General features: G+C 45.1%; 1 long non-coding RNA gene across 1 annotated transcript; it reads right to left on the minus strand.

Annotated features, from left to right (window-relative positions):
- Nucleotides 1–24,422: 24,422 nt before the first annotated feature.
- On the minus strand, nucleotides 24,423–111,816 carry LOC141161918 (uncharacterized). The gene is made up of 3 exons (XR_012250706.1): nucleotides 110,755–111,816; nucleotides 24,822–24,890; nucleotides 24,423–24,639 (listed from the first exon to the last, which is right to left on the minus strand). It is a non-coding gene; the product is annotated as an uncharacterized lncRNA (long non-coding RNA).
- Between the last annotated feature and the right edge of the window lie 32,363 nt (nucleotides 111,817–144,179).

Below are 144,179 nucleotides of genomic sequence, written 5' to 3' on the forward strand. Positions count from 1 at the left end.
GCATCTGAATTGTTTTGTTTAAAATTCATTGTGGTAATGTCTAGAACCAAAATTAGAAAAATGTTGTCTCTGTCCAAATATATACAGTGCTGGCCAAAAGTATTGGCACCCCTGCAATTCTGTCAGATAATACTCAGTTTCTTCCTGAAAATGATTGCAATCACAAATTCTTTGGTATTATTCTCTTCATTTAATTTGTCTTCAATGAAAAAACACAAAAAGAATTGTCCTAAAGCCAAATTGGAAATAATTCCACACCAAACCTAAAAAAGGGGGTGGACAAAAGTATTGGCACCCTTTGAAAAATCATGTGATGCTTCTCTAATTTGTGTAATTAACAGCACCTGTAACTTACCTGTGGCACCTAACAGGTGTTGGCAATAACTAAATCACACTTGCAGCCAGTTAATATGGATTAAAGTTGACTCAACCTCTGTCCTGTGTCCTTGTGTGTACCACATTGAGCATGGAGAAAAGAAAGAAGACCAAAGAACTGTCTGAGGACTTGAGAAATCAAATTGTGAGGAAGCATGAGCAATCTCAAGGCTACAAGTCCATCTCCAAAGACCTGAATGTTCCTGTGTCTTCCGTGCGCAGTGTCATCAAGAAGTGTAAAGCCCATGGCACTGTGGCTAACCTCCCTAGATGTGGACGGAAAAGAAAAATTGACAAGAGATTTCAACGCAAGATTGTGCGGATGGTGGATAAAGAACCTCGACTAACATCCAAACAAGTTCAAGCTGCCCTGCAGTCCGAGGGTACAACAGTGTCAACCCGTACTATCCGTCGACGTCTGAATGAAAAGGGACTGTATGGTAGGATACCCAGGAAGACCCCACTTCTTACCCCGAGACATAAAAAAGCCAGTCTGGAGTTTGCCAAAACTTACCTGAGAAAGCCTAAAAAATTTTTTGGAAGAATGTTCTCTGGTCAGATGAGACAAAAGTAGAGCTTTTTGGGAAAAAGCATCAACATAGAGTGTACGGGAAAAAAAAAAGAGGCATTCAAAGAAAAGAACACGGTCCCTACAGTCAAACATGGCGGAGGTTCCCTGATGTTTTGGGGTTGCTTTGCTGCCTCTGGCACTGGACTGCTTGACTGTGTGCATGGCATTATGAAGTCTGAAGACTACCGACAAATTTTGCAGCATAATGTAGGGCCCAGTGTGAGAAAGCTGGGTCTCCCTCAGAGGTCATGGGTCTTCCAGCAGGACAATGACCCAAAACACACTTCCAAAAGCACTATAAAATGGTTTGAGAGAAAGCACTGGAGACTTCTAAGGTGGCCAGCAATGAGTCCAGACCTAAATCCCATAGAACACCTGTGGAGAGATCTCAAAATGGCAGTTTGGAGAAGGCACCCTTCAAATATCAGGGACCTGGAGCAGTTTGCCAAAGAAGAATGGTCTACAATTCCAGCAGAGCATTGTAAGAAACTCATTGATGGTTACCGGAAGCGGTTGTTCGCAGTTATTTTGGCTAAAGGTTGTGCAACCAAGTATTAGGCTGAGGGTGCCAATACTTTTGTCCGGCCCTTTTTTGGAGTTTTGTGTGAAATGATCAATGATTTGATTTTTGCTTCATTCTCTTTTGTGTTTTTTCCTTGCAAGCAAATTAAATGAAGATAGTAATACCAAAGAATTTGTGATTGCAATCATTTTCAGGAAGAAACTGAGTATTATCTGACAGAATTGCAGGGGTGCCAATACTTTTGGCCAGCACTGTATGGACCTAACTGTATGTCCCTTGTCAAGGGAAGAAGACACCAAAGCTGAGATTTGTTTATGCAGAGGAGGAGAAGCTTCCTCTGATCAAAGCACTGATCCCATACCAGCTGTAGCCAGTGGTCAGCAATGAATAATGGGGTTTGCATTGATCCGATATTTAGGAGAGATATATTTTCATCATCATAATAAAAGGAAGAACATAACGCATTCACTCACATCACTGTAAGGCCCTTAGGATGGATGATGCTATCCATGTCATGTTTCATCCCTAAAGACAAACAAAATTGCGATAAGAAACATGACGACAATATCTACCACCTGGGACCTTCATGGGCAAAGATATTCCAAAAGTTAGGGATCTCATAAAATTCTAACAGACCCAGCATACCCCACAACCAGCCCCCATATGAGCTCACAAAGTGAGGTATGTGAGCATAACCTTGATCTAATTAAAAGCAGAATTTGGGTGTCTGTCTTGTTCATGCTGGAAGACATAGTTCGCTGTGAGAGTGTTACATTTCCCCTATTGGAGCGCTTTCCTCCATAATGATAACAGCCATTTCTCTAACATTAGGTTTAGTACTTCTCTTTCGTTATTCCATTTCATTGTATGTAATTGTATATACCGTATTGTTTTGTTCCCATTTTGTGTCATCTTGTATATTTTTTAAAAACACTGCCTACCTTTCTGAATTAAATATATAATATTTAATAGCTCTGTTCCTTTTGCTCAATAAAACTATAAACTGCACCCCTGAAGCCATACACTACCTGTAACGGGTGTCCAATCGACCTGTATAAATGATTAGTGATGGCAGCTAGTACTTTCTTTTGTTATTGTGGAGTTGGCAGTGACTGTATCGGGGTATATATATATATATATATATATATATATATATATATATATGTATATGACGCGCCCCCTGGGACATATTCCTTTTTGAGGGGAATACCCGGCACCGGATCAGATGGGGGGTTGTAGTCTCCGAGCGGCTGCGACCCGGCCCGTGCCCAGGGCGTCAAACTCAGAGTTATGTGGCAGTCCTACAGATGTTATTAAGAGTTCTTTTGTGTCGACTACGCCACCCGTTGTGATGCGGTCACTGTGGCCGCCGCTGCAGCAGGGTCCGCTGAGGCTGATGGTGGGTGCGCAGCTTGGTGGGATAACCCCCAACGGGAGGGGTATAGCCTCAGGGGGGACAGGTGCAGAGGATGGGGGTTGTGGTGGTGCAGTGCAGACGGCAGTGAAGACAGAGTCGGGTTGTGCAGTTAAGGGTATTTACTTACTGCAGATGTTGTACTGGTCACTCCAGCTTCGAGTGACCACCCGAGCCGTGCTGCGTCCACCAGGTCCTGGATCCAGCCAACCCCCAAACAAGTCCGGAGCGTGGCCCTGAGCTCTCCTTCTGTCCCGTTCTCTGGCCGTCCCCACCAGTGATCCACCTAGGTCCAGCTCCCTCGGGCCTTCTGTTGGGACACCCTTGGCCTTGGGTTCCCTGACCCTTCATGTGGTGTGCCTTCGGGGTGGATGTGGTGGGTGACCGTGGCAAACGCTGCCCACGGTCTCCGGTCTCTGGCTGGGGAATGTTTTTACCCCCACCAGCTTGGGTTCCGGTACCCTGATGCCGACTCTTCACCCGGGGATTTAAGTTGGGATCTTGGAGTCCTTTTCTGCTGTTTCCCTCTCTGGGTCTCTCTCTTCTCCTCTCTCACTCTGGGTCTTTCTTCTCCTCTGCTCCTGACTTTCTCTCTGCATCTGACCCTGTTCTTAGTTGGTGCCCACCTTATATACACCCTCTATGTGTGAGCTCAGGTGACCAGCACCCAATGAGCTCCTAACTTTACCCAGGCTGCTCCCCCTATCTGCCCCTACACTACTTGGGATGTACCACCCCCCTCCCACTCCAGCCAGGAACAGACTCGGTCGTACCTGCACATTTCTAAGTGGGAGTACCGTCGGTCTGCTCCTCGGAAATGGGATGTGTGTAGTGCATGCAGCCTACCGAGCTCAGTTCCACACTCCATCCTTACCCGGGAGTGGAATATCACACCTCTGGGTTGAGGTGCAATACCCCTGTAGCAGCCGAATCCTCAGGGTGCTACATTCCCCCCTGGTAAATCACAGCACGCCCTCGGGCTGTAAGACAAAACACCAAAACATACACAATTTTTCATAAACATATAAAACATATAAAAACGTTATATATATATAAAACTTTTCATATAACATTCTCGTCGTCTCTTGTTTCTGGTTCCTCCTCCGGACACTGTGCAACGTGTGTCCGGGAAAAGTGCGACAGTCTCTTAGAAAAACTGGTTTTCTATAAAACCGGTAGGGGGCGCTTTAGGACGCGCAACTATATACAAGGTTAGTGGCCGCTCTCAGTCCTCGGCCAGGTAAAGGGAAGGGAATGGCTGCTCACAGTCCTCAGCCTGTGGGATTAAGGGTACACGGGTAAACAGTCCACTCATGCTGGTCCCAACGGGGACTATATATATGTAGCAACAGTTTCTTTGGTACCCGGTCGGGTAACTATTTACATCTACTGCTCTGCCGCACTCAACGGCGTCTTCCTCCTGCTCTTTCTTTGGGGATCTCAGCTTCAGACCCGTCCGGGTCCTCTTGCTCCTCTTCCTCGCACCGCAACTCCTCCTCCGTCAGGCGATGCACATGGAGGGCGTAAGGTCCTTTGGCACACTTGTGCCGGGTAAAGGTGACCTCGTCTCCGATGTAGAGGTCACGACCTCTGTGACCCTCCGGCAGATGGGACTCCACATCTCTGCGCGTGACAAAGACGTCGCCGGGGGTGTTGTTGTCTCTGATGAAGCCCCACCCATGCTGCAGGTTAAACTTTATTACAGTCCCGGTGGTACGGGGACTGTGCGCTGCACGGGGGTCCCTCCTGGTTCGGCTCTTCTGCTCGGCGCTCCGTACTTGGGCCTGTTGCTCCCGGACCCGCCTCTCTCTCCGCTCCCTCGCAAACTCTTCGAGCTGCTGTCGGCAACACTCAGCACGTTCCGCTGCAGCTGCCCTGGTTTCCTGAGTGAACCCCATTAGGTCTTCTCCGGTGGGGTCCCACTCAAATTGGGCTTCTTCCAGAGGAGGCGAGACCCGTGCCACGGGCTTCGGAGCCGGAATCAGGGGTGCACACATGGGCCCTAGTCTCTGCTGCCGTTCCAGCTCATGGAATTCTTCGGGCCAGATGAAGGGCCGCCCGTCCGGCCATGTGAGCTGGCTGAACAAGTCCCCCCCCAGGTGTGGCACCCTTGGTTTTACGGGCGCGGGCGCGGTGGTGGTGGCGCCCGGATTGCCCAGGCCTTGCGGCCAGGCCTGGGGCACCTGGAAGGTGAAGGGCACCGTTAATACGGCGGCACCCTGGGCTACCTGGCCTTGCGACCAGGCCGGAGGCTCCGCGGAGGTAGGGGGCGCTGTTGGTGATGCGGCGCCCGGGGGTACTAGGCCTTGCGACCAGGCTGGTGGTATTTCCTGCTTTGTCACGCTCCGGGTCGAGGCGCGTGACGTCACAGGGGTCGCTGCGGCGGCTTCCGGTCGGGGCCTAGTCCATAGCGGTGACATGGCGGCTACGGGCACAGCAGGGGGACTTTCGGGCTCTGCGACGGGGAGCTGGGGCAGGTGGGCGGTTTCCCGGCTTGGGGTATAGGCGTCCCCTTTACCTGCCTCCTTGCGTCCGGCTCCCTTCTCGGCGCCGTCTCCGGCCTTTGGTCCTCCCGCGCCATCCTCAGAGGCGGTCTGTTTCCTCTTCCAGGGTAGCGTGCTCCGTTGACTGGTCTCAGCTTGCTGGGCCATCTCCCGGCTCCATTCCGCCAATATCTCGCGCTGTACCCGGGCCATCCTCCGTGCGAGGCCCTCCAGCGCAGTCTGTGCACACTCCCGGTCTCGGGGGAGCTGTGCGAGGACCTCCACTAGGCCTAGTGGGGTCGTGGTGTCTAGCAGGCTCCTGACCAACGGGTCGGTGCTGCTCTGCTCTTCTTCCAGCAGGCTCCTGGCCAGCGGGCCGGTGCTGCTCCGCTCTCCTTCCTCGGTCTCTAGCAGACTCCTGGCCAGCGGGCCGGTGCTGTTCTGCTTTCTCTCCATCTCCGGGTAAGCTCCTCCGCTACTCCTCTCCAGGCTTCTTGCCTCCGGGTGCGCTCGCTCCAGACTGCTCCAGGCGGCACCCATCTTCGTTCTTTTCTTTCGTCTCCTCCCACTTCGAGGGCGGTCCCGGGGCAACTCGGTGACTGTCAGCTCCAGGGGTAGTTCTTTCACGCTGACAGACACCTCCAGCATCACAGTCTCTGTTGGTGGGGGCGGTTTCCACTTTTGGCGCCATTTTCTGTCCCGGCCCACGATGGGAGGCGGCCTCTTGCCCTCCTTTGGCACGCCCATAATGGCGTCCGCTGCTCTTCCAAGGCGGGAAATCTTCGGATTTGGCGGGAAGCGTCGCCCAGTGGCGGGAAACTCTGCAGATGGCGGGAACAAGCTGGAAATGGCGGACAATCGGCGGGAAACGACCTGTGATGGGGTCCGATGGCGTGGACCCTCCGGAACCGGCGGGAGACTTCTTTCTGAGGTAAACTTGCACTTTTCTTCAGGCACGCAGTACCCGGGTGTTGCGGGCACGTAATCCTGCCGACTACGCCAAAGTTGACGCGCCCCCTGGGACATATTCCTTTTTGAGGGGAATACCCGGCACCGGATCAGATGGGGGGTTGTAGTCTCCGAGCGGCTGCGACCCGGCCCGTGCCCAGGGCGTCAAACTCAGAGTTATGTGGCAGTCCTACAGATGTTATTAAGAGTTCTTTTGTGTCGACTACGCCACCCGTTGTGATGCGGTCACTGTGGCCGCCGCTGCAGCAGGGTCCGCTGAGGCTGATGGTGGGTGCGCAGCTTGGTGGGATAACCCCCAACGGGAGGGGTATAGCCTCAGGGGGGACAGGTGCAGAGGATGGGGGTTGTGGTGGTGCAGTGCAGACGGCAGTGAAGACAGAGTCGGGTTGTGCAGTTAAGGGTATTTACTTACTGCAGATGTTGTACTGGTCACTCCAGCTTCGAGTGACCACCCGAGCCGTGCTGCGTCCACCAGGTCCTGGATCCAGCCAACCCCCAAACAAGTCCGGAGCGTGGCCCTGAGCTCTCCTTCTGTCCCGTTCTCTGGCCGTCCCCACCAGTGATCCACCTAGGTCCAGCTCCCTCGGGCCTTCTGTTGGGACACCCTTGGCCTTGGGTTCCCTGACCCTTCATGTGGTGTGCCTTCGGGGTGGATGTGGTGGGTGACCGTGGCAAACGCTGCCCACGGTCTCCGGTCTCTGGCTGGGGAATGTTTTTACCCCCACCAGCTTGGGTTCCGGTACCCTGATGCCGACTCTTCACCCGGGGATTTAAGTTGGGATCTTGGAGTCCTTTTCTGCTGTTTCCCTCTCTGGGTCTCTCTCTTCTCCTCTCTCACTCTGGGTCTTTCTTCTCCTCTGCTCCTGACTTTCTCTCTGCATCTGACCCTGTTCTTAGTTGGTGCCCACCTTATATACACCCTCTATGTGTGAGCTCAGGTGACCAGCACCCAATGAGCTCCTAACTTTACCCAGGCTGCTCCCCCTATCTGCCCCTACACTACTTGGGATGTACCACCCCCCTCCCACTCCAGCCAGGAACAGACTCGGTCATACCTGCACATTTCTAAGTGGGAGTACCGTCGGTCTGCTCCTCGGAAATGGGATGTGTGTAGTGCATGCAGCCTACCGAGCTCAGTTCCACACTCCATCCTTACCCGGGAGTGGAATATCACACCTCTGGGTTGAGGTGCAATACCCCTGTAGCAGCCGAATCCTCAGGGTGCTACATATATATCCTGCAGCTTTCATCATGCAGCTACATCAATCCTTGGCATAGAATCCCGGTATCGGCCTCCTGATGAACTTAATGATTGGGGAAACGCGTCGAGGCAAACTCTTAATGAGAGATAAGTTCATCAACTGACTGTTTTTGCATTGATATTTATATCTAAAAATATTTATATGCTAGGAATATCTATGTATTAGAATAGGCAGTCACCTTTGTCTTTTGTTTAGTTTACCCTCCAGGGCACAGCAGGGACAATAAGGGACAGCAGCCGGTGAGTGGGGGCGCCAAATACGCTAATAGGGTGCCAACCTCCGCGTTAGGCAGGATCATATTAGAGCTGTATTAGGGCAATGCAATTTAAGTCCACACTTTATAGCAGTAATCCTCCTTAGGGAGATGTGCCATTGACGATTATTGATATCCAAACTACTGTCTTCTATTAATATACACGGGCATTGGTGTGTTATAAGATAAATAAATAAAAGTATTGTTTTAGAGGGTATATACAGTGGGTACTGAAAGAATTCAGACCCCTTTAAATTTTTCACTCTTTGTTTCATTGCAGCCATTTGGTAAATTCTAAAAAGTTAATTTTTTTTCTCATTAAAGTCCACTCTGCACCCCATCTTGACTGAAAAATCCCCAGAAATGTAGAAATTTTTGCAAATTTAGTAAAAAGAAAAACTGAAATATCACATGGTCACAAGTATTCAAACCTTTGCTCAGACACTCATATTTAAGTCACATGCTGTCCATTTCCTTGTGATCCTCCTTGAGATGGTTCTACTCCTTCATTGGAGTCCAGCTGTGTTTAATTAAACTGATAGGACTTGATTTGGAAAGGCGCACACCTGTCTATATAAGACCTCACAGCTCACAGTGCATGTCAGACCAAATGAGAATGATATAAGACCTCACAGCTCACAGCGCATGTCAGACCAAATGAGAATGATATAAGACCTCACAGCTCACAGCGCATGTCAGACCAAATGAGAATGATATAAGACCTCACAGCTCACAGCGCATGTCAGACCAAATGAGAATCATGAGTTCAAAGGAACTGCCCAAGGAGCTCAGAGACAGAATTGTAGAAAGGCACATATCTGGCCAAGGTTACAAAAGAATTTCTGCATTACTCAAGGTTCCTAAGAGCACAGTGGCCTCCATAATCCTTAAATGGATGAAGTTTGGGACCACCAGAAATCTTTCTAGACCTGTCCTTCCAGCCAAACTGAGAAATTGTGAGAGAAGAGCCTTGGTGAGAGAGATAAAGAAGAACCAAAAGATCACTGTGGCTGATCTCCAGAGATGCAGTAGGGAGATGGGTGAAAGTTCCACAAAGTCAACTATCACTGCAGCCCTCCACCAGTCGGGCATTTATGGCAGAGTCGGGCATTTATGGCAGTGCAAGACATATGAAAGCCCGTATAGAGTTTGCTCAAAAACACATGAAGGACTCCCAGACTATGAGAAATAAGATTCTCTGGTCTGATGACACGAAGATAGAACTTTTTGGTGATAATTCTAAGCGGTATGTGTGGAGAAAACCAGGCACTGCTCATCACCTGCACAATACGATCCCAACAGTGAAACATGGTGGTGGCAGCATCATGCTATGGGGGTGTTTTTCAGCTGCAGGGACAGGACGACTGATTGCAATTGAAAGAAACATGAATGCGGCCAAGTACAGAGATATCCTGGATGAAAACCTCTTCCAGAGTGCTCTGGACCTCAGACTTGGCCTAAGGTTCACCTTCCAACAAGACAATGACCTTAAGCACCCAGCTAAAATAACAAAGGAGTGGCTTCAGAACAACTCTGTGACCATTCTTGACTGGCCCAGCCAGAGCCCTGACCTAAACCCAATTGAGCATCTCTGGAGAGACCTGAAAATGGCTGTCCACCAACGTTCACCATCCAACCTGACGGAACTGGAGAGGATCTGCAAGGAAGAATGGCAGAGGATCCCCAAATCCAGGGGGGAAAAACTTGTTGCATCATTCCCAAGAAGACTCGTGGCTGTACTAGCTCAAAAGGGGGCTTCTACTCAATACTGAGCAAAGGGTCTAAATATGTATGACCATGTGATATTTCAGTTTTTCATTTTTAATAAATTTGCTAAAATTTCTACATTTCTGTTATTTTTCAGTCAAGATGGGAACAGAGTGTACTTTAATGAGGAAAAAATTAACTTTTTAGAATTTACCAAGTGGCTGCAATGAAACAAAGAGTGAAAAATTTAAATGGGTCTGAATACTTTCCGTACCCACCGTATGTTCATGGTACTACAATTCCTTCTAGGTGTATCATTCATGTTAATCTCCAAGTTATTGTGGAGTTGGCAGTGACTGTACCGGGGTATATATATATTCTATTCATTGGAATTAGAGGTGTATATATCATAAGCTCACTGTGAGTTCTCCAATAACCGGCCAAGTAGTGGGAGCAGCCGCAGTGTCGCCCATCATTTGTGGAACTTTCTCCCATCTCCCTACTGCATCTCTGGAGCTCAGCCACAGTGATCTTGGGGTTCTTCTCTACCTCTCTCACCAAGGTTCTTCTCCCACGATTGCTTAGTTTGGCTGGACGGCCAGGTCTAGGAAGACTTCTGGTGGTCCCAAACTTTTTCCATTTATGGATTATGGAGGCCACTGTGCTCTTAGGAACCTTGAGTAATGCAGAAATTCTTTTGTAACCTTGGCCAGATCTGTGCCTTTCTACAATTCTGTCTCTGAGCTCCTTGGGCAGTTTCTTTGCGCTCATGATTCTAATTTGGTCTGACATGCACTGTGAGCTGTGAGGTCTTATATAGACAGGTGTGCGCCTTTCCAAATCAAGTCCTCTCAGTTTAATTAAACACAGCTGGACTCCAATGAAGGAGTAGAACCATCTCAAGGAGGATCACAAGGAAATGGACAGCATGTGACTTAAATATGAGTGTCTGAGCAATGGGTCTGAATACTTATGACCATGTGATATTTCAGTTTTTCTTTTTTAATAAATTTGCAAAAATTTCTACATTTCTGTTTTTTTTCAGTCAAGATGGGGTGCAGAGTGGACTTTAATGAGAAAAAAATTAACTTTTTAAAATTTACCAAATGGCTGTAATGAAACAAAGAATGAAAAATGGAAAGGGATCTGAATACTTTCCGTACCCAATGTATAACAAATGTATTGTGATTTCTGTATAACATACCTGGCGGCGTCCTTGCATAGTGGTCCATCTCCCACTGTGCAAGAGCGCGCACTTGAACCAGGGGAGGAGTCCTGAGGAGATAATTTGCATATTCCCACTGCATTTTGGGGTAAGTGAAGAGTCTCCGCGAGCTCAAAGAACACTGGATTTTGGCTGTTGGAGCTGAAAAGAGGACATCGGTAAACCGCGCGCCGGTAGGCGCGCGCATTTTGAAGCTTTTTTTTTAAGCTTTTTTCACTGTTTTCAGAACATTAACAGTAAGAACATGGAAGAGTCCAGGAGCCATTTGGTGAGCTGCATATCCTGCTACATGTTCACAGACTTGCCAGTGGAAAAGCCAGACTTCACATGCCAGAAATGCAAGCTTGTGTCCCTGTTGGAGGAAAAGTTGCGAAACCTAGAAGAGAGGTTAACTACCTTGAAAATCATTAAGGAAGGTGAAGAGTTCTTAGACAGAGCAGAATTATCTCTTCATGATTCAGAAAGAGAAGAAATTCGAACTGCACCTGACGAAACAGAGGAATGGAAGCCTGTGACCCACAGAAGCAGGAGGATCGAGAGGCAGTCAGCACCCATACTGCTCAGGAACCAGTACCAGGCTCTCACGCAGGAGAACCATGAAGAAATACAGCAAGATAAGACTTTGCCAGCAATGAATAACCTTGTAAGCCCTCAGAATCCTCCTGGATGGAGAAAGAAGAATGTTGTGAAGAAAAAACGGAGAGTGGTGGTCATGGGGGATTCCCTGTTAAGAGGAACAGAGGCCGCTATCTGCAGACCAGACATAACCTCAAGAGAAATGTGCTGTCTTCCAGGAGCAAAAATTAAAGATGTGTCTGACAGGATATCAAGACTCTTCAGACCTACAGATCACTACCCATTCCTGCTAATACATGTGGGGACAAATGACACCGCAAGAAAGGACCTGGAAACCATCTGCAGTGACTTTGAAGACTTAGGCAAGAAAGTGAAAGAATTGGGAGCGCAGGTGGTCTTCTCATCCATCCTCCCAGTGGATGGCCATGGAACAATGAGGTGGAATAAGATTCTACAGGTGAACAACTGGCTACGTCGATGGTGCCGTCAACAAGGATTTGGATTTCTGGATCACGGAATGAATTACCTATACGATGGACTACTTGCTAGAGATGGGGTGCACCTTACGAAGACTGGAAAACATGTATTTGGAAGTCGCCTTGCTACACTCATCAGAAGAGCTTTAAACTAGAACAATGTGGGAAGGGAAGCAAAAGGCCAGAAAAAGCCATACAGCTGACAAATACTATTGAGATCTCTGCTACTGGAAGTGGAAAAGAAGAACAAAGACAAAAAAATCTAAATAATAAAAATATGGGAGGAAGAGAAACCAATCACAAACTAAAATGTTTTTATACAAATGCACAAAGCATGGGCAACAAACAAGGAGAATTGGAACTACTAATGCAGGAAAAGGAATATGATGTCATTGGAATCACTGAAACTTGGTGGGACGATACACATGATTGGAATAAAAGGCTAAAAGGATACAACTTATTTGCAAGAAACAGACTTGATAAACGAGGAGGAGGTGTTGCATTGTATGTTAGAAAAGCGTATATCTGCACAGAGATTGAAGCTTCAGAGACTGGGAGTTCTGTGGAAACTGTTTGGGTAAGAATACAAGGAGAGAACAACGGAAAGGACACCATTGTAGGCATTTACTACAGGCCACCTGGGCAAGCTGAAGATATGGATGAACTCTTTATGTATCAAATGACCAAGTTCTCCAAAAAATATGACGTAGTGGTCATGGGAGATTTCAACTATCCAGACATTTGTTGGGAATCTCTCTCAAGTAAAACTAACAGGTCAAGCAAATTCTTATCCTCTCTTGCTGACAACTTTATCTTCCAAAAGGTAGGGGAGAAAACAAGGGGATCTGCTACTTTGGATCTAATCCTTATAAACAGGGAGGAAATGGTTGAGGAGGTAAAGGTGGCTGGGACCCTAGGAGGCAGCGATCATGCTATTATAGAATTTTGGATAACTAGAGGAGGAAGACATGTGAAGACTCAAACTTCAAGGTTAGATTTTAGAAAGGCAGATTTTAAGAGACTCAGAAAGAGAATAGGAGGGATCCAATGGCTGGATGTCCTTAAGGACAAAAATGTCCAGGAAGGATGGGAAATTTTTAAAAATGAGATTCTCAAAGCACAATCGTTAACAATCCCGAAAAGTAGGAAGAATGGGAAGCATTTAAGGAAACCAGGATGGATGAACACAGAACTTAAACACATGCTAAAAAGAAAGAAAGAAATGTTTATTAAATGGAAAGAGGGAGGCATATCTAAAGAAGATTATAATGCAGTCTGCAGATCCTGCAGGGCACGTATCAGGTTAGCTAAAGCTGACAATGAATTAAGGCTTGCAAGAGATGTCAAAAGCAATAAAAAAGGATTTTGGGGGTATGTCAAAAGTAAAAGAAAAGTCAAAGATGCTATAAGATTTTTACAGGATGAAAATGGAGAAATGGTAAGAGAGGATGTTGAGAAGGACGAACTTTTTAATTCCTATTTTGCATCTGTTTTCTCTCAGAAAGAAAATGTAACATCAACTGATCTTCACTGTCCTTTTAAAGGAATAGAGGAATCCAAGTTATCAGTAAACAGAAAGATTGTGAGGGAATATTTAGCTAACATAAATGAGTTCAAGTCTCCAGGTCCAGATGAATTACACCCCAGAGTACTGAAGGAGATTGTAGAAGAAATTTTAGAACCACTCTCCATAATCTTTGAAAATTCTTGGAGAACAGGAGAAGTCCCAGAAGACTGGAGAAGAGCAAATGTTGTTCCTATCTTCAAAAAGGGGAAGAAGGTGGACCCAGGGAACTATAGGCCGGTGAGTCTGACTTCTATACCAGGAAAGATCTTTGAACAAATTATTAAACAACATGTATGTAAGTACATGGATAAGAATGAAGTGATTAACCAGAGTCAGCATGGGTTTGTAACTAACAAGTCATGTCAGACTAACTTAATTTCCTTCTATGACAGAATCACTGACTGGGTGGATCAGGGAAATGCTGTAGATATAGTATATCTTGACTTCAGCAAAGCATTTGACAAAGTATCTCACATCATCCTTATTGAAAAAATGACCAAGTATGCAATGGACCAGGCAACTGTTAGGTGGATTCATAACTGGCTTAGTGATCGGACTCAAAGGGTGGTTGTAAATGGCTTCACATCCAGCTGGATGAATGTCTCAAGTGGGGTACCACAGGGCTCCGTCCTGGGACCTGTATTGTTCAACATCTTTATCAATGATTTAGATGAAGGAATTGAGGGTAAACTGATTAAATTTGCTGATGACGCAAAGCTAGGAGGGATAGCTAATACTAGAGAAGAGAGAGAGAGGATTCAAAAAGACCTAAATAAACTGGAGCAGTGGGCAGCAACCAACAGAATGGTTTTTAACAGGGAAAAATGCAAAGTACTACTTCTGGGCAATAAAAATGAAAAAAGCATATACAGAATGGGAGGAATAGAGCTAAGCAACAGTACATGTGAAAAAGACTTAGGTATACTAATAGATCATAGACTGAACATGAGTCAACAGTGTGATGCAGCAGCAAAAAAGGCAAATACAATTCTGGGATGTATTAACAGAAGCATACAGTCTAGATCACGTGAAGTCATTATCGGTCTTTACTCCTCTTTGGTCAGACCTCATCTGGAATACTGTGTACAGTTTTGGGCACCACATTTTAAAAAAGACATCGACAAACTGGAGCAAGTTCAGAGAAGAGCGACCAGAATGGTGACTGGTCTGCAAACCATGTCCTATGAGGAATGGTTGCAGGATTTGGGAATGTTTAGCTTGCAAAAAAGAAGACTGAGAGGAGACTTAATAGCTGTCTACAAATATGTCAAGGGCTGTCACATTGTAGAAGGATCATCTTTATTCTCATTTGCACAAGGAAAGACTAGAAGCAATGGGATGAAACTAAATGGGAGGAGACACAGATTAGATATTAGAAAAAACTTTTTGACAGTTAGGGTGATTAATGAGTGGAACAGGCTGCCACGAGAGGTGGTGAGTTCCCCTTCAATGGACGTCTTCAAACAGAGGCTGGACAGACATCTGTCTGAGATGATCTAGTGAATCCTGCTTTGAGCAGGGGGTTGGACCAGATGACCCAGGAGGTCCCTTCCAACTCTACCATTCTATGATTCTATGATTCTATGATTCTATGATTTCCAGTCCAGACTATCACTCTGGCTTTCCTCCATGCTGTCTGCTTGCCTCTGTTTCTTCTGCTTAAGGGCGGCGCCCAATCACTTCCTGCTTCTTGTAGCTGCTGCGGGCACACCCCTTGTGCGTCCTCAGCCTATTGCTGTCTGTCACCTGGTATTTAACCCAGCTCTTTCCTGGAATCCTTGCCTGAGCATTGTGTTCTGTCAGTTGGCTTCTTGTCACTGATGTGCCAGGTCCTGTCTATGTTTCCTGCCTTGCGGTATCAGTTCCCGTGTCTGAACTGTGTCCTGTCTGAACTATCTTCTAGCCTGTTGTCTTCTGCCTATCCTGGAGGCTGTATTTCCAGGCCAGTGTGAACACGCTCCTAGCCTGTTCTTTCCGCCTTCTAGGGGCCGCATACCTAGACCCGTTCCAATATCTTGCCTGTTCCTGTCTGAACACGCTCCTAGCCTGTTCGTTCCGCCTTCTAGGGGCCGCATACCTAGAACCGCTCCTGTATCTTGCTGCTGTGTCTGTTCTTGTCTGAATACTCTCCTAGCCTGTTACCTGTTTTTCTCTATGTCCGTACCTTCCCTTTTCCTGCAGAATCTGATCCTGTACCTAACTCCTACTCGTTGTCCCTGTACTCCCATTTTTGAGTTTAGAGTCCACTCGCTACTTCATTGCAAGTATCTTGTGTGTACCTGGTTCTGCCTCTCCCTTCCAGTCTTTTCCGTGTGAACAGAGCCCTGTCCCCTCTGCTCTGCCTTGCTCACCGCTCCGGCGGTTCTTGCCTGCTCTGCCTTGCTCACCACTCCTGCGATTTCCGCTCTGCTCTGCCTTGCTCACCGCTCCTGCGGTTTCCGCTCTGCTCTGCCTTGCTCACCGCTCCTGCGGTTTCCGCTCTGCTCTGCCTTGCTCACCGCTCCTGCGGTTTCCGCTCTGCTCTGACCCTTTGCTCCGGAGATTTCCGCTCTGCTCTGACCCTTTGCTCGCTGCTCTGGCAGTCTCGCTCTGCTCTGACCCTTTGCTCGCTGCTCCGGCAGTCTCGCTCTGCTCTGACCCTTTGCTCGCTGCTCTGGCAGTCTCGCTCTGCTCTAACCCATTGCTCGCTGCTCCGGCAGTCTCGCTCTGCTCTGACCCTTTGCTCGCTGCTCCGGCAGTCTCGCTCTGCTCTGACCCTTTGCTCGCTGCTCCGGCAGTCTCGCTCTGCTCTGACCCTTTGCTCGCTGCTCCGGCAGTCTCGTTCTGCTCTGACTCTTTGCTCGCTGCTCCGGCAGTCTCGCTCTGCTCTGACTCTTTGCTCGCTGCTCCGGCAGTCTCGTCCTTTTCTTTTCTCGCTCACCACTCCAGGCGGCCTTGTCCTGCTCTTCTTTCACTCACCACTCCAGGCGGTCTTGTCTTGTTCTGCTCTTGCTCGCCACTCTGGGCGGCCTCACTCTGCTGTGTTTGTCCACCGCATCTGCGGTTCTGTTCCTGAGTCCCAGTCTGTACTGGGTCCTATCCACTCGGTGCTCCAACCTGTCGTACCTGCCAGAACCTCCCTGCCTGCATATCAGTCGTGCTTACCAGCATCCGCCAGTCTGCATACCAGCCGTGTCTGCCTATACCCAGCAGTCTGTGTGCCAGCCTAACCTGCCTGTTCCTGTATTCCCCTGTGTGGGTCAACAGCCGTGTCCGGGGTCTGTCCTGGAGTAGCACCTGGTCCCTCTGCTCGGTTCCTCCTTGGTGCACTGGCGTCGTATGCCGTCGTGCGACCCTGGACGGATCGGGTGAATACCTAGTTACGCCCCTCCAGGCATTCACTCTCCGGCACGGTCCAGTGGAATCACTACATATACACGCACACGCCACTCAGCCCGGGCGTGTGCATTACATTCTGGATACAGTAGCTTGTGTTTCTCATTGAGATATATTAGCATTGTTATGTAATATTTATAATATACTGTAGATACAAGCGTGTAAAAGAGGTCGTTGAGTTATTGATGCTTATTTTTTGTGTTGGGGATTTTACTATTATATTGATAATATTAAGATCAGCATAAATCCTTGATGCTCCTGGGGGTGATGCACGATGTTATCTTCTGTTATCTCGAACATGTCAAATAAAAAAAATAAAATAAAACCTTCCCCTCTGATGGCTCCACCTTTCTGGGTCTTTCATCAAACAGCTGCTTTCCACTTGTCTGAGTATTAATAGCGACAGTTTAATGGCAGTGACTGTACCGGGGTATATATATATTCTATTCATTGGAATTAGAGGTGTATATACCATAAGCTCACTGTGAGTTCTCCAATAACCGGCCAGGTAGTGGGAGCCGCTGCAGCATCGCCCATCATTTGTCAGTCAATTGTGTGATTTTCCTGACAATTAGAGACAGCAGAGTTGCGTCTCCGTGACAAACTGGTAACGGCGGTGGGATCTGTGTGACCCCCCCATGGCTGTTATCCCTGATATCCCCCATCCTGGTATATTTGTCCCCATCCTGGTCAGCCGGCAACTGACTTCAGCGTGTAAGCGAAGGGCAGCGCATAACATCACTGCCATGCATAGCCAGTCACTTTTGCACCGACGTCAGCTGTCGGCCTCTGATTGGGACCTGAAATATGCGCTGGCATTGGCGGACCCCCTCCACCTTTGAGCTGGGTCGCGGTTGCATACTCTACGACCGCGATCGCTATGCTCCTGAATGGATATACAGTACAATGTAACTTTTTGAGCTGCATAACTTTTCTTTGCTTGGGCCAAAATTCCTTGGAAGTAAATGAGAAAAGCCCCCCTGCCTTTGTCTCCCTTCATTTCTAGTTTCGCACTTCGTAACCTGTGCCAAGTTGCAATTTTTACTTGTTGACTTGCATTCCCTCTGTGATTTCTTTCATTCTGCGATTCCGGTGTGCCTCCATAGCGAAGCAGCAGTCACATGACTTAACTCATCGTCTGTCCTACACCTACCTGCAAAGTTGGGTGACGGTGACCGTCTGTTAGAAATTCTACAGAATTGCTTCCCTCTGGGTATTTTAAATTGTGTGATTTTCTATCCTCTTAGTTGGCCGAATTGGTGGCTTTTAATGAACGTAAGCAGATCCGTCCATGGTCATTTTTACGTCTTTCAGCGAAGGGACTTAAAGACCTTAAATATTTATCAGCAAGTCTTAACTCATGTTGCAGCTGTGTTTTGTAAGAAGAACTCCAGGACTTTAAGTGGAGCATTAAACTGTCGCTATTAATACTCAGACAAGTGGAAAGCAGCTGTTTGATGAAAGACCCAGAAAGGTGGAGCCGTCAGGGGGGAAGGTTTTATTTTATTTTTTTAATTTGACATGTTCGAGATAACAGAAGATAACATCGTGCATCACCCCCAGGAGCATCAAGGATTTATGCTGATCTTAATATTATCATTATAATAGAAAAATCCCCAACACAAAAAATAAGCATCAATAACTCAACGACCTCTTTTACACGCTTGTATCTACAATATATTATAAATATTACGTAACAATGCTAATATATCTCAATGGGAAACACAAGCTACTGTATCCAGAAATCACAATACATTTATTATACAGTGGGTACGGAAAGTATTCAGACCCCTTTACATTTTTCACTCTTTGTTTCATTGCAGCCATTTGGTAAATTCTAAAAAGTTCATTTTTTTCTCATTAAAGTCCACTCTGCACCCCATCTTTACTGAAAAAAAACAGAAATGTAGAAATTTTTGCAAATTTATTAAAAAAGTAAAACTGAAATATCACCAGGTCATAAGTATTCAGACCCTTTGCTCAGTAGTGAGTAGAAGCCCCCTTTTGAGCTAGTACAGTCATGAGTCTTCTTGGGAATGATGCAACAAGTTTTTCACCCCTGGATTTGGGGATCCTCTGCCATTCTTCCTTGCAGATCCTCTCCAGTTCCGTCAGGTTGGATGGTGAACGTTGGTGGACAGCCATTTTCAGGTCTCTCCAGTGATGCTCAATTGGGTTTAGGTCAGGGCTCTGGCTGGGCCAGTCAAGAATGGTCACAGAGTTGTTCTGAAGCCACTCCTTTGTTATTTTAGCTGTGTGCTTAGGGTCATTGTCTTGTTGGAAGGTGAACCTTCAGCCAAGTCTGAGGTCCAGAGCCCTCTGGAAGAGGTTTTCATCCAGGATATCTCTGTACTTGGCCGCATTCATGTTTCCTTCAATTGCAACCAGTTGTCCTGTCCCTGCAGCTGAAAAAAAAACCCTATAGCATGATGCTGCCACCACCATGTTTCACTGTTGGGATTGTATTGGGCAGGTGATGAGCAGTGCCTGGTTTTCTCCACACATACCGCTTAGAATTATCACCAACAAGTTCTATCTTCATCTCATCAGACCAGAGAATCTTATTTCTCACAGTCTGGGAGTCCTTCATGTGTTTTTGAGCAAACTCTATGCGGGCTTTCATATGTCTTGCACTGAGGAGAGGCTTCCGTCGGGCCACTCTGCCATAAAGGCCCGACTGGTGGAGGGCTGCAGTGATAGTTGACTTTGTGGAACTTTCTTCCATCTCCCTACTGCATCTCCTGAGCTCAGCCACAGTGATCTCGGGGTTCTTCTCTGCCTCTCAGCAAGGCTCTTCTCCCACCATTGCTCAGTTTGGCTGGACGGCCAGGTTTAGGAAGACTTCTCGTGGTCCCAAACTTCTTCCATTTAAGGATTATGGAGGCCACTGTGCTCTTAGGAACCTTGAGTAATGCAGAAATTCTTTTGTAACCTTGGCCAAATCTGTGCCTTGCCACAATTCTGTCTCTGAGCTCCTTGGGCAGTTCCTTTGAGCTCATGATTCTCATTTGGTCTGACATGCACTGTGAGCTGTGAGGTCTTATATAGACAGGTGTGTGCCTTTCCAAATCAAGTCCTATCAGTTTAATTAAACACAGCTGGACTCCAATGAAGGAGTACAACCATCTCAAGGAGGATCACAAGGAAATGGACAGCATGTGACTTAAATATGAGTGTCTGAGCAAAGGGTCTGAATACTTATGACCATGTGATATTTCAGTTTTTCTTTTTTAATAAATTTGCAAAAATTTCTACATTTCTGTTTTTTTCAGTCAAGATGGGGTGCAGAGTGGACTTTAATGAGAAAAAAAATGAACTTTTTTATAATTTACCAAATGGCTGAAATGAAACAAAGAATGAAAAATGTAAAGGGGTCTGAATACTTTCCGTACCCACTGTATAAGGAATGTATAGTATGTGCACAGTGACTTCACCAGCAGAATAGTGAGTGCAGCTCTGGAGTATAATACAGGATGTAACTCAGGATCAGTAATGTAATTTATATACACAGTGACTGCACCAGCAGAATAGTGAGTGCAGCTCTGGAGTATAATACAGGATGTAACTCAGGATCAGTAATGTAATGTATGTACACCATGACTGCACCAGCAGAATAGTGAGTGCAGCTCTGGAGTATAATACAGGATGTAACTCTGGATCAGTAATGTAATGTATGTTCACAATGACTGCACCAGCAGAATAGTGAGTGCAGCTCTGGAGTATAATACAGGATGTAACTCAGGATCAGTAATGTAATGTATATACACAGTGACTGCACCAGCAGAATAGTGAGTGCAGCTCTGGAGTATAATACAGGATGTAACTCAGGATCAGTAATGTAATGTATGTACCCAGTGACTGCACCAGCAGAATAGTGAGTGCAGCTCTGGAGTATAATACAGGATGTAACTCAGGATCAGTAATGTAATGTATGTACACAGTGACTGCACCAGCAGAATAGTGAGTGCAGCTCTGGAGTATAATACAGGATGTAACTCAGGATCAGTAATGTAATGTATGTTCACAATGACTGCACCAGCTGAATAGTGAGTGCAGCTCTGGAGTATAATACAGGAGGTAACTCAGGATCAGTACAGGATCAGTAATGTAATATATGTTCACAGTGACTGCACCAGCAGAATAGTGAGTGCAGCTCTGGAGTATAATACAGGATGTAACTCAGGATCAGTAATGTAATGTATGTTCACAGTGACTGCACCAGCAGAATAGTGAGTGCAGCTCTGGAGTATAATACAGGATGTAACTCAGGATCAGTAATGTAATGTATGTACACAGTGACTGCACCAGCAGAATAGTGAGTGCAGCTCTGGAGTATAATACAGGATGTAACTCAGGATCAGTAATGTAATGTATGTACACAGTGACTGCACCAGCAGAATAGTGAGTGTAGCTCTGGAGTATAATACAGGATGTAACTCAGGATCAGTAATGTAATGTATGTACACAGTGACTGCACCAGCAGAATAGTGAGTGCAGCTCTGGAGTATAATACAGGAGGTAACTCAGGATCAGTAATGTATGTACAGTGATTGCACCAGCAGAATAGTGAGAGCAGCTCTAGAGTATAATACAGGAGGTAACTCAGGATCAGTGCAGGATCAGTAATGTAATGTATGTTCACAGTGACTGCACCAGCAGAATAGTGAGTGCAGCTCTGGAGTATAATACAGGAGGTAACTCAGGATCAGTAATGTAATGTATGTTCACAGTGACTGCACCAGCAGAATAGTGAGTGCAGCTCTGAGTATAATACAGGATGTAACTCAGGATCAGTAATGTAATGTATGTACACAGTGACTGCACCAGCAGAATAGTGAGTGCAGCTCTGGAGTATAATACAGGATGTAACTCAGGATCAGTAATGTAATGTATGTACACAGTGACTGCACCAGCAGAATAGTGAGTGCAGCTCTGGAGTATAATACAGGATGTAACTCAGGATCAGTAATGTAATGTATGTACTCAGTGACAGCACCAGCAGAATAGTGAGTGCAGCTCTGGAGTATAATACAGGAGGTAACTCAGGATCAGTACAGGATCAGTAATGTAATGTATGTTCACAGTGACTGCACCAGCTGAATAGTGAGTGCAGCTCTGGAGTATAATACAGGAGGTAACTCAGGATCAGTAATGTAATGTATGTTCACAGTGACTGCACCAGCAGAATAGTGAGTGCAGCTCTGGAGTATAATACAGGATATAACTCAGGATCAGTAATGTAATGTATGTACACAGTGACTGCACCAGCAGAATAGTGAGTGCAGCCCTGGAGTATAATACAGGATGTAACTCAGGATCAGTAATGTAATGTATGTACACAGTGACTGCACCAGCAGAATAGTGAGTGCAGCTCTGGAGTATAATACAGGATGTAACTCAGGATCAGTAATGTAATGTATGTACACAGTGACTGCACCAGCAGAATAGTGAGTGCAGCTCTGGAGTATAATACAGGATGTAACTCAGGATCAGTAATGTAATGTATGTACACAGTGAGTGCACCAGCAGAATAGTGAGTGCAGCTCTGGAGTATAATACAGGATGTAACTCAGGATCAGTAATGTAATGTATGTACACAGTGACTGCACCAGCAGAATAGTAAGGGCAGCTCTGGAGTATAATACAGGATGTAACTCAGGATCAGTAATGTAATGTATGTACACAGTGACTGCACCAGCAGAATAGTGAGTGCAGCTCTGGAGTATAATACAGGATGTAACTCAGGATCAGTAATGTAATGTATGTACACAGTGACTGCACCAGCAGAATAGTGAGTGCGGCTCTGGAGTATAATACAGGATGTAACTCAGGATCAGTAATGTAATGTATGTACACAGTGACTGCGCCAGCAGAATAGTGAGTGCAGCTCTTGAGTATAATACAGGATGTAACTCAGGATCAGTAATGTAATGTATGTACACAGTGACTGCACCAGCAGAATAGTAAGGGCAGCTCTGGAGTATAATACAGGATGTAACTCAGGATCAGTAATGTAATGTATGTACACAGTGACTGCACCAGCAGAATAGTGAGTGCAGCTCTGGAGTATAATACAGGATGTAACTCAGGATCAGTAATGTAATGTATGTACACAGTGACTGCACCAGCAGAATAGTGAGTGCGGCTCTGGAGTATAATACAGGATGTAACTCAGGATCAGTAATGTAATGTATGTACACAGTGACTGCACCAGCAGAATAGCGAGAGCAGCTCTGGAGTATAATACAGGATGTAACTCAGGATCAGTAATGTAATGTATGTACACAGTGACTGCACCAGCAGAATAGTGAGTGCAGCTCTGGAGTATAATACAGGATGTAACTCAGGATCAGTAATGTAATGTATGTACACAGTGACTGCACCAGCAGAATAGTGAGTGCAGCTCTGGAGTATAATACAGGAGGTAACTCAGGATCAGTAATGTAATGTATGTTCACAGTGACTGCACCAGCAGAATAGTGAGTGCAGCTCTGAGTATAATACAGGATGTAACTCAGGATCAGTAATGTAATGTATGTACACAGTGACTGCACCAGCAGAATAGTGAGTGCAGCTCTGGAGTATAATACAGGATGTAACTCAGGATCAGTAATGTAATGTATGTACACAGTGACTGCACCAGCAGAATAGTGAGTGCAGCTCTGGAGTATAATACAGGATGTAACTCAGGATCAGTAATGTAATGTATGTACTCAGTGACAGCACCAGCAGAATAGTGAGTGCAGCTCTGGAGTATAATACAGGAGGTAACTCAGGATCAGTACAGGATCAGTAATGTAATGTATGTTCACAGTGACTGCACCAGCTGAATAGTGAGTGCAGCTCTGGAGTATAATACAGGAGGTAACTCAGGATCAGTACAGGATCAGTAATGTAATGTATGTTCACAGTGACTGCACCAGCAGAATAGTGAGTGCAGCTCTGGAGTATAATACAGGATATAACTCAGGATCAGTAATGTAATGTATGTACACAGTGACTGCACCAGCAGAATAGTGAGTGCAGCTCTGGGGTATAATACAGGATGTAACTCAGGATCAGTAATGTAATGTATGTACACAGTGACTGCACCAGCAGAATAGTGAGTGCAGCTCTGGAGTATAATACAGGATGTAACTCAGGATCAGTAATGTAATGTATGTACACAGTGACTGCACCAGCAGAATAGTGAGTGCAGCTCTGGAGTATAATACAGGATGTAACTCAGGATCAGTAATGTAATGTATGTACACAGTGACTGCACCAGCGGAGGCACAACACTGTAGAGCCTCGAGCTTCTCCTCTGCTAGATGTGGAAGACCTCCACACTAGTGTATAAACCATTGATACCCGGTAGTGAGACCACCCCAGCTCCATGCCATGATGAGGATTGTTGACTGCTCCCTTTCATATGTAAGAAATTATTTCCTTACAATTACTGAAAATCTGGTTGAATGTTTATTCCCTGCACTCGTCCATTAAGCTGTTATTATCCTTTGGGCTCAGCCACAACAATATCTAAATAACTGGTTTTCTGCAAAACCAACTGACTTCACGAACCGCAGCCCCAGGATGTTCGCGCGTCTTGTCCACGGCTTACACAATCTCCGGCCCTGGATGATAAACACACGGCGGCTGCGGGCAGCTCCGGAGCACATGAGAAATGTAACACTGCTTTATTTGACAGTTACATTGCAGAGATCGTCTGCGTTCACCTTCATCTGGAGGTTTATTCTTCTATAATGTAAAAGAATCCAGGTTCAAATAAACAAAGTCACCTTCCATGGGAGAGGGATACAGTGCAGCGACCACCGCGCAGGTGCTACCGGCCACGGAGAGGATGATGAAAAGCAGCTCCGCACCCTGGAAAAAAAGGAAAATCCTTCTGATCCTTCCTAATATCAACAATATAGGCTTCATCTTGGATGTGCACAATGGTTATGAAAGCTGAAAAGTAAGCTGCTACATGCAGAATCCTAAAACTCTCCTGCCAAGCTATGGAGGATATTGGCAGGAGGTTGTTTCAAACATCTTGGAGAACTGACCCCAGATCTTCTGTGTTTGAGGTTTGTGCGGATTCTTCTGTCTCTTCATGTAATTCCCAACACCATTTGCTAAAGAAAAAAGAAAATAAATTAATCCAAGACCAAGAATGAGAGAAAGAAAAAAGCATGGACTCCAGACTGATACATTGTAACAATCAGGACAAGACTCATAGCAGATTAGATACAATTGTAACACTCCCTCACTCTTAGGAAGAGAGTCCAGATGTAAATACAAATGTTCTCATACCTAAACAGCAAGCAGATGTATTAAAAATAGTGAGGATGTCAAAAATATATTAGATTAAAAAATTGTAGAACTTTTCTTTCTATGCTGGAGTCTATGGTGCACATATCGGGAGGTCTCTGTGATTGATAGAAGACGCTTTTCTGTAACAGAAAGTAGTGAACAATCCTGAGAAACAGTCAGAAATCCGAACTACCAGAAAGTCTGAGCTACAGGAGCGGATATGTGACTGCAGAGCCGCACTGACCTCTACATCCAGGAATAGCCCCAAATTTGGTTTATTTTCATTCCTTTCACATTACATTTCTTACCAGTGGAAATGTCAGACCGAAGCGGTTTATATTCCTGGAACTCAAACTTCTACCGGTGAGAAGAATTTCCTAAAATTGTGATATTTAATATCTGCATCCAACATGACCCCTGATCTCATCTATCTAAAGTGTACATATTGTAATGCAGCGACGTGCTTGCATTACGGTAATGGTCTAGGATGTGTTTTACCTGACCATATACCTTCCCCCTCAGGTGACTGGTCACATGACTGTGACATCACACAGGTCCTGTATGCACAGTAAAGGTCTGTACACATGACTGGGACAGCACACAGGACCTATACACACAGCTGACTGATCACATGACTGTGACATCAGCAAGGTCCTGTCAGTATGTGTGTGTGTGTGCACAGGATATATAAACCCTGGTAATTTGAGACAGGTGTGTTCAGTGTGAGGCATGAGGCCTGTGCTCCGTGTGTGTGGGACACCATTTGTGAGAGGCCTAGTGAGGCCGAGTGAAGCCTGGTGCCTGAAAGGCAAAGACTGGATCCTGTGCGGATGCTAGTGGCCTTGGAAGGCAGAGGCTTGAGTAAGAGTCCTGAAAGGCAGAGCCTGGATCCTGTGTGGATGTCAGTGGTCTTTGAGGGAACGACAGCTGGAGACCCCGACCTGGGAAGCCGCAAAGCCACAGTGGTGGCGGATTATTGAGTAGGAGTCCTGAAAGGCAGAGCCTGGATCCTGTGTGGATGTCAGTGGCCTTTGAGGGAACGACGGCTGGAGACCCCGACCTGGGAAGCCGCAAAGCCACAGTGGTGGCGGAGTAATGGACTGAGACAGCTAAACCCGGCAAAGGTAATACCCTGTGTTATATGGACATTAATATGGACATTGCTATGTTATTACCTTGCTGAAGGCTGTTACTTGGGCCACTTGGGCCTGTCTGCTACTTGAGAGACTCCCGGATGTTAAGTGTGTAAACATGCCGGTGGCGGACTAAGATGGACTGTGTGAACTGTGGTTTATGAAGTGTAATAAACTGCAGCATTGAGAAATACCGGAAGGACATTTCTGGTGTGCTTTGATTTACCCGGTGCAGCGAGTATCCCCCATTATGATGTCTAGCGCTGCCTTACAATATATAGTTATCATCTACGTCATATATCAGTCTGATCAATCATACTTTGCTTACACATAGATCGATCAGTAATAGATTGTTCTCGCCAGCACATCTCACGTTTACACAAGAAGCTTAAAAATCATTTCTTCTGGCGAATGAGCGTTGGCTCCTGTTTACACTGGACAATAGCTAGCAATGACTGTTTATAGGATTCCCCATTCACAAAAATCTGCTAGTACAAATGCACCTTAGGTCACCATTCTCCGTGTCCTGCACCACTGATGATTCTTGTTCTCCTGTATGTCCACATTTGGCATAAAAGCTCAATATAGATAGATACATTAGCAGTAATGGCTCCTGTATGAAAAGGGAAACATAATCCACCCCGAGCACCCAAATCTCCTGTTCACAATTTAAAACCTGGAGTGGATACACATCTCTGAGTGATTGGGAACGGCGCTCAGGTTATACACGACCGGCTATTCATACCACACAGGAGAATGAGCAATAATCAACCACTACTGGCCCCCGCCATCACCAGAGACAGATTAGATAGATCAATGACAGATTAGATAGATGATAGATAGATAGATAGATAGATAGATAGATAGATAATAGATAATATATAGATGTATACACAGTACAGACCAAAAGTTTGGACACACCTTCTCATTTAAAGATTTTTCTGTATTTTCATGACTATGAAAATTGTACATTCACACTGAAGGCATCAAAACTATGAATTACCACATGTGGAATTATATACTTAACAAAAAAGTGTGATACAACTGAAAATATGTCTTATATTCTAGGTTCTTCACAGTAGCCACCTTTTGCTTTGATGACTGCTTTGCACACTCTTGGCATTCTCTTGATGAGCTTCAAGAGGTAGTCACCGGAAATGGTCTTCACTTCACAGGTGTGCCCTGTCAGGTTTAGTAAGTGGGATTTCTTGCCTTATAAATGGGGTTGGGACCATCAGTTGTGTTGTGCAGAAGTCTGGTGGATACACAGCTGATAGTCCTACTGAATAGACTGTTAGAATTTGTATTATGGCAGGAAAAAAGCAGCTAAGTAAAGAAAAATGAGTGGCCATCATTACTTTAAGAAATGAAGGTCAGTCAGTCCGAAAAATTGGGAAAACTTTGAAAGTGTCCCCAAATGCAGTTGCAAAAACCATCAAGTGCTACAAAGAAACTGGCTCACATGAGGACCGCCCCAGGAAAGGAAGACCAAGAGTCACCTCTGCTTCTGAGGATAAGTTTATCCGAGTCACCAGCCTCAGAAATCGCAGGTTAACAGCAGCTGAGATTAGAGACCAGGTCAATGCCACACAGAGTTCTAGCAGCGGACACATCTCTACAACAACTGTTAAGAGGAGACTTTGTGCAGCAGGCCTTCATGGTAAAATAGCTGCTAGGAAACCACTGCTAAGGACAGGCAACAAGCAGAAGAGACTTGTTTGGGCTAAAGAACACAAGGAATGGACATTAGACCAGTGGAAATCTGTGCTTTGGTCTGATGAGTCCAAATCTGAGATCTTTGGTTCCAACCACCGTGTCTTTGTGCGACGCAGAAAAGGTGAACGGATGGACTCTACATGCCTGGTCCCCACCGTGAAGCATGGAGGAGGAGGTGTGATGGTGTGGGGGGGCTTTGCTGGTGACACTGTTGGGGATTTATTCAAAATTGAAGGCATACTGAACCAGCATGGCTACCACAGCATCTTGCAGCGGCATGCTATTCCATCCGGTTTGCTTTTAGTTGGACCATCATTTATTTTTCAACAGGACAATGACCCCAAACACACCTCCAGGCTGTGTAAGGGCTATTTGACCAAGGAGGAGAGTGATGGGGTGCTACGCCAGATGACCTGGCCTTCACAGTCACCAGACCTGAACCCACTCGAGATGGTTTAGGGTGAGCTGGACCGTAAAGTGAAGGCAAAAGAGCCAACAAGTGCTAAGCATCTCTGGGAACTCCTTCAAGATTGTTGGAAGACCATTTCCGGTGACTACCTCTAGAAGCTCATCAAGAGAATGCCAAGAGTGTGCAAAGCAGTCATCAAAGCAAAAGGTGGCTACTTTGAAGAACCTAGAATATAAGACATATTTTCAGTTGTTTCACACTTTTTTGTTAAGTATATAATTCCACATGTGGTAATTCATAGTTTTGATGCCTTCAGTGTGAATGTACAATTCTCATAGTCATGAAAATACAGAAAAATCTTTAAATGAGAAGGTGTGTCCAAACTTTTGGTCTGTACTGTATATATAGATAGATAATAGATGATAGATAGATAATGGATAGATAGATAGATAGATAGATAGATAACAGATAGATAATAGATAGATAGATAATACCCACCTACTGTATCCTCACCCATCCCTTGTAGATTGTGAGCCCTCGCGGGCAGGGTCCTCGCTCCTCCTGTACCAGTCGCTGACTTGTATTGTTCAAATTTACTGTAATTGTTTATGCCATGTATTCCCCTTTAACATGTAAAGCACCATGGAATGAATGGCGCTATAATAATAATAATAATAGATAGATAGATATAGATAGATAATGGATAGATAATAGATTATAGATAATAGATAGATAGATAGATAGATAGATAGATAGATAGATAGATAGATATAGATAGATAGATAATGGATAGATAATAGATTATAGATAATAGACAGATAATAGATAGATACTGTAGATGATAGATAGATAGATAGATAGATAGGTAGATACTGTGGATGATAGATAGATAGATAGATAGATAGATAGATAATAGGTAGATAATGTGGATGATAGATAGAGTATGTAAAGAGAGATAGATCGATTAATAAATAAATCTGACTATCGCCTCATAAAATGAAGCAAATGTGATGAGGTACAAGCTGATGGGGGACACACACATATTGGCCAATTTGTGCACTATGTACCTCAATTTTCTAAGTATAGTCTATACGGTAATAATGCAGCATATATATTTTTCATATATTTCATGTGGCCAAAAGTTTTGAGACACAAATTTTGTTTTTCACAATGTTTTTATATCTTTTAGTCGGATGTTTCTCTGGTTACTGACGGACAATTATAAACATTCCAGAAGCTTTTACACTTTTATTGACAAATATATGAAGTTTCTGTGACTCCTCAATATTCCCGGCGCTGCCCCTTATTCTCCAGACTTCTGCCCTTCCCTGGATATCGGCTTCTGGGCAGATCCTGACTGGTGGCCGCCCGTTCTTGTCTCATCACAGCTCAGAGGTGATTGCTATTTATGTTTTTTTCTTTGTCCAGTCTCTTTTTGAGGACTGACCCCAAGTTCTCAATGGGATTCAGTTCTTGGGAGTTTCTTGGCCGTGAACCTAAAATTTCATAATGGATAGAAAAATGGATAAAAGCATAATGGAGTCCATGTGTGTTTGTGACATGGTATCCTTCATGCTGGAAAAGCATTGTTCATGAATGTGATAATGTGCCGGCTCCTCCAGAGATAGAAATGCTTTTAATAGGAGGTGTAAGCTCTGGATGATAGGGCACCTGACAAATAGCTGCTCCTGCATTACATTTGTATGCCATAATGTAACTTGTGCAATAAAAGAAGGCAAACATCTCACCTGCCGTTTTATGGAAGCCTCCAATGACACATCACATAGTCAGAAAATCCTAAGTATCATCACTTGTAAAACTCAGCTCTACTACATCTATGTATAAAAAAAAACATTGAAACATTCATAAATTTCAGTCATAGGGACTAGTGATGAGTGAGCACTAAAATGCTCGGGTACTCGTTGCTCGGGTCGAGCACATTGGAATACTCGGGGACTCGACCCGAGCAACGAGCCCAATGTAAGTCTATGGGAAACTCGAGCATTTTTCAGGCGGCTCCCCCCGGCGGTCTGCAGAGGGCCTAAAAATTGCCCAAATCGATGGGAACAGTGTTCAAATGATATGGGGACAGCATGGGGAAGACCCCTGGAAGCATCTCTGACTCCCAGATCACTGCTGTCAACAACGTGGTCAGAGTATTACACCACTTTTACGGACTCACAATAAAACATAAAAAAACGAAACCAAAATGGATTTTCCTGGGAAATATGTTAAGGAACATCCTTTCCAGGGTAATGACTTGTATATAAGGCAAAATAAATAACCAAAAACAAAAATACTCCTCCACACTAGTGTTGAGCCACCCCCGTAGTGTTCGAGTTCGGTTCGGTTCGTCGAACACCCGTGTGTTCGCCGAACTGTTCGTCGAACTGTTCGTCGAACACCTTCGAACACCGTTAAAACCAATGGCAGGCAAACAAAAACACATAGAAACACATAGAAAACACCTTCAAAGGTGTCCAAAAGCTGACAAACTGCTCAGAAGACACAACTAACACATGGAAAAGTGACAAGTACATATAGTCATGCGAAAAGAAAAGAGGTGGAGGAGTAAAAGGAGGGGGAGACACAGATATAGGCATGTCATGCCCTTCTAAAATCCAAAAAGTGAGAAGCCGAGACGGCCAGTCCGCTCCTGCCCGTGCCACCTCCGTGTCGCCGGGTTTGTGCCAGAGCCGCGGTGAACCCTGACGGCCAGCCCCCCTCTCCCAATACTGGTGCCTGTCCGCTGGTGGGTCAAGAGAGCCCCCCTGTGGTGGAGGCAGCTCTAAGCTTTTTAATTTAAATTGTCTCTCTAATTTGAATGAATACACTTTAAATCCATTTACAAGGATCTATTGGAGGGCAAGTCTCATGCCAGCAGCCGCGTAATTCCAGCTCCAGTAGCGTCCACTAAAGCTGCTGCAGTTAAAAAGCTTTTATAAGGATCGAGCTCGGCTGTCCACCGCAAGGCATCCTAGTGCCAGTCCCAGCCCCTATGCCTTGGGGTGCCTCCTGATGCTCTTCACTAAGTATCCCGTGGTCCCGAAGCATTTCCTTTGAAAAAATTAAGTGTCCAAACTACAGGTGGTGTAGCTTGCTTAACAGCCGGGATAATCCGCTGACTAGCAGACACTGCTACTAGGCACAAAGTATTTCCTGGGCTAGATGCAGTTAAAAATTTGTAAGTAGATACTCTCGTTGGATGCTGAGAAAGCATTCCATAGAGTCTCCTGGCACGCCATATATGATTCTCTTAAAAAGCTTGGGGTAGGGGTCTAGGGGACCCTTTTATAGCCAAAATCACGGCCCTGTATCACAATACGTCACCTAGGCTGAAGATAAATGGAACTGTAGCACCGAGGGCTCGGTTGCTACAGACGTATTGCACCTCACCCAGAGGTGTGATATCTCACTCTCAGATAAGGATGGAGTGTGGATCAGGACCCGACACCTGCATGCATTACACCACATTGCCGTGGGGCAGGGCGACCAATATGCCCCTGAGATGGGCACGACAGTCCCTGTCCCTGGCTGGAGTGGGGGGAGGGAACACTGAGGAAGGGGAACCCTGCAGTGCAGGAGCAGGGAGGAAGCAGTTCCTGGGTGCATTGAGAAGGGAGTATAAAAGGTGGGCACCATCTTAGTTCAGTGCAGAGAAGTCTGAGCAGAAGTGGCAGGGAGCAGGGGCTCTGCATGAGCTCTGCTCCGGAGGCGGGCCTAGTAACAGAGGCCCAGGCCTGCAAGAGGGAGAAGGAAGGAAGAGGAGCGGAGAAGGCTCCAGGAACGAGGAATGAAGGGATCCCAGGGGTGCGGACGGGCGAGTCGCCACCGCACGCCCGAATCCACCTGCGTGGAGGGGTCAGGCCAAAGGGGGAGACCGGTCCCCGAACTAGTGGAGTCAGGAAACGACCCTCAGCTAGAAACCGGAGGCTCTGACATTTTATGTGGCGCAGCCCCTTGCTCCACCCGCTAGGAAGGCACCACATAGGGTCAGGGAAACTGGCGCCAAGTTTACCAAGAGGAGGCCCGAGGCAGCCGGACAGAAGTGTTGGTAAGAAAGGCCAGACAAAGGACACACAAAGGGGGTCCTGTGAAGCGCTCCAAAGTTATCTGGGAGTTGTCTGAGCCCCTCACCTGGTGAGCACAGTACGACGTGGGCAGCCGTTACCTGCAGACGTGGTCTGGATAATAAGAACTGTGAGTAAAGGCCCTGAACTGCATCACTGACTCCGTGTCGTTACTGCTGCTGCCCTGCACCATCACCCCCATCCTCCGCATACACTGCCCTGAGGCTATACTCCTCCCGTGGGGAGTTATGCTACGCTCTGCTGCACCCACAACACCAGCCTTAGCGGTCTGCCCTGTAGCGGCGGTTCACTCTGACCGCAATCCACGGGTGGCGTAGTCGGACATTTAAACATCAAAACCACATAAATAGTTCCGCCACTGGTTTGACCGCCCTGAGCCACGGAACCGGATCGCCGCCACGAAGACTACAACCACCAGCATCCACCAAAAAGGGTCCGGCTCCGGGTGTCCCAAGGCCCAGGGGGTGCGTCAGAACATTTTCATCACCTTTCACAATCACCAATGGGACAAGGCAGGGATGTTCTCTGTCCCCTCTCTTATACATCCTAGTGACGGAGCACCTGCTCTCATCAATTCGCCATAACCCCAATATTAGGTGGATTGAGGTGGGAGGCACCGAGTACAAGTGCTCTCTATTTGCTGATGATGTCCTAGTATATATCACTCAATCACATATATCCATCCCTGTTGTTATGGCTGAAATAGATCACTTTGTTACATGGTAAAATTTTAAAATCAATGCAGCGAAGTCTGAGGCCCTCGATGTCTCCCTCCCTAAATCCATATAGGATTCCATCCAGTCCAACTTTCCCTTTGCCTGGCCCTCACAGGGTATCAAATACTTAGGAATTCCTATTCATAGAGACCTCTCCCATCTATGTTATCTTAATTTTGGGCCCTTTATTGAACAATTCCATACAGACCACGGTTGGCAAGTTAGAACTGTAAGATTCACTACGTGAACCACTGGTGTTTTGTGGAAAAGCACATGTACACCGCGTTCCAAATTATTATGCAAAAAGTGTTTAGGAGTGATAAGGGAAGAATTTGTTTGTTTGTCAGTTAAACTCATTGATGGTGATGTGTGTCAGGGCTCTTTATATCACTGTAAGCAATTGCAGACACCTGTGCTAATTAGTTTGGCAGGTGTGTCCAATGAAAGGCAAGACTACTTAAGAAGGCTGTCTCACATTATTAAGCAGCCTACATTTTCTGCCAAAATGGGAAAGAAAAAGGATGTGTCGGCTGCTGAGAAGCAACAAATTGTGGAGTGTTTAGGTCAAGGCATGACTACAATCAACATTGTGCGATGATCAGGATGAAGTGTCTTGGCAATCAAGAAGTATGTAGCTGATTCACAGTACACACGTGTGCGTGCTGATAAGGGCAAATTGAGGACTCTTTCCTACAGGCAATTACGTCAGGTTGAAAGAGCAGCGGCAAAAAAGCCTTGTCATAGCAGCAGACAAGTTTTTGAAGCTGCTTGTGCCTCCAACGTCCCCCGAACAACAAGATGCAGGGTCCTTCAGAGGTTTGCAGCTGTGCATGCGCCATCCTGTCGACCTCCTCTATCCACTTCACACAAGCAGAAACGGCTCCAGTGGGCCAAACATTACATGAAGACTGATTTCAAAACTGTTTTGTTCACGGATGAGTGCCGTGCAGCGCTCGATGGTCCAGATGAATGGAGTGGAGGATGGCTGGTTGATGGACACCCCACGCAAACACGGCTACAGCGCCAACAAGGAGGAGGTGGAGTAATGTTTTAGGCTGGAATCATGGGGAGAGAGATTGTCGGCCCCTTTAGGATCCCTGAAGGCGCTAAAGATGAACTCCATAATGTATGTGGATTTTCTCAAACAGTACTTCCTGCCATGGTTCAAGAAGAAGAACCGTGTACTTCACAGCAAGATCATTTTTCTGCATGATAATGCACCATCTCATGCTGCACATAAAACATCTGCATCTCTGGCTGATATGGGCATAAAAGGGGACAAACTTATGGTGTGACCCCCATGCTCCCCTGACCTCTACCCCATTCAGAACCTTTGGAGCATCATTAAAAGGAGTGTCTATGATGGCGGGAGGCAGTTCACATCTAAGCAACAGCTCTGGGAGGGTATTCTGTCCTCATGCAAAACAATTGAAGCAGAAACCATCCAAAACCTGACAAATTCAATGGACGAGAGAGTTCAGAAGCTCCTTTCGAACAAGGGGTCCTATGTGAAAATGTAACATCACCTAGAATAAAGTTTTGAGTTGAAAACTGTTTGATTTCAGTTTCTAACAACCTGCTAATGCTTATAATTTCAAAAATGACCATTTTTTTGGTCTTTATTAAAATGAAAAGGTTGATCGAAAAGTTTGGGGGATCTAAGAGTGTGGCAACCCAGTAGTCATGATTACTTCGAATTCTGACAATATGAGGGTCATGCTGCAGGTAGTGCAGCAAGAAGGCACTTATGTGTCTTGCGCATCTCGGAGCCCCAAAATTATTTTCCGGGCTAGATGCAGCTAAAAATTATTTTTAATTTTAAATCTGGTGAAGCTTATTATAGATGGCCTAATAGGATCAGTGCTGCACACTGCTACAAAGCCCAAATTATTTTCCAGTCAAGATACAGATAAACATGATTAGTAATTTGAAAGCTTAAAACGGTTGGTAGGGTGATTTTAACCAATCATCAAGCTTTTACTCTCCCCAGGATGACACAGGGGTAGAAAAGTCGTTTCGGATCCATGATTTGTTCATCTTTATGAACGTGAGTCTGTCTACATTATCAGTGGAGAGCCGCGTGCGCTTATCTGTCAGCACACCACCAGCAGCGCTGAACACACGTTCAGACAGAACGCTGGCTGCGGGGCATGACAAGATCTCCAAGGCGTAAGTGGCTAGCTCCGGCCATTTATCCAGATTGGAAGCCCAAAAAGAGCAAGGGTCCAGTGACACAGTCGTGGCTTCAATGTTTACTTGGAGATACTCCTGTACCATCGTCTCTAGGCGTTGACTATGTGTCAGACTTCTTGTCTCCTGTGGCCTTGCAAAGGATGGGCTAAAAAAGTGGTGAAATGATTCCGCAAAATTGATGTTACCAGCAGATACTGTGGTTCTGTTACGGTTTGAGTGCTGAACACTTGACGGTCCCACGGTTGGCAAGTTGGAACTGTGAGATTCACTACGTGCACCACTGGTATTTTGTGGAAAAGCACATGTAAGATTCTGCAACAGTCTCTGCTGATACTCCTGCATGCGTGCATCCCTTTCTATGGCAGGAATAATTTCTGCAAATTTACTTTTGTACCGGGGATCTAACAGTGTGGCAACCCAGTAGTCAGGATTATTTCTAATTCTCACAATTCGAGGGTCATGTTGCAGGTAGTGCAGCAAGAAGGCACTCATGTGTGTTGCGCATCCAGGAGCACCAAGTCCCTGTTGTGTTGGTGGCGAGGTAACAATCATGCTTCCTTCCTCTGTCCTCTCCCCCCAACCTCGCACAACAGAAATGTGATCAAGGTCTCCCTCATCTGATGAGTCTTCCATCAGTTCGTCCTCCACTTCTTCCTGGGCTCCTGCACCTTCCTCACTAGTTTGGCTGCTACCATGCGCCCTGGTAAAACCATCTCCCCCACCCTCACATGCCTGCCGCCTTGGTGCTGCCGACCGTCTGGACCTTGCAGATGTTAGCCCTTCCGCATACAACTCCTCCTCCTCTACTTCCTCCACCTCCTCTTGTGCCACCACCTGACTCCGAATTCTGTTTAACATGTGCTCCAGCATGTAAATCACCGGAATAGTCATGCTGATAATGGCATCGTCAGGACTAAACATCTTCGTCGCCATTTCAAAACTGTGCAGAAGGGTGCATAGGTCCCTGATCTGAGACCACTCCTCCAGCGTGATTTGCCCCACCTCTGAATCTCGTTGGCCCAGGCTATACGTCAGAACGTATTGCACCAGGGCTTGTCGGTGCTGCCACAGTCGCTGCAACATGTGCAGAGTTGAATTCCACCGGGTAGGCACATCGCATTTTAGCCGGTGAAGTGGCAGGCCCAACGACTTCTGTAGAGATGTAAGTCGCTGAGCTGCGGGATGCGAACGGCGGAAGTGAGCACACAGCGACCGTGCCCTCTGCAGAAGGCCATCTAGTCTGGGATAGTGGGCTAAAAATTGCTGGACAACCAGGTTCAACACGTGAGCCATACAAGGCACGTGTGTGACATTGCCCCGGCGAAGGGCCGCACCCAGGTTTGCAGCATTGTCGCACACGGCCTTCCCTGGTTTCAGGTCCAGTGGAGACAACCATTCATGAAATTGGTTCTCCAGAGCTGACCACAACTCCTCAGCTGTGTGACTCACATTTCCCAGACATTTCAATGTAAAAACCGCCTGATGACGTTGAGCCCTACTGCCAGCATAGTAAGGAGGTGTGCAGGATCCCTTCTGCGCAGTTAGAAAGCTTGTGGCATGACCAGACAGGCTTTGGGTGCAGGTGGAAGACCGAGAGGAGGTTGAGGAGGCAGAAGCAGTGGAGGAACTTTGACATAAAGAGGATTGACGCACAACTCGTGGGGACGGCAAGACTTGGACAGCAGCCCCTTGTCCTGCTGTCACCATAGTTACCCAGTGCCCAGTCAGCGACATGTAACGCCCCTGTCCATGCCTACTCGTCCAAGTGTCTGTGGTGAAATGCACCCTGTCACACACAGAGTTTCTCAAAGAAGCGGTGATGTTGTGTGCGACATGCTGGTGGAGCGCAGGCACACCTTTCTTTGAGAAGTAGTGCCGACTGGGCATCTGGTACTGGGGCACTGCGACGGACATAAGGTCTCGAAAATCCTCTGTGTCCACCAGGCGGAAAGGCAGCATTTCTGTAGCCAAGAGCTTGCAGATGGTGAAATTCAACCTCTTAGCTTTCTCATGGCTAGGAGGAAATGGTCTTTTACTTGTCCACATCTGAGGGACCGAGGGCTGGCTATTGTGCTTAGACGGGGTTGATAAGGGTGTCCCCGGCAAACTGCCGGTCTGTGAGGAAGATGCAGGCGGACATGTTAGGTTGCCTTGATCCAAAGGTGGTGCTATCGATGTCGGACAGCGCTCAAGACCAGCTGGTGTTACCACCTCCAAAGAAAATGATGACCTGCCAATCACGCTGGCTGTTGCGGGTAAAGAGGTGGCAGGTCTGCGCCCCAAAACAGGTGTGACTGCTGTCCCCCCAGTCACAGAGGATGAAGAGGCCGCGGATGCACAAGATATGGCAGACGGTGGTTGGCCCGGCCGGCTAGACCGCATTGTAGCACACTGAGCTTCCCACTGCAACTTATGCTTCATGTCCATGTGCCGGTTCATGCATGAAGTACTCAAACTATGTATTTTTTGGCCTCTACTTAGCTTTTGCTGACAAATGTTACAGATAACACGAGTTGGGTCATCTTTATCGATCTGAAAAAATGCCCAGGCTATGCAAGGCTTAGCACCCATGCGACCTGAAGAGCCACCACGACTTGTGGTGAGAGGCAGAGTTGTGTTTGAGGATGCAGTTGTTGACGTGCTTCCAGTACTACGTCTCTGTCCAGGAAGGCGCAACCTGACCTCGTCGTCACTAGCATCTTCCTCCACCTCCTCTGCTGACCTCATCTCTTGGCTGACTGTGGGTTGACAGTAAGTGGGATCTCCGACCTCATCATCATCACCCTGTGCGTTATCACACCTGTCGTCCTCAGAGCCAACCTGTTCCTGCCCTGACAAAAAACTAAAGTTGTCGCTCCAATCAGGTATTTGAGTCTTATCATCGTCTTCCTCATTGTCTCCACCAACAGGAGTTACAGTTTGGGAATGAGGGTCTACATTATGGTCAGAACCTTCTGCGTCTGGTCCTGGATCCGACTCATAAAGATTCTGGGCATCAGTGCAGATCATTTCCTCGTCTGGATTCACAGAAGCGCTGGAGTCGACCTCTGATTCCCAGGCTATAGTATGAGTAAACAGCTCTGCAGACTCAACCATCTGTTCTACCTCATACTCAGACGGGCAGCTGGAGATTTGGGAGCTGTGAGGAAGCAAGTGCGATTTGGGTGACACCTTTGAGGACTGGAGTATTTGTGATGTTGAAGTTGATGTGGAGGAGAGCCCACTTAAAGGAGCACTTGATATCCGTTGAAGCACCTGCTGTTTTTGTGCCTCATCTGGAATTTGTAGCGATTGGCGTGGCCGTAAGAAAGGGATCTTATCACATTGTCCGCTAAAAGAAGTAGACATTTTAGTTTGGCTGGAAGATGGTCTTTCTTCTGCACCTACCCCACGGACACAACCTTTTTTCCCCTTCCCAACACGCCTATTCCCCTTTCCACCAGCAGCAGGCCTTTTTCCACTCATTTTGGTGGTTAACTAATTCACAACTCTGGAGTTGTTTGCACAAAAAAACAATGGATGGTAACCGAGCAGAGCTGAGTGGCCAAACTGTGATATTAGGCCAAAACTATTGGCTGGGTTAGATGCAGAAAAAAATTATTTTTAATTTGCAACCTGATGGAGGTCAGTATAGATGGACTAATAGACCAAGTCCCACACACTGCTAGAAGCCCAAATATTTTTTCAGAGCTAGATGCAGAAAAAAATTATATTCAGTTTGCAACCTGATGGAGGTCAGTATAGATGGACTAATAGAATGATGCTATGCCCAAAAGATTTTACTTCACTAGGTGCAGTAAAAAAATTGGTATTCTATACACAGGTGGTATATCTTGCAACACAGATAGGCTACTCCACTGACTAACACACTCTGCAATAGGCCAAAAAGGATTAGCTTTGCTAGATTCAGCCAAATGCTGTGAAAAAAACTTGCACAGCACTGGCACAGACCTGCCTGGCAAAAACTGATAGGAACTGATGTAACCTAGTCCTGAAAAGGACTCCAATTACAATTAGTCTTTACTCCCACAATCTATCTATTTAAGAGCACAGACCTGCCTGATAAAAGTCGTACGAAATGCTGTAACCTAGTCCTTAAAAGGACTGCAATCACAACTATTCCCTACTCCCAAGCTATCTGTATATTTGTGCGAAAATTGGCTTGAAATTAACAAGGTATAGCGCACACAGCAACAGCGGTGCCGTCTAACACGCAGCTGCAGCAGTGAGAAAATGGTGGCGACGGGGAAAATGGCTTGGTCTTATAGGGCAAGGACATGTGACATACACTGCCAATCACACATGCCCTTGCTTGTGTGAAAAAAAGCACTTCGCTCCGTGTGTGCGCTGCTGATAGGCTGACAGATTGCACCTCCCCACTGCAAATGCGGGAAAGAGAAAAAAAAATGGAGATCTTCATTGTTCCTGCAGAGATCCATCCCCTGCCCCTCCCCCCGCCCCGCTGTACACTCAAACTGCGTATTAACATTAATTTTCATCATTACTGAGAAAAAATCCAGTTATGATTTTGGTGCACGAACAGTTATCGAACATAACCTCGAACAGCCGAATTTTTCTCAAATTGTTCGTGTTCGCCGACCGGCTCGAACACCGCCCAAAACAGCTCGAATTTGAGATTGGCGAACAGTTCGAGTAGAACAACGCTCATCTCTACTCCACACCTTGGGCTATGTTCACACGTAGCGTTTTTGATGCATTTTTGCACTTTTGAATTGCTTTCAACCAAGACAAATGCATTCACTGGGAAATGTCATTTTAACATTTTAAAACCTTATCTGGCCATGTGGTGTGTGAGACATCATCAGACACATGTATACAGTGCTGAAAAGACTTGGGAACAGCATGGGGAGGACCTCTGGAAGCATCTCTGACTCCCAGGTCACTGCCTAAAAGTGTGCCCATCATAAGTGACCCTTGGCACATGCGAAGATGCCTTCCGCCATGCACCTGTCGTTGCAGACTTGCAACAATCACCGTCCACATCCTTGTCTCACTGCAGCATTCAGTTGTCCCTACCCCATTCCTTGGAATGCAAGCGCAAGTATGCAGCCAGCCACCCACCCACCCACAGGCTGCAATACTATACTGCCAAATTTTTGACAGCTGCTTGCACTTGAAATGTGGCCTTTTAAGCTCATGGAGGCGGAAGCTTTTCACAACCTCATGCTGGCGGCGGCTGGGTGCCCATACTCGGTCCCCTGCCGCCACTATATTCCCCGGTATCGCCTCTGCCGTCCACAAACACGGGTCCCACAACATTACTCGTGCCCTCCCCAGTGCACTTAGTGGGAAGGACCGCCTAACCACAAACACGTGGACAGGTGAATGTGGCCATGGACGGTATGGAGCCAGTCCACAACTTTTTTTGCTAAGAGTTGTATTTAGCTCGGTGAAAGGACTGGCATAGAGGGAAACCCTATCTACCCTGCGTCTCATTTCTCACAGGAAGTCCTCTAATACAGCTTGTTGCAGAAGCAATGGCAGCCCGTCCAACATCAACTTGCCCTTGTCGGTGGTGCTTTGACACACACACATCTTTCTTTGCGCATTTAATTTCTTGAATACACAGTTGGACAATGGCCTGATCTGTAATGCGTTTTGAGAAACAACATGCATAAGCATGGCTGATCCACATTAAAAAAGCAGCCATAGAGTGTCCGGGAACCTTCCCCCACACTTTTCTTCGCCAGGGCTGCTTTCCAGCAGGGTTGGACGAGCCCACCACAAAACCGGAGACTCCTCCGGCAGGCCCTGGCTTCTCCTTCAGGAGAGTTCATAGTGCCGAGGTGAGGCCATGATGATGATAGAGGCCACCATCTGCTTAGTTTTCTGTTACTTGGAATGCAAGCGCAAGTATGCAGCCAGCCACCCACCCACAGGCCGCAACACTAAACTGCCAGATTTCTGGGCAGCTGCTTGCACTTGAAATATGGCCTTTTAAGCTCGTGGAGGCGGAAGCTTTTCACAACCTCATGCCGGTGGCGGCCGGGTGTCCATACTCGGTCCCCAGCCGCCACTATATTTCCCGGTATCGCCTTCGCCTTCCACAAGCACGGGTCCCACAACATTACCCGTGCCCTCCCCAGTGCACTTACTGGGAAGGACCGCCTAACCACAAACACGTGGACAGGTGAATGTGGCCAGGGACGGTACGGAGCCAGTCCACAACTTTTTTGGCTGAGAGTTGTATTTAGCTCGGTGAAAGAACTGGCATAGAGGGAAACCGAATCTACCCTGCGTGTCATTTCTCCCAGGAAGTCCTCTAAAGCTGCTTGCACTTGAAATGTGGCTGTGAGGTTCTGAGACTTTCTATCATGTTTTTTTCATGTTGTGCTTAGATCTTGTTTTTTCCCTGCAGCCATCTTGCTTTCTGTTTTGTGCATCCATTTTGCCCTCAGTTGTAATGGAGTCTTCAGCCTCTATGTCTCCACCCTGTTTTTCTGCCATTTGCACTTAAGCAGCCTCAGCTGTTAGTTCAGTGCTTCTGAATCCTGTCTGCAGCCAGTCTGTAACATTGCTTCCTGAAGCCTCTGGACTAAGCTCTTCAAGTCAGCTTCACTCTCTGAGGAATCCTCATAGTTTACCTGCCTGTCTGAAGTTCCCATTTATGGATCTGAGTCTTCTTACCTGCTGGATCACTGGACTACTGCTTTACTCAAAGGACTTCTCAGCACCCGTAAGAGAGACTTTGCTTATTGCTTAAAGACTGTCTTTTGTTGTTGTGCCTTTTGCAACTCCGGGGAATCCGGGGTTAATCCAGTTACACCAGGAGGTGTTCCCTTTTGCTCAGAGACTTGTATATTACTGTGCATCTGCTTGTATGACGTAATACAAGAATATTACTTTATCAAGACCTGTGTTTCTTGTACTTCCTTGCACTCATGCCAAGACTCCATATACACTGAATTCTACACTTTACAAGATTCAGAAGCCACAAGATGGAGTCAGCTGGGTCTGGGAGTATTGATGCCCGCATTAAGAAATTGTATGAGGTGACTAACTCAATCCTCACTGATTTGCAGACTTTAAAGGCGAACTTTACAGGTCTGCAGGATCGTAGCGATCACAGCCTACAGGTGCTTGGTCAAAATTTTCGAGATTTCTGCACCCGGACTGAAGCTTTGGAGGAGTTAGTTCGTGCACCAGTTCCTACCCCGGTATCGGGCCTCCCCAAGTTACCACCTTTTCGCTTTGGCGGAGAATGAGAAAAATTCAGGGGATTCCTCAATCAATGCAAACTGTTTTTTGCCACCCAGGCATCACAATACCCTACTGACCGATCTAAGGTACTAACAATAATCATGCTTCTCACTGACAAGGCCCTAGCATGGGCGAACCCTTTGATTGAGACTAATGATGCATGTCTGGACGATCTAAATACTTTCATATTGGCCCTGGGGCAAATGTTTGATGATCCCAATCGCAGTGCTACAGCAGAAGCTGCCATGCTAACCTTGCGTCAAGGTAAACGCTCAGTAGCAGAATATGCGCTGGATTTTAGGAGATGGGCCCTCGACACTACTTGGAATAGCTCCGCCAAGAAATCCATTTTCCGGAAGGGGTTGTCTTCTGAAGTTAAAGATGAGCTCGCCCGTGCTGACCCTCCCACTGCTTTGGGAGATTTCATCAATTTCTGCATCCGGATCGATGCCCAGCTTACGGAACGTAGACAGGAGAGATGGTCGGCAATTAATCGTGTTAACAGATACCTTCCTCCCTCTCCAACTAGAGACTTTGTTCCTCTGACTCCTCGAGAAGCTGAACCTGAACCCATGCAAGTGGACTCTCTACAGAAACGGGTCAGTGACGCACGTAAGGAGCATCGGTTGAAGGAGAATCTATGTTTCTACTGCGGTAAGTCTGGGCACTTCATTATAAACTGTCCCAGCCATTCCCGTAAGGCTACTGCTGCAGTTATACACTGTGAATGCTGTGAAAAGGGGTCTGTGATGGCGGCTCGGGAACTCTTGTCTGACCCGGCTGCACCTATAGATATTGACTATTCAGACTTAAACTCTGTCACATCTGAGCCTGATTCACATATCAATGCTGCAATTTTTCCGGTTTCCTCTGCTGTGTCTCGTCCGAACTGCAACAAGAACAGTTCTCATTGTCTTCTTTCTATTAAACTCTGGATTAATGCTGTTTGGGTGTCCACTTCAGCTATGATTGATTCTGGAGCTAGTGGCAATTTTATGGACATTTCCTTTGCCCAAAGACACGGAATACGTTCTGTGAAGAGGACAACCCCTGTACAGATGGAGACAGTGGATGGCTCTCTGTTAAATTCAGGACCCGTGGATCAGGAGACGGTACCCGTCAAGGTTTTCATGGGGAAAGGTCATCTAGAGAGACTGTCATTTATGCTCATCACTTCTCCACATTTCCCCATTATTTTAGGATTACCTTGGTTGCAGATTCAGAACCCTACAATAAATTGGGAAACCAAGGAGCTGCATTTCCCGGAGAAGAAGACAATTCCCGGGGTTATGATTTGCTCCACTCCGGTAATTTCCACACCATCAGTCTTCAAGCTGCCGCCCATGTATAGTGAGTATGCTGACATCTGTGATAAGAAGAATGCTGACCAGCTTCCTCCCCACCGTCCCTATGACTGCCCAATTGAACTATTACCAGGTGCAGCAATACCCTTTGGTAATATTTACCCTCTGGCAGGCCCAGAACTAAAGGCGTTGAAAGACTATATCGATGAAAATCTAGCTAAAGGCTTTATACGTCCCTCTTCTTCCCCTGCAGGTGCACCCATCTTTTTTGTAAAGAAAAAGGACGGATCTCTTAGACCCTGTATAGATTATCGGGAGCTTAATAAGGTCACCATCAGGAATCGCTACCCACTACCCTTGATCCCCGAATTGTTGGAGAGGGTACGACAGGCTAAGATTTTTACTAAATTAGATCTTCGTGGGGCCTACAATCTGGTCCGCATTAGGCCAGGTGATGAGTGGAAGACAGCTTTCAGGTCACGTTACGGACATTTTGAATATCAAGTCATGCCGTTCGGCTTATGCAATGCGCCAGCAACATTTCAACATTTAGCCAATGACATCTTCAGGGATCTTTTGGATACATTTGTGGTGATTTATTTGGACGATATTTTAATTTTCTCTAATTCCATAGATGAACATCATGAACATGTGAGGACGGTCTTGGGACGTCTAAGAATGCACCGCCTCTATATCAAGCCTGAGAAATGCGAGTTTCATGTAACTAAGATCCAGTTTTTGGGGTACGTAATTTCTTCACAGGGAATAACCATGGATGTGAGGAAGACTCAGGCTATTCAGGACTGGCCAGTGCCCAGGAATGTGAAAGAGGTTCAGCGCTTCATCGGGTTTGCAAATTTTTACAGGCGTTTTATCAGGAACTTTTCTGAAATAGTGTCACCCATCACACAGCTGACCCGTAAGAAGTCTACCTTTGCCTGGACCTCTCAAGCCCAAGAAGCGTTCTCCCGTCTTAAGACCAGATTCACGACGGCACCCATCTTGGTGCACCCAGATCCTGAACTCGCTTTCATAATAGAGGTGGATGCTTCGGACTGTGCCATTGGAGCTATACTCTCCCAAAGGATAGGTGAGAACAGTATTTTACATCCTTGTGCTTTCTTTTCTCAGCGATTGTCGTCAGCAGAAAAGAACTATGACGTAGGGAACAGAGAACTGCTGGCCATTATTGCTGCCTTCAAGGAATGGAGATGTGGCACCCCAGGGGTCTGGTTTCCACAGTAATGTAATGTTATGTCTGAGAGCAGGTGGGAGGTCCTTTAGTCAGGGATCCTGTGCATGCCACACCTCCTGCCCAGTCTTGGGAGGGGAAGAACTTCCCCTATAAAAACCCGGGGCTGAGGCAGGGTGAGGAGTCAAGGAGAGTAGAGACGAGAAACAGTCATAGGAAGAAACAGCAGAAGCTCAGTGGGAGCAATACTACTATGAGTCAGGGGCTGGCAGCTGCAGAGCTCGCCCTGACTGAGAAGCTTTCTTACCGGACCCGGCGTCCGAGGCTGTGGGGACTAACTCTTACCCAGCAGCAGAAGCCGACCGGCAGGGGATTTCAGGTCCTCAGGCCCAGAAACCCGAAGGCAAGGTCACACGCGTGGGACCAGCACCGCCATCGTGGAGCGGAAGCCATTAGAAGGCCCCGAGTCACCGGCCATACGGGTGAGCACCACACAGCACACTCAGGGACGTGGGCTACTTATATCCGCTTCTAGCAAGGTAGCCAGAAGAGTACAGTCAGTTTGGGAGGCCTACAACTCCGCCTGGCCAGGGGAGATCCCATCTGCTCAAGGACTGACCAGGCCCCGTTCGCTAGCAAGTACTCCGGGAGGGTCTATCGTTGTTACCAGTAAAGACCCTGAATTACACCGCACCGTCTCTGAGTGGTTCCTGCTACCCCCATCTTCCATGTCGGCTGCCCTGAGGCCATACCCCTCCCGTTGGGGGTTATACTATCACGCTGCACAATTCTACACCGGCCTCAGCGGTCTGCCCTGCAGCGGCAGCTCCATAGCTGCAAATCAACGGGTGGCGTAGTCGACACTCAAATAACACCTATCAAGACTGCCACACACTGAGTTTGACTCCCTGGGCACGGACCGGGTCCCCGCCACTCGGAGACTACAACCCTCATCTGATCCGGTTCCGGGTAAGCCCCCCCGTGCGCGAGACGCTGCGCGACACAGCAGGCCCAGGGGCGCGTCAACTTTGGCGTAGTCGGCAGGATTTCGTACCCGCAACCACCGGGTACTGCGTGCCTGAAAAGCAAAGACTGTTCAAACTTACCAGTGGTGAGGTTTCCCGCCATCCGGTGCCATCTTCTGCCTTCTTCCCGCCATCTGCGAAGTTTTCCCGCCATCCGGCGCCATCTTCGGCCTTCTTCCCGCCATCCGTGGAGTTTTCCCGCCATTGGACGCCATCTTGAGGACGCCGCGCGGGAAGAAGAGGGGCGTGGACTCCGAAAGCACGCGAGAACTGAAGCCCCGCCTCACGTCCGGACGTTGCGTAAGGTCCTGGAAGGAGCCCAGCAGACGCCGACGGAGCGCGACGGAAGGTCCTCAACCCTGACGATCTACTGCGGAGCCACGGCCTACGGAACAGGATCATCGCAAGGTAGGCCACGGTCCACTAGGGGGGAGGAAGATGTCGGATGCGGAGGAGAGCTTCACTGCCTCAACCCCCGCCAGCGCCACCGCTGCTGCAGTTATGCCCTTCACCATGCCCTATATCCCGGGAGCAGCTTGGCTACCCCAGTACTCAGGGGAGTCACATACCCTGCATGACTTTAGAGAAAAGCTGGATAGCCTCTTCCAGGTGTACCCCCTCACAGAAGAGCAAAAAGTGAGCATCCTGGTGGCCCAACTAACCGGGGCAGCCAAAAGGGAAGTAAAATCCTGGCCACCTGGGAGGAAGACTGTCGCAGGGATACTAACCCGGCTGAAGGATACCTTTGATACCCGCACCTCAGCCGAGATTAAGCTTAGATTCTACGGGTGCAAGTAGCGAGCGCATGAGAGTATAAGGGACTATGCACTAAACCTACAAGAGGCCCTGAGGGCCATTAAGCAGACCGACCCTGATGGAGTGGGAAACGAGGACAGGCTGTTGACCGAACAATTTATAGAGGGACTATATTGTAATACCCACCGAACCCAGTTGCGGGCGATGGCCTTACAGGATCCCCATCTGGGCTTTGCACAGTTCAAGGACAGAGCCATCCGGGTGCTCCGAGAACCGGCACCGGGTGGCGTTGTGACCCACAGGCGCCCAGCTATCACTTACCACCAGGAGGCGGCGCCCTTGTCGGCAGGGCCTGTGGGAGCTGATGCGCAGGCTTTGGACAATGACCCGGCTCCAGACCTACACCATCAGGTCCAAGAGCTAGCTAAGAGCGTTGCTGCGCTAACCCGAACTGTGCAGTCTTTACAGGTTTCCACCCCAGGGAAGATCCAGCTGGCATCCGGACCGGAGGACATCCCGTGGCGTCGACCAAGGAGGACCCCACCGGCCAGAGGAAGACCCAGTGACCGATACAGCGAAGACGGACGACCCATCTGCCGCCGCTGCAATCAACCTGGACACGGCAAGACTCGGTGCCCTGGAACAGAGGTGGATGGCCCGTCTGTCCAACTACGAGTTCACAATCAAATACCGGGCCGGACGCTCGAATACCAACGCGGACGCCCTGTCCAGGATGTCCAACCTGCCGGACGAAGGAGAAGATCCGGAGGGACTGGAAGAAGTTGAACTCCCTGCGTTCCACCGTCATGGGACTATCCAGTATTCCCACCGGGTAAGGAGTAAGCAGGCTGCTACGTTGAACCCCTTACCTCACTACAACTGGGCGGAAACGCAAGACAGCGACCCTGCCGTCCGACTGGTGAAGGAGATGCTGACTCGCCCGGAGGCTTGCCTTGAACCAGACGCTCCGGAGGAAGCCAAACAACTATGGGCAGAGAGGAGTCGACTGTTCCTTTACAAGGGGAAGTTGTGCCGCAGAATGGTTAACTCCCGGACGCATGAACTACTCTGGCAAGTAGTGGTGCCACGAAGAGACGCAGCCATGGTGATGGAGGCATACCACGACGGAGCTGGACACTTCAGGTGGAAGAAGCTGGAGTTCCTGCTGCGCGAGCGATTCCACTGGGTAGGCATGAGGGGAACCATTGAGAAGTGGTGCAGAGACTGTGGCCCGTGCAACCTGAGAAGGAAGGACCGTGCCAGCCAGAAGACTCCCCTGCAGTCCATCGTCACCCGGCAACCGTTGGAACTGGTAGCCTTGGATCATGTAAAACTGACCCCAAGCAGAAGTGGCTACGTCTACGCGTTAACCATCGTGGATCATTACTCCCGGTTCTTGGTTGTCGTCCCCGTCAAGGACTTAACGGCTCAAACAGCAGCTAGAGCCTTCCAGCAGCACTTCTGCCGTCCACACGGGTACCCGGACCAAGTGCTGACGGACCAGGGACCTGCCTTTGAAGCGGAGGTCTTCCAGGAATTCTGCAATCTGTATGGCTGTCGGAAGATAAGGACGACACCCTACCATCCGCAAACTAATGGACTTTGTGAGAAAATGAACCAGGTGGTAATGGATCTTCTAAAAACGTTGCCCCTGGAAGAACGCAGTCTGTGGCCTGAGAAGTTGCCCGATCTGGTGGACCTATACAACCACATCCCGGTAGGTTCCACCAACTGTACCCCGGCTTACCTAATGAGGGCAAGACCTGGTAAGTTACCTGTTGACCTGGAAATGGGAGTCCTGACACCCGAGGACACTTCACCAGAAGCAGACTGGGACACAGAGAGGCAGCAGCAGTACCGGAGAGTACAGGAGAGCGTGGAGCGAAGTCTCTGTCAGGCTAGGGAAAGACAAGAGAAAACTTACAACCAGTATGCTCCCGCTGTTCCCCTGGTACCCGGAGAGCAGGTCTTGAAGAGGAAGAGACGGCTCCACAAGTTGGACGACCAGTGGGAGAAGGACCCGTACACCGTACTGCCCTCAAGCCACGAGAACCCGAAGGTTTGTACCATCAGTAAAGACGGAGGGGAAACCACAGCCATTGTATCCCGGGACCACCTGAAGAAGTGTCCCGAACAACTGAGGAACCCTGAAGAGGAACAAGAAGACCATCGACCCGTAGAGGAAAGGGAAGATATGGTTAGTACTGTGCTCGGGGACTTCCCTCGGTCTTGGACTCAAGTCAATGGTGCAGTTGTGGTACCCGTACTCACCTTCCTCCAACCAGCATCCCAAGCACCTACGGAGCCACAGGTAGAGCTGGAAGAACAGCCGGTCCAGGAGGCAGAAGACCCCACACCCGCAGACCAGGAAGATCAACCCTCTGCTTGCAGTGAGCCTGCCATATCCCTAGTGAGCCAAAGAGCCGGTAGACAGCTGCCCAGTTTACCCTTGACAGCTCCTACACCCTGTAGTTCAGGGCTAGACAGTCAGCTCCGTAGGTCCACTAGGGCCACTAGAGGCCAGTTACCCACACGTTGGAGGATTTGAAGTGTATAAATTGTTTTATTTATGTTTACCTGTGTATTGTTGCTTGTGTATAATTTTGTGTTTCTAGTTATTTGTAGGAGTCCTTGGTGGATTTACCGGGAATCCTTTGTACATAGTTGGAGCGTAACCCAGGACGGACTAAAGACTGTTAAGGACTCGGGGCAGGACAAACCCCTACCTGGTTACGTCTCCCTGTTTTGGTGAAATGGACACCTTGCTTTTCTTCAAAGACTGCACCCGGTTACGGACATGCCGTGACCACCTTTATGTGTTTCTTCTTATTGTACTATTATCGTTGTTATATCTTGTTATGTTTTTCTAAAATATGTTTAGTCCCGGAGTACTAAATTTCACTAGGGGGGAATGTGGCACCCCAGGGGTCTGGTTTCCACAGTAATGTAATGTTATGTCTGAGAGCAGGTGGGAGGTCCTTTGGTCAGGGATCCTGTGCATGCCACACCTCCTGCCCAGTCTTGGGAGGGGAAGAACTTCCCCTATAAAAACTCGGGGCTGAGGCAGGGTGAGGAGTCAAGGAGAGTAGAGACGAGAAACAGTCATAGGAAGAAACAGCAGAAGCTCAGTGGGAGCAATACTACTACGAGTCAGGGGCTGGCAGCTGCAGAGCTCTCCCTGACTGAGAAGCTTTCTTACCGGACCCGGCGTCCGAGGCTGTGGGGACTAACTCTTACCCAGCAGCAGAAGCCGACCGGCAGGGGATTTCAGGTCCTCAGGCCCAGAAACCCGAAGGCAAGGTCACACGCGTGGGACCAGCACCGCCATCGTGGAGCGGAAGCCATTAGAAGGCCCCGAGTCACCGGCCATACGGGTGAGCACCACACGGCACACTCAGGGATGTGGGCTACTTATATCCGCTTCTAGCAAGGTAGCCAGAAGAGTACAGTCAGTTTGGGAGGCCTACAACTCCGCCTGGCCAGGGGAGATCCCATCTGCTCAAGGACTGACCAGGCCCCGTTCGCTAGCAAGTACTCCGGGAGGGTCTATCGTTGTTACCAGTAAAGACCCTGAATTACACCGCACCGTCTCTGAGTGGTTCCTGCTACCCCCATCTTCCACGTCGGCTGCCCTGAGGCCATACCCCTCCCGTTGGGGGTTATACTATAACGCTGCACAATTCTACACCGGCCTCAGCGGTCTGCCCTGCAGCGGCAGCTCCATAGCTGCAAATCAACGGGTGGCGTAGTCGACACTCAAATAACACCTATCAAGACTGCCACACACTGAGTTTGACTCCCTGGGCACGGACCGGGTCCCCACCACTCGGAGACTACAACCCTCATCTGATCCGGTTCCGGGTAAGCCCCCCCGTGCGTGAGACGCTGCGTGACACAGCAGGCCCAGGGGCGCGTCAGAGACATCATCTTCAAGGAGCATCTCAGCAGATAGTTGTACTGACGGACCACCGCAATCTGGAATTCATTAGGTCGGCCAAGTGCCTGACCCCTCGTCAGGCCCGCTGGAGTCTTTTTCTAAATCAATTTAATTTCGTAATTTCCTATAGGCCTGGTTCCCGCAATGGAAAGGCCGATGCATTATCTAGGATCCACTCAATTGAGACCACTCCAATCATGACACCTAAGACCATTCTTCCTGATTCCAAGGTCCTGGGGGTGATCCATAATCAAGATTTATTAAACGACATTAAGGAAGCTTATCAACTGGATTCCTTGTTAGAAGAACCTTCTAACGAGGTAAGTCTGAATTATAAGAATGGTGTGTGGATGCAGGGACAACGCTTGTATATACCTGAGACTGTCAGATTGAGAGTACTGTATTTAGTTCATGACTCTAAGATGGCGGGTCACAGAGGAAGTCTAAAGACTCAGGAGTTTCTATCCCGTTTCTTTTGGTGGCCCACCTACAGGAAGGATGTCCTAAATTATGTTGCTTCTTGTGAAGTCTGCGCCAGATTCAAGACACCACGTTCCTCACCTACAGGTCTTTTGCAGCCCTTGCCTATCCCATCCCGCCCTTGGGGCTCAATTTCTATGGATTTCATTGTGGAGTTGCCAAACTCTCAGGGGAAAAACTCCATTTTGGTGGTGGTGGATCGTTTGACAAAGGCAGCTCACTTTATTGCTTGTACCGGTTTACCTTCTGCCAAACAGACATCAGACTTAATCGTTCAAAATGTGTTTCGCCTACATGGAGTACCAGATGAAGTCATTTCTGATCGGGGGGTGCAATTCACTTCAAAATTTTGGCAGAGTTTCTGCGCTGCTTTAGACATTAAAGTTAATCTCTCTTCTGCATTTCACCCCCAGACAAATGGACAAACTGAACGCACCAATCAGACCCTGGAGCAATATCTCCGCTGCTTTATTTGCCATCTGCAGGATGATTGGGTGGATCTTCTCCCATTGGCTGAGTTTTCATATAATAACTCACAGAGCGCTTCCACAAAGCAATCTCCATTTTTTGCCAATTTAGGCTATCATCCTAACATTCTTCCTCGGTTTCCCATAGATACGCCTCTACCAGCTGTGGCCGACAGAATTTCTTCCCTGCAACAAAATCTGGAGCTGTTAAAGGAGAATCTGGAATCAGCTCGGGAAAGGTATAAAAAAGCAGCCGATAAATTTCGAAAGCCAGCACCAGACTTCAAGGTAGGAGATTTAGTCTGGTTGTCAACCAAGAATTTGAACTTAAGAATTCCATCATCTAAACTTGGACAAAAGTACGTGGGTCCTTATAAGATTAACAAGATTATAAGTGCAGTGGCTTATCGTCTTCAACTTCCTAAATCTATGAGAATTCACCCAGTGTTTCACGTGTCTTTACTTAAGGCAGCAGTTCCTAATATATTTCTTGGACGGTCTCCTTCCCCTCCTGATCCAGTGTTGATCGATGGACAGGAAGAATTTGTGGTGGAAAAGATTCTGGACTCTAGGCTGCACAGAAATCGTCTCCAATACTTGATCAAATGGCAGGGCTACTCAGTGGAAGATAACTCTTGGGAACCAGTTGACAACATCAATGCCCCCCGTTTACTCCGCCAGTTCCATCAGAGGTACCCAGACAAACCTGGTTCGGAGCCGTCCGGAGGCCGTCCTCAAGGGGGGAGTAATGTGAGGTTCTGAGACTTTCTATCATGGTTTTTTCATGTTGTGCTTAGATCTTGTTTTTTCCCTGCAGCCATCTTGCTTTCTGTTTTGTGCATCCATTTTGCCCTCAGTTGTAATGGAGTCTTCAGCCTCTATGTCTCCACCCTGTTTTTCTGCCATTTGCACTTAAGCAGCCTCAGCTGTTAGTTCAGTGCTTCTGAATCCTGTCTGCAGCCAATCTGTAACATTGCTTCCTGAAGCCTCTGGACTAAGCTCTTCAAGTCAGCTTCACTCTCTGAGGAATCCTCATAGTTTACCTGCCTGTCTGAAGTTCCCATTTATGGATCTGAGTCTTCTTACCTGCTGGATCACTGGACTACTGCTTTACTCAAAGGACTTCTCAGCACCCGTAAGAGAGACTTTGCTTATTGCTTAAAGACTGTCTTTTGTTGTTGTGCCTTTTGCAACTCCGGGGAATCCGGGGTTAATCCAGTTACACCAGGAGGTGTTCCCTTTTGCTCAGAGACTTGTATATTACTGTGCATCTGCTTGTATGACGTAATACAAGAATATTACTTTATCAAGACCTGTGTTTCTTGTACTTCCTTGCACTCATGCCAAGACTCCATATACACTGAATTCTACACTTTACAGTGGCCTGAACATTACTGCTGGTACTTTTCTGTGGGAATTTGCTTGCCTCCTACCAGCCTGGAATATTTCCAGCAAACTATGGTATGATGCCATGGTATTAGCACTGCCCCCAGTACCAGTAGCGAAGCCATCCCCAATTTCCTTCTCAGGAATTTTATTTGGTAGACTGAGTGGCTGCCCAAATACATTTTCTCACAAAGGAGCTGAAGATAGAGTGGCGGTAGGTGCAAGTTTCTCCAGCCTGTTAGATATTAGAGGGTGTACGGCAGCACATTGGATCAGTGGTTAGCTCTGAAGACTTGCAGCGCTGGGATCCTGGGCTCAAATCCCAGCAAGGACAACATCTGCAAGGACTTTTTTATGTTCTCCCCATGTTTGCGTGTGTTTCCTCCTCAGTAAAAAAGCAGCCATAGAGTGTCCGGGAAGCTTTCCACACACTTTTCTTAGACAGGACTGCTTCTCGGCAGGGTTGGACGGTCCCACCAGAGAATCCTCTGGTGTGCCTTGGCTTCTACCTCAGGAGAGATCATGATAGCGCTAACTTTGCAGCTGCTATGGGGCTCTTGAGCAGGGGAGAAAGGTGGGCCCTCAGAATCAAATCCTCTGGTGAGCACAATGTTTTTCAATCTGAAACAGCTTCTCAGTGGGAGTTGTATTTCACCACAGCCATATTCTTTAGCTCGGTGAAAGGACAGGGAAACCGTATCTACCCCGGCTGTCATTTCTCCATCACCAGGTTCCGCCCATTGTCACACACGACCATGCCTGGCTGTATGTTCAGCGGTGAGAGCCACAGATCTGGCTGCTGTGTTACAGCTTTCAACAACTCTGCAGCGCTGGGCGGTTTGTCAATTAAGCATGTTAGCTTCAGCACAGCCTGTTGCCGCTTGGCCAATGCAGTGCTGCTGTGCTGTCAGCTTGTGACTGATGTGGTCATTTCAGATAGAGGAGGAGGTGCATGAGTTGAACAATGTGATTACATTGAGGTTAAATTGGTGACGCTGTTTTTTATACTAAAGAAAGATCCTATTGTTTTGGGGTTTTTTACGTTATTTTTTAAGACAAATGCATTCACCGGGAAATGTCATTTTAACATTTTACAACCTAATCTGGCAATGTGGTGTGTGACACATCATCAGACACATCCTTTTTTATTTATGATGGAGGGACTCTGAAAGTCATAAAGCCTATTTTTACAGGGACATCAGACGGCCCTTACTATTCTTAAAAGGCCAGCAGTCGGCCCTCGCTATTGTTAGAGAGCCATCAGCCGGCTATGCTTTGTTGTTCTCATTATTAACAAGTGGGTCTCCTACACTGTTATTGCGTATCCAGTGTCTGCAAGGGCTGCCAAAAATTTGGACGCAACCCAATACCCCTTTGAAGAGACATAGAGGAGGGTCTCAGTGAAAAAAAATGTTCCCATTATAAAGGAGTGGGTCTCCTATAGTGGTAATGCCCATGCTGTGACTGCAAGGGCTGCCAAAATTTGAGAAAAACCCCACTAAGAATTTAAAGACACATAGAGCAGGGTCACAGTAATGACAAATTCCCATTAGAAACGAGATGGTCTGCTATGCAGTTATAGGGTATGCAGTGAGTCCAACGGCTGACCAATTTTAGGAAAAACCCCACTAAGAATTTAAAGACACATAGAGCAGGGCCACAGTAACAAGGTACGACATGTTCCCATTAGAAAGGAGAGGGTCTGCTACACAGTTATAGGGTATGCAGTGAGTCCAACGGCTGACCAATTTTAGGAAAAACCCCACTAAGAATTTAAAGACACAAATGGCAGGGCCACGGTAACGACAAATTCCCATTAGAAAGGAGAGAGTCTCCCATAGTGTTGGCCTATGCAGTGAATGCAAGGGCTGCCAAAAATTTGGAGGCACTTCAATGCCCCTTGGAAGAGACGTGGAGGAGGGTCTCATAAAAAAATGTTCCCATTAGAAAGGAGCGGGCCTCCTACACTTGTAACGCCCATGCACTAAGTGTATGGGCTGACAAACATTTACCCCTGGGGGGTATACATGAACATACTGTATAAAAAAAAATTTCACGGGCATCATAAACACCCTTTAAAAAAATTATGTGGGTGTTGCATCACGGACCACGGTCACCCTGGCGATATGGTGGTGGAGGATGAGGAGAAGGAGGAGGACAACAGCAAATAGCCAAAATCAGGAAGCGTATACCCATGTGTGGGTGTGAAAAGGTGCATGGGAATACACCTCCCAAGAAAAGACACTGGATTTGAGTTTATGTTACGCTGCTATCATTCTGTGGTGTTGAGTAGTCTGGCCCAATCCAGCCCTTGTTCATTTTTATAAGAGTCAGCCCGTCAGCATTTTCAGTTGACAGGCGGATGCGCTTATCAGTTATAATTCCACCAGCGGCACTAAAAACCCTGTCTGATAAAACGCTGGCGGCAGGGCAGGCCAGGACCTCCAAGGCATAAAGAGCCAGTTCATTCCACGTATCCAGCTTGGATACCCAATAATTATAAGGCACAGCGGAATCACGGAGGACGTTGGTAGGGTCGGCAAGGTACTCCCTCAGCATCTTCCCAAACTTTGCACTCCTTGTGAGAGTACCCCGCGCCTCAGGGCCTGTGCGATGGGAGGGTCTGAGAAAACGCTCCCAGAACTTTGACAGTGTTCCCCTGCCTCTGCTGGGGCCTTCTGGTACTGCCCCATTTTTGTAGACCTGTCCGCCTCAGGAATAAGAGATATAAAGTTCTCCTTGTAGCGTGGGTCTAAAAGTGTCACCAACCAGTAATGACTGTCACCCAAAATTTTGAGAATGCGAGGGTCATGGGAAAGGCAGCGTAACATAAACTCAGCCATGCGTGACAGACTACTAACAGCAAGACTTCCGTGTCCTCACCAAGAGGATGACTGACCATGCTCTCCTCCTCCTCCTCTCTGTCCTCTGGCCATCCACGCTGAACAGACGGTATGACAGCTGTGCAGGTAGTACCGTCTATAGTGCATGAAACTAGCTCCTGTCCTTCCTCCTCCTCCTCTTCCTCATTGTCACCCAATCCACATTGGGATGAGATGAGGCTTGGCTGTGTGTAATCACCCTGTATGGTTCCTTGCTCCATCTCATCGTGCTCCGCCTGCAATGTATCCTCTTTGATTGTGAGCAGAGAGCGTTTCAGAAGACAGAGAAGCGGGATGGTGATGCTAATTATGGCATCATCGCCGCTCACCATCTTGGTGGAGTCCTCAAGGTTTTGGAGGATGGTACATATGTCTGACATCCATGTCCACTTCTGAGGTCTTATGTGTGGAGTCTGAACTGAATACCGACGGCCTTGTTGATGCTGGTACTCAACAACTGCCCTCTTCTGCTCACAAATCCTTCCCAACATCTGCAGTGTAGAGTTCCAACGCGTGGGGACATCACACACCAGTCTGTGAGCCGGAAGCTGCAAACACTGCTGAAACACTGCAAGGGCGGCGGAAGCTGTAGGTGACTTTCTAAATCACACAGGCGGCGTACTTTAACAAGCAGATCCGGAAGCTCCGGGTAGGATTTGAGAAACCGCTGAACCATGAGGTTAAGCACATGGGCCAGGCATGGTACGTGTGTGAGCTTGCCTCGCCTCAGAGCCGCCACCAAGTTCCGGCCATTGTCACACACGACCATGCCTGGCTGTAGGTTCAGCGGTGTGAGCCACAGATCTGCCTGCTCTTTCAGAGCTGTCCACAACTCTTCAGCATTGTGCGGTTTTTCAGCTAAGCATATTAGCTTCAGCACAGCCTGTTGCCGCTTGGCCGAGGCAGTGCTGCAGTGCTTCCAGCTTGTGACTGATGTGGTCATTTCAGAGATGGAGGCTGAAGAAGAGGAGGAGGCCGAGGAGGATGAGGTGTGAGGTGCAGGAGCTGTAGACCGTGGGGGCAACCCTGATTGACCTAGGGCCCGCAATCCTTGGCGTCGGGAGGACGTGTTCCGTCCCAAGGTCCGACTGGGTCCTGGCTTCCACTATGTTAACCCAGTGTGCCGTCAGCGAGATGTACCGTCACTGCCGAAAATCACTTGTCCACGTGTCCGTGGTTAGGTGGACTTTACCGGTAACTGCGTTGTTGAAAGCACGGCTAATGTTTTGGGACACGTGCTTGTGTAATACGGGGACGGCACACCGGGAGAAATAGTGGCGGCTGGGGACCGAGTACCGAGGGACAGCCACCGCCATAAGGTTGCGGAATGCTTCCATCTCCACGAGCCTAAAAGGCAACATTTCGAGCGCAACAGTCGAGAAATGTGAGAATTTAGTAGTGTGGCCTGTGGGGCGTTGGCTGCATATTTGCGCTTAGGTTCCAAGGACTGGGATATGGACAACTGAACGCTGCGCTGGGACAAGGACATGGACGTGCTTCCTGATGCTGCTACTTGAGAGTGTGCAACGACAGGTGCAGGGCAGGAGGCGTCTTTGCATGCACCATGGAGAGGGGATTGGCTTGGATGCACAACAGCGGAAGAAGCAATGGTGCCACCCGCAGATGCTGTATCTGGACACTGGAGTTCGGCCCACAAAGTCAGGTGCTTTGCTGCCATGTGCCTGATCATGCTGGTGGTGGTCAGGCTGGTCGGTTTGCCACCCCTGCTGATGCTGGCCTGGCAGGTGATGCAAATGGCCTTTTTGGGGTTATCGGCAGAGTCTTTAAAAAACAACCAGACTCGGGAAGACCTAACAGTTGTACCGGCCACCACACTGCTTCTTCCTGCCTGTTGGGGTGCTCTGCCTCCCTCCCCCTGTGTGCTGCTGTCCTTGCTCTGCATGTCCTCCTGCCAGGTTGGGTCAGTCACTATATCATCCACCACCTTGTCTTCCACTTCCGCACCCTGGTCCTCCTCCTGACTTTCTGGCAATTGTGTCTCATCATTGTCCACCTCTTGTGACACTTTCCACCGTCGCATTTGTGTGACCGTGGCTGCTCAAATATTTGGGCATCGCTACACGCGATCTCCTCTTGCCCCGCTTCAAGTGGACCGGGCGAGAGGCCCGAATCTATAAATGGAAAAGTGAACAGCTCTTCAGAGTGTCCAAGTGTGGGATCAGTTGTCTCCGGGCACTCGGCATGGTGGGAGGAAGGAGGATCAGGGTGAGGAATATGCGGTCCAGACTCACGGCTACTGAGACTTGGCCGTGTGGAAGACAGGGTGGTGGTGGTGGCTAAGTGACTGGAAGCATTATCCGCTATCCAACCAACAACCTTTTGACACTGCTCTGGGTTCAATAGTGGTGTGCTGCGGTCCCCTAGAAATTGGGACAGGAAGGTCAGGCGATGTGGGTGTTTGTTGTGGCACAATTTCGGCTTGCCCATGGCCTCGGCCTCTGCATGCACCATTACCATCACGTCCAGTTCCCCGTCCCTTGCCACGTGCCTTGCCCATTTTAAATGGAGGACAATATCTTCCACATTCACTACAAATGACTGAGTTTGGAGCGAACTTATATGTGATCCGTGTGACGGAGAAAACAGAGTTTTAAATACCTGGCCTGTAGGTAAGTAGTTTAAACAGCAAACTGCGGTGAATTGCTTCACTGACACACTAAAGGAAATTTTTAATGGAGGCCAGAAATGGCAGTATTTTCTGACAACGTATATGTGATCCATGTGACGGAGAAAACACAGTTTTAAATAGATGGATTTCTAGCGCTGTAATATGGAAAGGACCTGGCTGTATTCTGCAGTGCCAACAAGCAAATGGCGCAGAAAAGCGGTGTTCTCTGGATTGCTTTTTAAGCAAATAATGAGGATTAAGATCCAAAGAAAAGTATTCCTGGCCCCTGAGACCTGGGCCTTTGTATAGAAATATCTAACAGCAGCAGAAGGCAGAATTGGAATGGAGCCTCTTGTGCTATATACACTGCCTGCCTGCCTATATACCCTGCCTGCCTATATACACTGCCTGCCTGATATCTCTGCAGATGGATTAGTCCTCAGAAGGACTGTTTGTTAAGATGGATATGTGTAATGTACGGTTTTTCCCCCCACACTACCTAATACACAAGCAAATCTCTCCCTTACACAGCAGCAGCTCTCCCTACACTGTCTGATCCGGAGTGACTGTGATGAGCATGGCGGCGCCAGGTCTGATATACACCTGATGCTGCCGTGCGGCCAGCCAATCACTGTAATGCCCACAACCAACATGGCTATGGCATTACAGTGAGTGGCAGGCAATCCCTGCATGTTCATTGGCGCTCTAAAGAGCTCTAAACATGCAGGGAGGGGACCCGAGCTCCCGCCGAGCAACGCCGAAATACTCGGGGAGCGCCGAGCATCTCGAGCAGTGAAATGCTCAGGCGAGCACCGAGCAGTAGCGAGCATGCTCGCTCATCACTAATAGGGACCCTTCCGTGGACAGCTCAGGCCATTGCCCGGGTGGTACGATAATGTGTACAGCTTGGTGAGGGACCACCTGAGTCGTCAGCTGCAGAAGGCTTAGATTTCATTCTAATACTTTGGCACCGGCTCTGATTTTCTTCCAGCGGCCTCTGAATTAAAGAGAACACTCATTTTCCCAGCGTCGCCTTTTTCTATGTGAGACATGGGGTACAAAGGAAGATAACGGGGCGATGACAGGCCACGTCTCATTTTTAGTGAACTGAAGCGTTCTCAGAGGACAAGAGACACAACGGATTCAGGAGAAGCTCAGACTTCAGCTACAATGTCTCCCGGACTCGATGAATAGAGAGGCTGGCTATAGCCGCAGACTGGAAAACAAGGACTAGGAAATTCTATTATGGTATCTACAGTAGAGATTGCTTGTCAAGGAAGACAGAAGCGCCCTCTCCGCAGGTCCCCTGGTATTATTATCTACATGGTATAGGGTTGAAATCATAATTATCCCCCAAACAACAAACTTTCTTCTGTCTGTAATAAATCAATGAATCAAAAAGCTCAACACAACTTATATAATAAGTGTTTTCCCCAAATTCACCACAAATTGCCTCTTTTACTGAATTATTCATCCCTTTCTGATCAGCGTCATTAGTACTTGGTAGAGCCCCTCTGGCTGTTATGACCTGCTGCCCCTCTTGCTGTTATGACCTGGTGCAGATGTGATGCATCATTAGACACCGGCTTCTGGCAGCGTTTCTGAGGAATCTTAGCCGAGTCCTCATGGGCAATGGCCTTCAGGTCACTAATAATTTTTGTTTGCTGTAGCAGATTTTTTCACATCTCATCCAGGATTTGAAATTCAAGTCAAATGCTTGTGAAGGCGAATGCAAAATATTCCAGGACTTTTTTTTTCAAACCAAGGATTGGTGCATATTGAAGTGTAGTTGGGATCTTTGTCCTGAAGAAATGTTAAATTTTGCCAAAGTTTCAACTTCCTCACAGAAATCAAGATGTTTTCTACCAGGGTTTCCTGATATATGATTGAATCTATATTGCCCCCCCCCCCCCCCCCCACATTCTACAGGTTTCCAGTGCCAGGAAAGGCAAAGAAGCCAAAGGCATGAATGAGCCACCTCTATGCTTCACTGTAGACATCACCATGATTTACTGTTGGTATCACTGGCTACGGCCATGCTGCCATGTAGATATCAAAGACCCTGCCATGCATAATTCACTGTAGGTATCACTGAGCTCCTGCCATGCTTCACTGTAGGTTTGTAGGTATCACTGAGCCACCACCATGCTTCACTGTAGACATCGCTGAGCCCCCACCATACTTCACTGTAGGTATCACCGAGTCCCTGAGATGCCAATAGACATCACCAAGCCCTTGCCATTCTTCACAGTAGGCATCACCGAATCACCAGCATGCTTCCTTGTAGACATCACTGAGCCCCCACCGTTCTTCACTATTGGCACTATTATGCATCTTTTGTCATCAGTAGCTTCTACACCATGTTACAAATTATTATACAAATGTTATTTTCCTCTGATATTCCTGAATGGTGAATACAGATGAATCAGTATAATGTTCACATCATCAACCATTAGAGGATAAATCACATTTTATTGGACAAACCTCCTAATGAGAACAGGATCATTTTCAAAACTAAAAAAACTCAAAATGCACCAAATTCATCTGCACAACAGAGTTTCCAAACATTTTATAGGTTGCAAAGAACTGAAAACGGCCATTTGTGGGATCTGCAGCATTAAGACATCACATTTACTGACATCAGAAGCTTTTCCATCAGAAACATCCTAACAGCCAAGTTCCATGTAACATCAGAGCCTTCTGTGATTTCACCTCCACAATTCTGCCTCCATTGATCTTGGGAGTTTTTAGACAGTTTCTGGTTGAATTTCTTTGCCGGATATCAGAATCGCCCCCAGAGCTGCTGATCTGCTGTGATCGGGCTCCCACCCTCATAGAACTTTTGCTTGATACTCCAAAGGTTCTCAATAGAGTTGAGGTCAGGGGAGGGTGGTGGCCGCAGCATCATCGTCTTTCCACCATCTCATTCAACCCCCCCCAACTGACCTATCTATCAACGTCAATGGCTGTTCACTCTCCCCAGTCCTGCAAGCTCGCTGCCTTGGGGTAACCCTGGACTCTGATCTCTCCTTCACACCACATATCCAAGCCCTTTCCACTTCCTGCTGACACCAACTCAAAAATATCTCCCGGATCCGCACATTCCTCAACCATGAATCTGCAAAAACACTAGTGCACGCCCTCATCATCTCCCGCCTTGACTACTGCAACCTCCTGCTCTGTGGCCTCCCTTCCACCACTCTCGCACCCCTCCAATCTATCCTAAACTCCGCTGCCTGACTAATCCACCTGTCCCCCCGCTATTCCCCGGCCTCTCCTCTCTGTCAATCGCTTCACTGGCTCCCGATTACCCAGAGACTCAAGTTCAAGACCCTAACCATGACAATACAAAGCCATCCACAACCTGTCTCCTCCATACATCTGTGACCTAGTCTCCCAGTACATACCTGCACGCAGCCTCCGATCCTCACAAGATCTCCTTCTCTACTCCCCTCTTATCTCCTCTTCCCACAATCGCATACAAGATTTCTCCCGTGCTTCCCCCCTACTCTGGAACTCTCTACCCCAACACATCAGACTCTCGCCTACCATGGAAACCTTCAAGATGAACCTGAAGACCCAGCTCTTCCGACAAGCCTACAACCTGCAGTAACCCTCGCTCCACCATAACGCTGCACGACCAGCTCTACCCTCACCTACTGTATCCTCACCCATCCCCTGTAGACTGTGAGCCCTCGCGGGCAGGGTCCTCGCTCCACCATACCGCTGCACGACCAGCTCTACCCTCACCTACTGTATCCTCACCCATCCCTTGTAGACTGTGAGCCCTCATGGGCAGGGTCCTTGCTCCACCATACCGCTGCACGACCAGCTCTACCCTCACCTACTGTATCCTCACCCATCCCCTGTAGACTGTGAGCCCTCGCGGGCAGGGTCCTCGCTCCACCATACCGCTGCACGACCAGCTCTACCCTCACCTACTGTATCCTCACCCATCCCCTGTAGACTGTGAGCCCTCGCGGGCAGGGTCCTCGCTCCACCATACCGCTGCACGACCAGCTCTACCCTCACCTACTGTATCCTCACCCATCCCTTGTAGACTGTGAGCCCTCATGGGCAGGGTCCTTGCTCCACCATACCGCTGCACGACCAGCTCTACCCTCACCTACTGTATCCTCACCCATCTGCTGTAGATTGTGAGTCCTCGCGGGCAGGGTCCTCGCTCCTCCTGTACCAGTCGCTGTCACATTGTGTTCAAGATTATTGTAAGTGTTTTTGCTATGTATACCCCCTTTTTCACATGTAAAACTCCATGGAATAAATGGCGCTATAATAATAAATACTAATAATGAGTTTCCTCCTTTTATGCCCATAGCAGCCAATGACTCGGAGGTTTCTTTACAGTATGCGATGGGGCATTGTCAGCATGAAGATGATTTTGCTACGGACGGCGTGGTTCTTCTTTTTGCACCAATGGAAGAAAGTGTACAGTCAGAAACTCTATATACCAGCTCTCTCCTCAATATTCCAGCCCAAAACATGACTCCGTCACCTCCTTGCAGACTTTGCAGCCTTGTTGGGACACGGTGGCCATCCATAACCATCCAGTAGTCCATCCATCTGGACCATCCAGGCTTGCATGGCATCATCCGTAAACATGGCTGGTTTACACATTAGTCTTCTTGTATGTCTGTGACCGCTGTCACCATCTCTGCTTGTGATCACTGTTTAGGGGCAGCCGAATAGTATGTTTATGCACAACTGCAGGCTCTGGAGGATCCTACACCTTGAGGTTCAAGGACTCCAGAGGATCCAGCAGCTTCACACACCTGTTTTCTGCTTTGCAATGGGATTTTAGCAGCTGCTCTCTTAATCCGATGACTTTGTCTGGCAGAAACCTTCCTTATTATGCCTTTATCTGCACAAACCCGTCTGTGCTCTGTATCCGCCAAAAATCTCTTCCAAGTGTGATGATCGCACTTAAGTTTTTCGTGAAATATCTAATGTTTTCATTCCTTGTCTGAGACATTGCGCTATGTGACGCTTTTTGGCAGCAGAGAGACGCAATTTCTTTCCCATATTGCTTGAAACCTGCAGCTGATTTATAATGTGGAACGTCCTTCTTTCAATTAGGCATCGGGCAAACTAATTGGTGTCTGAGAATTGATTTCAGTGATCCGAAGACCCTGAGACACAAACCGTCCATGAGGTTATTTGAAAAACAAAAAATTACAACTTTATGACACTTAAATCTAAATTGCATAATAATTTGGAGCGCGGTGTATTGATGAGGTGGAGCGGCAAGGGAGTTTTTGTTTAGCTACCGGAGTCAGTTTTCCTAAATTGAACCCCTCCCCCCTCTGCCCCCCTTGTATCATGGAAATCTTTTTGACTTTCCGCACAATGAGACAATGTATACAATGTATCTCTTCAGTCTGAACTGGGCTGGGATTTTATAACAAGTGTCTGGCTGCTCTCTGCATTGACTGATCCGAAGAAAAAAAAAATGTAATCCTGAAGCCGGAGCCTCTCCACGTAATACAAAGAGCAGAAACTGCAGAGTCAGATGATTCTGGGGCTCAGTTTACAGGGGATTTGTGTCTGACCACTTGGTTTCTATTATCCCAATTCATTTTCTCCTTCATAAGCTTCTTAACTGGGGCTGTAAAGAAACTGACGTGGCCTCAAGAATGAGCCACGTTCCCGTCACTGACCCCCTCCTTGCTGCTTGTAAAGTTTTATAAAAGAGTCAAATGCACATTATATTATCAAGTCCACACTTGATGCACTGTGTGAAAGAGACGTGTAAAGTCTGCACAGCCCAGGATATGATAAAAGTCTGCATTACAGGAAGACATCTAAATATAAGTACATCTGTCATACGGCTTTACAGAGGATTCTCCTCTGTTTCCACTTATGAGACACTTCTTCTCCCCCCCTGCCTCCTAAACTCATCATTCACTCTGAAAGCAGCTCCAACCCTCCTATTCCAATACAAGATGGACGGCCAGCTCACTGAGAGAAGAGATTACGGCTGCCTATTGAAGTCTATGGAAAGGGGAGAGGATGGAGGAACAGACAGAGAGAACTGGCAGAGTGAAACACACAAACACTGCTGCTTTCTAGGTACTGTTTATCTCACCCTAGAATTGGATTCACAGTTACACTGCTCAGTAGTGCTGTATAATGGCCTTCATTCTGTTGTTTTCTTGTAAATATTTTATCTTTCCCAAGTGCTTGATTCACATATACTGCTCTGTACTGAGGTATAATGGTCTCCATCCTGTTCTCTATTAAATATTTTATCTTCCTCGGGTGCTTGATTCACAGTTACACTGCTCAGTAGTGCTGTATAATGGCCTCCATCCTGTTGTTTTCTAGTAAATATTGTACCTATGCTTCTCAAGTGTTTGATTTTCAGATATGCTGCTCAGTACTGCTGTATAATGGCCTCCATCCTGTTGCTTTCTAGTAAATATTGTATCTTTCTCAAGTGCTTGATTCACAGATACACTGCTCAGTATGCTGTATAATTTAATTGTATCTTACCCCACAGCTGGAGTCAAGGCTATAATGTCCAGTACTGCTGTATAATGTACTACAGTCTCCTGCTTTCTAGTATGTGTTTTGTCTTTCTCAAGGGATGCATTCATAACTACATTGCTTTTTACTGCTTTATTGTGTCCTTCATGCTACTGTTTTCAAGCAAGTTTTTTTTAATTGCACCTCAGTGCTGGATTCACAGCTGCACTGCTCAGTACTGCTATATGCTGTCCTCCATGCTGCTGTTTTCTAGTACGTGTTTATCTCAGCTTAGTACTAGATTCACAGATACAGTGAAGGAAATAATTATTTGATCCCTTGCTGTTTTTGTAAGTTTGCCGACTGACAAAGACATGAGCAGTCTATAATTTTAGCCAGTCTCCAGACCTTAATCCCATAAAAAACTTATGGAGGGAGTTGAAGCTCCAAGTAGTCAAGCGACAGCCTCAAAATCTTATTGATTTAGAGATGATCTGCAAAGAGGAGTGGACCAAAATTGGGTAAACTTACAAAAACAGCAAGGGATCAAATACTTATTTCCTTCACTGTACATGCTCATTGCTGCTGTATAATGACCTCCATGCTGCTGCTGTTACATCTGCTGTATAGAAAGAAGAGAACAGGAATCCCTCATGTCTGTGTGTGCTGTGCATAGGAGACATCATGGCAGCTCGTCTCCACCCACCAGCTCAGAGACAAATAAAAATTAAAGAGAGATTCAGCAGAGGGAAAACTAGTGAAAAATGTGGAATACAAACCATATAATGGACCCAAATAGTGTTATTCCTCATGTTCACAGCTTATTCTAAACAGTCACCTGAACCTACAGATACATCATTATTCAGTTTTAGGTAAATAATGCGCCGCTTCTCTGCTTGATGTCAATGAATGGGAACACTCCCAGTAACATTTAGAGGCTGCAACCCCCACAGAAAGGGTAAGAAGTGGGTACAATTGTGTAAGGATTATCAGGACAGTTAAATACATTGTAGCCAGTAAGGAAAGTGTTTGGCGCACCAGTAAGTAGGAATTACAGAATATTTTGGACAGAACTGATCACTCAGGACACAAGCGAGACTGAAGAAACCTCCCAAGTTGATAAAGTCATAGTTTGCTCTGAAGCAGTTTTCGGGCCACCGTCTCATTGATACCGCACAATGCCCAAAGCTTAAATCTGACCCTCTTACAAGCCCTTCAACTGGCCCAGAGACCCGTAAGCAAATATAGTGCATTGTGGGATACGTAGGATGACTTCTCGTTAATATATGATGATGATTTTTGTTTATAACAATTCACTATAGAAATGTAGAAACAAATATTCCATCTTCTAGCAGGTGTAACCTGAGTGTATCCGCCCGGGCGGCCGGGATCTGCCTGCTCAGCACATTCGTCTTATAGAATCAGAGCAGATTATGTCGCCTGCGCTTAGTATCCGTGCAGAATTGATGAGGTTTACGACCAGTGAATGACTAGATATACCGCTCATCACGACGCCGGAGGGCTCGGAACGTAAAATAAAGGGCGTACAAAGACATGAAAAAGAATATTACACAGTCTGCAACTCTGAAGCTGAAAGCGTCTCCACCCAGATGGAGCAGAGCTGAGGTTGTTACAAGCAGAACCGCTCCGACTATCAGATAGTGAGAGACAGAAACACAGATGCAAACAACACAGTGAAGATAAATCTAATCCCAATGGACCCATGTTATTGCATATAGGACTAATAAAGAGAACGGGCCATCATCTTGTAACAGTAAAGGAAAGGGGGGATTGTTCCTCTGTGAAGCAGAGAAACAAAAAGATGGCCACACAAGTTCAAAATTGTAAAGAAGTAAGAAAATTCCTTTATTAACACATGTAGTAAACACAAATTACAAAGATAAATGCGGACGGCAGAGTGGACACAGAGTGCTGGATCCACATGAATAAAACAATGTTAAAAACTGTGACACAGCGCCCGAAAGGTCAGCCTATATAGCAAGTGGAAATATAAGGGGGACAGCAACAGGGTCACATGTATTAATAAATATATACCACCCATCAAGAATACCTTTTCCAAATTGTACCCCCAAAACAATAATATCCCATCACAATCAAAATACCCAGAAACAAAAGGGTTAAAACCCTTATACAGATGGAAGTAATACAAACAATTGGTCATAAATAAGCTAAAATAGCTATGTACCTGGGTAAGGCCACCAGACAGGCTCTGCTACCGTCACCCCGGGGGCCTTAGAATGCTGTGTTCATGTCTTTGTTAGATGCAGCAGATCTCAGAATGCTGTGGTCATGTCTTTGTTAGATGCAGTAGAGCTCAGAATGCTGTGTTCATGTCTTTGTTAGATGCAGCAGAGCTCAGAATGCTGTGTTTGTCTTTGTTGCATGCAGCAGATCTCAGAATGCTGTGTTCATGTCTTTGTTAGATGCAGGAGAGCTCAGAATGCTGTGGTCATGTCTTTGTTAGATGCAGCAGATCTCAGAATGCTGTGGTCATGTCTTTGTTAGATGCAGCAGAGCTCAGAATGCTGTGTTCATGTCTTTGTTAGATGCAGTAGAGCTCAGAATGCTGTGTTCATGTCTTTGTTAGATGCAGGAGAGCTCAGAATGCTGTGGTCATGTCTTTGTTAGATGCAGCAGAGCTCAGAATGCTGTGTTCATGTCTTTGTTAGATGCAGTAGAGCTCAGAATGCTGTGTTCATGTCTTTGTTAGATGCAGGAGAGCTCAGAATGCTGTGTTCATGTCTTTGTTAGATGCAGCAGAGCTCAGAATGCTGTTTGTCTTTGTCAGATGCAGCAGAGCTCAGAATGCTGTGTTCATGTCTTTGTTAGATGCAGCAGATCTCAGAATGCAGTGTTCATGTCTTTGTTAGATGCAGGAGAGCTCAGAATGCTGTGTTCATGTCTTTGTTAGATGCAGCAGAGCTCAAAATGCTGTTTGTCTTTGTCAGATGCAGCAGAGCTCAGAATGCTGTGTTCATGTCTTTGTTAGATGCAGCAGATCTCAGAATGCAGTGTTCATGTCTTTGTTAAATGCAGCAGATCTCAGAATGCTGTGTTCATGTCTTTGTTAGATGCAGCAGATCTCAGAATGCTGTGTTCATGTCTTTGTTAGATGCAGTAGAGCTCAGAATGCTGTGTTCATGTCTTTGTTAGATGCAGGAGAGCTCAGAATGCTGTGTTCATGTCTTTGTTAGATGCAGCAGAGCTCAGAATGCTGTGTTCATGTCTTTGTTAGATGCAGCAGAGCTCAGAATGCTGTGTTCATGTCTTTGTTAGATGCAGCAGAGCTCAGAATGCTGTGTTCATGTCTTTGTTGGATGCAGGAGAGCTCAGAATGCTGTGTTTATGTCTTTGTTAGATGCAGCAGAGCTCAGAATGCTGTGTTCATGTCTTTGTTAGATGCAGCAGAGCTCAGAATGCTGTGTTCATGTCTTTGTTAGATGCAGCAGAGCTCAGAATGCTGTGTTCATGTCTTTGATAGATGCAGGAGAGCTCAGAATGCTGTGTTCATGTCTTTGTTAGATGCAGCACAGCTCAAAATGCTGTTTGTCTTTGTCAGATGCAGCAGAGCTCAGAATGCTGTGTTCATGTCTTTGTTAGATGCAGCAGATCTCAGAATGCAGTGTTCATGTCTTTGTTAGATGCAGCAGATCTCAGAATGCTGTGTTCATGTCTTTGTTAGATGCAGCAGAGCTCAGAATGCTGTGTTTGTCTTTGTTGCATGCAGCAGATCTCAGAATGCTGTGTTCATGTCTTTGTTAGATGCAGGAGAGCTCAGAATGCTGTGGTCATGTCTTTGTTAGATGCAGCAGATCTCAGAATGCTGTGTTCATGTCTTTGTTAGATGCAGGAGAGCTCAGAATGCTGTGGTCATGTCTTTGTTAGATGCAGCAGATCTCAGAATGCTGTGGTCATGTCTTTGTTAGATGCAGCAGAGCTCAGAATGCTGTGTTCATGTCTTTGTTAGATGCAGTAGAGCTCAGAATGCTGTGTTCATGTCTTTGTTAGATGCAGGAGAGCTCAGAATGCTGTGGTCATGTCTTTGTTAGATGCAGCAGAGCTCAGAATGCTGTGTTCATGTCTTTGTTAGATGCAGTAGAGCTCAGAATGCTGTGTTCATGTATTTGTTAGATGCAGGAGAGCTCAGAATGCTGTGTTCATGTCTTTGTTAGATGCAGCAGAGCTCAGAATGCTGTTTGTCTTTGTCAGATGCAGCAGAGCTCAGAATGCTGTGTTCATGTCTTTGTTAGATGCAGCAGATCTCAGAATGCAGTGTTCATGTCTTTGTTAGATGCAGGAGAGCTCAGAATGCTGTGTTCATGTCTTTGTTAGATGCAGCACAGCTCAAAATGCTGTTTGTCTTTGTCAGATGCAGCAGAGCTCAGAATGCTGTGTTCATGTCTTTGTTAGATGCAGCAGATCTCAGAATGCAGTGTTCATGTCTTTGTTAGATGCAGCAGATCTCAGAATGCTGTGTTCATGTCTTTGTTAGATGCAGCAGATCTCAGAATGCTGTGTTCATGTCTTTGTTAGATGCAGTAGAGCTCAGAATGCTGTGTTCATGTCTTTGTTAGATGCAGGAGAGCTCAGAATGCTGTGTTCATGTCTTTGTTAGATGCAGCAGAGCTCAGTATGCTGTGTTCATGTCTTTGTTAGATGCAGTAGAGCTCAGAATGCTGTGTTCATGTCTTTGTTAGATGCAGGAGAGCTCAGAATGCTGTGTTCATGTCTTTGTTAGATGCAGCAGAGCTCAGAATGCTGTGTTCATGTCTTTGTTAGATGCAGCAGAGCTCAGAATGCTGTGTTCATGTCTTTGATAGATGCAGGAGAGCTCAGAATGCTGTGTTCATGTCTTTGTTAGATGCAGCAGATCTGAGAATGCTGTTTGTCCTTGTTAGATGCAGTAGAGCTCAGAATGCTGTGTTCATGTCTTTGTTAGATGCAGCAGAGCTCAGAATGCTGTTTGTCCTTGTTAGATGCAGCAGAGCTCAGAATGCTGTGGTCATGTCTTTGTTAGATGCAGCAGAGCTCAGAATGCTGTGTTCATGTCTTTGTTAGATGCAGCAGAGCTCAAAATGCTGTTTGTCTTTGTCAGATGCAGCAGAGCTCAGAATGCTGTGTTCATGTCTTTGTTAGATGCAGCAGATCTCAGAATGCAGTGTTCATGTCTTTGTTAGATGCAGCAGATCTCAGAATGCTGTGTTCATGTCTTTGTTAGATGCAGCAGATCTCAGAATGCTGTGTTCATGTCTTTGTTAGATGCAGTAGAGCTCAGAATGCTGTGTTCATGTCTTTGTTAGATGCAGGAGAGCTCAGAATGCTGTGTTCATGTCTTTGTTAGATGCAGCAGAGCTCAGAATGCTGTGTTCATGTCTTTGTTAGATGCAGCAGAGCTCAGAATGCTGTGTTCATGTCTTTGTTAGATGCAGCAGAGCTCAGAATGCTGTGTTCATGTCTTTGTTAGATGCAGCAGATCTCAGAATGCTGTGTTCATGTCTTTGTTAGATGCAGCAGATCTCAGAATGCTGTGTTCATGTCTTTGTTAGATGCAGTAGAGCTCAGAATGCTGTGTTCATGTCTTTGTTAGATGCAGGAGAGCTCAGAATGCTGTGTTCATGTCTTTGTTAGATGCAGCAGAGCTCAGAATGCTGTGTTCATGTCTTTGTTAGATGCAGCAGAGCTCAGAATGCTGTGTTCATGTCTTTGTTAGATGCAGCAGAGCTCAGAATGCTGTGTTCATGTCTTTGTTGGATGCAGGAGAGCTCAGAATGCCGTGTTCATGTCTTTGTTAGATGCAGCAGAGCTCAGAATGCTGTGTTCATGTCTTTGTTAGATGCAGCAGAGCTCAGAATGCTGTGTTCATGTCTTTGTTAGATGCAGCAGATCTCAGAATGCTGTGTTCATGTCTTTGTTAGATGCAGTAGAGCTCAGAATGCTGTGTTCATGTCTTTGTTAGATGCAGCAGATCTCAGAATGCAGTGTTCATGTCTTTGTTAGATGCAGCAGATCTCAGAATGCTGTGTTCATGTCTTTGTTAGATGCAGTAGAGCTCAGAATGCTGTGTTCATGTCTTTGTTAGATGCAGCAGATCTCAGAATGCTGTGTTCATGTCTTTGTTAGATGCAGTAGAGCTCAGAATGCTGTGTTCATGTCTTTGTTAGATGCAGGAGAGCTCAGAATGCTGTGTTCATGTCTTTGTTAGATGCAGCAGAGCTCAGAATGCTGTGTTCATGTCTTTGTTAGATGCAGCAGAGCTCAGAATGCTGTGTTCATGTCTTTGTTAGATGCAGGAGAGCTCAGAATGCTGTGTTCATGTCTTTGTTAGATGCAGCAGAGCTCAGAATGCTGTGTTCATGTCTTTGTTAGATGCAGCAGAGCTCAGAATGCTGTGTTCATGTCTTTGATAGATGCAGGAGAGCTCAGAATGCTGTGTTCATGTCTTTGTTAGATGCAGCAGATCTGAGAATGCTGTTTGTCCTTGTTAGATGCAGTAGAGCTCAGAATGCTGTGTTCATGTCTTTGTTAGATGCAGCAGAGCTCAGAATGCTGTTTGTCCTTGTTAGATGCAGCAGAGCTCAGAATGCTGTGGTCATGTCTTTGTTAGATGCAGCAGAGCTCAGAATGCTGTGTTCATGTCTTTGTTAGATGCAGCAGAGCTCAAAATGCTGTTTGTCTTTGTCAGATGCAGCAGAGCTCAGAATGCTGTGTTCATGTCTTTGTTAGATGCAGCAGATCTCAGAATGCAGTGTTCATGTCTTTGTTAGATGCAGCAGATCTCAGAATGCTGTGTTCATGTCTTTGTTAGATGCAGCAGATCTCAGAATGCTGTGTTCATGTCTTTGTTAGATGCAGTAGAGCTCAGAATGCTGTGTTCATGTCTTTGTTAGATGCAGGAGAGCTCAGAATGCTGTGTTCATGTCTTTGTTAGATGCAGCAGAGCTCAGAATGCTGTGTTCATGTCTTTGTTAGATGCAGCAGAGCTCAGAATGCTGTGTTCATGTCTTTGTTAGATGCAGCAGAGCTCAGAATGCTGTGTTCATGTCTTTGTTAGATGCAGGAGAGCTCAGAATGCTGTGTTCATGTCTTTGTTAGATGCAGCAGAGCTCAGAATGCTGTGTTCATGTCTTTGTTAGATGCAGCAGAGCTCAGAATGCTGTGTTCATGTCTTTGTTAGATGCAGCAGAGCTCAGAATGCTGTGTTCATGTCTTTGATAGATGCAGGAGAGCTCAGAATGCTGTGTTCATGTCTTTGTTAGATGCAGCAGATCTCAGAATGCAGTGTTCATGTCTTTGTTAGATGCAGCAGATCTCAGAATGCTGTGTTCATGTCTTTGTTAGATGCAGCAGATCTCAGAATGCTGTGTTCATGTCTTTGTTAGATGCAGTAGAGCTCAGAATGCTGTGTTCATGTCTTTGTTAGATGCAGGAGAGCTCAGAATGCTGTGTTCATGTCTTTGTTAGATGCAGCAGAGCTCAGAATGCTGTTTGTCCTTGTTAGATGCAGCAGAGCTCAGAATGCTGTGGTCATGTCTTTGTTAGATGCAGCAGAGCTCAAAATGCTGTGTTCATGTCTTTGTTAGATGCAGCAGAGCTCAGAATGCTGTGTTCATGTCTTTGTTAGATGCAGCAGAGCTCAGAATGATGTGTTCATGTCTTTGTTAGATGCAGCAGAGCTCAAAATGCTGTTTGTCTTTGTCAGATGCAGCAGAGCTCAGAATGCTGTGTTCATGTCTTTGTTAGATGCAGCAGATCTCAGAATGCAGTGTTCATGTCTTTGTTAGATGCAGCAGATCTCAGAATGCTGTGTTCATGTCTTTGTTAGATGCAGCAGATCTCAGAATGCTGTGTTCATGTCTTTGTTAGATGCAGTAGAGCTCAGAATGCTGTGTTCATGTCTTTGTTAGATGCAGGAGAGCTCAGAATGCTGTGTTCATGTCTTTGTTAGATGCAGCAGAGCTCAGAATGCTGTGTTCATGTCTTTGTTAGATGCAGCAGAGCTCAGAATGCTGTGTTCATGTCTTTGTTAGATGCAGCCGAGCTGAGAATGCTGTGTTCATGTCTTTGTTAGATGCAGGAGAGCTCAGAATGCTGTGTTCATGTCTTTGTTAGATGCAGCAGAGCTCAGAATGCTGTGTTCATGTCTTTGTTAGATGCAGCAGAGCTCAGAATGCTGTGTTCATGTCTTTGTTAGATGCAGCAGAGCTCAGAATGCTGTGTTCATGTCTTTGATAGATGCAGGAGAGCTCAGAATGCTGTGTTCATGTCTTTGTTAGATGCAGCAGATCTCAGAATGCAGTGTTCATGTCTTTGTTAGATGCAGCAGATCTCAGAATGCTGTGTTCATGTCTTTGTTAGATGCAGCAGATCTCAGAATGCTGTGTTCATGTCTTTGTTAGATGCAGTAGAGCTCAGAATGCTGTGTTCATGTCTTTGTTAGATGCAGGAGAGCTCAGAATGCTGTGTTCATGTCTTTGTTAGATGCAGCAGAGCTCAGAATGCTGTTTGTCCTTGTTAGATGCAGCAGAGCTCAGAATGCTGTGGTCATGTCTTTGTTAGATGCAGCAGAGCTCAGAATGCTGTGTTCATGTCTTTGTTAGATGCAGCAGAGCTCAAAATGCTGTGTTTGTCTTTCAAAGCGTTAAATGACAAAGTCACCTCTGCTGCGCTTGCTGCAGACAGACACCTGCAGCTATAAGAAATGCTGGCGGCGTCACGTACCAGGAACGTTGACTTTATCACATGGCTGTTTGCCGTTCTCACGTGTCGCTGTGCCAGGTAACATTATCAGGTAGGAGGATGACATCAGCGACAAACACATCCAGACGTCTCTATTCACATGCAGTGAAATGAGGTTTTGTTTTGCGTTTTTCATGGATCCAGCTCTTCACATTCCCCGGGACGGCGTCCAGACATTACGTAGGGCCTTTTCTTATCTAAAGGTCACTGCCAGCGCCTCATCATGACCTCACCTTGTAGGTACGCGACGCTACATCAGGTTAATGCCGCCAAACTGTGACAATAGGTGACTGCCCAGGTGAGATCGGCTGGAGCACAAGGTTAACGTTCTTCTAAGATTACAACGGTTGCATCATTTCTGTTGCCTCATCCCTGGCAAAAAGTCTCTTTTCCTGGATTTAGTGGGATTGTCCCAGGCTGAGATATTGATGACCTATCGTAAGGATAGGATTGGGGTTCAAATCCTGACACCCCCATGATCAGCTGATTGACAATCCCATGGTGTATCAGTAAGCGCCGTATATTGTGCAGTGGCCATGAGCGGTACTGCAGCATTCTCATATAGGTGATTGGGAGACAGTTTGTAGTACCATTTATGGCCACTAGAAAATGTGTAGCGCTCTGCCACTTCTGGTGTCACCTTCACTTAGCTGATCGTTGGTGGACTCCATTGATCTGTTCTTGAGCACCTACCTAAAGATACCGTTACTGTGAAGACAAATGACCCCATTAGATGACATGATGGAAGATCTGAAGTTTGACCGGTCCAAATATCACCTGCCATCAGGGACAAAACTCAATACTAAGTTTCAATCTTTCTCTACAGGCTCGGTTAGCACAAGAAGAATTGTATTGACTGGGATTTCCCTTGAAGAGCAGCAAGATGCAAGTCTGAAGTCAGCACAATGCCAGGAGGCGGCTGGAGAGATGTAAAGCCAACAGTGCGGCAGAAACTCACCGACTGGAGGAATGAATGCGGATAACTCTCCATCTGCTCTTCTCAAGGATGAGTTTGGGTTCAGCAGAAACCTGGAGAACGTCCCCTGCTCCAATGTGTAAAGCCACCTGTAAATCTGCTGGTGATTAGGGTTGTTCTTTATATTTTGGGTTCACATTTTGGTCCCATTTTAGGGATTATTCCTCCTCTCCTAATTCAGCCCCTGTCAATATGTCTATATAATGTAGTTTTCTATCTGCAGGACCCCTCCTTACCAGTGAATGCCCACATTTATTGGTTGTGATCTATAAGGATCTAGGGGTTCACATACTTTTGTATAAGTGGAGAATACATAATATCATTGGTCATCACCAGGGAAGACTTATAATGTACATGAACATGTGCATCTCACTAAATTAGAATATCATCAAAGAGTTAATTTATTTCAGTTCTTCAATACAAAAAGAGAAACTCCTATATTATATAGAGTCATTACACACAGAGGGATCTATTATATAGAGTCATTACACACAGAGGGATCTATTATATAGAGTCATTACACACAGAGGGATCTATTATATAGAGTCATTACACACAGAGGGATCTATTATATAGAGTCATTACACACAGAGGGATCTATTATATAGAGTCATTACACACAGAGGGATCTATTATATAGAGTCATTACACACAGAGGGATCTATTATATAGAGTCATTACACACAGAGGAATCTATTATATAGAGTCATTACACACAGAGGGATCTATTATATAGAGTCATTACACACAGAGGGATCTATTATATAGAGTCATTACACACAGAGGAATCTATTATATAGAGTTATTACACACAGAGGGATCTATTATATAGAGTCATTACACACAGAGGGATCTATTATATAGAGTCATTATACACAGAGTGATCTATTATATAGAGTCATTACACACAGAGGGATCTATTATATAGAGTCATTACACACAGAGGGATCTATTATATAGAGTCATTACACACAGAGGGATCTATTATATAGAGTCATTACACACAGAGGGATCTATTATATAGAGTCATTACACACAGAGGGATCTATTATATAGAGTCATTACACACAGAGGGATCTATTATATAGAGTCATCATGTAATGTCGCAGCCTCCGGTTCTTAGCTGAGGGTTGTTTCTCTCCTCCACTAATTTGGGATCCGGTTCCCTTGCGTGCCAACCCTTCACCCTTCTGGTCTAATTCTGGGTTCTTGGGGTTCCTTCTTCTCCCCCTCTGGGTCCTTCTCTTCTCCTCTCTCTTCTCTCTGCAGGCGCTCCTGGACCTCTCTCAGGACTCACTAACCCTCTACAGAAGACTGACCCTGATCTAAGATGGTTCCCACCTTATATACTCCCTCTATGTGTGAGCTCAGGTGACCAGCACCCAATGAGCTCCTAGCATTACCCAGACTGCTCCCCCTATCTGCCCCTACACTACTGGGATGTTCCACCCCCCTCCCACTCCAGCCAGGGACAGACACTGTCGTACCTGCACATATACCTAGTGGGAGTACCATCGGTCTGTCCCTCGGAAATGGGATGTATGTAGTGTATGCAGCTAACTGAGCTCAGTTCCACACTCCATCCTTACCCGGGAGTGGAATATCACACCTCTGGGTTGAGGTGCAATACCCCTGTAGCAGCCGAATCCTCAGGGTGCTACATTCCCCCCTGGCAAATCACAGCACGTCCTCGGGCTGTAAGAAAACAAAACATCCACAAACATACAATTTTTTTTTTTTTTCATAAACATCATAAACATATAAAACAATATAAACACTTTCAGCAGCATGAACTTTTTCTTGTTCCTTCGGCCACGGTGCAACTTGTGACCGGGTAAAGTGCGACAGTCTCTGGTAGAAAAACACGGCTTTCCTATAAAACCAGTAGGGGGCGCCTTAAAAAGCGCAACTATGTACAAGGGGAGATATGGCCGCTCTCAGTCCTCGGCCAGGTATTAGGAAAGGAATGACCGCTCTCAGTCCTCGGTCAGTGGGAATAGGGACACACGGGTTTCAGTTCAATTTGCTGGTCCCAACGGGGACTATATTTTAACTAGTAGCAGTAACAGTTCTTATACCCTGACGGGTAACTATTTACAGTCTCTTTACCGTACTTTAATGACGGCGTCCTCCTGCTCCTTCTTCATCTTCAGACCCGTCCGGGTCCTCTTGCTCCTCCTCACACCGCAGCTCCTCCTCCGTCAGGCGATGCACATGGAGGGCGTAGGGTCCTTTGGCATACTTGTGCCGGGTGAACGTGACCTCGTCCCCTACGTACAGGTCACGACCTCTGTGTCCCTCCGGCAGATGGCTTTCTACGTCTCTGCGGGTTACAAAGATGTCGCCGGGGGTATGATGGTCTCTTATGAAGCCCCACCCATGCTGCAGTTGGAATTTAATTACAGTCCCGGTGGCACGGGGACCGTGGGCTGCACGGGGGTTCCTCCTGGTCCGGCTCTTCTGCTCTGCGCTCTGTTCCTGCAGCCGCTGCTCTCGGACCCGCCTCTCTCTCCTCTCCCGGTCGAAGACCTCTAACTGCTGCCGGCAGCACTCCGCACGTTCAGCTGCGGCTGCCCGCGTTTCTTGGGTGAACCCCATGAGGTCTCCTCCGGTGGGGTCCCACTCGAACTGCGCTTCTTCCAGCGGGAGCGGGGTCCTTTTAACGGGCTTCGGAGCCGGAATCAGGGGCTCGCACAGGGGCCTTGCTTTTTGGAGTTCCAGCTGATAGTACTCCGGTGGCCATATAAAGGGCTGCCCATCCGGGCACGTGTGCTGGGCAAACAAGTCTTCACCCAGGTGTGGCACTCTAGATATTGAGGGCGCGGTGGTGGAAGCGGCGCCCGGATTGACCAGGCCTTGCGACCAGGCCTGGGGCACCCTAAAGGTACAGGGCACCGTGAAGACGGCGGCGCCCGGGGTTACTTGGCCCAGCGACCAGGCCGGTGGCTCCGCGGAGGTAGGGGGCGCTGTTGGTACTGCGGCGCCCGGGGGTACTAGACCTTGCGACCAGGCCGGTGGTGTTTCCTGCTTTGCCGCGCTCAGGGTTGAGGCGCGTGACGTCACAGGGGTCGCGGCCGCGGCTTCTGCTTGAGGCCTAGTCTGGCACGGTGACGATGCAGCGACGGGCACGGCAGGGGGAATTTCGGGCTCTGCGACGGGGAGCTGGGACAGGTACTCGGTTTCTCGTCTCGGGGTAGAGACGTCCCCTTTACCTGCCTCCGTCCGTTCAGCTCCCTTCTCGGCGCCGTCTCCTGCCTTCATTCCTCCTGCGCCATCCTCAGAGGCGGTCTGTCTCCTCGTCTCGGGCGGCGTGCTCCGCTGACGGGTTCCGGTCTGCTGGGCCATCTCACGGCTCCACTCCGTCAGCGTGTCTTGCTGCACCTGGGCCATCCTCCGTGCGAGGCCCTCCAGCGCGGTCTGTGCACACTCCCGGTCTCGGGGGAGCTGTGCTAGGATCTCCACTAAGCCTAGTGGGGTTGTTGCTTGCAGCAGGCTCCTGACCACTGGGTCGGTGCTGCCTGTCTCTCCCTCCATCTCCGGGTACGCGTTCTCTGGACTCCTCTCCAGACTTCTTGTCTCCGGGTGCGCTCTCTCCAGACTCCTCCAGGCTGCACCCATCTTCGTTCCTTTGTTCTGTCTCCGCCCACATTGAGGGTGGTCCCGGGGCAACTTAGTGATTGTCAGTTCCAGGGGCAGTTCTCTCACGCTGATGGACACTTCCAGCATCACAGTCTCTGTTGGTGGGCGCGGTTTCCGCTTTTGGCGCCATTCTTCGACCTGGCCCACGATGGGAGGTGGCCTTTTGCCACCCTCTGGCACGCCCATAATGGCGTCCGCTCTTCCAAGGCGGGAAATCTTTGGAAATGGCGGGAATCGTCTCCCAGTGGCGGGAAACTCCATGGATGGCGGGAAAAAGCTTCAAATGGCGGACAACCGGCGGGAAACGACCTGTGATGGGGTCCGTTGGCGGGGACCCTCCGGAACCGGCGGGAGACTTCTTTTTGAGGTAACGGTGAACTTTTCTTCAGGCACGCAGTACCCGGTTGTTGCGGGCACGTTATCCTGCCGACTACGCCAAAGTTGACGCGCCCCCTGGGCCAGTGTTATTTGGGGGATACCCGGAGCCGGATCAGATGGGGGTTGTAGTCTCCGAGTGGCGGTGACCCGGTCCGTGCCCAGGGTGTCAAGCTCAGTGTGTGGCAGTCTTTACAGATGTTATTAGTTGTTCTTTGTGTCGACTACGCCACCCGTTGATTTGCGGTCAATACGGCCGCCGCTGCAGCAGGGTCCGCTGAGGCTGGTGGTATGTGTGCAGCTTCGGGTAGTATAACCCCCAACAGGAGGGGTATAGCCTCAGGGGGTCAGGTGTAGAGGATGGTGGTAGTGGTGGTGCAGTGTGGATGGTAAGAAGACTCAGAGTCGGGCTGTGCAGTTCAGGGTTTTTACTTACTGCTGTTCTGTTGGTCACTCTGGCCTTGAGTGACCGCCCGAGCCGTGCTGCGTCCACCAGGTCCTGGACTCGGCCAACCCCCAAGCAATTCTGGAGCGTGGTCCTGAGCTCCCTTTCTGACTGTCCTCTCTACTGGCCTTTCTCACCAGGGGTCCACTTATATCCGGCTCCCTCGGGCCTCTTGGTGGGTGCACCTCTTCGGGGTTCCCTGACCCTATGCCTGGTGTGCCTTCTTAGTGGACTTAGTGAGGGGCTGCTCCACATGTAATGTCGCAGCCTCCGGTTCTTAGCTGAGGGTTGTTTCTCTCCTCCACTAATTTGGGATCCGGTTCCCTTGCGTGCCAACCCTTCACCCTTCTGGTCTAATTCTGGGTTCTTGGGGTTCCTTCTTCTCCCCCTCTGGGTCCTTCTCTTCTCCTCTCTCTTCTCTCTGCAGGCGCTCCTGGACCTCTCTCAGGACTCACTAACCCTCTACAGAAGACTGACCCTGATCTAAGATGGTTCCCACCTTATATAATCCCTCTATGTGTGAGCTCAGGTGACCAGCACCCAATGAGCTCCTAGCATTACCCAGACTGCTCCCCCTATCTGCCCCTACACTACTGGGATGTTCCACCCCCCTCCCACTCCAGCCAGGGACAGACACTGTCGTACCTGCACATATACCTAGTGGGAGTACCATCGGTCTGTCCCTCGGAAATGGGATGTATGTAGTGTATGCAGCTAACTGAGCTCAGTTCCACACTCCATCCTTACCCGGGAGTGGAATATCACACCTCTGGGTTGAGGTGCAATACCCCTGTAGCAGCCGAATCCTCAGGGTGCTACAATTACACACAGAGGGATCTATTATATAGAGTCATTACACACAGAGGGATCTATTATATAGAGTCATTACACACAGAGGGATCTATTATATAGAGTCATTACACACAGAGGGATCTATTATATAGAGTCATTACACACAGAGGGATCTATTATATAGAGTCATTGCACACAGAGGGATCTATTATATAGAGTCATTACACGCAGAGGGATATATTATATATAGTCATTACACTCAGAGGGATCTATTATATAGAGTCATTACACACAGAGGGATCTATTATATAGAGTCGTTACACGCAGAGCGATCTATTATATAGAGTCATTACACACAGAGGGATCTATTATATAGAGTCATTACACACAGAGGGATCGATTATATAGAGTCATTGCACACAGAGGGATCTATTATATAGAGTCATTACACACAGAGCGATCTATTATATAGAGTCATTACACACAGAGGGATCTATTATATAAAGTCATTACACACAGAGGGATCTATTATATAGAGTCATTACACACAGAGCGATCTATTATACAGAGTCATTACACACAGAGGAATCTATTATATAGAGTCATTACACGCAGAGGGATCTATTATATAGAGTCATTACACACAGAGCGATCTATAATATAGAGTCATTACACACAGAGGGATCTATTATATAGAGGCATTACACACAGAGGGATCTATTATATAGAGTCATTACACACAGAGGGATCTATTATATAGAGTCATTACACACAGAGCGATCTATTATATAGAGTCATTACACACAGAGGAATCTATTATATAGAGTCATTACACACAGAGGGATCTATTATATAGAGTCATTACACACAGAGGGATCTATTATATAGAGTCATTACACACAGAGGGATCTATTATATAGAGTCATTACACACAGAGGGATCTATTATATAGAGTAATTACACACAGAGTGATCTATTATATAGAGTCATTACACACAGAGGGATCCATTATATAGAGTCATTACACACAGAGGGATCTATTATATAGAGTCATTACAGACAGAGGGATCTATTATATAGAGTCATTACACACAGAGTGATCTATTATATAGAGTCATTACACACAGAGGGATCTATTATATAGAGTCATTACACACAGAGGGATCTATTATATAGAGTCATTACACACAGAGGGATCTATTATATAGCGTCATTACACACATAGGGATCTATTATATAGAGGCATTACACACAGAGGGATCTATTATATAGAGTCATTACACACAGAGTGATCTATTATATAGAGTCATTACACACAGAGTGATCTATTATATAGAGGCATTACACACAGAGGGATCTATTATATAGAGTCAATATACACAGAGGGATCTATTATATAGAGTCATTACACGCAGAGGGATCTATTATATAGAGTCATTACACACAGAGGGATCTATTATATAGAGTCATTACACGCAGAGGGATCTATTATATAGAGTCATTACACACAGAGGGATCTATTATATAGAGTCATTACACACAGAGGAATCTATTATATAGAGTCATTACACACAGAGGGATCTATTATATAGAGTCATTACACACAGAGGGATCTATTATATAGAGTCATTACACACAGAGGGATCTATTATATAGAGTCATTACACACAGAGGGATCTATTATATAGAGTCATTACACACAGAGGGATCTATTATATAGAGTCATTACACACAGAGGGATCTATTGTTAGAACCTTGCTCTTAGGTTTTTTCCTTTGCTGGCTTTGCTGGACTTCATTGTATAACTACTTTCTAGCTAGCCTGTGCTCTGTATCTAACTCTGTTAGTTTGCTTAGTCTACGGACCTCTATGTTCTATATATTTTGTTTGTTCGTCTGTCTGCTACTATTTCTGTTAGGAGGTGTCCCATTTTCCTCCCAGTCCTTAGTACTTGTAGGGATTCCTTCCCCACATCTATAGGTCTCCGTACAGACTAGCTTAGGACTTTAGCAGGTCTGATCGCAGGATCAGGTTCCCTGTTACATCGTAGGGATTCAGCTGAGTTCTATCGTAGGGACAGATCTCCTCTCTTTCCTTAGCTCTGGTAGCAGAACATAACAGTAAGTCCAGCCTGCAAATTCTCTAAGGAAAGATTTTTCTGTTCCATCATGGTGTCAGTTCAGGATTTGGCTCATCGCCTGCAGGGACTCTCTCTGGAGGTGGCCGAGCTCCGTCAGCACGTGAGTAACTGTCCTGGAGCACATTTCTTGGAGCCTAAGGTATGTTTGCCGGATTTATTTTTTGGTGAACACCGAGAATTTTTTTCATTTAAAAATGCTTGCTTATTGTATTTTCGTTTGAGACCCAAGTCCTCTGGGGATGAATCCCAGTGCATAGGGTTCATAATGTCACTTTTGCGCAAAGAGCCTCAGGAGTGGGCCTTTTCTTTGCAACCTAGTGATACATGCTTCAGATCAGTGGATAGTTTTTTTTCTGCTTTGGGGCTATTATATGATGATCCTGACCGTGTCACATCAGCTGAGACTGAGTTGAGACGTTTGAAACAGGGATCAGGTAATGTGGAAAAATATTGTACTCATTTCCGTCGATGGTCTACTCTAACAGGGTGGAACGATTCTGCTCTGAAAAGTCTATTTCTTGCTGGGCTCAATGAAATGGTTAAAGACCTGCTAATTGCTTATCCTACACCTGAAGATTTGCAACAGGCTATGCAATTAGCTATACGGGTGGATAGGAGACTGCGTGCAAGGGTTAATGAGAGCAAATCCTCTGCTATGTCAGTTTCTGGTTATGAGAATGTGTGTACTAACAGTGGTGAACCGATGGAGATTGGATCGGTGGCACCTCGCTCTCAAGAAAAAGACCGTCGATTTTCTGAAGGCTTGTGTTTCTATTGCGGAAAATCTGGTCATTTGATTAAAGGCTGTGAGCTTCGTATGAAGAAAGAAAAAAAAATGGTCAGTCATGCCCGTATTGCCTGTTTAAATTCCAAGGGTGTATTTTTAGCTGCTTCCACGATTGCTCAGGAAAAATTTATGGAATTTCGGGTGTTTGTTGATTGTGGGTCTACTCTGAATGTAATTGATGGGGGATTCTTGGAAAGACTCAATTTAAAACCCGAACCTTTATCATCCCCCATTGCTGTGGTTTCTGTGGATGGTTCCCCTTTGAAGAATATTACTCTCAAGGTCTGTGAATTTCCTCTCACTATTAATGGTGTTCACCATGAGAAATTGGATTTGGTAGTTTTGAATAACTTGCCTTCTCCAGTAATATTGGGATTGCCCTGGTTAAAATTTCACAATCCTGTACTGGATTGGTCTACCAGTGAAATTAAATCCTGGAGCCATAAATGTTATGACAAGTGTTGTAACGGGCGTATTGCAGCTTTGGATAGGGGAGAATTGCCTGTTCCTATTCAGGATTTTTGGAGAGTTTTTTCTGAGAAGGAATCGCAGGTTTTGCCTCCCCATAGAGACTATGATTGTTCTATTGAATTTGTCCCTGGAGCGACTCTTCCTAAAAGTCGTTTATTTAACCTTACTATTACTGAGAGGAAGGCTTTGGAGGAATACATACAGACAAGTTTGGCCGCCGGTCACATTAGGCCCTCTAAGTCTCCTGTGGCGGTTGGATTTTTTTTTGTAAAAAAAAAGGACGGCGGTTTACGTCCTTGTCTGGATTTTCGTGAGATTAAAAAAATTACTGTACGCAATCCTTACCCACTGCCATTGATTCCTGATCTGTTTAACCAGTTAATGGGGGCCAAGTGGTTCTCTAAAATTGACCTTAAGGGGGCATACAATCTGTTGCGCATGAAGGAGGGTGACGAATGGAAGACTGCTTTTAACACTCCTGTGGGTCATTTTGAGAATCTGGTTATGCCTTTTGGTCTTACTAATGCTCCTGCATTTTTTCAGAATCTGATTAATGACATCCTTAGACCTTTGATCGGCAAAAATGTGGTTGTGTATTTGGATGACATTTTGATTTATTCGCCGGATCTGGAGTCTCATTGGCGGAGCGTGCGTGAGGTATTACAGTTATTAATGGACAATTCGCTTTTTGCTAAGCTGGAGAAATGTGAGTTCGCTGTACAGAGAATTAGTTTTTTGGGTTACATTATCTCCAGCAAAGGTTTTGAGATGGACCCGGTTAAGGTTCAGGCTGTACAGGAATGGCCTAGGCCTATTGGTTTGAAATCGATACAGAGGTTTTTGGGTTTCGCCAATTATTACAGAAAATTCATAAAAATTTTTTCTAGTATTGTCAAACCTCTGACCGATCTCACCAGGAAAGGTGCTGATGCGGTTCAGTGGTCTTCTGAGGCCATTGAAGCTTTTGTGTATCTCAAGGAGAGGTTCACCTCTGCTCCCATCCTTATGCAGCCTGATGTGACTAAGCCGTTTTTGGTTGAGGTTGATGCTTCCTCTGTGGGGGTTGGCGCAGTATTGTCTCAGGATAACGGGGATGGATTACATCCCTGTGCCTTTTTTTCAAAAAATTTTTCGGAGACTGAACTGAATTACGATATTGGTAATCGGGAATTATTGGCTATTAAACTCGCATTTGAACACTGGCGCCACTTCTTGGAAGGTGCGGAATTTCCCGTTCAGGTTCTTACGGATCATAAAAATCTGATATATCTTGATGCTGCCAAGCGTCTGAATGCCCGTCAGGCTAGGTGGGCACTGTTTTTCTCGCGGTTTAATTTCTCCGTTACTTACATCCCTGGTACTAAGAATGTTAAGGCGGATGCCTTGTCTCGCAGTTTTTCTCCCATAGTCGGTGCTGAGAAAGAGGAGAACATTTTACAAGAAGGTGTTGTGATAGCTGCTTTGGACTCCGTTTTGGAAGATGAGATTCTTAAAGCACAGGAGAATGCCCCATCTAACACTCCTCATGGGAGGTTGTTTGTGCCTGGGACCTTTAGGAGAGATTTGTTTGTTGAGTGTCACGAATCTCGGTTGGCAGGTCATCCCGGAATCTCTGAGACCAAGAGACTGGTGGGTCGCAGTTTTTGGTGGCCTGGATGGCAGAAGGAAGTCATTAAGTGGGTGCGTCAATGTACTATATGTGCTAGATCTAAGTCCTCACATACTCCTGCTGCGGGGTTGCTTTGTCCTTTGGAGGTTCCCAGTGCTCCTTGGACACATTTGGCTATGGACTTTATAACTGACCTTCCCCCCTCTGAGGGTTTTACTGTCATCTGGGTGGTCGTGGACCGTTTTAGCAAGATGTGTCACTTGGTTCCCTTCGTCAAACTGCCCTGCGCTAAAACTCTCGCTAAGGCCTTTGTCAAGGAAATTGTCAGACTTCATGGCGTTCCTACTGACATTGTTTCTGATAGGGGTCCTCAGTTCGTTGCTCGTTTTTGGCGTGCCTTTTGTGACAGGTTGGGAGTTCATTTGTTGTTCTCGTCCGGATATCATCCTGAATCTAATGGCCAGACAGAAAGGAAAAACCAGGATGTTGAGCAGTTCTTGCGTTGTTTTGTGGCAGACAATCAAGAGGGGTGGTCTGAGTTTCTGCCACTTGCTGAATTTGCTCTGAACAATCATACATCTTCTTCTGCTGGTTGTTCGCCTTTTTTTTGTTGTTCTGGGAGACATCCGTCTTTTGGGTCGTTCTCCAAGTTGGGATCTGCCGTGCCTGAGGAGGAGAATTTTTCCGGTGATTTGGAGAGAGTTTGGACGGATGTGCGTGGTAATCTTCAGGAGGCCAACAGAAAATCTAAAGACTACTTTGATAGGAAACGACAGGAGGTTTTGTTCGCTGTTGGTGACATGGTTTGGTTGTCCTCTAGGAATCTGCGGTTGAGGATTCCTTCTAAGAAATTGGGTCCCAAGTTTGTAGGGCCCTTTAAGGTGCTTCAGGTTGTCAACCAATCTGCTGTTAGGTTGGAGGTTCCTACCTCCTGGAGAATTAATTCGGTATTTCATGTCTCTCTGTTAAAAAAAGCTGTTGTGTCGGATGGTGACGCCTCTGCCTCTGTTCCTCCGGTGGTGGAGGACGGGGAATATGAAATTTCTCGCATCCTTAACTCTAGACGGTATAGAGGTATTTTGCAGTATCTTGTGGCCTGGAAAGGTTTCGGACCCGAGGATAACTCTTGGGTGAGGTCAGATGATGTTTCCGCGTCCAGACTTATCAGAGCGTTTCACAGGAGATTTCCTGATAAGCCTGGTCCTAGGGGATCCGGAGGATCCTCTTAGAAGGGGGGGTACTGTTAGAACCTTGCTCTTAGGTTTTTTCCTTTGCTGGTCACATGACCTTGTTGGCCTATTTTATCCTGCTCCGCCCTTCTGGCTTTGCTGGACTTCATTGTATAACTACTTTCTAGCTAGCCTGTGCTCTGTATCTAACTCTGTTAGTTTGCTTGGTCTACGGACCTCAGTGTTCTATATATTTTGTTTGTTCGTCTGTCTGCTACTATTTCTGTTAGGAGGTGTCCCATATTCCTCCCAGTCCTTAGTACTTGTAGGGATTCCTTCCCCACATCTATAGGTCTCCGTACAGACTAGCTTAGGACTTTAGCAGGTCTGATCGCAGGATCAGGTTCCCTGTTACATCGTAGGGATTCAGCTGAGTTCTATCATAGGGACAGATCTCCTCTCTTTCCTTAGCTCTGGTAGCAGAACATAACATCTATTATATAGAGTCATTACACACAGAGGGATCTATTATATAGAGTCATTACACGCAGAGGGATCTATTATATATAGTCATTACACTCAGAGGGATCTATTATATAGAGTCATTACACACAGAGGGATCTATTATATAGAGTCATTACACACAGAGTGATCTATTATATAGAGTCATTACACGCAGAGGGATCTATTATATAGAGTCATTACAAACAGAGGGATCTAGTATATAGAGTCATTACACACAGAGGGATCTATTATATAGAGTCATTACACGCAGAGTGATCTATTATATAGAGTCATTACAGACAGAGGGATCTATTATATAGAGTCATTACAGACAGAGGAATCTATTATATAGAGTCATTACACACAGAGGGATCTATTATATAGAGTCATTACAGACAGAGTGATCTATTATATAGAGTCATTACACACAGAGGGATCTATTATATAGAGTCATTACACACAGAGGGATCTATTATATAGAGTCATTACACACAGAGGGATCTATTATACAGAGTCACTACACACAGAGGGATCTATTATATAGAGTCATTACACACAGAGGGATCTAGTATATAGAGTCATTACACACAGAGCGATCTATTATACAGAGACATTACACACAGAGGGATCTATTATATAGAGTCATTATAGACAGAGCGATCTATTATATAGAGTCATTACACACAGAGGGATCTATTATATAGAGTCATTACACACAGAGGGATCTATTATATAGCATCATTACACACATAGGGATCTATTATATAGAGGCATTACACACAGAGGGATCTATTATATAGAGTCATTACACACAGAGTGATCTATTATATAGAGTCATTACACACAGAGTGATCTATTATATAGAGGCATTACACACAGAGGGATCTATTATATAGAGTCAATATACACAGAGGGATCTATTATATAGAGTCATTACACGCAGAGGGATCTATTATATAGAGTCATTACACACAGAGGGATCTATTATATAGAGTCATTAAACGCAGAGGGATCTATTATATAGAGTCATTACACACAGAGGGATCTATTATATAGAGTCATTACACACAGAGGGATCTATTATATAGAGTCATTACACACAGAGGGATCTATTATATAGAGTCATTACACACAGAGGGATCTATTATATAGAGTCATTACACGCAGAGGGATCTATTAAATATAGTCATTACACTCAGAGGGATCTATTATATAGAGTCATTACACACAGAGGGATCTATTATATAGAGTCGTTACACACAGAGGAATCTATTATATAGAGTCATTACACATAGAGCGATCTATTATATAGAGTCATTACACGCAGAGCGATCTATTATATAGAGTCATTACACGCAGAGGGATCTATTATATAGAGTCATTACACACAGAGCGATCTATTATATAGAGTCATTACACACAGAGGGATCTATTATATAGAGTCATTACACACAGAGGGATCTATTATATAGAGTCATTACACACAGAGGGATCTATTATATAGAGTCATTACACACAGAGCGATCTATTATATAGAGGCATTACACACAGAGGGATCTATTATATAGAGGCATTACACACAGAGGGATCTATTATATAGAGTCATTACACACAGAGGGATCTATTATATAGAGTCATTACACACAGAGTGATCTATTATATAGAGTCATTACACACAGAGGGATCTATTATATAGAGTCATTACACACAGAGGGATCTATTATATAGAGTCATTACAGACAGAGGGATCTATTATATAGAGTCATTACACACAGAGGGATCTATTATATAGTGTCATTACACACAGAGGGATCTATTATATAGAGTCATTACACACAGAGGGATCTATTATATAGAGTCATTACACACAGAGGGATCTATTATATAGAGTCAATACACACAGAGGGATCTATTATATAGAGTCATTACACACAGAGGGATCTATTATATAGAGTCATTACACACAGAGGGATCTATTATATAGCGTTATTACACACAGAGGGATCTATTATATAGAGTCATTACACACAGAGGGATCTATTATATAGAGTCATTACACGCAGAGTGATCTATTATATAGAGGCATTACACGCAGAGGGATCTATTATATGGAGTCAATATACACAGAGGGATCTATTATATAGAGTCATTACACGCAGAGGGATCTATTATATAGAGTCATTACAGACAGAGAGATCTATTATATAGAGTCAATATACACAGAGGGATCTATTATATAGAGTCATTACACGCAGAGGGATCTATTATATAGAGTCATTACACACAGAGGGATCTATTATATAGAGTCATTGCACACAGAGTGATCTATTATATAGAGTCATTACACACAGAGTGATCTATTATATAGAGTCATTACACACAGAGGGATCTATTATATAGAGTCATTACACACAGAGGGATCTATTATATAGAGTCATTACACACAGAGGGATCTATTATATAGAGTCATTACACACAGAGGGATCTATTATATAGAGTCATTACACGCAGAGTGATCTATTATATAGAGGCATTACACGTAGAGGGATCTATTATATGGAGTCGATATACACAGAGGGATCTATTATATAGAGTCATTACACGCAGAGGGATCTATTATATAGAGTCATTACACGCAGAGGGATCTATTATATGGAGTCATTACACACAGAGGGATCTATTATATAGAGTCATTACACGCAGAGTGATCTATTATATAGAGTCATTACAGACAGAGAGATCTATTATATAGAGTCAATATACACAGAGGGATCTATTATATAGAGTCATTACACGCAGAGGGATCTATTATATAGAGTCATTACACACAGAGGGATCTATTATATAGAGTCATTACACACAGAGTGATCTATTATATAGAGTCATTACACACAGAGTGATCTATTATATAGAGTCATTACACACAGAGGGATCTATTATATAGAGTCATTACACACAGAGGGATCTATTATATAGAGTCATTACACACAGAGGGATCTATTATATAGAGTCATTACACACAGAGGAATCTATTATATAGAGTCATTACACACAGAGGGATCTATTATATAGAGTCATTACAGAGTGATCTATTATATAGTCATTACACACAGAGTGATCTATTATATAAAGTCATTACACACAGACGGATCTATTATACAGAGTTATTACACACAGAGTGATCTATTATATAGAGTCATTACACACAGAGTGATCTATTATATAGAGTCATTACACACAGAGGGATCTATTATATAGAGACATTACACACAGAGTGATCTATTATATAGACTCATTACACACAGAGGGATCTATTATATAGAGTCATTACACACAGAGTGATCTATTATATAGAGTCATTACACACAGAGGGATCTATTATATAGAGTCATTACACACAGAGGGATCTATTATATAGAGTCATTGCACGCAGAGGGATCTATTATATAGAGTCATTACACGCAGAGGGATCTATTATATAGAGTCATTACACGCAGAGGGATCTATTATATAGAGTCATTACACGCAGAGGGATCTATTATATAGAGTCATTACACACAGAGGGATCTATTATATACAGTCATTACACACAGAGGGATCTATTATATAGAGTCATTACACACAGAGTGATCTATTATATAGAGTCATTACACACAGAGGGATCTATTATATAGAGTCATTACACACAGAGTGATCTATTATATAGAGTCATTACATGCAGAGGGAGCTATTATATAGAGTCATTTCACACAGAGGGATCTATTATATAGAGTCATTACACACAGAGGGATCTATTATATAGAGTCATTACACACAGAGGGATCTATTATATAGAGTCATTACACACAGAGGGATCTATTATATAGAGTCATTACACACAGAGGGATCTATTATATAGAGTCATTACACACAGAGGGATCTATTACATAGAGTCATTACACACAGAGGGATCTATTATATAGAGTCACTACACACAGAGGGATCTATTATATAGAGTCATTACACACAGAGTGATCTATTATATAGAGTCATTACACACAGAGGGATCTATTATATAGAGTCATTACACACAGAGTGATCTCTTTCACGTGTTTATTTCTGTTAATGTTGATGATTATGGCTTACAGCCAATGAAAACACAAAAGTCATTATCTCAGTAAATTACAATACTTTATAACAGCAGCTTGAAAAATGATTTTAAAATCGGAAATGTCTGTTCAGTAAATGCCTCAATACTTGGTCGGCTCCTTGTGCATCAGTTACTGCATCAATGCGGCAATGTGGCATGGAGGGATCAGCCTGTGGCATGTAGGGATCAGCCTGTGGCATGGAGGGATCAGCCTGTGGCATGGAGGGATCAGCCTGGGGCATGGAGGGATCAGCCTGTGGCATGGAGGGATCAGCCTGTGGCATGGAGCGATCAGCCTGTGGCATGGAGGCGATCAGCCTGTGGCTGCTGAGGGGTTATGGAAGCCCAGGTGGCTTTGATAGCAGCCTTCAGCTCGTCTGCATTGTTGGCTCTGGGGTCTCTCATCTCCCTCTTGACAATACCCCATAGATTCTCTATAATAGATCCTCTATGGGGTTAAGGTCAGGTGAGTTTGCTGCCAATCAAGCACAGTGATCCTGTTGTGTGTAAACCAGGTATTGGTACTTTTGGCCGTGTGGACAGGGGCCAAGTCCTGCTGGAGAATGACATTTCCATCTCCATAAAGCTTGTCGGCAGAGGGAAGCATGAAGTGCTGTAAAATGTCCTGGTAGACGGCGGCGCTGACTTTGGTCTTGATAAAACTCAGTGGACCTACACCAGCAGATGACATGGCCCCCAAACCATCACTGATTGTGGAGACTTCACACGAGACCTCCAGCAGCTTGGATTGTGGCCTCTCCACTCTTCCTCCAGACTAAGGGACCTTGTGGAGTGTGTCAGTGACTGCCTTCTGGACATCTGTCAAGTCAGCAGTCTTCCCCAGGATTGTGGAGCCTACTGAAACAGACTAAGGGACTTTTTAAACTCTTTGGAAGCCTTTGCAGGTGTTTTTTGTTCATTATTCTAATTTACTGAGATAATGACTTCTGTGTTTTCATTGTCTGTAAGCCATAATCATCAACATTACCAGAAATAAACACGTGAAATAGATCACTCTGTGTGTAATGACTCTATATAATAGAACGCTCTGTGTGTAATGACTCTATATAATAGATCACTCTGTGTGTAATGACTCTATGTAATAGATCCCTCTGTGTGTAATGACTCTATATAATAGATCCCTCTGTGTGTAATGACTCTATATAATAGATCCCTCTGTGTGTAATGACTCTATATAATAGATCCTTCTGTGTCTAATGACTCTATATAATAGATCCCTCTGTGTGTAATGACTCTATATAATAGATCCCTCTGTGTGTAATGACTCCATATAATAGATCCCTCTGTGTGTAATGACTCTATATAATAGACCGCTCTGTGTGTAATGACTCTATATAATAGATCCCTCTGTGTGTGATGACTCTATATAATAGATCCCTCTGTGTGTAATGACTCCATATAATAGATCCCTCTGTGTGTAATGACTCTATATAATAGACCGCTCTGTGTGTAATGACTCTATATAATAGATCCCTCTGTGTGTGATGACTCTATATAATAGATCCCTCTGTGTGTAATGACTCTATATAATAGATCCCTCTGTATATAATGAATCTATATAATAGATCCCTCTGTGTGTAATGACTCTATATAATAGATCCCTCTGTGTGTAATGACTCTATATAATAGATCCCTCTGTGTGTAGTGACTCTATATAATAGGTCCCTCTGTGTGTAGAGACTCTATATAATAGGTCCCTCTGTGTGTAGTGACTCTATATAATAGATCCCTCTGTGTGTAATGACTCTATATAATAGATCCCTCTGTGTGTAATGACTCTATATAATAGATCCCTCTGCGTGTAATGACTCTATATAATAGATTCCTCTGCGGGTAATGACTCTATATAATAGATCCCTCTGCGTGTAATGACTCTATATAATAGATCCCTCTGCGTGTAATGACTCTATATAATAGATCCCTCTGCGTCTTTATGACTCTATATAATAGATCCCTCTGCTTGTAATGACTCTATATAATAGATCCCTCTGCATGTAATGACTCTATATAATAGATCCCTCTGCGTGTAATGACTCTATATAATAGATCCCTCTGCGTGTAATGACTCTATATAATAGATCCCTCTGCGTGTAATGACTCTATATAATACATCCCTCTGTGTGTAATGACTCTATATAATAGATCCCTCTGCGTGTAATGACTCTATATAATAGATCCCTCTGCGTGTAATGACTCTATGTAATAGATCCCTCTGTGTGTAATGACTCTATATATTAGATCCCTCTGTGTAATGTCTCTATATAATAGATCCCTCTGTGTGTAATGACTCTATATAATAGATCCCTCTGCGTGTAATGACTCTATATAATAGATCGCTCTGCGTGTAATGACTCTATATAATAGATCCCTCTGTGTGTAATGACTCTATATAATAGATCGCTCTGCATGTAATGACTCTATATAATAGATCACTCTCTGTATAATGAATCTATATAATAGATCCCTCTGTGTGTAATGACTCTATATAATAGATCCCTCTGTGTGTACTGACTCTATATAATAGATCCCTCTGTGTGTAGTGACTCTATATAATAGGTCCCTCTGTGTGTAGTGACTCTATATAATAGATCCCTCTGTGTGTAATGACTCTATATAATAGATCCCTCTGTGTGTAATGACTCTATATAATAGATCCCTCTGTGTGTAGTGACTCTATATAATAGGTCCCTCTGTGTGTAGTGACTCTATATAATAGATCCCTCTGTGTGTAATGACTCTATATAATAGATCCCTCTGTGTGTAATGCCTCTATATAATAGATCCCTCGGTGTGTAATGACTCTATATCATAGATCGCTCTGCGTGTGATGACTCTATATAATAGATCCCTCTGCGTGTAATGACTCTATATAATAGATCGCTCTGCGTGTAATGACTCTATATAATAGATCCCTCTGCGTGTAATGACTCTATATAATAGATCCCTCTGCGTGTAATGACTCTATATAATAGATCCCTCTGCATGTATTGACTCTATATAATAGGTCCCTCTGCGTGTAATGACTCTATATAATAGATCCCTCTGCGTGTAATGACTCTATATAATAGATCCCTCTGTGTGTAGTGACTCTATATAATAGGTCCCTCTGTGTGTAGTGACTCTATATAATAGATCCCTCTGTGTGTAATGACTCTGTATAATAGATCCCTCTGTGTGTAATGACTCTATATAATAGATCCCTCTGCGTGTAATGACTCTATATAATAGATTCCTCTGCGTGTAATGACTCTATATAATAGATCCCTCTGCGTGTAATGACTCTATATAATAGATCCCTCTGCGTGTAATGACTCTATATAATAGATCCCTCTGCGTGTGATGACTCTATATAATAGATCCCTCTGCTTGTAATGACTCTATATAATAGATCCCTCTGCGTGTAATGACTCTATATAATAGATCCCTCTGCGTGTAATGACTCTATATAATAGATCCCTCTGCGTGTAATGACTCTATATAATACATCCCTCTGTGTGTAATGACTCTATATAATAGATCCCTCTGCGTGTAATGACTCTATATAATAAATCCCTCTGCGTGTAATGACTCTATGTAATAGATCCCTCTGTGTGTAATGACTCTATATATTAGATCCCTCTGTGTAATGTCTCTATATAATAGATCCCTCTGTGTGTAATGACTCTATATAATAGATCCCTCTGCGTGTAATGACTCTATATAATAGATCGCTCTGCGTGTAATGACTCTATATAATAGATCCCTCTGTGTGTAATAACTCTATATAATAGAACGCTCTGCGTGTAATGACTCTATATAATAGATCCCTCTGTGTATAATGAATCTATATAATAGATCCCTCTGTGTGTAATGACTCCATATAATAGATCCCTCTGTGTGTAATGACTCTATATAATAGACCGCTCTGTGTGTAATGACTCTATATAATAGATCCCTCTGTGTGTGATGACTCTATATAATAGATCCCTCTGTGTGTAATGACTCTATATAATAGATCCCTCTGTATATAATGAATCTATATAATAGATCCCTCTGTGTGTAATGACTCTATATAATAGATCCCTCTGTGTGTAATGACTCTATATAATAGATCCCTCTGTGTGTAGTGACTCTATATAATAGGTCCCTCTGTGTGTAGTGACTCTATATAATAGGTCCCTCTGTGTGTAGTGACTCTATATAATAGATCCCTCTGTGTGTAATGACTCTATATAATAGATCCCTCTGTGTGTAATGACTCTATATAATAGATCCCTCTGCGTGTAATGACTCTATATAATAGATTCCTCTGCGGGTAATGACTCTATATAATAGATCCCTCTGCGTGTAATGACTCTATATAATAGATCCCTCTGCGTGTAATGACTCTATATAATAGATCCCTCTGCGTCTTTATGACTCTATATAATAGATCCCTCTGCTTGTAATGACTCTATATAATAGATCCCTCTGCATGTAATGACTCTATATAATAGATCCCTCTGCGTGTAATGACTCTATATAATAGATCCCTCTGCGTGTAATGACTCTATATAATAGATCCCTCTGCGTGTAATGACTCTATATAATACATCCCTCTGTGTGTAATGACTCTATATAATAGATCCCTCTGCGTGTAATGACTCTATATAATAGATCCCTCTGCGTGTAATGACTCTATGTAATAGATCCCTCTGTGTGTAATGACTCTATATATTAGATCCCTCTGTGTAATGTCTCTATATAATAGATCCCTCTGTGTGTAATGACTCTATATAATAGATCCCTCTGCGTGTAATGACTCTATATAATAGATCGCTCTGCGTGTAATGACTCTATATAATAGATCCCTCTGTGTGTAATGACTCTATATAATAGATCGCTCTGCATGTAATGACTCTATATAATAGATCACTCTGTGTATAATGAATCTATATAATAGATCCCTCTGTGTGTAATGACTCTATATAATAGATCCCTCTGTGTGTACTGACTCTATATAATAGATCCCTCTGTGTGTAGTGACTCTATATAATAGGTCCCTCTGTGTGTAGTGACTCTATATAATAGATCCCTCTGTGTGTAATGACTCTATATAATAGATCCCTCTGTGTGTAATGACTCTATATAATAGATCCCTCTGTGTGTAGTGACTCTATATAATAGGTCCCTCTGTGTGTAGTGACTCTATATAATAGATCCCTCTGTGTGTAATGACTCTATATAATAGATCCCTCTGTGTGTAATGACTCTATATAATAGATCCCTCGGTGTGTAATGACTCTATATCATTGATCGCTCTGCGTGTAATGACTCTATATAATAGATCCCTCTGCGTGTAATGACTCTATATAATAGATCGCTCTGCGTGTAATGACTCTATATAATAGATCCCTCTGCGTGTAATGACTCTATATAATAGATCCCTCTGCGTGTAATGACTCTATATAATAGATCCCTCTGCATGTATTGACTCTATATAATAGGTCCCTCTGCGTGTAATGACTCTATATAATAGATCCCTCTGCGTGTAATGACTCTATATAATAGATCCCTCTGTGTGTAGTGACTCTATATAATAGGTCCCTCTGTGTGTAGTGACTCTATATAATAGATCCCTCTGTGTGTAATGACTCTGTATAATAGATCCCTCTGTGTGTAATGACTCTATATAATAGATCCCTCTGCGTGTAATGACTCTATATAATAGATTCCTCTGCGTGTAATGACTCTATATAATAGATCCCTCTGCGTGTAATGACTCTATATAATAGATCCCTCTGCGTGTAATGACTCTATGTAATAGATCCCTCTGTGTGTAATGACTCTATATATTAGATCTCTCTGTGTAATGTCTCTATATATTAGATCCCTCTGTGTGTAATGACTCTATATAATAGATCCCTCTGCGTGTAATGACTCTATATAATAGATCGCTCTGCGTGTAATGACTCTATATAATAGATCCCTCTGTGTGTAATAACTCTATATAATAGAACGCTCTGCGTGTAATGACTCTATATAATAGATCCCTCTGTGTATAATGAATCTATATAATAGATCCCTCTGTGTGTAATGACTCTATGTAATAGATCCCTCTGTGTGTAATGACTCTATATAATAGATCCCTCTGTGTGTAGTGACTCTATATAATAGGTCCCTCTGTGTGCAGTGACTCTATATAATAGATCCCTCTGTGTGTAATGACTCTATATAATAGATCCCTCTGTGTGTAATGACTCTATATAATAGATCCCTCTGTGTGTAATGACTCTATATAATAGATCACTCTGTGTGTAATGACTCTATATAATAGATCCCTCTGCGTGTAATGACTCTATATAATAGATCGCTCTGCGTGTAATGACTCTATATAATAGATCGCTCTACGTGTAATGACTCTATATAATAGATCGCTCTGCGTGTAATGACTCTATATAATAGATCGCTCTGCGTGTAATGACTCTATATAATAGATCCCTCTGTGTGTAATGACTCTATATAATAGATCGCTCTGTGTGTAATGACTCTATATAATAGATCCCTCTGTGTGTAATGACTCTATATAATAGATCCCTCTGTGTGTAATGACTCTATATAATAGATCCCTCTTTGTGTAATGACTCTATACAATAGATCCCTCTGTGTGTAATGACTCTATATAATAGATCCATCTGTGTGTAATGACTCTATATAATAGATCCTTCTGTGTAATGACTCTATATAATAGATCGCTCTGTGTGTAATGACTCTATATAATAGATCCCTCTGTGTGTAATCACTCTACATAATAGATCCCTCTGCGTGTAATGACTCTATATAATAGATCCCTCTGTGTGTAATGACTCTATATAATAGATCGCTCTGTGTGTAATGACTCTATATAATAGATCCCTCTGTGTGTAATGACTCTATATAATAGATCCATCTGTGTGTAATGACTCTATATAATAGATCCTTCTGTGTAATGACTCTATATAATAGATCGCTCTGCGTGTAATGACTCTATATAATAGATCCCTCTGTGTGTAATAACTCTATATAATAGAACGCTCTGCGTGTAATGACTCTATATAATAGATCCCTCTGTGTATAATGAATCTATATAATAGATCCCTCTGTGTGTAATGACTCTATGTAATAGATCCCTCTGTGTGTAATGACTCTATATAATAGATCCCTCTGTGTGTATTGACTCTATATAATAGGTCCCTCTGTGTGCAGTGACTCTATATAATAGATCCCTCTGTGTGTAATGACTCTATATAATAGATCCCTCTGTGTGTAATGACTCTATATAATAGATCCCTCTGTGTGTAATGACTCTATATAATAGATCACTCTGTGTGTAATGACTCTATATAATAGATCCCTCTGCGTGTAATGACTCTATATAATAGATCGCTCTGCGTGTAATGACTCTATATAATAGATCGCTCTACGTGTAATGACTCTATATAATAGATCGCTCTGCGTGTAATGACTCTATATAATAGATCGCTCTGCGTGTAATGACTCTATATAATAGATCCCTCTGTGTGTAATGACTCTATATAATAGATCGCTCTGTGTGTAATGACTCTATATAATAGATCCCTCTGTGTGTAATGACTCTATATAATAGATCCCTCTGTGTGTAATGACTCTATATAATAGATCCCTCTTTGTGTAATGACTCTATACAATAGATCCCTCTGTGTGTAATGACTCTATATAATAGATCCATCTGTGTGTAATGACTCTATATAATAGATCCTTCTGTGTAATGACTCTATATAATAGATCGCTCTGTGTGTAATGACTCTATATAATAGATCCCTCTGTGTGTAATCACTCTACATAATAGATCCCTCTGCGTGTAATGACTCTATATAATAGATCCCTCTGTGTGTAATGACTCTATATAATAGATCGCTCTGTGTGTAATGACTCTATATAATAGATCCCTCTGTGTGTAATGACTCTATATAATAGATCCATCTGTGTGTAATGACTCTATATAATAGATCCTTCTGTGTAATGACTCTATATAATAGATCGCTCTGTGTGTAATGACTCTATATAATAGATCCCTCTGTGTGTAATGACTCTACATAATAGATCCCTCTGTGTGTAATGACTCTATATAATAGATCCCTCTGTGGGTAATGACTCTATATAATAGATCCCTCTATGGGTAATGACTCTATATAATAGATCCCTCTGTGTGTAATGACTCTATAGAATAGATCACTCTGTGTGTAATGACTCTATATAATAGATCACTGTGTGTAATGACTCTATAGAATAGATCCCTCTGTGTATAATGAATCTATATAATAGATCCCTCTGTGTGCAATGACTCTATATAATAGATCGCTCTGCGTGTAATGACTCTATATAATAGATCCCTCTGCGTGTAATGACTCTATATAATAGATCGCTCTGCATGTAATGACTCTATATAATAGATCCCTCTGCGTGTAATGACTCTATATAATAGATCCCTCTGCGTGTAATGACTCTATATAATAGATCCCTCTGCATGTATTGACTCTATATAATAGGTCCCTCTGCGTGTAATGACTCTATATAATAGATCCCTCTGCGTGTAATGACTCTATATAATAGATCCCTCTGTGTGTAGTGACTCTATATAATAGATCCCTCTGTGTGTAGTGACTCTATATAATAGATCCCTCTGTGTGTAATGACTCTATATAATAGATCCTTCTGTGTGTAATGACTCTATATAATAGATCCCTCTACGTGTAATGACTCTATATAATAGATTCCTCTGCGTGTAATGACTCTATATAATAGATCCCTCTGTGTGTAATGACTCTATATAATAGATCCCTCTGCGTGTAATGACTCTATATAATAGATCCCTCTGCGTGTAATGACTCTATATAATAGATCCCTCCGCTTGTAATGACTCTATATAATAGATCCCTCTGCGTGTAATGACTCTATATAATAGATCCCTCTGCGTGTAATGACTCTATATAATAGATCGCTCTGCGTGTAATGACTCTATATAATAGATCCCTCTGCGTGTAATGACTCTATATAATACATCCCTCTGTGTGTAATGACTCTATATAATAGATCCCTCTGCGTGTAATGACTCTATATAATAGATCCCTCTGTGTGTAATGACTCTATGTAATAGATCCCTCTGTGTGTAATGACTCTATATATTAGATCCCTCTGTGTAATGTCTCTATATAATAGATCCCTCTGTGTGTAATGACTCTATATAATAGATCCCTCTGCGTGTAATGACTCTATATAATAGATCACTCTGCGTGTAATGACTCTATATAATAGATCCCTCTGTGTGTAATGACTCTATATAATAGATCGCTCTGCGTGTAATGACTCTATATAATAGATCCCTCTGTGTATAATGAATCTATATAATAGATCCCTCTGTGTGTAATGACTCTATATAATAGATCCCTCTGTGTGTACTGACTCTATATAATAGATCCCTCTGTGTGTAGTGACTCTATATAATAGGTCCCTCTGTGTGTAGTGACTCTATATAATAGATCCCTCTGTGTGTAATGACTCTATATAATAGATCCCTCTGTGTGTAATGACTCTATATAATAGATCCCTCTGCGTGTAATGACTCTATATAATAGATTCCTCTGCGTGTAATGACTCTATATAATAGATCCCTCTGCGTGTAATGACTCTATATAATAGATCCCTCTGCGTGTAATGACTCTATATAATAGATCCCTCTGCGTGTAATGACTCTATATAATAGATCCCTCTGCTTGTAATGACTCTATATAATAGATCCCTCTGCGTGTAATGACTCTATATAATAGATCCCTCTGCGTGTAATGACTCTATATAATAGATCCCTCTGCGTGTAATGACTCTATATAATACATCCCTCTGTGTTTAATGACTCTATATAATAGATCCCTCTGCGTGTAATGACTCTATATAATAAATCCCTCTGCGTGTAATGACTCTATGTAATAGATCCCTCTGTGTGTAATGACTCTATATATTAGATCCCTCTGTGTAATGTCTCTATATAATAGATCCCTCTGTGTGTAATGACTCTATATAATAGATCCCTCTGCGTGTAAAGACTCTATATAATAGATCACTCTGCGTGTAATGACTCTATATAATAGATCCCTCTGTGTGTAATGACTCTATATAATAGATCGCTCTGCGTGTAATGACTCTATATAATAGATCCCTCTGTGTATAATGAATCTATATAATAGATCCCTCTGTGTGTAATGACTCTATATAATAGATCCCTCTGTGTGTACTGACTCTATATAATAGATCCCTCTGTGTGTAGTGACTCTATATAATAGGTCCCTCTGTGTGTAGTGACTCTATATAATAGATCCCTCTGTGTGTAATGACTCTATATAATAGATCCCTCTGTGTGTAATGACTCTATATAATAGATCCCTCTGCGTGTAATGACTCTATATAATAGATTCCTCTGCGTGTAATGACTCTATATAATAGATCCCTCTGCGTGTAATGACTCTATATAATAGATCCCTCTGCGTGTAATGACTCTATATAATAGATCCCTCTGCGTGTAATGACTCTATATAATAGATCCCTCTGCTTGTAATGACTCTATATAATAGATCCCTCTGCGTGTAATGACTCTATATAATAGATCCCTCTGCGTGTAATGACTCTATATAATAGATCCCTCTGCGTGTAATGACTCTATATAATAGATCCCTCTGCGTGTAATGACTCTATATAATACATCCCTCTGTGTTTAATGACTCTATATAATAGATCCCTCTGCGTGTAATGACTCTATATAATAAATCCCTCTGCGTGTAATGACTCTATGTAATAGATCCCTCTGTGTGTAATGACTCTATATATTAGATCCCTCTGTGTAATGTCTCTATATAATAGATCCCTCTGTGTGTAATGACTCTATATAATAGATCCCTCTGCGTGTAATGACTCTATATAATAGATCGCTCTGCGTGTAATGACTCTATATAATAGATCCCTCTGTGTGTAATAACTCTATATAATAGATCGCTCTGCGTGTAATGACTCTATATAATAGATCCCTCTGTGTATAATGACTCTATATAATAGATCCCTCTGTGTGTAATGACTCTATATAATAGATCCCTCTGTGTGTAATGACTCTATATAATAGATCCCTCTGTGTGTAGTGACTCTATATAATAGGTCCCTCTGTGTGTAGTGACTCTATATAATAGATCCCTCTGTGTGTAATGACTCTATATAATAGATCCCTCTGTGTGTAATGACTCTATATAATAGATCCCTCTGTGTGTAATGACTCTATATAATAGATCCCTCTGCGTGTAATGACTCTATATAATAGATCGCTCTGCGTGTAATGACTCTATATAATAGATCGCTCTATGTGTAATGACTCTATATAATAGATCCCTCTGCGTGTAATGACTCTATATAATAGATCCCTCTGTGTGTAATGGCTCTATATAATAGATCGCTCTGCGTGTAATGACTCTATATAATAGATAGCTCTGCGTGTAATGACTCTATATAATAGATCCCTCTGTGTGTAATGACTCTATACAATAGATCCATCTGTGTGTAATGACTCTATATAATAGATCCTTCTGTGTAATGACTCTATATAATAGATCGCTCTGTGTGTAATGACTCTATATAATAGATCCCTCTGTGTGTAATCACTCTACATAATAGATCCCTCTGCGTGTAATGACTCTATATAATAGATCCCTCTGTGTGTAATGACTCTATATAATAGATCGCTCTGTGTGTAATGACTCTATATAATAGATCCCTCTGTGTGTAATGACTCTATATAATAGATCCATCTGTGTGTAATGACTCTATATAATAGATCCTTCTGTGTAATGACTCTATATAATAGATCGCTCTGTGTGTAATGACTCTATATAATAGATCCCTCTGTGTGTAATGACTCTACATAATAGATCCCTCTGTGTGTAATGACTATATAATAGATCCCTCTGTGGGTAATGACTCTATATAATAGATCCCTCTATGGGTAATGACTCTATATAATAGATCCCTCTGTGTGTAATGACTCTATAGAATAGATCACTCTGTGTGTAGTGACTCTATATAATAGGTCCCTCTGTGTGTAGTGACTCTATATAATAGATCCCTCTGTGTGTAATGACTCTATATAATAGATCCCTCTGTGTGTAATGACTCTATATAATAGATCCCCCTGCGTGTAATGACTCTATATAATAGATTCCTCTGCGTGTAATGACTCTATATAATAGATCCCTCTGCGTGTAATGACTCTATATAATAGATCCCTCTGCGTGTAATGACTCTATATAATAGATCCCTCTGCGTGTAATGACTCTATATAATAGATCCCTCTGCTTGTAATGACTCTATATAATAGATCCCTCTGCGTGTAATGACTCTATATAATAGATCCCTCTGCGTGTAATGACTCTATATAATAGATCCCTCTGCGTGTAATGACTCTATATAATAGATCCCTCTGCGTGTAATGACTCTATATAATACATCCCTCTGTGTGTAATGACTCTATATAATAGATCCCTCTGCGTGTAATGACTCTATATAATAAATCCCTCTGCGTGTAATGACTCTATGTAATAGATCCCTCTGTGTGTAATGACTCTATATAATAGATCCCTCTGCGTGTAATGACTCTATATAATAGATCGCTCTGTGTGTAATGACTCTATATAATAGATCCCTCTGTGTGTAATCACTCTACATAATAGATCCCTCTGCGTGTAATGATTCTATATAATAGATCCCTCTGTGTGTAATGACTCTATATAATAGATCCATCTGTGTGTAATGACTCTATATAATAGATCCTTCTGTGTAATGACTCTATATAATAGATCGCTCTGTGTGTAATGACTCTATATAATAGATCCCTCTGTGTGTAATGACTCTATATAATAGATCGCTCTGTGTGTAATGACTCTATATAATAGATCCCTCTGTGTGTAATGACTCTATATAATAGATCCATCTGTGTGTAATGACTCTATATAATAGATCCTTCTGTGTAATGACTCTATATAATAGATCGCTCTGTGTGTAATGACTCTATATAATAGATCCCTCTGTGTGTAATGACTCTACATAATAGATCCCTCTGTGTGTAATGACTCTATATAATAGATCCCTCTGTGGGTAATGACTCTATATAATAGATCCCTCTATGGGTAATGACTCTATATAATAGATCACTGTGTGTAATGACTCTATAGAATAGATCCCTCTGTGTGTAATGACTCTATATAATAGATCGCTCTGTGTGTAATGACTCTATATAATAGATCCCTCTGTGTGTAATGACTCTATATAATAGATCCCTCTGTGTGTAATGACTCTATATAATAGATCCCTCTGTGTGTAATGACTCTATAGAATAGATCACTCTGTGTGTTATGACTCTATATAATAGATCACTGTGTGTAATGACTCTATAGAATAGATCCCTCTGTGTGTAATGACTCTATATAATAGATCGCTCTGTGTGTAATGACTCTATATAATAGATCCCTCTGCGTGTAATGACTCTATATAATAGATCGCTCTGTGTGTAATGACTCTATATAAGAGATCCCTCTGTGTATAATGACTCTATAGAATAGATCACTCTGTGTGTAATGACTCTATATAATAGATCACTGTGTGTAATGATTCTATAGAATAGATCCCTCTGTGTGTAATGACTCTATATGATAGATCGCTCTGTGTGTAATGACTCTATATAATAGATCCCTCTGTGTGTAATGACTCTATATAATAGATCCCTCTGTGTGTAATGACTCTATATAATAGATCCCTCTGTGTGTAATGACTCTATATAATAGATCCCTCTGTGTGTAATGACTCTATATAATAGATCCCTCTGTGTGTAATGACTCTATATAATAGATCCCTCTGTGTGTAATGACTCTATATAATAGATCCCTCTGTGTGTAATGACTCTATATAATAGATCCCTCTGTGTGTAATGACTCTATATAATAGATCCATGTGTGTAATGACTATATAATAGATCCCTCTGTGTGTAATGACTCTATATAATAGATCCCTCTGTGTGTAATGACTCTATATAATAGATCTCTCTGTGTGTAATGTCTCTATATAATAGATCCCTCTGTGTGTAATGACTCTATATAATAGATCCCTCTGTGTGTAATTACTCTATATAATAGATCCCTCTGTGTGTAATGACTCTATATAAAAGATCGCTCTGTGTGTAATGATTCTATATAATAGATCCCTCTGTGTGTAATGACTCTATATAATAGATCCCTCTGTATGTAATGACTCTATATAATAGATCCCTCTGTGTGTAATGACTCTATATAATAGATCCCTCTGTGTGTAATGACTCTATATAATAGATCCCTCTGTGTGTAATGACTCTATATAATAGATCACTCTGTGTGTAATGACTCTATATAATAGATCCCTCTGTGTGTAATGACTCTATATAATAGATCCCTCTGTGTGTAATGACTCTATATAATAGATCCCTCTGCGTGTAATGACTCTATATAATAGATCCCTCTGTGTGTAATGACTCTATATAATAGATCACTCTGTGTGTAATGACTCTATATAATAGATCCCTCTGCGTGTAATGACTCTATATAATAGATCCCTCTGTGTGTAATGACTCTATATAATAGATCCCTCTGTGTGTAATGACTCTATATAATAGATCCCTCTGTGTGTAATGACTCTATATAATAGATCACTCTGTGTGTAATGACTCTATATAATAGATCCCTCTGTGTGTAATGACTCTATATAATAGATCCCTCTGTGTGTAATGTCTCTATATAATAGATCCCTCTGTGTGTAATGACTCTATATAATAGATCCCTCTGGGTGTAATGACTCTATATAATAGATCCCTCTGTGTGTAATGACTCTATATAATAGATCCCTCTGTGTGTAATGACTCTATATAATAGATCCCTCTGTGTGTAATGACTCTATATAATAGATCCCTCTGTGTGTAATGACTCTATATAATAGATCCCTCTGTGTGTAATGACTCTATATAATAGATCCCTCTGTGTGTAATGACTCTATATAATAGATCACTCTGTGTGTAATGACTCTATATAATAGATCCCTCTGTGTGTAATGACTCTATATAATAGATCACTCTGTGTGTAATGACTCTATATAATAGATCCCTCTGCGTGTAATGACTCTATATAATAGATCCCTCTGTGTGTAATGACTCTATATAATAGATCACTCTGTGTGTAATGACTCTATATAATAGATCCCTCTGCGTGTAATGACTCTATATAATAGATCCCTCTGTGTGTAATGACTCTATATAATATGGGAGTTTCGCTTTTTGTATTGAAGAACTGAAATAAATTAACTGTTTGATGATATTCTAATGTAGTGAGATGCAGCTTTAAGTTATATACCAGGGGATTACAATCTAAGGTTCTTTAGGGTCAGAGTGGAGGCAAAACTTGGGGTCCCCATCTACATAGTGTACATACTGGGGTCTCCCAATGTGGCAATGGGTTCTCTGCCACCCTCAGGCCCCTGACGTGACTGCTATATTTGCACCATTTATGGTGAGTCTAAGGGGGATCAGGCGCAAACATATCATTGGTGCAACTTTTGCAGCCGCACTGGGTCACAAAAGGTAAGTGCGGATCCAAAGCAGGCGGAAATGTGCATTATGATGAGATATTGGACTGTAAAGGACCCATTGCACAGCGCCCCTCATTTGTCTCTGCCAGTGTGCTGGGAGTTGTAGTCTCCCGAGGGCTGGAGAGCCAGAGTGTAAATCAATTATTTGATTTTCAGAATATTGCAGTTTGTTAAGAATCCCTTCATTTCCCGGCTGCTGCCCCTGCAGGTTATGAGAGCAGGTGACCCGGGCCGAGCAGAGTCCGCGGGGTGGAGGGTGAGACCGTTTTACAATGGACATAAACCTGTATCCACACCTACACAGGCCACACTGGTCCTGTAAACCTGGCGATCTGCGATGAGCTCCGGGGATTTTCCATTCAGCCACCGCTGTTCATTCTATTATTATTTTATGGCACAGAAACATTTCCTCTAATCTCCCAAACAAATCAAAACTTATCCGTCACCGAAATGGAAAGATATCAAGATCAATGGGATCAAAGGTGACGTCTGAGATACAGATGTAGCCGAGACGAGATTGAGCGCTGTAATAATTCAAGTTTACATGAGGTCCACAAATAACATTCGTCCCCTTGGGAGATGACAGACTCGTCTCTGCTACATCTTCTGACTGTTCTGCATTGTAGGTATAAGTATTTTTCTTTCATCCCAGTTATCAAAAGACACAGCGTCAAAAAAGTCACTGGACACTGAGCAAAAAGTTGGAGTGTACTGTCAGAAACTCAACAACCAGAGAGAAACATTCTGCATTACTAACCAACATGCATCTACATTGTGCTTTATTCTCCAGTCACATCCAAAGCTGCACTTAGAACTGCTGAATCTGCAGGCAGACCAACCCATAAACCTTGCAGACCTGAAAGTCATTGGAGGTGACAGTGGCTGGACTGTGATGTCTTTAATATGTTTTTTTCCAGATTTAGGTTAATGAAACTTAATAACTATGCAACTGAAAAGTTCTATGACTTTGTAGTAGTCTTTGTGTTTCAATGTTTAACAATGTTCAACATCTCCGCTTGCTGTCAGTGACTGAGAACAATTGTTTACATCCACAGGATTCGAACTTGTAAATAACTGCTCCTATTGTTATCTGAGAAGTGGATACATTTGTATCCAGTCTAGACAATACTGTAAGCTAAATACATCAGCAACAGCTGCACAAATCCCTCCAACAGTTTGTTACAATGTATCAGGAGTCACAGAGAAAAGCAACTCCAAACAAATGCATTCACTAGCTGTGTATAGAAATTGTAATCTGTAACTGTAACTGTGTTCTCATTCATTTACAGCAAGCAGAGATATTGGAGCTAATCAGAAATTGATACATAATAATAATAATTTTATTTTTTATAGCGCCAACATATTCCTCAGCACTTTACAAATTTTAGGATACATAAAATATATTAGAAAGTTGTAGAACTTTTCTTTTTTGATTCACTTTTATTTATCTGAAACCAGAAAATCTCTTTAATGTCTGGAAATGTAGGAAAAGTGGAGAAAGGAAGCCCCAAGAGCTTCCTGGAGGGGATTTTGACAATGACCACAATGTAACATCTGGTGACTGCAGTAAACCCTGGTCCCAGTGTGCAGCCCCTGCTTATCTCGGCCCTGCAGTCAGGGATCACATCTGATGACACTGATATTGGGCGTCACAGATTTGAGATTTGCTCACACTGTTCAGAGCTGAAAGAAGCCAAAATCACTGGAGAACCGTGTGAAAAAAAAACTCCCGAGAATAAGAAAGAAGGGGACGGGAAAAAAAACATTCAGACTAGAAAACATGGCCTGTGGCGAAGACAGCGAGGTTGAAATATTATATCTGTCTCTGGGAAAGCTGGGTGACAACCGGGTCACCATAACTATGTCTAAAGAAGTTGTCTGATTTATTTTAGATTACAGATGAGAGATTCTGATGAGATTTCGTTCCAGGCAAATTTGCTTAATATTATTTTGACTTGTTTTGATAAACTTATGTAAATGTTTTTGCTATGTATATCCCTATCACATGTAAAGCGCCATGGAATAAATGGCACTATAATAATAAATAATAATAATAATAATTTTGTTCAAGTAAAATCAGTAGGAAGCACAGCTGTGACTTGAAGCTCTTGGGCCCCAATGCAAAAGCTCCAACGGGGCCCTCAATTGTTGCAAGCCTTTCATAGCATTGGTCTTTTTATATGGGCCCAAAATGACTTTTTGAGCCCCCTAGGATCTGAGCCCGGGTGCGATGGCCGCCCCTACAGTTATTGTATTTATGCCCATGGTAGGAAGAATGGAAAGTCTTCGATCAACAAGCTCCCCAGATATCTGACATTTGTCAGGTTTTGTACAAACTGAAACTTTAACATGTTATATTCACCAGAATACAAAACTTTTGGGAAATTTGTGACAACTTCAATTTGTTACAAATGGATTTGCTCATCTCTTAAGAGTAAAGGAACCAGGGCGATTTGCCATTCAGGAGGGTGGGAAAGCTGGGTGATAAACCCTTGTTGAAGGTGTAAAGGTGTCACATTGGCTGTCACACAGTTTTCCCAGAAACTTTTTGCCAAGAAACAAATTATTTTTCTTTTAATTTTATTACATTATTTTTTGAAATGGCCTTTACATATGAAGAAGTGACCCCAGGAGAACGAGCACCACAACCTCAGAGCACATGAGCCGCTGCGCCAGAGCTTCAGGACTTGTTGTTACGGTGACATTGGGTTTCTCAGGGTCATTTCTCTACAATCACAGAGAAGCAGATGTTCCCCACCAGGACAGGGCCGGCCGTGCTGTCATCATGACACTGACCTGTTGATGCTGGCATCACTTCCTCGTCATCATCCCACCTTTGGCTGAAAGCCATGAAAACCCATTGTTCAACTTTTTGCTTTCTACAGTGTAGTCAATTCATGTAAAATCCGGGATTACAACACTTATGTTCATTAGTCCAGACCAGCTCTTTGTAAATTGCGAGCAGTCTGTAAAAACAGTTTTGATATCTGGAAACCATCAGCATGCAGGATCGCTGCCATCTTTGAATTTATCTGCAGCTCTAAATATTTGTAAATCTAAGTATGTACATACCTTGTAGCGTCTCTCAATAACACATTGACGTCTAGATAATCTGATAATGATTATATTAAAATACAATTCAGATGAAGAAGAGATGAGTTTTATGGTAGCAGAAGTTAGTTTGCCATTTGGTACAATGCACCTAGTCCTTACAATGTATCAGTATAGGTAAGACTTATGTTCCCGGAGGCGAAGATACAAGAGATATACAGTATGTGCATTTGATTTGTTCATAGAGAATCCACTGCACTGACACATTGTAACAAACTGCAGCAGTGTGAGCAGAAAAAGACCTATGACCATTCACTGGCTGCAAGCAAAGGACATAAAGATAAGGGGCAATTGAAACATAGTTTACATTCAGAAGAGATGTATAAGATATACCCCATAAACTCCAGAGCTGCACTCACTATTCTGCTTGTGCAGTCACTGTGTACATACATTACATTACTGATCCTGTACTGATCCTGAGTTACCTCCAGTATTATACTCCAGAGCTGCACTCACTATTCTGCTGGTGCAGTCACTGTGTACATACATTACATTACTGATCCTGAGTTACATCCTGTATTATACTACAGAGCTGCACTCACTATTCTGCTGGTGCAGTCACTGTGTACATACATTACATTACTGATCCTGAGTTACATCCTGTATTATACTCCAGAGCTGCACTCACTATTCTGCTGGTGCAGTCACTGTGTACATACATTACATTACTGATCCTGAGTTACATCCTGTATTATACTCCAGAGCTGCACTCACTATTCTGCTTGTGCAGTCACTGTGTACATACATTACATTACTGATCCTGGGTTACATCCTGTATTATACTCCAGAGCTGCACTCACTATTCTGCTGGTGGAGTCACTGTGTACATACATTACATTACTGATCCTGTACTGATCCTGAGTTACATCCTGTATTATCCTCCAGAGCTGCACTCACTATTCTGCTGGTGCAGTCACTGTGTACATACATTACATTACTGATCCTGAGTTACATCCTGTATTATACCCCGGAGCTGAACTCACTATTCTGCTGGTGCAGTCACTGTGTACATACATTACATTACTGATCCTGAGTTACATCCTGTATTATACTCCAGAGCTGCACTCACTATTCTGCTGGTGCAGTTGACGCGCCCCCTGGGACATATTCCTTTTTGAGGGGAATACCCGGCACCGGATCAGATGGGGGGGGTTGTAGTCTCCGAGCGGCTGTGACCCGGTCCCGTGCCCAGGGCGTCAAGCTAAGTGTTATGTGGCAGTCCTACAGATGTTATTAAAGTTCTTTTGTGTCGACTACGCCACCCGTTGTGATGCGGTCACTGTGGCCGCCGCTGCTGCAGGGTCCGCTGAGGCTGATGGTGGGTGCGCAGCTTGGTGAGATAACCCCCAACGGGAGGGGTATAGCCTCAGAGGGGACAGGCGCAGAGGATGGGGGTTGTGGTGGTGCGATGCAGCCGGCAATGAAGACAGACTCGGGTTATGCAGTTAAGGGTGTTTACTTACTGCAGATGTTGTACTGGTCACTCCAGCTGCTAGTGACCACCCGAGCCGTGCTGCGTCCACCAGGTCCTGGATCCGGCCAACCCCCAAACAAGTCCGGAGCGTGGCCCTGAGCTCTCCCTCTGTCCTTTCTTCAGCCGTCCCCACCAGTGATTCACCTAGGTCCAGCTCCCTCGGGCCTTCTTTTGGGACACCCTTGGCCCTGGGTTCCCTGACCCTGCATGTGGTGTGCCTTCGGGGTGAATGTGGTGGGTGACCGTGACAGACACTGCCCACGGTCTCCGGTCTCTGGCTGGGGATTGTTTTTGCCCCCACCAGCTTGGGTTCCGGTACCCTGATGCTGACTCCTCACCCGGTGCTCTAATTTGGGTTCTTGGGTCCCTTCAGTCTTCCCCCTCTGGGTCTTTCTCTGCTCCACTCTCTCTCTCTCCAGGGCTGCTGTTTCCTTCTCTCTCCTCTCCAACTGACTTGTTCTCAGCGTCTGACCCTGATCTAAGTTGGTGCCCTCCTTATATATCCCTCTATGTGTGAGCTCAGGTGACCAGCACCCAATGAGCTCCTATCACTACCCAGACTGCTCCCCCTATCTGCCCCTACACTACATGGGATGTACCACCCCCCTCCCACTCCAGCCAGGAACAGGCTCGGTTGTACCTGCACATTTCTAAGTGGGAGTACCGTCGGCCTGCTCCTCTGGAATGGGATGTATGTAGTGCATGCAGTCTATCTGAGCTCAGTTCCACACTCCATCCTTACCCGGGAGTGGAATATCACACCTCTGGGTTGAGGTGCAATACCCCTGTAGCAGCCGAATCCTCAGGGTGCTACACAGTCACTATGGACATACATTACATTACTGATCCTGAGTTACATCCTGTATTATACTCCAGAGCTGCACTCACTATTCTGCTGGTGCAGTCACTGTGTACATACATTACATTACTGATCCTGAGTTACATCCTGTATTATACCCCAGAGCTGCACTCACTATTCTGTTGGTGCAGTCACTGTGTGCATACATTACATTACTGATCCTGAGTTACCTCCTGTATTATACTCCAGAGCTGCACTCACTATTCTGCTGGTGCAGTCACTGTGTACATATATTACGTTACATATCCTGTACTCATCCTGAAATGTGCAGTGATGATGATATTAACTGGAACGCAGTGTTCAATGACCGTTTCTGGTTGTACAGTTTCTGCTGCCTTTTGTGTAAGTCCTTACTGGACAACCTCTAAGCACAAATCGTGAATATTATAAGTGACAAATCAGTAGATTACTAAATCCGCCTACATATGGTGGGAACAAGGGCCCCCTTCAAAGACGTCCAGAGCACATATTTCTAATTAGCAAGAAACTGTAAAAAGAGACAATTAGATCTCAAAATAAGAAACGTCTTTCCTCCAGCAATAGAAGGAAGAGATTAGGGGGGTGCACAAATTTATGGGGATTTCCAGTATCATGGGAATTAAATGTTAATGTAAAATTTAGAAACTTTGTGTTTGACATCCTCAACATTTTCAAAATCTCTTTTTGCTTTCAGTTAGTGGAGTCAGTATTGGTTACATTCAGAAGCAAATGTTGATCGTTTGCTACAACTGTATCCAGACGAGGCTCCAAAGTTACCTTACAAAACTGATCCTTGTTCTCAGCTGCCAGTATCAACACACTGACAATGACTGAATTGTGATAACAGCTTTAAATATTACTGGAGGATGATGGATAAATATATAGATAATAGATAGATACAGTTGAAACCAGAAGTTTCCATCCACTATATAAAAAGACACATATTCATGTTTTTCTCAATATCTGACATGAAATCAGAATAAACCTTTCCCGTTTTAGGACAATTAGGATTATATCATAATTTTTAATATTTGCCAAATGCCAGAATAATGAGAGAGAGAGAATGTTTTAAGGCATTTTTATTACTTACTGCAAAGTCAAAAGTTTACATACAGGAAGATTACTATGCCTTTAAACAATTCTGGACGGCCCATGTGATGAAGTCATGTGTTTGGAAGCTTCTGATAGGTTTTTGGCAACATCTGAGTTACTTAGAGACACAACTGTGGATGTATTTTAATGCACACCTGAAACACACTGCTTCTTTGTGTAGCATCATGGGAAAATCTAAAGAAATCAGCCAAGATATCAGGAAGAGAATTGTGGACTTGCACAAGTCTGGCTCATCCTTGGGTACAATTTCAAGATACCTGAAGGTGCCTCGTTCATTTGTACAAACAATTATACGCAAGTACAAACAAGATGGGAATGTCCAGTCATCATACCGCTCAAGAAGGGGACGGGTTCTGTGTCCCAGAGATGAACGCGCTTTGGTCCGACATGTGCATATCAACCCAAGGACAAAAACAAAATACCTTGTGAAGATGATGGCGGAAGCTGGTAAGATTGTGTCACTGTCCACAGTGAAATGCGTACTGTAACATGGGCTGAAAGGCCACTCTGCCAGGAAGAAGCCATTACTCCAAAAGAAACATTAAAAAGCCAGATTAATCTTTGCAAATGCACACAGGAACAAAGACCTAAATTTTTGGAGACATGTCCTGTGGTCTGATGAAACTAAAATTGAATTTTTTGGCCATAATGGACATCATTATATTTGGAGGAAAAAGGGAGAAGCTTGGAAGCCTAAGAACACCATCCCAACTGTGAAACACGTGGGTGGCAGCATCATGTTGTGGGATTGTTTTGCTGCAGGAGGGACTGGTGCACTTCACAAAATAGATGGCATCATGAGAAAAGAAGATTATGTGGCAATGCTGAAGCAACATCTCAAGACATCAGCCGGGAGGTTAAAGCTTGGGCTGAAATAGGTCTTCCAAATGGACAATGACCTGAAGCATACTGGCAAAGTGGTAACAAAGTGGCTTAAGGATAACAAAGTCAATGTTTTGGAGTGGCCATCACAAAGCCCTGATCTCAATCCTATAGAAAATTTATGGGCAAAGCTGAAAAGGCTGCGAGCAAAGCGACCTATAAACAGGGATCAGTTACACCAGTTTTGTCAGGAGGAATCGGCCTAAATTCCACCAACTATTGTGAGAAGCTGTGGAAGGAGATCCCAAACGTTTCACCCAAGTCATTCAGTTTAAGGGCAATGGTACCAAATACTAATGAAATGTATGGAAACTTCTGACTTTGCAGTAAGTAATAAAAATAAAAAAACATTCTCTCTCTCTCATTATTCTGGAATTTGCCAAATATTAAAAATTATGGTATAATCCTAATTGTCCTAAAACGGGAAAGGTTTATTCTGATTTCATGTCAGATATTGAGAAAAACATGAATATGTGTCTTTTTATATAGTGGATGGAAACTTCTGGTTTCGACTGTAGATATGAGAGATAGATAGATAATAGATAGATAGATAGATAATAGATAGATAGATAATAGATAGATAGATAATAGATAGATAGATAACAGATAGAGAGATAGATAGATAATAGATAGATAGATAGATAATAGATAGATGATAGATAGATAATAGATAGATAGATAGATAGATAGATAATAGATAGATAGATAGATAATAGATAGATAGATAGATAGATAATAGATAGATAGATAGATAGATAGATAGATAGATAGATAGATAGATAGATAGATAGATAGATGATAGATAGATAGATAATAGGTTGATTTGGATTTTTCTATTGTCTCCTCTTGTTACAATCTATGAATATTCCGGATGCCTGGAGACATGTAGACCCCAGAATGTTCTGCTCGGAGATGGACACTAAGTGGTCTCATTATCTTGGCTCCATGTAGATCTCAGACTCCTCACAAATAATGCCCCGAAGTCTCATCGCTGGTGGAGTGCCAGGTCGTCGGCGCCAGGGGTGTGATTTCACAATGTCCCACCATAAACATGTGGTTGAGGTTGTCGTTGCACAGAGAGACGATGATACAACTGTGATGTCCAGACTTTCGCTACAAAAACCACAGACAGATGTTACAAGAAAACAGGTCAAGACGTGGAGGAGTCGTTGTCTGCGGTTCGTTTTCTCCTTCTGACATGGAAACGCTCCTCCCCATCATTACAAATTATGGTGGCGTCCATGAGGGACTCAAACTTACCTGTCAACTGCCTCCGTTATCTTCCCTCAAATGCCACTATTTGTATATTATGGGATTCAAGATGAAGTATAGGACATGTGGGTGTAAATCAGGGGGCTCTGGCCATTATGGTTGTAAGGGGCCCAGGTACTTTAAATGGCTCCCAGGTATAAAGAGCCCCTCTATCTCTGGAGGACCCCACATGTCCATGTATAATCAGCCCACTGATTGAAATAGAAATTGTGCAATTAGTTTTTGCTGTGGGGGGCGCTGCAGGGAAATTAAACACTTGTTACTGTAGATTAGAAATGATTGCTGGGGACACAACAGTGAGAGATTCTAAGAATCGGAGGACCCTATAGAAACAGGACATGGCCAAGCTAGGGGGACCCAGTAACCTCATGTGAATCTGAATAAAATGGGGTCTTTTTTTGTAGGTCTGGGGTCTGTATACAGAGAAATTAGCACTGAGATCTTTATAAAGTGGAGTCTGTTCTTGGGGTCTGTATACAGGGGCTGGTTTAGGGTCTGCACACTGGGGTATCTTCTAAGTGTCTGTATACAGGTGGCTAAGTCTAGGATCTGTGTATTTGGGGGTCTGCTCTGGGAGCCTGGTCTAGGGTCTGTATCTAAATGAGTGCACAAACGGCTTTGGTCTGGGGTCTACATTATTACTCTGAGGGTCTGGTGTGACCTGGTGCAGGGGTGACATTCTGCAGGCTAGCCCCATGTTCTGCATTAGTCTCCTTAATTTCCCTACTCAAACGTTGCAAAGTGTAAGCACCAAACCGACTTCAAGTACAAATCGCAGCAAACCCTGAGAAGAGGAAGCTGCGACTTGTAGTTTTGCAATTGGGAAACCACAGATTACAGTTATTTACAGTAAATATTTGAAGGCAGCATCATAAGACTGTACAAACATCACTGTAGAACGCAAATGACCCCCCCCCCCCCCCAAGTATACAGCAGTCTACAAGTCTTAGGCGTGGCGAATAGAGGTGAAACTGTATGTTCCTTCACACATTCCTATAAAAATTCCTCTTCACATTCCTTACACACTTTCTCTGAAAAGCTGAAATAAAAACATTACCCCCTTATCCTGTCAATCCATGAAGTGAACAAGTCCAGCAGCAACACACCAGTCGTCAAGTAGAGTTCCTCCTCTTTACCTATAAATAGGTGTGCCTTACCTGTGAGTTCTGATCCAAGTAGTCACACGAGAGTAAGAGAGGAAAGAGTCTGTACAAGAGAGGAAAGAGTCTGTACAAGAGAGGGAAGAGTCTGTACAAGAGAGGGAAGAGTCTGTGCAAGAGAGGGAAGAGTCAGTACAAGAGAGGGAAGAGTCTGTACAAGAGAGGGAAGAGTCTGTACAAGAGAGGGAAGAGTCTGTACAAGAGAGGGAAGAGTCTGTACAAGAGAGGGAAGAGTCTGTACAAGAGAAGAAAGAGTCTGTGCAAGAGAGGGAAGAGTCTGTACAAGAGAGGGAAGAGATTGTACAAGAGAGGGAAGAGTCTGTACAAAAGAGGGAAGAGTCTGTACAAGAGAGGGAAGAGTCTGTACAAGAGAGGAAAGAGTCTGTACAAGAGAGGGAAGAGACTGTACAAGAGAGGAAAGAGTCTGTACAAGAGAGGGAAGAGTCTGTACAAGAGAGGGAAGAGTCTGTACAAGAGAGGGAAGAGTCTGTACAAGAGAGGGAAGAGTCTGTGCAAGAGAGGGAAGAGTCTGTGCAAGAGAGGGAAGAGTCTGTACAAGAGAGGGAAGAGTCTGTACAAGAGAGGGAAGAGTCTGTACAAGAGAGGGAAGAGTCTGTACAAGAGAGGGAAGAGTCTGTGCAAGAGAGGGAAGAGTCTGTGCAAGAGAGGGAAGAGTCTGTACAAGAGAGGGAAGAGTCTGTACAAGAGAGGGAAGAGTTTGTACAAGAGAGGGAAGAGTCTGTGCAAGAGAGGGAAGAGTCTGTACAAGAGAGGGAAGAGTCTGTGCAAGACAGGAAAGAGTCTGTACAAGAGAGGGAAGAGTCTGTGCAAGAGGGAAGAGTCTGTGAAAGAGAGGGAAGAGTCTGTACAAGAGAGGGAAGAGTCTGTACAAGAGAGGAAAGAGTCTGTACAAGAGAGGGAAGAGTCTGTGCAAGAGAGGGAAGAGTCTGTACAAGAGAGGAAAGAGTCTGTACAAGAGAGGGAAGAAGAGTCTGTACAAGAGAGGGAAGAGTCTGTACAAGAGAGGAAAGAGTCTGTACAAGAGAGGGAAGAGTCTGTGCAAGAGAGGGAAGAGTCTGTGCAAGAGAGGCAAGAGTCTGTACAAGAGAGGGAAGAGTCTGTGCAAGAGAGGGAAGAGTCTGTACAAGAGAGGGAAGAGTCTGTGCAAGAGGGAAGAGTCTGTGCAAGAGAGGGAAGAATCTGTACAAGAGAGGGAAGAAGAGTCTGTACAAGAGAGGGAAGAGTCTGTACAAGAGAGGAAAGAGTCTGTGCAAGAGAGGGAAGAGTCTGTGCAAGAGAGGGAAGAGTCTGTACAAGAGAGGGAAGAGTCTGTACAAGAGAGGGAAGAGTTTGTACAAGAGAGGGAAGAGTCTGTGCAAGAGAGGGAAGAGTCTGTACAAGAGAGGGAAGAGTCTGTGCAAGACAGGAAAGAGTCTGTACAAGAGAGGGAAGAGTCTGTGCAAGAGGGAAGAGTCTGTGCAAGAGGGAAGAGTCTGTGCAAGAGAGGGAAGAGTCTGTACAAGAGAGGGAAGAGTCTGTACAAGAGAGGAAAGAGTCTGTACAAGAGAGGGAAGAAGAGTCTGTACAAGAGAGGGAAGAGTCTGTACAAGAGAGGAAAGAGTCTGTACAAGAGAGGGAAGAGTCTGTGCAAGAGAGGGAAGAGTCTGTGCAAGAGAGGGAAGAGTCTGTACAAGAGAGGGAAGAGTCTGTGCAAGAGAGGGAAGAGTCTGTACAAGAGAGGGAAGAGTCTGTACAAGAGAGGGAAGAGTCTGTACAAGAGAGGGAAGAGTCTGTACAAGAGAAGAAAGAGTCTGTGCAAGAGAGGGAAGAGTCTGTACAAGAGAGGGAAGAGATTGTACAAGAGAGGGAAGAGTCTGTACAAAAGAGGGAAGAGTCTGTACAAGAGAGGGAAGAGTCTGTACAAGAGAGGAAAGAGTCTGTACAAGAGAGGGAAGAGACTGTACAAGAGAGGAAAGAGTCTGTACAAGAGAGGGAAGAGTCTGTACAAGAGAGGGAAGAGTCTGTACAAGAGAGGGAAGAGTCTGTACAAGAGAGGGAAGAGTCTGTGCAAGAGAGGGAAGAGTCTGTGCAAGAGAGGGAAGAGTCTGTACAAGAGAGGGAAGAGTCTGTACAAGAGAGGGAAGAGTCTGTACAAGAGAGGGAAGAGTCTGTACAAGAGAGGGAAGAGTCTGTGCAAGAGAGGGAAGAGTCTGTGCAAGAGAGGGAAGAGTCTGTACAAGAGAGGGAAGAGTCTGTACAAGAGAGGGAAGAGTTTGTACAAGAGAGGGAAGAGTCTGTGCAAGAGAGGGAAGAGTCTGTACAAGAGAGGGAAGAGTCTGTGCAAGACAGGAAAGAGTCTGTACAAGAGAGGGAAGAGTCTGTGCAAGAGGGAAGAGTCTGTGAAAGAGAGGGAAGAGTCTGTACAAGAGAGGGAAGAGTCTGTACAAGAGAGGAAAGAGTCTGTACAAGAGAGGGAAGAGTCTGTGCAAGAGAGGGAAGAGTCTGTACAAGAGAGGAAAGAGTCTGTACAAGAGAGGGAAGAAGAGTCTGTACAAGAGAGGGAAGAGTCTGTACAAGAGAGGAAAGAGTCTGTACAAGAGAGGGAAGAGTCTGTGCAAGAGAGGGAAGAGTCTGTGCAAGAGAGGCAAGAGTCTGTACAAGAGAGGGAAGAGTCTGTGCAAGAGAGGGAAGAGTCTGTACAAGAGAGGGAAGAGTCTGTGCAAGAGGGAAGAGTCTGTGCAAGAGAGGGAAGAATCTGTACAAGAGAGGGAAGAAGAGTCTGTACAAGAGAGGGAAGAGTCTGTACAAGAGAGGAAAGAGTCTGTGCAAGAGAGGGAAGAGTCTGTGCAAGAGAGGGAAGAGTCTGTACAAGAGAGGGAAGAGTCTGTACAAGAGAGGGAAGAGTTTGTACAAGAGAGGGAAGAGTCTGTGCAAGAGAGGGAAGAGTCTGTACAAGAGAGGGAAGAGTCTGTGCAAGACAGGAAAGAGTCTGTACAAGAGAGGGAAGAGTCTGTGCAAGAGGGAAGAGTCTGTGAAAGAGAGGGAAGAGTCTGTACAAGAGAGGGAAGAGTCTGTACAAGAGAGGAAAGAGTCTGTACAAGAGAGGGAAGAGTCTGTGCAAGAGAGGGAAGAGTCTGTACAAGAGAGGAAAGAGTCTGTACAAGAGAGGGAAGGAGAGTCTGTACAAGAGAGGGAAGAGTCTGTACAAGAGAGGAAAGAGTCTGTACAAGAGAGGGAAGAGTCTGTGCAAGAGAGGGAAGAGTCTGTGCAAGAGAGGCAAGAGTCTGTACAAGAGAGGGAAGAGTCTGTGCAAGAGAGGGAAGAGTCTGTACAAGAGAGGGAAGAGTCTGTGCAAGAGGGAAGAGTCTGTGCAAGAGAGGGAAGAATCTGTACAAGAGAGGGAAGAAGAGTCTGTACAAGAGAGGGAAGAGTCTGTACAAGAGAGGAAAGAGTCTGTACAAGAGAGGGAAGAGTCTGTGCAAGAGGGAAGAGTCTGTGCAAGAGAGGGAAGAGTCTGTACAAGAGAGGGAAGAGTCTGTACAAGAGAGGAAAGAGTCTGTACAAGAGAGGGAAGAAGAGTCTGTACAAGAGAGGGAAGAGTCTGTACAAGAGAGGAAAGAGTCTGTACAAGAGAGGGAAGAGTCTGTGCAAGAGAGGGAAGAGTCTGTGCAAGAGAGGGAAGAGTCTGTACAAGAGAGGGAAGAGTCTGTGCAAGAGAGGGAAGAGTCTGTACAAGAGAGGGAAGAGTCTGTACAAGAGAGGGAAGAGTCTGTACAAGAGAGGGAAGAGTCTGTACAAGAGAGGAAAGAGTCTGTACAAGAGAGGGAAGAGTCTGTGCAAGAGAGGGAAGAGTCTGTGCAAGAGAGGAAAGAGTCTGTACAAGAGAGGGAAGAGTCTGTACAAGAGAGGAAAGAGTCTGTACAAGAGAGGGAAGAGTCTGTGCAAGAGAGGGAAGAGTCCGTACAAGAGAGGAAAGAGTCTGTACAAGAGAGGGAAGAAGAGTCTGTACAAGAGAGGGAAGAGTCTGTACAAGAGAGGGAAGAGTCTGTACAAGAGAGGAAAGAGTCTGTGCAAGAGAGGAAAGAGTCTGTGCAAGAGAGGGAAGAAGAGTCTGTACAAGATAGGGAAGAGTCTGTACAAGAGAGGAAAGAGTCTGTACAAGAGAGGGAAGAGTCTGTACAAGAGAGGAAAGAGTCTGTGCAAGAGAGGGAAGAAGAGTCTGTACAAGAGAGGGAAGAGTTTGTACAAGAGAGGAAAGAGTCTGTACAAGAGAGGGAAGAGTCTGTACAAGAGAGGAAAGAGTCTGTACAAGAGAGGAAAGAGTCTGTGCAAGAGAGAGAAGAAGAGTCTGTGCAAGAGAGGAAAGAGTCTGTGCAAGAGAGGGAAGAAGAGTCTGTACAAGAGAGGGAAGAGTCTGTACAAGAGAGGGAAGAGTTTGTGCAAGAGAGGGAAGAGTCTGTACAAGAGAGGGAAGAGTCTGTACAAGAGAGGGAAGAGTCTGTGCAAGAGAGGGAAGAGTCTGTACAAGAGAGGGAAGAGTCTGTGCAAGAGAGGGAAGAGTCTGTACAAGAGAGGGAAGAGTCTGTACAAGAGAGGGAAGAGTCTGTACAAGAGAGGGAAGAGTCTGTACAAGAGAGGAAAGAGTCTGTACAAGAGAGGGAAGAGTCTGTGCAAGAGAGGGAAGAGTCTGTACAAGAGAGGAAAGAGTCTGTACAAGAGAGGGAAGAAGAGTCTGTACAAGACAGGGAAGAGTCTGTACAAGAGAGGAAAGAGTCTGTACAAGAGAGGGAAGAGTCTGTGCAAGAGAGGGAAGAGTCTGTGCAAGAGAGGCAAGAGTCTGTACAAGAGAGGGAAGAGTCTGTGCAAGAGAGGGAAGAGTCTGTACAAGAGAGGGAAGAGTCTGTGCAAGAGGGAAGAGTCTGTGCAAGAGAGGGAAGAATCTGTACAAGAGAGGGAAGAAGAGTCTGTACAAGAGAGGGAAGAGTCTGTACAAGAGAGGAAAGAGTCTGTACAAGAGAGGGAAGAGTCTGTGCAAGAGGGAAGAGTCTGTGCAAGAGAGGGAAGAGTCTGTACAAGAGAGGGAAGAGTCTGTACAAGAGAGGAAAGAGTCTGTACAAGAGAGGGAAGAAGAGTCTGTACAAGAGAGGGAAGAGTCTGTACAAGAGAGGAAAGAGTCTGTACAAGAGAGGGAAGAGTCTGTGCAAGAGAGGGAAGAGTCTGTGCAAGAGAGGGAAGAGTCTGTACAAGAGAGGGAAGAGTCTGTGCAAGAGAGGGAAGAGTCTGTACAAGAGAGGGAAGAGTCTGTACAAGAGAGGGAAGAGTCTGTACAAGAGAGGGAAGAGTCTGTACAAGAGAGGAAAGAGTCTGTACAAGAGAGGGAAGAGTCTGTGCAAGAGAGGGAAGAGTCTGTGCAAGAGAGGAAAGAGTCTGTACAAGAGAGGGAAGAGTCTGTACAAGAGAGGAAAGAGTCTGTACAAGAGAGGGAAGAGTCTGTGCAAGAGAGGGAAGAGTCTGTACAAGAGAGGAAAGAGTCTATACAAGAGAGGGAAGAAGAGTCTGTACAAGAGAGGGAAGAGTCTGTACAAGAGAGGAAAGAGTCTGTACAAGAGAGGGAAGAGTCTGTGCAGGAGAGGGAAGAGTCTGTGCAAGAGAGGGAAGAGTCTGTACAAGAGAGGGAAGAGTCTGTGCAAGAGAGGGAAGAGTCTGTACAAGAGAGGGAAGAGTCTGTACAAGAGAGGGAAGAGTCTGTACAAGAGAGGGAAGAGTCTGTACAAGAGAGGAAAGAGTCTGTGCAAGAGAGGAAAGAGTCTGTGCAAGAGAGGGAAGAAGAGTCTGTACAAGATAGGGAAGAGTCTGTACAAGAGAGGAAAGAGTCTGTACAAGAGAGGGAAGAGTCTGTACAAGAGAGGAAAGAGTCTGTGCAAGAGAGGGAAGAAGAGTCTGTACAAGAGAGGGAAGAGTTTGTACAAGAGAGGAAAGAGTCTGTACAAGAGAGGGAAGAGTCTGTACAAGAGAGGAAAGAGTCTGTACAAGAGAGGAAAGAGTCTGTGCAAGAGAGAGAAGAAGAGTCTGTGCAAGAGAGGAAAGAGTGTGTGCAAGAGAGGGAAGAAGAGTCTGTACAAGAGAGGGAAGAGTCTGTACAAGAGAGGGAAGAGTTTGTGCAAGAGAGGGAAGAGTCTGTACAAGAGAGGGAAGAGTCTGTACAAGGGAGGGAAGAGTCTGTGCAAGAGAGGGAAGAGTCTGTACAAGAGAGGGAAGAGTCTGTGCAAGAGAGGGAAGAGTCTGTACAAGAGAGGGAAGAGTCTGTACAAGAGAGGGAAGAGTCTGTACAAGAGAGGGAAGAGTCTGTACAAGAGAGGAAAGAGTCTGTACAAGAGAGGGAAGAGTCTGTGCAAGAGAGGGAAGAGTCTGTGCAAGAGGGAAGAGTCTGTGCAAGAGAGGGAAGAATCTGTACAAGAGAGGGAAGAAGAGTCTGTACAAGAGAGGGAAGAGTCTGTACAAGAGAGGAAAGAGTCTGTACAAGAGAGGGAAGAGTCTGTGCAAGAGGGAAGAGTCTGTGCAAGAGGGAAGAGTCTGTGCAAGAGAGGGAAGAGTCTGTACAAGAGAGGGAAGAGTCTGTACAAGAGAGGAAAGAGTCTGTACAAGAGAGGGAAGAAGAGTGTGTACAAGAGAGGGAAGAGTCTGTACAAGAGAGGAAAGAGTCTGTACAAGAGAGGGAAGAGTCTGTGCAAGAGAGGGAAGAGTCTGTGCAAGAGAGGGAAGAGTCTGTACAAGAGAGGGAAGAGTCTGTGCAAGAGAGGGAAGAGTCTGTACAAGAGAGGGAAGAGTCTGTACAAGAGAGGGAAGAGTCTGTACAAGAGAGGGAAGAGTCTGTACAAGAGAGGAAAGAGTCTGTACAAGAGAGGGAAGAGTCTGTGCAAGAGAGGGAAGAGTCTGTGCAAGAGAGGAAAGAGTCTGTACAAGAGAGGGAAGAGTCTGTACAAGAGAGGAAAGAGTCTGTACAAGAGAGGGAAGAGTCTGTGCAAGAGAGGGAAGAGTCTGTACAAGAGAGGAAAGAGTCTGTACAAGAGAGGGAAGAGTCTGTGCAAGAGAGGGAAGAGTCTGTGCAAGAGAGGAAAGAGTCTGTACAAGAGAGGGAAGAGTCTGTACAAGAGAGGAAAGAGTCTGTACAAGAGAGGGAAGAGTCTGTGCAAGAGAGGGAAGAGTCTGTACAAGAGAGGAAAGAGTCTGTACAAGAGAGGGAAGAAGAGTCTGTACAAGAGAGGGAAGAGTCTGTACAAGAGAGGGAAGAGTCTGTACAAGAGAGGAAAGAGTCTGTGCAAGAGAGGAAAGAGTCTGTGCAAGAGAGGGAAGAAGAGTCTGTACAAGATAGGGAAGAGTCTGTACAAGAGAGGAAAGAGTCTGTACAAGAGAGGGAAGAGTCTGTACAAGAGAGGAAAGAGTCTGTGCAAGAGAGGGAAGAAGAGTCTGTACAAGAGAGGGAAGAGTTTGTACAAGAGAGGAAAGAGTCTGTACAAGAGAGGGAAGAGTCTGTACAAGAGAGGAAAGAGTCTGTACAAGAGAGGAAAGAGTCTGTGCAAGAGAGAGAAGAAGAGTCTGTGCAAGAGAGGAAAGAGTCTGTGCAAGAGAGGGAAGAAGAGTCTGTACAAGAGAGGGAAGAGTCTGTACAAGAGAGGGAAGAGTTTGTGCAAGAGAGGGAAGAGTCTGTACAAGAGAGGGAAGAGTCTGTACAAGAGAGGGAAGAGTCTGTGCAAGAGTGGGAAGAGTCTGTACAAGAGAGGGAAGAGTCTGTGCAAGAGAGGGAAGAGTCTGTACAAGAGAGGGAAGAGTCTGTACAAGAGAGGGAAGAGTCTGTACAAGAGAGGGAAGAGTCTGTACAAGAGAGGAAAGAGTCTGTACAAGAGAGGGAAGAGTCTGTGCAAGAGAGGGAAGAGTCTGTACAAGAGAGGAAAGAGTCTGTACAAGAGAGGGAAGAAGAGTCTGTACAAGACAGGGAAGAGTCTGTACAAGAGAGGAAAGAGTCTGTACAAGAGAGGGAAGAGTCTGTGCAAGAGAGGGAAGAGTCTGTGCAAGAGAGGCAAGAGTCTGTACAAGAGAGGGAAGAGTCTGTGCAAGAGAGGGAAGAGTCTGTACAAGAGAGGGAAGAGTCTGTGCAAGAGGGAAGAGTCTGTGCAAGAGAGGGAAGAATCTGTACAAGAGAGGGAAGAAGAGTCTGTACAAGAGAGGGAAGAGTCTGTACAAGAGAGGAAAGAGTCTGTACAAGAGAGGGAAGAGTCTGTGCAAGAGGGAAGAGTGTGTGCAAGAGAGGGAAGAGTCTGTACAAGAGAGGGAAGAGTCTGTACAAGAGAGGAAAGAGTCTGTACAAGAGAGGGAAGAAGAGTCTGTACAAGAGAGGGAAGAGTCTGTACAAGAGAGGAAAGAGTCTGTACAAGAGAGGGAAGAGTCTGTGCAAGAGAGGGAAGAGTCTGTGCAAGAGAGGGAAGAGTCTGTACAAGAGAGGGAAGAGTCTGTGCAAGAGAGGGAAGAGTCTGTACAAGAGAGGGAAGAGTCTGTACAAGAGAGGGAAGAGTCTGTACAAGAGAGGGAAGAGTCTGTACAAGAGAGGAAAGAGTCTGTACAAGAGAGGGAAGAGTCTGTGCAAGAGAGGGAAGAGTCTGTGCAAGAGAGGAAAGAGTCTGTACAAGAGAGGGAAGAGTCTGTACAAGAGAGGAAAGAGTCTGTACAAGAGAGGGAAGAGTCTGTGCAAGAGAGGGAAGAGTCTGTACAAGAGAGGAAAGAGTCTGTACAAGAGAGGGAAGAAGAGTCTGTACAAGAGAGGGAAGAGTCTGTACAAGAGAGGAAAGAGTCTGTACAAGAGAGGGAAGAGTCTGTGCAGGAGAGGGAAGAGTCTGTGCAAGAGAGGGAAGAGTCTGTACAAGAGAGGGAAGAGTCTGTGCAAGAGAGGGAAGAGTCTGTACAAGAGAGGGAAGAGTCTGTACAAGAGAGGGAAGAGTCTGTACAAGAGAGGGAAGAGTCTGTACAAGAGAGGAAAGAGTCTGTGCAAGAGAGGAAAGAGTCTGTGCAAGAGAGGGAAGAAGAGTCTGTACAAGATAGGGAAGAGTCTGTACAAGAGAGGAAAGAGTCTGTACAAGAGAGGGAAGAGTCTGTACAAGAGAGGAAAGAGTCTGTGCAAGAGAGGGAAGAAGAGTCTGTACAAGAGAGGGAAGAGTTTGTACAAGAGAGGAAAGAGTCTGTACAAGAGAGGGAAGAGTCTGTACAAGAGAGGAAAGAGTCTGTACAAGAGAGGAAAGAGTCTGTGCAAGAGAGAGAAGAAGAGTCTGTGCAAGAGAGGAAAGAGTCTGTGCAAGAGAGGGAAGAAGAGTCTGTACAAGAGAGGGAAGAGTCTGTACAAGAGAGGGAAGAGTTTGTGCAAGAGAGGGAAGAGTCTGTACAAGAGAGGGAAGAGTCTGTACAAGGGAGTTAAGAGTCTGTGCAAGAGAGGGAAGAGTCTGTACAAGAGAGGGAAGAGTCTGTGCAAGAGAGGGAAGAGTCTGTACAAGAGAGGGAAGAGTCTGTACAAGAGAGGGAAGAGTCTGTACAAGAGAGGAAAGAGTCTGTACAAGAGAGGGAAGAGTCTGTGCAAGAGAGGGAAGAGTCTGTGCAAGAGAGGAAAGAGTCTGTACAAGAGAGGGAAGAGTCTGTACAAGAGAGGAAAGGGTCTGTACAAGAGAGGGAAGAGTCTGTGCAAGAGAGGGAAGAGTCTGTACAAGAGAGGAAAGAGTCTGTACAAGAGAGGGAAGAAGAGTCTGTACAAGAGAGGGAAGAGTCTGTACAAGAGAGGGAAGAGTTTGTGCAAGAGAGGGAAGAGTCTGTACAAGAGAGGGAAGAGTCTGTACAAGGGAGTTAAGAGTCTGTGCAAGAGAGGGAAGAGTCTGTACAAGAGAGGGAAGAGTCTGTGCAAGAGAGGGAAGAGTCTGTACAAGAGAGGGAAGAGTCTGTACAAGAGAGGGAAGAGTCTGTACAAGAGAGGGAAGAGTCTGTACAAGAGAGGAAAGAGTCTGTACAAGAGAGGGAAGAGTCTGTGCAAGAGAGGGAAGAGTCTGTGCAAGAGAGGAAAGAGTCTGTACAAGAGAGGGAAGAGTCTGTACAAGAGAGGAAAGGGTCTGTACAAGAGAGGGAAGAGTCTGTGCAAGAGAGGGAAGAGTCTGTACAAGAGAGGAAAGAGTCTGTACAAGAGAGGGAAGAAGAGTCTGTACAAGAGAGGGAAGAGTCTGTACAAGAGAGGAAAGAGTCTGTACAAGAGAGGGAAGAGTCTGTGCAAGAGAGGGAAGAGTCTGTGCAAGAGAGGGAAGAGTCTGTACAAGAGAGGGAAGAGTCTGTGCAAGAGAGTGAAGAGTCTGTACAAGAGAGGGAAAAGTCTGTACAAGAGAGGGAAGAGTCTGTACAAGAGAGGGAAGAGTCTGTACAAGAGAGGAAAGAGTCTGTGCAAGAGAGGAAAGAGTCTGTGCAAGAGAGGGAAGAAGAGTCTGTACAAGATAGGGAAGAGTCTGTACAAGAGAGGAAAGAGTCTGTACAAGAGAGGGAAGAGTCTGTACAAGAGAGGAAAGAGTCTGTGCAAGAGAGGGAAGAAGAGTCTGTACAAGAGAGGGAAGAGTTTGTACAAGAGAGGAAAGAGTCTGTACAAGAGAGGGAAGAGTCTGTACAAGAGAGGAAAGAGTCTGTACAAGAGAGGAAAGAGTCTGTGCAAGAGAGAGAAGAAGAGTCTGTGCAAGAGAGGAAAGAGTCTGTGCAAGAGAGGGAAGAAGAGTCTGTACAAGAGAGGGAAGAGTCTGTACAAGAGAGGGAAGAGTTTGTGCAAGAGAGGGAAGAGTCTGTACAAGAGAGGGAAGAGTCTGTACAAGAGAGGGAAGAGTCTGTGCAAGAGAGGGAAGAAGAGTCTGTACAAGAGAGGAAAGAGTCTACAAGAGAGGAAAGAATCTGTGCAAGAGAGGGAAGAGTCTGTGCAAGAGAGGGAAGAGTCTGTGCAGGAGAGGAATGAGTCTGTGCAGGAGAGGAAAGAGTCTGTACAAGAGAGGGAAGAGTCTGTACAAGAGAGGGAAAAGTCTGTACAAGAGAGGGAAAAGTCTGTACAAGAGAGGGAAGAGTCTGTACAAGAGAGGGAAGAGTCTGTGCAAGAGAGGAAAGAGTCTATACAAGAGAGGGAAAAGTTTGTAAAACAAAGGGAAAAGTCTGTGAAGGAGAGGAAAGAGTCTGTACAAGAGAGGGAAGAGTCTGTACAAGAGAGGGAAAAGACTGTAAAACAGAGGGAAAAGTCTGTGAAGGAGAGGAAAGAGTCTGTACAAGAGAGGGAAGAGTCTGTACAAGAGAGGGAAGAGTCTGGACAAGAGACGGAAAAGTCTGTACAAGAGAGGGAAAAGTCTGTACAAGAGAGGAAAAAGTCTGTACAAGAGAGGGAAGAGTCTGTGCAAGAGAGGAAAGAGTCTATACAAGAGAGGGAAAAGTCTGTAAAACAAAGGGAAAAGTCTGTGAAGGAGAGGAAAGAGTCTGTACAAGAGAGGGAAGAGTCTGTACAAGAGAGGGAAAAGACTGTAAAACAGAGGGAAAAGTCTGTGAAGGAGAGGAAAGAGTCTGTACAAGAGAGGGAAGAGTCTGTACAAGAGAGGGAAGAGTCTGTACAAGAGAGGGAAGAGTCTGTACAAGAGAGGGAAAAGTCTGTGCAAGAGAGGGAAAAGTCTGTACAAGAGAGGGAAAAGTCTGTGCAAGAGAGGGAAAAGTCTGTACAAGAAACAGAAAGAGTCTGTACAAGAGAGGGAAGAGTCTATACAAGAGAGGGAAAAATCTGTAAAACAAAGGGAAAGGTCTGTGAAGGAGAGGAAAGAGTCTGTACAAGAGAGGGAAGAGTTTGTACAAGAGAGGGAAGAGTCTGTACAAGAGAGGGAAGAGTCTGTACAAGCTAGTGAAAAGTCTGTACAAGAGAAGGAAGAGTTTGTAGAAGAGAGGGAAAAGTCTGTACAAGAGAGGGAAGAGTCTGTACAAGAGAGGGAAGAGTCTGTACAAGAGAGGGAAGAGTTTGTACAAGAGAGGGAAATGTCTGTACAAGAGAGGGAAAGTCTGTGCAAGAGAGGGAAGAAGAGTCTGTGCAAGAAAGGGAAGAAGAGTCTGTGCAAGAGAGGAAAGAGTCTATACAAGAGAGGGAAAAGTCTGTAAAACAAAGGGAAAAGTCTGTGAAGGAGTGGAAAGAGTCTGGACAAGAGAGGGAAGAGTCTGCACAAGAGAGGGAAAAGACTGTAAAACAGAGGGAAAAGTCTGTGAAGGAGAGGAAAGAGTCTGTACAAGAGAGGGAAGAGTCTGTACAAGAGAGGGAAGAGTCTGTACAAGAGAGGGAAAAGTCTGTACAAGAGAGGGAAATGTCTGTACAAGAGAGGGAAAAGTCTGTGCAAGAGAGGGAAAAGTCTGTACAAGAGAGCGAAAAGTCTGTACAAGAGAGGGAAAAGTCTGTACAAGAGAGGGAAAAGTCTGTACAAGAAACAGAAAGAGTCTGTACAAGAGAGGGAAGAGTCTATACAAGAGAGGGAAGAAGAGTCTGTACAAGAGAGGGAAGAGTCTGTACAAGAGAGGAAAGAGTCTGTACAAGAGAGGGAAGAGTCTGTGCAAGAGAGGGAAGAGTCTGTGCAAGAGAGGGAAGAGTCTGTACAAGAGAGGGAAGAGTCTGTGCAAGAGAGGGAAGAGTCTGTACAAGAGAGGGAAGAGTCTGTGCAAGAGGGAAGAGTCTGTGCAAGAGAGGGAAGAATCTGTACAAGAGAGGGAAGAAGAGTCTGTACAAGAGAGGGAAGAGTCTGTACAAGAGAGGAAAGAGTCTGTACAAGAGAGGGAAGAGTCTGTGCAAGAGGGAAGAGTCTGTGCAAGAGAGGGAAGAGTCTGTACAAGAGAGGGAAGAGTCTGTACAAGAGAGGAAAGAGTCTGTACAAGAGAGGGAAGAGTCTGTGCAAGAGAGGGAAGAAGAGTCTGTACAAGAGAGGAAAGAGTCTACAAGAGAGGAAAGAATCTGTGCAAGAGAGGGAAGAGTCTGTGCAAGAGAGGGAAGAGTCTGTGCAGGAGAGGAATGAGTCTGTGCAGGAGAGGAAAGAGTCTGTACAAGAGAGGGAAGAGTCTGTACAAGAGAGGGAAAATTCTGTACAAGAGAGGGAAAAGTCTGTACAAGAGAGGGAAGAGTCTGTACAAGAGAGGGAAGAGTCTGTGCAAGAGAGGAAAGAGTCTATACAAGAGAGGGAAAAGTTTGTAAAACAAAGGGAAAAGTCTGTGAAGGAGAGGAAAGAGTCTGTACAAGAGAGGGAAGAGTCTGTACAAGAGAGGGAAAAGACTGTAAAACAGAGGGAAAAGTCTGTGAAGGAGAGGAAAGAGTCTGTACAAGAGAGGGAAGAGTCTGTACAAGAGAGGGAAGAGTCTGGACAAGAGACGGAAAAGTCTGTACAAGAGAGGGAAAAGTCTGTACAAGAGAGGGAAAAGTCTGTACAAGAGAGGGAAGAGTCTGTGCAAGAGAGGAAAGAGTCTATACAAGAGAGGGAAAAGTCTGTAAAACAAAGGGAAAAGTCTGTGAAGGAGAGGAAAGAGTCTGTACAAGAGAGGGAAGAGTCTGTACAAGAGAGGGAAAAGACTGTAAAACAGAGGGAAAAGTCTGTGAAGGAGAGGAAAGAGTCTGTACAAGAGAGGGAAGAGTCTGTACAAGAGAGGGAAGAGTCTGTACAAGAGAGGGAAGAGTCTGTACAAGAGAGGGAAAAGTCTGTGCAAGAGAGGGAAAAGTCTGTACAAGAGAGGGAAAAGTCTGTGCAAGAGAGGGAAAAGTCTGTACAAGAAACAGAAAGAGTCTGTACAAGAGAGGGAAGAGTCTATACAAGAGAGGGAAAAATCTGTAAAACAAAGGGAAAGGTCTGTGAAGGAGAGGAAAGAGTCTGTACAAGAGAGGGAAGAGTTTGTACAAGAGAGGGAAGAGTCTGTACAAGAGAGGGAAGAGTCTGTACAAGCTAGTGAAAAGTCTGTACAAGAGAAGGAAGAGTTTGTAGAAGAGAGGGAAAAGTCTGTACAAGAGAGGGAAGAGTCTGTACAAGAGAGGGAAGAGTCTGTACAAGAGAGGGAAGAGTTTGTACAAGAGAGGGAAATGTCTGTACAAGAGAGGGAAAGTCTGTGCAAGAGAGGGAAGAAGAGTCTGTGCAAGAAAGGGAAGAAGAGTCTGTGCAAGAGAGGAAAGAGTCTATACAAGAGAGGGAAAAGTCTGTAAAACAAAGGGAAAAGTCTGTGAAGGAGAGGAAAGAGTTTGGACAAGAGAGGGAAGAGTCTGCACAAGAGAGGGAAAAGACTGTAAAACAGAGGGAAAAGTCTGTGAAGGAGAGGAAAGAGTCTGTACAAGAGAGGGAAGAGTCTGTACAAGAGAGGGAAGAGTCTGTACAAGAGAGGGAAAAGTCTGTACAAGAGAGGGAAATGTCTGTACAAGAGAGGGAAAAGTCTGTGCAAGAGAGGGAAAAGTCTGTACAAGAGAGCGAAAAGTCTGTACAAGAGAGGGAAAAGTCTGTACAAGAGAGGGAAAAGTCTGTACAAGAAACAGAAAGAGTCTGTACAAGAGAGGGAAGAGTCTATACAAGAGAGGGAAGAAGAGTCTGTACAAGAGAGGGAAGAGTCTGTACAAGAGAGGAAAGAGTCTGTACAAGAGAGGGAAGAGTCTGTGCAAGAGAGGGAAGAGTCTGTGCAAGAGAGGGAAGAGTCTGTACAAGAGAGGGAAGAGTCTGTGCAAGAGAGGGAAGAGTCTGTACAAGAGAGGGAAGAGTCTGTGCAAGAGGGAAGAGTCTGTGCAAGAGAGGGAAGAATCTGTACAAGAGAGGGAAGAAGAGTCTGTACAAGAGAGGGAAGAGTCTGTACAAGAGAGGAAAGAGTCTGTACAAGAGAGGGAAGAGTCTGTGCAAGAGGGAAGAGTCTGTGCAAGAGAGGGAAGAGTCTGTACAAGAGAGGGAAGAGTCTGTACAAGAGAGGAAAGAGTCTGTACAAGAGAGGGAAGAGTCTGTGCAAGAGAGGGAAGAGTCTGTACAAGAGGGGAAAGAGTCTGTACAAGAGAGGGAAGAAGAGTCTGTACAAGAGAGGGAAGAGTCTGTACAAGAGAGGAAAGAGTCTGTACAAGAGAGGGAAGAGTCTGTGCAAGAGAGGGAAGAGTCTGTGCAAGAGAGGGAAGAGTCTGTACAAGAGAGGGAAGAGTCTGTGCAAGAGAGGGAAGAGTCTGTACAAGAGAGGGAAGAGTCTGTACAAGAGAGGGAAGAGTCTGTACAAGAGAGGGAAGAGTCTGTGCAAGAGAGGAAAGAGTCTGTACAAGAGAGGGAAGTGTCTGTGCAAGAGAGGGAAGAGTCTGTGCAAGAGAGGAAAGAGTCTGTACAAGAGAGGGAAGAGTCTGTACAAGAGAGGAAAGAGTCTGTACAAGAGAGGGAAGAGTCTGTGCAAGAGAGGGAAGAGTCTGTACAAGAGAGGAAAGAGTCTGTACAAGAGAGGGAAGAAGAGTCTGTACAAGAGAGGGAAGAGTCTGTACAAGAGAGGAAAGAGTCTGTACAAGAGAGGGAAGAGTCTGTGCAAGACAGGGAAGAGTCTGTGCAAGAGAGGGAAGAGTCTGTACAAGAGAGGGAAGAGTCTGTGCAAGAGAGGGAAGAGTCTGTACAACAGAGGGAAGAGTCTGTACAAGAGAGGGAAGAGTCTGTACAAGAGAGGGAAGAGTCTGTACAAGAGAGGAAAGAGTCTGTGCAAGAGAGGAAAGAGTCTGTGCAAGAGAGGGAAGAAGAGTCTGTACAAGATAGGGAAGAGTCTGTACAAGAGAGGAAAGAGTCTGTACAAGAGAGGGAAGAGTCTGCACAAGAGAGGAAAGAGTCTGTGCAAGAGAGGGAAGAAGAGTCTGTACAAGAGAGGGAAGAGTTTGTACAAGAGAGGAAAGAGTCTGTACAAGAGAGGGAAGAGTCTGTAAAAGAGAGGGAAGAGTCTGTACAAGAGAGGGAAGAGTCTGTACAAGAGAGGAAAGAGTCTGTGCAAGAGAGGAAAGAGTCTGTGCAAGAGAGGGAAGAAGAGTCTGTACAAGATAGGGAAGAGTCTGTACAAGAGAGGAAAGAGTCTGTACAAGAGAGGAAAGAGTCTGTACAAGAGAGGGAAGAGTCTGTACAAGAGAGGAAAGAGTCTGTGCAAGAGAGGGAAGAAGAGTCTGTACAAGAGAGGGAAGAGTTTGTACAAGAGAGGAAAGAGTCTGTACAAGAGAGGGAAGAGTCTGTACAAGAGAGGGAAGAGTCTGTACAAGAGAGGGAAGAGTCTGTAGAAGAGAGGAAAGAGTCTGTGCAAGAGAGGAAAGAGTCTGTGCAAGAGAGGGAAGAAGAGTCTGTACAAGATAGGGAAGAGTCTGTACAAGAGAGATAAGAGTCTGTACAAGAGAGGGAAGAGTCTGTACAAGAGAGGAAAGAGTCTGTGCAAGAGAGGGAAGAAGAGTCTGTACAAGAGAGGAAAGAGTCTGTACAAGAGAGGAAAGAGTCTGTGCAAGAGAGAGAAGAAGAGTCTGTGCAAGAGAGGAAAGAGTCTGTGCAAGAGAGGGAAGAAGAGTCTGTACAAGAGAGGGAAGAGTCTGTACAAATGAGGGAAGAGTTTGTGCAAGAGAGGGAAGAGTCTGTACAAGAGAGGGAAGAGTCTGTACAAGAGAGGGAAGAGTCTGTGCAAGAGAGCGAAGAAGAGTCTGTACAAGAGAGGAAAGAGTCTACAAGAGATGAAAGAATCTGTGCAAGAGAGGGAAGAGTCTGTGCAAGAGAGGGAATAGTCTGTGCAGGAGAGGAATGAGTCTGTGCAGGAGAGGAAAGAGTCTGTACAAGAGAGGGAAGAGTCTGTACAAGAGAGGGAAAAGTCTGTACAAGAGAGGGAAAAGTCTGTACAAGAGAGGGAAGAGTCTGTACAAGAGAGGGAAGAGTCTGTGCAAGAGAGGAAAGAGTCTATACAAGAGAGGGAAAAGTCTGTAAAACAGAGGGAAAAGTCTGTGAAGGAGAGGAAAGAGTCTGTACAAGAGAGGGAAGAGTCTGTACAAGAGAGGGAAGAGTCTGGACAAGAGACGGAAAAGTCTGTACAAGAGAGGGAAAAGTCTGTACAAGAGAGGGAAAAGTCTGTACAAGAGAGGGAAGAGTCTGTGCAAGAGAGGAAAGAGTCTATACAAGAGAGGGAAAAGTCTGTAAAACAAAGGGAAAAGTCTGTGAAGGAGAGGAAAGAGTCTGTACAAGAGAGGGAAGAGTCTGTACAAGAGAGGGAAAAGACTGTAAAACAGAGGGAAAAGTCTGTGAAGGAGAGGAAAGAGTCTGTACAAGAGAGGGAAGAGTCTGTACAAGAGAGGGAAGAGTCTGTACAAGAGAGGGAAGAGTCTGTACAAGAGAGGGAAAAGTCTGTGCAAGAGAGGGAAAAGTCTGTACAAGAGAGGGAAAAGTCTGTGCAAGAGAGGGAAAAGTCTGTACAAGAAACAGAAAGAGTCTGTACAAGAGAGGGAAGAGTCTATACAAGAGAGGGAAAAATCTGTAAAACAAAGGGAAAGGTCTGTGAAGGAGAGGAAAGAGTCTGTACAAGAGAGGGAAGAGTTTGTACAAGAGAGGGAAGAGTCTGTACAAGAGAGGGAAGAGTCTGTACAAGCTAGTGAAAAGTCTGTACAAGAGAGGGAAGAGTTTGTAGAAGAGAGGGAAGAGTCTGTACAAGAGAGGGAAGAGTCTGTACAAGAGAGGGAAGAGTCTGTACAAGAGAGGGAAGAGTTTGTACAAGAGAGGGAAATGTCTGTACAAGAGAGGGAAAGTCTGTGCAAGAGAGGGAAGAAGAGTCTCTGCAAGAAAGGGAAGAAGAGTCTGTGCAAGAGAGGAAAGAGTCTATACAAGAGAGGGAAAAGTCTGTAAAACAAAGGGAAAAGTCTGTGAAGGAGAGGAAAGAGTCTGTACAAGAGAGGGAAGAGTCTGCACAAGAGAGGGAAAAGACTGTAAAACAGAGGGAAAAGTCTGTGAAGGAGAGGAAAGAGTCTGTACAAGAGAGGGAAGAGTCTGTACAAGAGAGGGAAGAGTCTGTACAAGAGAGGGAAAAGTCTGTACAAGAGAGGGAAAAGTCTGTACAAGAGTGGGAAAAGTCTGTGCAAGAGAGGGAAAAGTCTGTACAAGAGAGCGAAAAGTCTGTACAAGAGAGGGAAAAGTCTGTACAAGAGAGGGAAAAGTCTGTACAAGAAACAGAAAGAGTCTGTACAAGAGAGGGAAAAATCTGTAAAACAAAGGGAAAAGTCTGTGAAGGAGAGGAAAGAGTCTGTACAAGAGAGGGAAGAGTCTGTACAAGAGAGGGAAGAGTCTGTACAAGCTAGTGAAAAGTCTGTACAAGAGAGGGAAGAGTTTGTAGAAGAGAGGGAAGAGTCTGTACAAGAGAGGGCCCAGTCTCTACAAGACAGGGAACAGTCTCTGCAAGAGAGGGAAATATCTGTACAAGAGATGGAAAGTCTGTGCAAGAGAGGGAAGAAGAGTCTGTGCAAGAGAGGGAACAGTCTCTACAATAGAGGGAAGAGTCTGTGCAAGAGAGAGAAGAAGAGTCTGTGCAAGAGAGGGAAGAGTCTGTGCAAGAGAAGGAAGAGTCTGTACAAGAGAGGGAAGAGTCTGTACAAGAGAGGGAAAAGTCTGTATGTAGCACCCTGAGGACTCGGCTGCTACAGGGGTATTGCACCTCACTCCAGAGGTGTGGTATTCCACTCCCGGGTAAGGATGGAGTGTGGAACTGAGCTCAGTAGGCTGCATGCACTACATACATCCCATTTCCGGGGGACAGAACTACGTTACTCCCACCAGTATATGTGCAGGTACGACAGCGTCTGTCCCTGGCTGGAGTGGGAGGGGGGTGGAACATCCCAGTAGTGTAGGGGCAGATAGGGGGAGTAGTCTGGGTAAAGCTAGGAGCTCATTGGGTGCTAGTCACCTGGGCTCACACATAGAGGGAGTATATATGGTGGGCACCATCTTAGGACAGGTTCTTTTTAGCCTGAGGAGCAGAGCAGAGGAGCTCAGCCAGGAGGGCTGACAGGGAGCTGTGGCTCCGGCTGGGCCCAGCTCCAGAGCCAAGCCTGCAGAGGGAGAGAGGAGAAAAGAAGGACCCAGAGAGAAAGACAGAGGGAACCCCAAGATCCCAGAATAAAGACAAAAGGGTGAAGGGTTGGCGGACAAGGGTACCGGATCCCAAGCTGGCAGAGGCCAAAACAAACCTTAGCCAGGAACCGGAGGTCGTGGGCAGGATCTGCCACGACCCTCACCAAATCCACAAGAATGGCACACCGAGCATAGGGTCAGGGAAGCCAGGGAAGGTTCAACCAACAAGAGACCCGAGGGAGCCGGACACAGGTGGATCCCTGGTGGGAACGGCCAGAGAGAGAGAGAGAGTCAGAAGGGAGCTCAGGACCACGCTCCAGAATCGCCTGGGGGTTAGCCGAGTCCAGGACCTGGTGGACGCAGCACGGCTCGGGTGGTCACTCAAGGCCAGAGTGACCAAAAGAACACCAGTAAGTAAAAACCCTGAACTGCATCTCCTGACTCTGAGTCTTCTTTCTGCATCATCACAACCCCCATCATCCACACCTGCTGCCCTGAGGCCATACCCCTCCCGTTGGGGGTTATACCATCACTGCTGCACATATACCACCGGCCTCAGCGGACTGCTCTGCAGCGGCGGCGTCAAAGCCGCACTCAATGGGTGGCGTAGTCGACAATCAAGTTAACATCTACTGCCATAGACTGCCACTTAGTTTGACACCCTGGGCACGGACCGGGTCACCGCCACAAGGACTACTACCCCTATCCAGATCCGGCTCCGGGTATCCCTTGCACATGGCCCAGGGGGTGCGTCATGTACAAGAGAGGGAAAAGTCTGTACAAGAAACGGAAAGAGTCTGTACAAGAGAGGGAAGAGTCTGTAAAACAAAGGGAAAAGTCTGTGAAGGAGAGGAAAGAGTCTGTACAAGAGAGGGAAGAGTTTTTACAAGAGAGGGAAGAGTCTGTACAAGAGAGGGAAGAGTCTGTACAAGAGAGGAAAGAGTTTGTTCAAGAGAGGGAAGAGTTTGTCCAAGAGAGGGAAGAGTCTGTACAAGAAAGGGAAGAGTCTATACAAGAGAAGGAAAAGACTGTGAAGCAGAGAAAAGAGTCTGTACAAGAGAGGGAAGAGTTTTTACAAGAGAGAGAAGAGTCTGTACAAGATAGGGAAGAGTCTGTACAAGCTAGGGAAAAGTCTGTGCAAGAGAGGGAAGAGTTTGTACAAGAGAGGGAAGAGTCTGTACAAGAGAAGGAAGAGTCTGTACAAGAGAGGGAAGAGTTTGTACAAGAGAGGGAAATGTCTGTACAAGCGAGGGAAAGTCTGTGCAAGAGAGGGAAGAAGAGTCTGTGCAAGATAGGGAAGAGTCTGTACAAGAGAGGGAAAAGTCTGTACAAGAAACGGAAAGAGTCTGTACAAGAGAGAGAAGAGTCTGTACAAGAGAGGGAAGAGTCTGTACAAGAGAGAGAAGAGTCTGTACAAGAGAGGGAAGAGTCTGTACAAGAGAGAGAAGAGTCTGTGCAAGAGAGGGAAGAGTCTGTACAAGAGAGGGAAGAGTCTGTACAAGAGAGGGAAGAGTCTGTACAAGAGAGGGAAGAGTCTGTACAAGAGAGGGAAGAGTCTGTACAAGAGAGGGAAAAGTCTGTACAAGAGAGGGAAAAGTCTGTACAAGAGAGGGAAGAGTCTGTACAAGAGAGGGAAGAGTCTGTGCAAGAGAGGAAAGAGTCTATACAAGAGAGGGAAAAGTTTGTAAAACAAAGGGAAAAGTCTGTGAAGGAGAGGAAAGAGTCTGTACAAGAGAGGGAAGAGTCTGTACAAGAGAGGGAAAAGACTGTAAAACAGAGGGAAAAGTCTGTGAAGGAGAGGAAAGAGTCTGTACAAGAGAGGGAAGAGTCTGTACAAGAGAGGGAAGAGTCTGGACAAGAGACGGAAAAGTCTGTACAAGAGAGGGAAAAGTCTGTACAAGAGAGGGAAAAGTCTGTACAAGAGAGGGAAGAGTCTGTGCAAGAGAGGAAAGAGTCTATACAAGAGAGGGAAAAGTCTGTAAAACAAAGGGAAAAGTCTGTGAAGGAGAGGAAAGAGTCTGTACAAGAGAGGGAAGAGTCTGTACAAGAGAGGGAAAAGACTGTAAAACAGAGGGAAAAGTCTGTGAAGGAGAGGAAAGAGTCTGTACAAGAGAGGGAAGAGTCTGTACAAGAGAGGGAAGAGTCTGTACAAGAGAGGGAAGAGTCTGTACAAGAGAGGGAAAAGTCTGTGCAAGAGAGGGAAAAGTCTGTACAAGAGAGGGAAAAGTCTGTGCAAGAGAGGGAAAAGTCTGTACAAGAAACAGAAAGAGTCTGTACAAGAGAGGGAAGAGTCTATACAAGAGAGGGAAAAATCTGTAAAACAAAGGGAAAGGTCTGTGAAGGAGAGGAAAGAGTCTGTACAAGAGAGGGAAGAGTTTGTACAAGAGAGGGAAGAGTCTGTACAAGAGAGGGAAGAGTCTGTACAAGCTAGTGAAAAGTCTGTACAAGAGAAGGAAGAGTTTGTAGAAGAGAGGGAAAAGTCTGTACAAGAGAGGGAAGAGTCTGTACAAGAGAGGGAAGAGTCTGTACAAGAGAGGGAAGAGTTTGTACAAGAGAGGGAAATGTCTGTACAAGAGAGGGAAAGTCTGTGCAAGAGAGGGAAGAAGAGTCTGTGCAAGAAAGGGAAGAAGAGTCTGTGCAAGAGAGGAAAGAGTCTATACAAGAGAGGGAAAAGTCTGTAAAACAAAGGGAAAAGTCTGTGAAGGAGAGGAAAGAGTCTGGACAAGAGAGGGAAGAGTCTGCACAAGAGAGGGAAAAGACTGTAAAACAGAGGGAAAAGTCTGTGAAGGAGAGGAAAGAGTCTGTACAAGAGAGGGAAGAGTCTGTACAAGAGAGGGAAGAGTCTGTACAAGAGAGGGAAAAGTCTGTACAAGAGAGGGAAATGTCTGTACAAGAGAGGGAAAAGTCTGTGCAAGAGAGGGAAAAGTCTGTACAAGAGAGCGAAAAGTCTGTACAAGAGAGGGAAAAGTCTGTACAAGAGAGGGAAAAGTCTGTACAAGAAACAGAAAGAGTCTGTACAAGAGAGGGAAGAGTCTATACAAGAGAGGGAAGAAGAGTCTGTACAAGAGAGGGAAGAGTCTGTACAAGAGAGGAAAGAGTCTGTACAAGAGAGGGAAGAGTCTGTGCAAGAGAGGGAAGAGTCTGTGCAAGAGAGGGAAGAGTCTGTACAAGAGAGGGAAGAGTCTGTGCAAGAGAGGGAAGAGTCTGTACAAGAGAGGGAAGAGTCTGTGCAAGAGGGAAGAGTCTGTGCAAGAGAGGGAAGAATCTGTACAAGAGAGGGAAGAAGAGTCTGTACAAGAGAGGGAAGAGTCTGTACAAGAGAGGAAAGAGTCTGTACAAGAGAGGGAAGAGTCTGTGCAAGAGGGAAGAGTCTGTGCAAGAGAGGGAAGAGTCTGTACAAGAGAGGGAAGAGTCTGTACAAGAGAGGAAAGAGTCTGTACAAGAGAGGGAAGAGTCTGTGCAAGAGAGGGAAGAAGAGTCTGTACAAGAGAGGAAAGAGTCTACAAGAGAGGAAAGAATCTGTGCAAGAGAGGGAAGAGTCTGTGCAAGAGAGGGAAGAGTCTGTGCAGGAGAGGAATGAGTCTGTGCAGGAGAGGAAAGAGTCTGTACAAGAGAGGGAAGAGTCTGTACAAGAGAGGGAAAAGTCTGTACAAGAGAGGGAAAAGTCTGTACAAGAGAGGGAAGAGTCTGTACAAGAGAGGGAAGAGTCTGTGCAAGAGAGGAAAGAGTCTATACAAGAGAGGGAAAAGTTTGTAAAACAAAGGGAAAAGTCTGTGAAGGAGAGGAAAGAGTCTGTACAAGAGAGGGAAGAGTCTGTACAAGAGAGGGAAAAGACTGTAAAACAGAGGGAAAAGTCTGTGAAGGAGAGGAAAGAGTCTGTACAAGAGAGGGAAGAGTCTGTACAAGAGAGGGAAGAGTCTGGACAAGAGACGGAAAAGTCTGTACAAGAGAGGGAAAAGTCTGTACAAGAGAGGGAAAAGTCTGTACAAGAGAGGGAAGAGTCTGTGCAAGAGAGGAAAGAGTCTATACAAGAGAGGGAAAAGTCTGTAAAACAAAGGGAAAAGTCTGTGAAGGAGAGGAAAGAGTCTGTACAAGAGAGGGAAGAGTCTGTACAAGAGAGGGAAAAGACTGTAAAACAGAGGGAAAAGTCTGTGAAGGAGAGGAAAGAGTCTGTACAAGAGAGGGAAGAGTCTGTACAAGAGAGGGAAGAGTCTGTACAAGAGAGGGAAGAGTCTGTACAAGAGAGGGAAAAGTCTGTGCAAGAGAGGGAAAAGTCTGTACAAGAAACAGAAAGAGTCTGTACAAGAGAGGGAAGAGTCTATACAAGAGAGGGAAAAATCTGTAAAACAAAGGGAAAGGTCTGTGAAGGAGAGGAAAGAGTCTGTACAAGAGAGGGAAGAGTTTGTACAAGAGAGGAAAGAGTCTGTACAAGAGAGGGAAGAGTCTGTACAAGCTAGTGAAAAGTCTGTACAAGAGAAGGAAGAGTTTGTAGAAGAGAGGGAAAAGTCTGTACAAGAGAGGGAAGAGTCTGTACAAGAGAGGGAAGAGTCTGTACAAGAGAGGGAAGAGTTTGTACAAGAGAGGGAAATGTCTGTACAAGAGAGGGAAAGTCTGTGCAAGAGAGGGAAGAAGAGTCTGTGCAAGAAAGGGAAGAAGAGTCTGTGCAAGAGAGGAAAGAGTCTATACAAGAGAGGGAAAAGTCTGTAAAACAAAGGGAAAAGTCTGTGAAGGAGAGGAAAGAGTTTGGACAAGAGAGGGAAGAGTCTGCACAAGAGAGGGAAAAGACTGTAAAACAGAGGGAAAAGTCTGTGAAGGAGAGGAAAGAGTCTGTACAAGAGAGGGAAGAGTCTGTACAAGAGAGGGAAGAGTCTGTACAAGAGAGGGAAAAGTCTGTACAAGAGAGGGAAATGTCTGTACAAGAGAGGGAAAAGTCTGTGCAAGAGAGGGAAAAGTCTGTACAAGAGAGCGAAAAGTCTGTACAAGAGAGGGAAAAGTCTGTACAAGAGAGGGAAAAGTCTGTACAAGAAACAGAAAGAGTCTGTACAAGAGAGGGAAGAGTCTATACAAGAGAGGGAAGAAGAGTCTGTACAAGAGAGGGAAGAGTCTGTACAAGAGAGGAAAGAGTCTGTACAAGAGAGGGAAGAGTCTGTGCAAGAGAGGGAAGAGTCTGTGCAAGAGAGGGAAGAGTCTGTACAAGAGAGGGAAGAGTCTGTGCAAGAGAGGGAAGAGTCTGTACAAGAGAGGGAAGAGTCTGTGCAAGAGGGAAGAGTCTGTGCAAGAGAGGGAAGAATCTGTACAAGAGAGGGAAGAAGAGTCTGTACAAGAGAGGGAAGAGTCTGTACAAGAGAGGAAAGAGTCTGTACAAGAGAGGGAAGAGTCTGTGCAAGAGGGAAGAGTCTGTGCAAGAGAGGGAAGAGTCTGTACAAGAGAGGGAAGAGTCTGTACAAGAGAGGAAAGAGTCTGTACAAGAGAGGGAAGAGTCTGTGCAAGAGAGGGAAGAGTCTGTACAAGAGGGGAAAGAGTCTGTACAAGAGAGGGAAGAAGAGTCTGTACAAGAGAGGGAAGAGTCTGTACAAGAGAGGAAAGAGTCTGTACAAGAGAGGGAAGAGTCTGTGCAAGAGAGGGAAGAGTCTGTGCAAGAGAGGGAAGAGTCTGTACAAGAGAGGGAAGAGTCTGTGCAAGAGAGGGAAGAGTCTGTACAAGAGAGGGAAGAGTCTGTACAAGAGAGGGAAGAGTCTGTACAAGAGAGGGAAGAGTCTGTGCAAGAGAGGAAAGAGTCTGTACAAGAGAGGGAAGTGTCTGTGCAAGAGAGGGAAGAGTCTGTGCAAGAGAGGAAAGAGTCTGTACAAGAGAGGGAAGAGTCTGTACAAGAGAGGAAAGAGTCTGTACAAGAGAGGGAAGAGTCTGTGCAAGAGAGGGAAGAGTCTGTACAAGAGAGGAAAGAGTCTGTACAAGAGAGGGAAGAAGAGTCTGTACAAGAGAGGGAAGAGTCTGTACAAGAGAGGAAAGAGTCTGTACAAGAGAGGGAAGAGTCTGTGCAAGAGAGGGAAGAGTCTGTGCAAGAGAGGGAAGAGTCTGTACAAGAGAGGGAAGAGTCTGTGCAAGAGAGGGAAGAGTCTGTACAACAGAGGGAAGAGTCTGTACAAGAGAGGGAAGACTCTGTACAAGAGAGGGAAGAGTCTGTACAAGAGAGGAAAGAGTCTGTGCAAGAGAGGAAAGAGTCTGTGCAAGAGAGGGAAGAAGAGTCTGTACAAGATAGGGAAGAGTCTGTACAAGAGAGGAAAGAGTCTGTACAAGAGAGGGAAGAGTCTGTACAAGAGAGGAAAGAGTCTGTGCAAGAGAGGGAAGAAGAGTCTGTACAAGAGAGGGAAGAGTTTGTACAAGAGAGGAAAGAGTCTGTACAAGAGAGGGAAGAGTCTGTAAAAGAGAGGGAAGAGTCTGTACAAGAGAGGGAAGAGTCTGTACAAGAGAGGAAAGAGTCTGTGCAAGAGAGGAAAGAGTCTGTGCAAGAGAGGGAAGAAGAGTCTGTACAAGATAGGGAAGAGTCTGTACAAGAGAGGAAAGAGTCTGTACAAGAGAGGAAAGAGTCTGTACAAGAGAGGGAAGAGTCTGTACAAGAGAGGAAAGAGTCTGTGCAAGAGAGGGAAGAAGAGTCTGTACAAGAGAGGGAAGAGTTTGTACAAGAGAGGAAAGAGTCTGTACAAGAGAGGGAAGAGTCTGTACAAGAGAGGGAAGAGTCTGTACAAGAGAGGGAAGAGTCTGTAGAAGAGAGGAAAGAGTCTGTGCAAGAGAGGAAAGAGTCTGTGCAAGAGAGGGAAGAAGAGTCTGTACAAGATAGGGAAGAGTCTGTACAAGAGAGATAAGAGTCTGTACAAGAGAGGGAAGAGTCTGTACAAGAGAGGAAAGAGTCTGTGCAAGAGAGGGAAGAAGAGTCTGTACAAGAGAGGAAAGAGTCTGTACAAGAGAGGAAAGAGTCTGTGCAAGAGAGAGAAGAAGAGTCTGTGCAAGAGAGGAAAGAGTCTGTGCAAGAGAGGGAAGAAGAGTCTGTACAAGAGAGGGAAGAGTCTGTACAAATGAGGGAAGAGTTTGTGCAAGAGAGGGAAGAGTCTGTACAAGAGAGGGAAGAGTCTGTACAAGAGAGGGAAGAGTCTGTGCAAGAGAGCGAAGAAGAGTCTGTACAAGAGAGGAAAGAGTCTACAAGAGATGAAAGAATCTGTGCAAGAGAGGGAAGAGTCTGTGCAAGAGAGGGAATAGTCTGTGCAGGAGAGGAATGAGTCTGTGCAGGAGAGGAAAGAGTCTGTACAAGAGAGGGAAGAGTCTGTACAAGAGAGGGAAAAGTCTGTACAAGAGAGGGAAAAGTCTGTACAAGAGAGGGAAGAGTCTGTACAAGAGAGGGAAGAGTCTGTGCAAGAGAGGAAAGAGTCTATACAAGAGAGGGAAAAGTCTGTAAAACAGAGGGAAAAGTCTGTGAAGGAGAGGAAAGAGTCTGTACAAGAGAGGGAAGAGTCTGTACAAGAGAGGGAAGAGTCTGGACAAGAGACGGAAAAGTCTGTACAAGAGAGGGAAAAGTCTGTACAAGAGAGGGAAAAGTCTGTACAAGAGAGGGAAGAGTCTGTGCAAGAGAGGAAAGAGTCTATACAAGAGAGGGAAAAGTCTGTAAAACAAAGGGAAAAGTCTGTGAAGGAGAGGAAAGAGTCTGTACAAGAGAGGGAAGAGTCTGTACAAGAGAGGGAAAAGACTGTAAAACAGAGGGAAAAGTCTGTGAAGGAGAGGAAAGAGTCTGTACAAGAGAGGGAAGAGTCTGTACAAGAGAGGGAAGAGTCTGTACAAGAGAGGGAAGAGTCTGTACAAGAGAGGGAAAAGTCTGTGCAAGAGAGGGAAAAGTCTGTACAAGAGAGGGAAAAGTCTGTGCAAGAGAGGGAAAAGTCTGTACAAGAAACAGAAAGAGTCTGTACAAGAGAGGGAAGAGTCTATACAAGAGAGGGAAAAATCTGTAAAACAAAGGGAAAGGTCTGTGAAGGAGAGGAAAGAGTCTGTACAAGAGAGGGAAGAGTTTGTACAAGAGAGGGAAGAGTCTGTACAAGAGAGGGAAGAGTCTGTACAAGCTAGTGAAAAGTCTGTACAAGAGAGGGAAGAGTTTGTAGAAGAGAGGGAAGAGTCTGTACAAGAGAGGGAAGAGTCTGTACAAGAGAGGGAAGAGTCTGTACAAGAGAGGGAAGAGTTTGTACAAGAGAGGGAAATGTCTGTACAAGAGAGGGAAAGTCTGTGCAAGAGAGGGAAGAAGAGTCTCTGCAAGAAAGGGAAGAAGAGTCTGTGCAAGAGAGGAAAGAGTCTATACAAGAGAGGGAAAAGTCTGTAAAACAAAGGGAAAAGTCTGTGAAGGAGAGGAAAGAGTCTGTACAAGAGAGGGAAGAGTCTGCACAAGAGAGGGAAAAGACTGTAAAACAGAGGGAAAAGTCTGTGAAGGAGAGGAAAGAGTCTGTACAAGAGAGGGAAGAGTCTGTACAAGAGAGGGAAGAGTCTGTACAAGAGAGGGAAAAGTCTGTACAAGAGAGGGAAAAGTCTGTACAAGAGTGGGAAAAGTCTGTGCAAGAGAGGGAAAAGTCTGTACAAGAGAGCGAAAAGTCTGTA

Source organism: Phyllobates terribilis, unplaced genomic scaffold, assembly GCF_046119375.1.
Source record: "Phyllobates terribilis strain yellow unplaced genomic scaffold, ASM4611937v1 Scaffold_9__5_contigs__length_417890890, whole genome shotgun sequence".
NCBI classification, from domain to species: domain Eukaryota; kingdom Metazoa; phylum Chordata; class Amphibia; order Anura; family Dendrobatidae; genus Phyllobates; species Phyllobates terribilis.